Below are 144,179 nucleotides of genomic sequence, written 5' to 3' on the forward strand. Positions count from 1 at the left end.
TAATGATTCCAAACGGAACATCTCTGACTAAAAACCGAAAACAAAACAGACCTAGAGGAAATAGTTATACAACTGAAATCTGAAGAGGAGTGGAGCCGTGGTGCTCAAAGACCAGTGTATCAAATTCTAGGCGATAGTCGAAACGTGAAATGGATAAGTTTTCAATACTTTGAACCACATTTCGAACATGACAAGTGTCGCTACTAGCTGTTATAGTGCATGTAAAATATCAGTCGAACAAAGGCACCAGCGGAAATGTTTCGTCCATGTCAGGGCAATCCAGGTCACTTCTTTAGCCGACCAATTACCACGGACGGCTACCGGCTGTATTAATAGGGCCGCGAAATAAAAGAGCGAGGCAAGCGCTGGAAATATGAGGATTCACCACTGGTGTAAAGGGACAAAACCCAAACATCATCGGGCAAGGTGGTGCAGAGTGGTAGAGTGGTTTTTGGAACTGCCAAGTTGTGGGGCTAACAGAGCATTTTCGTAAAGGACAAACTACCGAAATCTGGCGACAGTCCGGTCAAGTTGTCAGAAAAAAGCATATCATTTGCAAAAGGTGGGGTAGAAGATTTTATTTTTTCACTTCTTCATATGGTCGGAAGGTTGGAAAATCAAGTTTTTACATCAAGATTTATGTAAAAAAATTTGGAAATTTCGTTTTTTTCTTCAGTTTTTTACAAAAAAAATTTGGAAATTTCGGTATTTTTTCAGTTTTTCCAAAAAAATTTGTTTCATGTGCTCCTAGCACTTTGGCATCTATTTCTTCTTTACAACAGCACAAAATTTTCTACACATTTTATTACAAAAACTTTTTTCTGCACCCAGTAACAAGAGAACTACAGTTCATAAAAAAATAACGATTTGTAAAATATTTTTCGAAATGGCAAACTACCAAGTTTTCGTGCACTTTTATTTCAGTTTCTGTTTATGTAATAGAAACCTGATACATTTTATGTTATACATTGGAACTGGACATATCACTTTGCGACATCGCCGGTATCTATAGCATGGCTGAACTTTTTTTTTATTTTTTTGCATATAATTATAAGTAACTGCGTGCTGGAACCGTATATTATTAAGAGGCATGGACACCTAAACTCAGAACTTGGCGCATTCAAGAAACTAGACGCTCCCCGTGAAGAAATAATAACAGCTGGAGAACACCGTGTTATCGCATTGTATAGTGGAGTTTGCAGCAGTTCCCAAACGCTAGACAATTAGCTAGCTATTCGCCAAGTCTGTCACAAAAAGCAAATTGAATCTTGCAAGATGCTGGGCAACATCATTCGTCACGGAGTTGCCAGCAAGTCCAAAGATGGATGAGAAACTGGGAACTCCCAGAGAAAACGGGCTGGACTCGCAGTAACCACGGTCAGAGGTCAGTTTAAATGAGCTAAGAGCCAGCACATGACTTGAGTTCTTCACGTAAGCTGACGAGTGGCGGAGCATGCTCCTGCAGAAAAGCAGATTTGAAATGTTCTGCCATTTGCAAGAACTGCAGTGGAGTCAACGGTGAAAACCTGCCAGAATTTTATATGACGAAGAAGTAGATTTTATGGAAAGTACTGAGGAGGCAGAAGTCTAAATCTATGAAGTAGAAGAGGCTGGCCTAGAGGTTACCATAGTCCAGGGGCCAACACTGGAAAACCATCAGGAGCTCCTGTATGTCAAGCCAACAGAGATGGAGAGAAAGAAGTTAACATGTGCACACCCGTGAGTAATACCAACAAGGAAAGCATATATTCACCACTTCCCTCTCTTGGAAAGTTCCTCGCAAAATCTATGAGAGTACTTGACAGAGTGAGGAACGTGGGCTTACGTACCTAGTCGCTGGAGGAAAGACATACCTTACGAGCAAATCTTAATGTAAGTAGTTAAAAGTGAGCTGCATATTCCTGCAAATTCAGTACGGGTAAAGAAGGAGTTTTCATATTCATAAGGAACAGATGTATATACAGAAACTTAGAAATAAGTAAATTCTGTATAAATCAAGATACAGAAGCATATGATTTCTAGTTACTATTGGGAAATGTAAGATTAGTAACTGTTACAGCATATACTTGTAGGTCTCCACTGAGTACTTGGAAATTTTCCGCGAAAGTTTGATGAATTATGGTGCTCACTGTCACAAGGAATTATTAATTTGTGGTGATGTTAATTTAAATTTCTTGAAGGAATTTGGAAGGAAATGATCTAGAGGACATTCGAGCCATTTAGAGTTTGTTATCAATCACAGATATCCCTACCCATGTTGCTTAAGATAGTGGTACCCTCAAGGTAATCTGTTCATTCAACAAACAGAAATTAAAGAGAGACATACTGTATCTATCTGGGGGACTGTCGGATCAAGGTAAACGTTTAGTTATAGTCCATGTCTTAGCGACATGTACAGTTCGGAAACACTCTAAGAAATCAATGAGCCTGATTAATGACAACACTGCTTAAGACATTATAGAAAGCTCATAAAATGTTGACTGGGAAGAAGTTTACAATCAGCTAAATGCTAACTCTTAATTTAGAGAGGGATATTTTTTAGTGCGTTTGCGTCCAGTTTGTAAAGTAGCTTTTCCAAAAAGATAATTAAATATAATAATGGCAAGCCTTCAAAGAAACATGGATCACTGCAGGTATCAGAGTCGCTTCACTACGAGAAAAAGACTTATACATAATAGCCAAAACAAGTAATAACACAGCAGTCTTGTCTTATTTTAAACATTGCTGCAACATCTTATTAAATGTTGTAAAAAATACAGGAGTACGCATATTTTGCCACAAATTGACAAATCAGATAATAAAATAAAATTAGTATGAAGTACTGATAAAAGAGAGATAAGAAAATAAGCCATAGAAGTTAACAGGATTTCTGTTAAAGAGAATGGGAGCATTGTAGAAGAAATTTCATGTATAGCAGATGTTTTTAATAATTAGTTTTTGAATACAGGTGATAAAATTAGTGCAATTGTCATAAGACAACTGGCACTGTTAGAAATATGCCTTTGTTAGGCGCCTATATAAGAAGTGTGACTCCAGTTTCATCAATTTCTAATCCATTCTTAACTTTGATGACCAACTGTGATATCTTGAATTTACTTCATTTTATATTATAATCAGTTTAACTGATAACAAGACAGCCATTAGATACGTAACCAGCATAGAATAAAGCATATACTGTACAAAGTGCAGAAAATAAACGTAGTCTCGTGTCCTTATGATGCGAGACATATCTGGAGAAGTATGCACTTTTAATTTAAATAGCTTCGCTTAGATTCAACGGATTTCCTTATTCACAAATGAATGGAGTCGCCCCCGTTTGTATGTAATCACCACATTTTCTTACTCAAAAATGGAGGAAGTCGTCCCCGTTTGTATGTAATCACCACATCCAACGTGTTCATGAAGACGAACATAGTTTATCGACTCTGTTTGATTTCATCCATAAAGTCTTCAAAGTAAGTTTTTGTATTGTTTACTCTACAATCAAGTGAGTAATTCCGATGGTTTACAGACTTTGAGGATAGATTAATTACGGCAATGGACGCCTTGCTTATATCAGCAGGTCTTTTGTCTCTGTCATGAATTCAACGCCGGAAGGTTTGTCTTCCACCCCCATAGCGCACGCCCGCAAGACGTCAGCAAAGGAACGTTGCGTCTCTCTCACAAAAACTACCGTAGTACCTTGATATTCAGTAACCTCACTTGGAGTTGTATTAAGCAGCCAAATGTCTCTTCACTAATTATAATAAATGATAAATAGGAGCCAATGTGACTGAAGGCCACTGAACAGTGAAGTGTTTGCTCATACATAACACAAATTTGCAGGCATTGTTTCAAGACTTTTGCACTGTTTGTCTACTTCTTTTGAAGGTAGGGGCAGTGTTTCGTGCAGTATGGCGTGTGGTAGTTCCCTTCTTAACACGAGCAGAAGAGCGTAATACTGTTATGGCTGGCCAAGTTTGTTTTTTGTGATATTTGTCACTGTCATTCTGGACAAGTCATATGAAGTTGATTATAAGCCTACACACAGACGGCGAGTCATGGGTTAGCGATATGCACATAAACAGTGGCGGTAGTATCACGTACAAAGAATGAAAGGGCAGTGCATTGGCGAAGCTGTCATATATACTCAGGTGAGTCACGTGAAAACGTTTCCAACGTGATTATGGCAGCACGACGGGAATTAACAGACTTTGAACGTCGAATAGTAGTTGGAGCATGGGACATTCCATTTGGAAATTGTTAGACAGTTCAATATTCCGATATGCGCGATGTCAAGATTGTGCCGAGAATACCAAATTTCAGGTATTACGTCTCACCAAGGAAACTCAGTAGCCGACGGCAATCACTTAACGACCGAGAACAGTGGCGTTTGCGTAGAGTTGTCAGCACCAACAGACAAACAACGCTGCTTGAAATAACCGTATAAATCAATGTCAGACGTACGACTAACGTATCCGTTAGGGCAGTGGGGGGAAAACGGGCGTTATTGGGCTATGGCGGCAGATTACCGACCCTAATTCATTTGATAACATCACGTCATAGCCTGCTGCGATGTGCGGACATTTGCCACGCCGGACATTTGCCACGCCAGACAGCTGCCACGATTTTACCTGCTCCGAAGGGTTGCGTCGCTTGTCTCCCCCTCTTCCTCTTCAACCGCCGCCCGACCCATGGAACAGCATTTAGTAACTCCACATTAGTGGCACTGTCATCAGTAACATTACTGTCGCTTTCGCGCAGTAAAGGTACTTACTGAGCCTTTACGCCGGCTTACTTAACATAGGTCCAGAGTCTCTTTGGATTTTCCGCCACATTTCTATAGAGTGTTTCATTGTGGAAAGTATTAAATGCATCTCGCATTGAAATCCGCACCAAATTTCGAGCCTCGGTAAAACTTCGCCAATCTTGGAGATTTTGCGTTCGTCTAAATTATACGTGCCTTTTTTGGTGCTGCTGCAGCAGCTTTCGGTCGTGTTTTGTGTATCATGTGGGATCAGTTACGTATCTTATTAGTTTATTTGGTATGAATCTCTAGTGCTGTTGATACTATTTCTTTAAACTTAAGCCACATATGGCCTTCACTTGCATAGTTTGGAATGATTGGAGACTGTCTCTTGGAAAGACATCAACCGAATTTTTAGCTGCTTATATAAATAGATATATTTCGCGTTTAGTTTTGGTGAATTTCTTTGTTACGGAATTGAGCCTCTCTACTACTGTGTGTCCACTAATCCCTGTATCTGTCGTGATTCTCAGGATTATTTGTGGCTAAGAGGTCAAGTGTTTTCGTAACCATTTACAATTTGAATGGGCGCGTGAACTAATTATTCAAAATAGTTTTAAAAAATGCATTTAGAACAATTCGTGGATTAGCCAGATGAGTCCTCTTTTCAGTTGGTGAGAGCTGATGGTAGTATTCGAGCGTGACGCAGGTCCCAAAGAGCCACGTACACAAGTTGTCAACAAGGCGCTGTGCAAGCTGGTGATGACTCTATAATGGCGTGGGCTATGTTTAAATGGAATGGATTGAGTACTCAGGTTATGTTCGGCTACTTGGAGGCCACTTGTAGCCATTCATAGAATTCATGTTCACAAACAACGATGGAATTTTTGTGAATGACAATGCGCCATATTACCTAGCCACAGTTGTTTGCTATTCGTTTGAAGAACATTCGGGACATTTCGAGATAATGATTTGACCACCCAGATCAACCAACATGAATCCCAAAGAACATTTATTGGATTTAACTTATTAAATTTACACCAGCAACCCTTTCGCAAATACGGACGGCTATAGAGGCAGCGCGACTCATTATTTCTGCTGGGGACCTGTTGAGTCCATGCCACGTCGAGTTGCTGCACTACTGCTGGCAAAAGGAGGTCCGACACGATATTTGGACGTATCCCATGCTTTTGTCATCTTATTTTTAAGCAGTCAGTTCAAAATCAGTTTCTACATTTTACCTCAATTTATCCTGCCTATGCTTCATCATGAGGTGCTGTAAAGTATGGTTGTTATGGCTGGTCCAGTTTTGCTCAATTCTGTAGCCCACAGCGATGTACACGGCGTTGTGGAATTGATATTACCGTATTTCTGTCAAGAAAAGTTCATATGTTTAGATATTTCCTCTTTACCGTCAGGTTTTATGCAAATACATCACGAAAGTGTACTCTGTACAGTATTTTGCCTTTGAACTAAGCTCGAGCATATGTCTGACTCGCAGTGATTTTCGCCCTTCTATCTGAATCCCAGAAACATTGACCTCAGCTGCAGAGCATTGGGGGAAAGTTAACGTCCCAGGAGTTGCACCGCGGAAGCTGAACTGTGCACCCTTAGAAGCCAATGCGAGAATTGTCGCCACTTGGCGGCAGCAGCAGCAGCTCTGGTTTAAAGGCCGCGCCGTAACTCGTTCAGGAGAGGAACACGGCGCAAGTTAGGTAACTCGCTGTGAAGTGGCCTGCGAAAATCAGCTGAGAAGCGAGCTCGGTCTTGGAACGCATGCAGAGCCGAGTTTGAAACGCTTTTGGAGAGCGGTGTTCTAAGGCTGAATCACGGCGATGTGGAACTGCTACTGGCAAAGTTTGCCGGCGGAGGTCGTTAGAAGGCGGCAGCGGCAGGCGGCGCTGGAGAGCCGCTGCGGCCGCGGCCCGCACCTCTCATTACGGGGAGCCAAACAAGCTCGTGCGCCCCCGCCTTTTTTCTATCGCACCCCGCAGACACTTCTTTACCGCCACCAGCTGAGCCGTTACCGACTGGCACAGTTTGAAACTATCCTTTCAAACCGTAAATAACCCTCCTTTGGGACACGTGAGCTTCCGCCACCCGACGTAGCAACGGGGTAAAGAGATCCTCTTTGGACTGAAATACCACCGCCCCAGCGTGCCTGTGTATAAACAGCGCTCCGGGGACAAGACGCTGCGCTGTTCTGGGAAAGAACTTCGACATTTTCGCTGCCAGATACGTTGTATTAAATACGAACATCTCTTCTATATTTCCTCGGTATCCTTGCCTCATTTGTATCATGTCTGTCTTACATTTACTACGTAAGAATAAAAAATAGACTGGAGGAAAATGGCCATTACTGTCCGACTATTCGAGAACACGAGGTACACCTTTGCATTTTGTACAGGAATTTTACGCAACATACATAGACAGTATCTCAGAAACAATGAAAGATATCGGAATTAGATTTTCGGTAAACAATGTTCAGAGGTGCGAGTAACTTCTTGTACGATTAGTGCTCGTACAGCCGCCAGCTATAAAGGTATAGATGCAGTTATAATTGTAGTTGGAATTATGACTCTTTATTCAAAAGACCTTGAAATGAAAATTATACTACTATATCGACTGTTAAACATAAATGTGGTACTATTTGGAAATGAAAAATTTTGTAACTGTGCTATCGTTGATAGGTCCTGTGCGGCTATCCTTGGCTTTTATATTATTTATAGCAGCTAACATTGTGGACATTATCGAAGATAGCTTAAATCTGCCTTTCAGTACATATTATCTCACCAAACACGCTTCGTTTTACTGAAATAAAACGTAATCAGTAGTCTATAAGCAAAGAAGTTCACTATTTGTATTAATGTCTATATCGGAAAATAGTTCTTTAAAATAGGTGCCGATTACACTTACTGTATTTCTGTCTGACTTCGCTGTCATCATGAAAAACTGTCTGCTTGCACGTTCTCAATGTATTCCTTCGTTTAGCACTATTGTTCTCTGCCTAAATCCAAAGTTGCTTTCAAGATCTATGCATTTCTTTACGTGAATCTCAGCACAATGTATCACCACTACCGTCAGTTTTCGCAGCTCAGTAACGATATTACTGCTCTTCGCCGTTATCGAAAACATGCGTTGCCGGCCGGGGTAGCCGAGCGGTTCTAGGCGCTACAGTCTGAAACCGTGCGACCGCTACGGTTGCAGGTTCGAATCCTGCCTCGGGCATGGATGTGTGTGATGTCCTTAGGTTAGTTAGGTTTAAGTAGTTCTAAGTTCTAGGGGACTGATGACCTCGGAAGTGAAGTCCCATAGTGCTCAGAGCCATTTGAATCATTTTTGAAAATATGCGTTGACGTTGCAGGACACAAGTACAATGGGAACTAAGGGAAAGGTATCGCACTGTCAACGTTACACGTCAGTTGTGCCTATACTGTCAACCAGGATCACTGTAAACCTAGCGAAGTGTCCTGATTAATAGGTGCAATGATACTGTGGTCGACTAACGTCTTGCTGGGTAAACATGTCTCTGTGTGTTTCGTGTGAGTCCTAATCACATGTGCAAGGAAACGACGTTTCCTGATGTTAGCAAAATTGGTACAGACATACCGTAAGTTCATGTTTTCTAATGAACCGTTTTTCGTTTCGGAAATATATTCTAGTTATAAATATTTTTAATTACAGACCACGGATGAAGTTTTATTTCAGTAACACAAAACATCTTTAGTTCAAACTAAGCGTTTTCTTGTAGCTGCAAAGACGTATTCAAAATGCCTTCAGTAAAATTATGAAGCAAACTACGGACAATATGGAGACAGAAATGAAGAGTTTCCGTTATGGGGATTTTTTGAGATTTACGTCTCTATACTCATCTTTTCTATGGCTTTCAAATGAAAATGGTACGTAATTCGATTAAAATTTGTAAACAAGAGTAGCTTCCGTAGAAGGCAACTTTCTCTTTGCGTAGCACGTGCCGAAAAGTTTGCTTTATTTTATCGCAGCACCAACACATAGTTTTCCTCTAACAGCATTTCACGTCCTGTCGACTTCTAAATCATAACTGGCTAACAGTGAGCTAAGTTGTCGAATCAAGGGTTATGGAATTTACCTCGTTCTTGTTCGGATGCTACGTACTGACCGTCTGAAATCATTCAAAGAAAGCAAGAAAACGAAAACCTAGGCTACCCGACTGTGACTGTAGCCACAATAATCCCGGAAACGAGCCTAGTGTTCCAAATAATACGTGGCACTGTTAACCAGTAACGCAAAAAGGTTACATTTATGGCTTGGTTTTAAACGGAAAAAAATCACTCTAACCCAGGAGACATCACGCTTATACCGTGCAACACCAGCCTTACACCTTAACAATGGCATCATTTCGGCGAGGAAGAGAGTCGACAAATTTCTTCAGGTGAGCCACATCCAACTGAAGAGTAATCAGACGCCACAGAATTAATAAACTGCTTTGGTACTTACTGCTACGTTTCATACGCTGTCCCAGACAGTGCCAGCCTTTTTTATGAGACTGTGCTCGGGTGATTAGAATGGCCGTCCGAGGTGTGACTTGGTGCTGAGTGTTAGTCAACTTACGCGGGAAGCTCTTTCAACACGGCTGTTGTCGTCGTAGAGTCATGCTTATCATGAATATGTAGAATAAATGACGACAACTAGTCACTAAGAATACTGAAATAAACATACTGGTTCATGTTCATGATAATGTGAATGAGTGTTCGGAACTCATGACACGAAAAAACCTTCAAAACATCACAGGGCCACCTAAGCCTTAACTACATCTTCCACACACTGCAGGTTAAACTCAACATTGAAACAGTCACCTTGAAGAGGGGTAAATCGAGAGTCGTCGGATCACAGTACGCGCCTATAGCCAGTTAGTGATCAGTTTCTGCCCAATGTGGCCCGGAGACGAAGTGATCCTTGCAGTTCCCTTCACAGTGTTTGCTCGAATACTATTTGAGATACGCAACTATGCGTATAGCCGGCCGAAGTGGCCGTGCGGTTCTAGGCGCTACAGTCTGGAGCCGAGCACCGCTACGGTCGCAGGTTCGAATCGTGCTTCGGGCATGGATGTGTGTGATGTCCTTAGGTTAGTTAGGTTTAAGTAATTCTGAGTTCTAGACGACTTATGACCTCAGAAGTTAAGTCGGATAGTGCTCAGAGCCATTTGAACCATTTTGAACTATGCGTATAGCACTGTATAAATGTCCCCCACTCTCCAGAATGTGCTGCAATAACTTCATTTAACTAAAGTCATCTTAATAATAATGCTCAGAAAGGCTTCGTTCAAAATAAAAACGCCAGGAATTGTGCCTCTCATATGGTGAACTGAGTCACTTATGAAACTTTCTGTTATGGAATTTAACATCATTATTAATATATACGGGCTGCTTCATCTAAAACCTGCACCGCAGGTATTGTGGAAATATAAAGTGCCATTGATGTGCAGTTTTTACAGAATCAATTGGTAGTCAGTGGCTCGTACTGTTAGCCAATAGAAGATAGTGATAATACTTTTTGTGCAAACATACACTTTTTGAAATGATACCATGCCTATTGGCGTTAACAAACTAAAATTAGAGTAAATTAGAATGTCAGTTGTGTTTGTTGCCGAATTCTAATGCGAGTCGTTTACGAGACATAGTATTTTTAAAGTTGCCGCACCGGCAACACAAGTGAATACACAAGTTATGTGGATTCTGACCAGTAACCAGACAACTGATTATCACAGGTTGTGTTCAAAATGACCAGTGTCTGCGACAACACAGTCTTCTACTATGATCTGTAATGACTGCTTCACACGTGATAGCATTTCAGCAGAGTCGTCCGAGCAGGCTGCAGTAATACGTTGTGGCACATCATTAGATGTAGTTGGTAAGTCCTTGTAGACAGCTTCTTTCAGCTTTCCCCACAGTTAAAAGTCTACAGGCGTCAAATACCGGGAATGGGCCGGTCGGGATGCAGGTCTCTGCGTCCAGTCCAACGATTTGGAAACAATTCGTGAAGCCATGCCGTAGAACTTTGCGCATTATGGGCTGGACTGCAATCATGTTGGTACCACAGGTTCCTCCCATACTGCAGAGGAACGTCCTCTAGCATCCGTGGAAGATGGTCTGTTAGGAGGCTGTGAAACTTGTGCCCCAGATCGACGATGTTTCCAAACCGGGGCAAAAATTTGAAAGTGGCGTACCCCCACCCCCTCCCGCTGGAGCATTTGAGATAAGACGTCCAAAAACTTAAAAAAAAACTCAAATTTTCAAAATTATATCCCTTTTGAAGCGAAAACTTTCTGAAGAGTTTGATGTATAAAACATACACACTGAAGAGCCAAATAAACTGGTACACCTGCCTAATAGCGCGTAGGGCTCTCCGAGCACGCAGAAGTGCCGCAACACGACGTGGCATGGACTCAACTAATGTCTGAAGTAGTGCTGGAGGCAAATGACACCATAAATCCTGCAGGGCTGTCCATAAATACTTAAGAGTACGAAGGGGTGGAGATCTCTTCTGAACAACACGTTGCAAGACATCCCAAATATGCTCAATAATGTTCATGTCTGGGGAGTTTGGTGGCCAGCGGAAGCGTTTAAATTCAGAAGAGTGTTCCTGGAGCCACTTTGAAGCAATTATAGACGTGTGGGGTGTCGCATTGTCCTACTGGAATCGCCCAAGTCCATCGGAATTCACAATGGACATGAATGGATGTTGGTGATCAGGCAGGATGCTTATGTACGTGTCACCTGCCAGAGTTGTATCTAGATGTATCAGGGGTCCCATATCACCCCAGCTGCACACGCCCCACATAATGACAGAGCATCCATCTGCTTCCACAATCCCCTGCTGACATGCAGGTCCATGGATTCATGAGGTTGTCTCCATACCCGAACATGATCATCCGCTCAATACGATTTGAAAGGAGACTCGTCTAACCAGTCAGCATATTTCCAGTCACCAACAGTCCAATGTCGGTGTTGACGGGCACAGGTGAGGCGTATCGTGCAGCCATAATGTGTACACGAGTGGGCCTTCTATTCTTAACGTACATATCGATGATGTTTCGTTGAATGGTTGACACGCTGACATTTGTTGATTTCCCAGCGTTGAAATCTGCGGCAATTTATGCAAGGGTTACACTTCTGTCGCGTTGAACGATTCTCTTCAGTCGTTGTTGGTTCCTTTATTGCAGGATCTTTTTCTAGCCGCAGCGATGTCGGAGATTTGATGTTTTACCAGATTCCTGATATTCACGGTACACTCGTGAAATGGTCGTATGGGAAATCCCCACTTCAACGCTACCTCAACATACTGTGTCCCATCGCTTGTGTGCCTAGTCTAACACCACGTTCAGACTCACTTAAACCTTGATAACCTGCCATTGTAGAAGCAGCAACCAATCTAACTGCTGCGTCTGACACTTGTTGTCTTATATAGACATTGCCGACTGCAGCGCCGTATTCTGCCTGTCTACGTATCTCTGTATTTGAATACGCATGCCTATACCAGTTTCCTTGGCGGTTCAGTATATTTCGACGAAACGTACGACATTTTATTTGCGAAAGTGCAGTGCCACAACTCGTCACACAGCGGTCCTCTGTCGCACGTTATTGTATTTCGCTCTGTGGAATTCAAACGTGTATATTTTGTAATGGAAGTTATCAAAGCTATATTCAGGAAAGTGGAAATTAAAATGTCCTGTGGTGCTTCTCCTACTCCCAGTCGGCTGGTTCGATACCCTACTCCTCTTAAAGAAAACTCACAAGAAACACTGGGTGGGATTATTTGTGATCGAGACAATAAGAACTCTTCAGAAATTTTGCTCTTTCTTGCCTATTAGTTAACAATTTTTTCTTCTGTGGGACATAAAATTAAATAAAGGAGAGATAAAGCTAGTAGCAAATAGACAAGCAAGACAGTACAAATTTCTTCATTTCTTAGATCCCTGCATTTATTTCTCTGTAATTTGCTACAGCTTTACACGGCGTGCTTTTCTTTCTGTTAAAGAAACTATTGCCTCATGGAAGTACATTAAATGTTTTGCTACACGAAAAATCAAAATGTTGTTGTCTAATACTGGAAAAGCTGTTAATGTGGATAGTACCCAACAGTGGTGTGATTTCTCGATTTGGTCCGCAGCTCGTGATGTCGCGGTCGCTTCCTCGCTTCCTGAGCACGGGGTTCCGGGTTCGATTCGCCACGGGGTCAGGGATTTTCACCTGCCTCGAGAAGAATGGGTGTTTGTGTTGTCCTCCTACTTTCATCATCATTCATGACAGTGGCGAGATTGGACTGAACAAAGGTTCGGAATTTGTACGGGTGCTGATAACTGGGCAGTGAGCGCTCCACAAACCACAAATCATCATCATTTCTCGATTTTATTACGTCTATTTTTTCAATGCCTGCTAGATAAAACGAAACTCGGCTTTCTAATATTGGAGCAGTTGTACCACACGCCAAATACGCGATACTGTTTTGGCACAAATGGTAATTTTTTTCCACCCAATTTCCATAAATAACATCACAGAATATAGTTCACGAAGTATCATTATCAAATGCCTATTAGGCTTCTTACAAGCAAAAAGTTTTTTGTTATAAATTAGTTTCACATATCAATTACATGACCAGTTTCTCAAGCATGAAGCTGAAAAGTAGTAGTAGTACTAAGTTTTTACTTAAATTTGGAATCGTCATATTCTTTCTTGTTATTTGTTTGATGTCCCAGTTTCTTCTCCCTCCTCCGTCCAACAAACAATCTTGTCATCACTAATTCTGTAACTGTTCCCGAAATTGTCAAAACCTATTCTCTGGTTCACTTCACAAACCCTGCCAGAATTACCAGTTTAGTTACCCAGCGTCTTTTCTCCGGTTAGGCATTATTATGCGTTTTCACAACGCGTTTTCCACGCAATTTTGACACTATAACTTAGGCGACGGCTAACCGGTGATTCTACAACCGACCCTTAGTAGTGTAGTGATCTGGTAAAAATTTTCCGTCAAAATTTCATTTTCTTGGATACACCGAGAAGATAATATGTAATCTTTCTGGTCTCTTATTTCTGTTAGTCGTTTATTTCCACTCTGGTAGTCCGAATCTATGGATTTCGCTAGTAATTATAACAACTCTTATCATCCACACATCCAATCAACCACACAAAAACAGCGATTGGCATTAACGCGTTCTGATTTATTCGACTCAGCTCGTACAGCTCCGCCCCTTTTTCTCTGCGGGAAAGTTTTTTTATTTTTTTTATGTCCCTGTTAGAGACATCACGTACACTATGCACGCATTCAAAAATCAGCTTATGATTCGTTCAAAAATCAACTTAGAATTTGTTTAAAAATGCTCAAAAACTAACATGGATGTATTTCAAAATCATATGAATAATCGATAGACCAACGTGCGCTGGATGCTAGGCGCTTTGTGAAACAGGGTTTTTTTCTTCAAGTTAATGAAATCGGCGCCCCTGAAACTGCCGCCCGAGCAGATATCAGGATACCCCGGTTTTTTCAACCCCCCCTCCCTCCCCCTACCCTAGATCCGGGCATGGTTCGGAGTTCCGTCTATGAAGCACGGGACGCGGGTCTTTCAGCTGATGGTTCACTATCCCACATCACACGTTTACATTCCATGGGCCTAACGTACCACCTGACGAAGCCAACGGGGCTGTCAACAGACCAATATGGCTTGTTTCGGCGGCTTACCTGGCCATTGTTGGTAAACATGGCTTCATTACTAAACAAGATAAGTCACATATCTGTAGTATCCTCTCTCAAAACTGCTTCCATAAAACTACTGATGTTAAGACATGTGTAGGGATGGAACCGATGTCGACGGAGAATGTGTAGGACACTTTCCTGACCCATGGAACTGCCTCCGGCTACTGCACGGGAGCTGACGTGCAACAACATTGATTTCCCCTACTTCCGTCGTCACTTACTTCCTTCTCCTAGGCCGGCCGGGGTGGCCGTGCGGTTCTAGGCGCTACAGTCTGGACCGCGTGACCGCTACGGTCGCAGGTTCGAATCCTGCCTCGGGCATGGATGTGTGTGATGTCCTTAGGTTAGTTAGGTTTAAGTAGTTCTAGGGGACTGATGACCTTAGAAGTTAAGTCCCATAGTGCTCCGAGCCATTTGAACCATTTTTCCTTCTCCTACGTTGTCTAGGTGCTACTCTACCACTTTCACATCAATGTTTGAAAAGGTTGATAAATAATTGCCGAAATGGTGGACGTCTATTGGGATATCTTGCCGCATAGACCATACAAGAACGAACTGCATTCTTCCTACAATCTCCATACACCATGAACATGTCGGCTTTTTCCGCACTGGTAAATCCACTCACAACCTACTGCTTGGACTTTCACACACTAACTGACTAGCAAGCTGCAATGCACTCATGAAACGGACAAGTACACTCCAAGTAAACATAACAACATCGTACCTAGAAATTACGCAGGTTGAATGGTACATACGAGTGTCGGTGTGGAAACTTTACAAAATATGATATCCCGTTAACGACTCGCAGTAGAATCCTGCACCAAACACCGCTGTAATTCTAACTTTCCCTGTTTTTAGATTGTTAATGTCATTAGTCCATGTTCTATTTCAAAAAATGTATGTCTGCACAAAATACACTTTCGAAGTATTATTATAATATATTTATTGGCCAAAAAAAAATGGTTCAAATGGCTCTGAGCACTATGGGATGCAACTTCTGAGGTCATCAGTCCGCTAGAACTTAGATCTACTTAAACCTAGCCAACCTAAGGACATCATACACATCCATGCACGAGGCAGGATTCGAATCCGCGACCGTAGCGGTCGCGCGGTTCCAGACTGTAGTGCCTAGAACCGCTCGGCCACTCCGGCTGGCTATTGGCCAACAGTTAGAGCTCCTGGCTACCAATCCACTCTGTGAAAAACGCCCATCAGTAGCACTTTCCATTTGTGCAGTATCTGCAGAGCAAGATTCGCCCTTAGTCACGTAAGACGTAACACCCCTTTTGTTTCATGAACGGTTCCAGATATATGCTTTCTAAATATGAGGTTGAAACGCTTTGCAAAAGAATCCGAGAAATATTCTCGGCCCGAATCTGGTACTGTGTTGTGAACACGGTCATGCTAGCCTACGTCGTTCTATCAAGCCTTTCGACTGTTTACTTGTTTGCTGTGCAGAACTAGCCGGAACTGTGTCGATGACGTTCATCGGGCATTCGTCATACCCACACTCTGCCATCGGATCGCCACATTGTGTACCGTGATTCGTCACTCCACACAACGTTTTTCCAGTGTTCAATCCTCCCATCGATACGCTTCTTACACCACGTAAGGCGTCGATTGTCATTTACCTGCGTGATGTGTGGCTTATGAGCACCCGCTCGACCATGAAATCAAAGTTTTCTTACCTCCCGCCTATCTTTCATAGTACTTGCAGTGGATCCTGATGCAGTTTGGAATTCCTGTGTGATGGTCTGGATAGATGTCTGCCCATTACAAAATGGTTCAATTGGCTCTGAGCACTATGGGACTTAACATCTTAGGTCATTAGTCCCCTAGAATTTAGAACTACTTAACCCTAAGGACATCACACACATCCATGCCCGAGGCAGGATTCGAACCTGTGACAATAGCGGTCACGCGGTTCCGGACTGAAGAACCTAGAATGGCTCGGTCACAACTCCCGGGTCTGCCTGTTACAAATTACGACCCTCTTCAACTGTCGGCAGTCTTTGTCAGTCAACAGACGAGGTCGGCCTGTACGCTTTTGTGCTGTAGGTGTCCATTCACTTTTCCACTTCACTATCACATCGGAAACAATGGACGTAGGGATGTTTATGAGTGTGCAAATCTCCCGTATAGACGTATGACACAAGTGACACCCAGTCACTTGTCCAGTTCGAAGTCCTTGAGTTCAGCGGAGCGCTCCATTCTACTCTCTCACGATTTCTAATGACTACTGATGTAGCTGATATGGAGTACCTGGCAGTAGGTGGCAGCACAATGGACCTAAATGGAAAGCATATTTCTTTTGGTGCGTCCGGATACTTTTGATAACATAGAGTACGTTTGGTTAAGAAAATACTATCAATTGCGGAACACCTAGTTTCGATATCTGGAACCGTTCACGAAATAAAATGGAAGTTACTTCTTAAGTCAGTCTCCCTGTATACGAGTGTACAGGATGCTAATTTTAATTTGAGGCAACTAAATATCTCGAAAGCGACGCATCATACTAAAGAAAAACGTTTCTAGGTGAAAAGTTTTAGTGAACGAGACAGCTGTCTGTGGTGCAAGTCGTCACTTGCTAACCACCTCTGCTGCGTTGGCGGGGTGAAATTTGTTTTTTTAAGTGGAAACACCCATTCTTTTTGCATATTCGGATTCTACGCCAAAATTACATACTCTTTACTCAAATCATTGTCTTCTGTTCCTGGCACATGGCGCTGTAATCGACAAATAACAAGTGTACCTGTTTCTGCATTTAAGAGCCCACACATGTGGTTCTATGTTTCATTTACGATGTAAATGTTAGCCTTTGTATTCCAGTGGTTGATACAGATGTTCAAACATTACCTGAGTGCTACAAATGCGATTTTACAGTACAATTAATACTGCTAGACATTGAACTTTCTATCATATAAGCTATTTGTATGGCAAGGTAGTTTTACTTACCTACGGGTTTTATTGTGGTGAGTTCCCAAACCGTTGGAATGCTTCACTTCGGTGGTTGCCCTCGAACCACGCCGTCGGGGTACCTGAATTCGGTGTGTGTTTCCATAAACCCGCAGCAAGCCTCGCGCTGGCCATTACGCAGATACCGGCGGAATGAAACCACAAACGTTGTAATACCGTAAAATGTCAATGAAGTGATAGTGACGGGTACATCTGCCGTGGATACTCACCGAAACCAAGCACCCTAGTGGTGAGAGGCATGGGGATCACCAAAATCATGCACCCCAGTCGTGAGAGGCAAGAGGACTCACTGAAATCAAGCATCTCGATGGAAACAGCAAACTACCTCATCCACGTCGTTGTTCCTGCATCACCTTAAACGTAGTTTGTAACAAGACATTGAAACGGCGAACCATATTGCACTGTACAATCAAATTAGCAACATTAAAGTAAATTTCGAACATCAATACCAACCTTTAGAATACAAAGGTTTACATATATATGGTGAAGGAAATGTAGAATAAAATGCGTCGGTTCTTAATTGCAAAGACAGGTACACTTTATGTATGTCGATACAGCGCCATCTGCCACAAATGGGTTCCCGTTTGAAAATACGAAGTTGACCATGCCAACGCAGGAGGAATGATTAGGAGGTGGCCAGTTGTAGCACAAATAAGTGTCCCGAATACTAATACTGTATCAACTTTTGACCTAGAACATTTTTTTCTTGCAATGTGTCATTTGCGAGAAATTTTAAGTTTCTTAGCTCAAAACAATTTTTACGGACCAACAGACAATTGCTACGGCACACCCCACCATTGATAGCCAAGGAAATGTGGAGGGCGGGACTTGTTAACTGTAGCGAAGCCTGTATACTAACGTACTGTACCAATTCGACAGTTCATGCAGTATGGTGTTTGATGAAGGTTGTTGTGGAACTGACATTCTGTGTGGTACGGCCACATGTCTACAAGACACCACTTGAGCACTTACGTTAATGGACGAGACGTTCATGGTACAGTAATGGGTGTGTCCAAAAGTGTCATCTCATTATTAAAAGACGGTACTGAAGGTGGAAATGATAACAGAAAGCATGCCGGTGATTGTAGACGGACCACCACACCGCCACCGTTGAGTAAAAGTTTGTTGGTGCAGAGAGGATGTTGGTTGGGGTAGTCAACAATGGCCCATAGTGGTGTTTTCAGACGAATACCACTTTGTTGTGGCAAATTATTCTGGACATCAGTTAATGTGGAAAGAGGGAGTGAAATACTATTTAGACCACAGAATGATCATTAACGTCATCGGTATGGCCTACGCCTTATGTATTGACGGGCAACATGGACAATGGCCGAACACCGCTGCATGTCTTTCCGCGAGGTACCGTTACAGGACAGCGCAACTGCAGGCATGTTATTCTGGATCATGTTCGTCCGTTTAGAGGTGCGGTAGGTCCCGATTTTCTTTTTATGGTCGACAATGGCCGCCCTCACTGGACCGTTGAGGTGTCGGATACACTGGGAAGTGAAAATATTGGAATTATGGAATGGCCTGCGTTCCTCCTGGACCTAACGTATATTGAGCGCACCTGCGATGCTCTTATCAGACGTGTTTCTCAGCGAACACCCCCTCACCGAACCGTGCTAGAACCGAAAACTGCCTTGAGAGGTGAGTGGAATAACGGGTGCAAATTGTGCATTGGTGTGCGAAGAGAACACGTTCCTCACTGAGAGTTCCATGATGGGAGTCTGACCAGTGGCAAACATGAACGTTAATTGTGTATGGTAGCCGAGCGGTCTTAGGCGCTACAGTGATGGACCGTGCGGCTGGTCGCGGCGGAGGTTCGAGTCCTCCCTCAGGCATGGGTGTGTGTGTTTGTCCTTGGGATAATTTAGATTAAGTAGTGCTTAAGCTTAGGGACTGATGACCTTAGCAGTTAAGCCCCATAAGATTTCACAAAAAAAAAAAAAAAAAATGTGTATGTTATCCTGCTTTCCAATGTGATTATATCTGTACCATTTCTCATTCTAAATATATCACCCCACTTCTATTATGTCCCGATTCATGTCGTCCATCATTGCCTGTGATTATTCCTGTCCAATTATGTCTCTGTTCCTTAGCGATGTCAAGCAGTATATATCTGGAGGCGTGACTGCCTTCATAACTTCAGTTCGGCTGCAGAACAGAGTCCGAGACCCTTGCGGAAATCCATGACTCGCAGCGAGCATGCAGTTGAATGGACAGTGGACGCTACTTCCGTATGGGAAGTTGACAATTTGAGTCTGACGGAAAGCGTGTCAGAATTGCATACGCGGTTAAGGCAACCACTCGCGTTGAGCGGAGATTCGGGTGCCACTTCCAGTCGGGGAACAAATTTTCAACTTTCAGTGCCACACTGCGAGTAGCGTCGGTCTTTCCTTAAGGATCATTATTACTATTCCACTCTGAGAGTTGCATAGAACACAGGTTGTCGCGTGATTCAGCCACGCGAAGAACGTTTTGTAAGGAAAACGGTACGCAACCACTTGGTGGAAATCTGTTGTAACGGCACGTAACCAGAAGTGATTTGAGTATCGGGTGCGCCGGAAAATTACATCTTTCCCGAATGATCTAGAACCTTCGTGGCGCGTGTAGACTTTCCACAACAAGAGATGCTAGGAAAAGCTTAGCCGTAGAGGTGTCCTCTATGAAGGTCTAAGGAAAAGATATCGAGGTGTGACGTCACGAAATAGGATACTAAATTAATAACTGTAACTGGAATTTATTTAATTCCAAAATAAAGCCATAAGCATGAAAACGGACTGCAAGAGAACAACTGCATTTAATTAGTCAATATAAAGTCGTTAGTGTATAAATTTTTTGTCGACAAGCATAGAAACCTCGGGGACGTATACGCGCAGGAGCAGGGAGGGCTGCTGACTCTTTTCGTGCGCCAGCCGTCAGCACTCAATGGTCGATTTACATAGTGTGCAGACGTATTAATTATCGCTCAGTAATATACTAGTGCTCGGTGCTAGTAATGACCTTGTTAACTTCTAATCGTGTTCCAACGCTTTGCTGAGTGTCCTGAACTAGCCCTCATTAGCAGAAGGATTTAGATCCTCATACATGCACGTCAGCGTACGTTTCGACCAGGCAGTGACTTCTGTATGTGAATGACTATAATTAATGCCATTGAAGTTACGTGGATCGACGATACTTGGCGTTCTTTAGTCATGGCACTGATACATCGAAATGGGTGAGTGTTACGGCGCTTGGATACTCATTCGCGTATTTTTCGATATTGTTTAGCTTTCACACACACTGATGACCTGATGTTTGCGTGAGAAAGTTCGAGTTACAGATGTATTAATTAATCTGAAACTTGCAGATTAGCAATAGTTCGTAGTGAAAAGTTTTAATCCAAGTTCCATTTCATGTGAAGTGCTTGGCAGCTGTAATTTTTATTTCTCAGGTCCAGAGTTTCAAGTGCAGTTTTCAGTTACGTTACTGAATGGGTTAGCATTTGGTTGTATTCCTGTTAAAGATTGATCTTTATGTCTACTTATGCATTATGCTCATCATCTTTTATAAGCGCGTTTGATACTTATCTCGTGAAGTCACTTCTGGGAAGGTAAATGTCTGAAATCAACGTCATACCTCCGCTCTCGCACTTAGGTGCCAAATATGGTCTATTTCTCAAATCCACGTGTTATTCTAATGCTGATGATGAGCGGACTGTATACCTTTCTATTAAAAATTATTATCTTCATAATCTTGGCAACATTATTTCACTGGCTAACTAGCCCTTTCCCTGGCCACTCATTGATTATATTCAGAAATGGAAGAGTCAATACAGCTTGTTTCAGCGAGGGCAGATAAGGAGAGCTACCCTTGAGTGTAACAATTAAGTTAAGTCTTGTGGCGTCGATACACATTGCACTCACAGAATCCACGCTTACGAGGGGCGCTCGATAATCAATGCAACACAATTCTTTTCGGAAAGCAGGTTGATTTCATTCATTACAATACACCACATTATTCCCCGCTCTTTTGGCTACAAACCCCAGTTTTTCAGCAGTATCTCCGCTCAATGCAACGGCCTTACGCCACCTTACTAGAAGGTTATGTAAGTCCGTATGGTGCCACTATACTGTTCGGCGTCGGATCCAACGACTTGCTGCATCAATAATCTCCATACAGTCCACGTATTGCTTCCGACGGAGTGCATCCTTCATTGGGTCAAACATATGGATGTCGGAAGGCGCAAATTCTGGCTATAGACAAATAACCCAGAGGGCACATACCTTTGAGTACTCCAACTGGTAGGCGAGTGTGTCAGCACTGCGAATAGAGAGGTCCAGTTGAGCAGCAGGGTGTCTGATTTTGATCCATCGATCACTTCGGACGAGAGTGTCCGCACTTTCCAACAATGCAGGAATCACAGCTGCGTGCGGACGGCCGACACATGGGAGATCGGATGGGTTTGTGCGATCTTTCTGCAGTGGCGACAGACGCCTTGCTTCACCGAGCATTGTTCACTGCGAGGTCTCCACAGGCATTCTGCAAGTAACTATGAATCTCTGTGATGCTCTGGTTTTCCGCCAAAAGAAACTCAATGATAGCTCTCTGCTTGGAACGTACCTCCGTTACAGGCGCCATTTTGAAGTCTACGTATTGCGCCGCAACCTATCGAACTTCATGAAACTATACGGGCTGAAGAGGAACTATTCCACAGTGTACCACAATATATTCAGCAGTTTTTCGACCGAAACAGGCCGAGAAAAAAATGTGTTACATTACTTATTGATCGCCCTTCGTATGCTGCATTCTACATTCAAAGATAACTAGCAAGTAGCCTAAGCATACAAGCCACTAGACCCCAACACCGAGCAAATATCAGCTATCCGTTTCATGTTTAGTTACAATTAGTAATAGGATTTTGTCTAGTGTCAGTGGTCGATAAAATTTCTCCTTCATAGCCGTTCCTAACTGTCATGATACTAATCTCCGGTCTCCGTAAGTATCTTCATACAATCACTGTGTTTATCGCCGTGTTATGTGTCTTATAAAATGCTGGACAGTTTAATTTGTTACAGCAACAAATCCGGCAACTTCATTCACTGTGCGAGCATGGGCTCGTCCAAGCACGATAACTCTTACGGTTCCGCTGACATGACTAACGTTGGAGGAGGAAGGTTGGATAACAGCTCTAAACCATCTACAGCGCTCTAGTGCGACCATAATGGTCTTTTAAAGTGGTGATTAATATTCTGTCGTGTCAGCTTAGAACGAATTTTTTATTTACTTATAAATTTTTAATCGTGCTTCTCTTGATTGCTCTGTTGGGATTTCATCAGGCTTCTTGCTGACCATGATAACACTTGAGCAAAGGACTGAAAATAGGAGCACATTTTTTGTGTTTGATCGCCGGTGCGTGTTCTTGTGTATAGTAGTAGGCTTTTCTCAAGCGATAGAGTCAACGTGTACTTCGATTCGTTGAAAATGAAATCTGCCAGAGGCAACTGCCGTGGGTTAATCAGTGTTGATGACAGCGGTCGCTGTCCATATGGAAAGTGGGTAAGTGGACAAAGGGCATATCACTCGCCCACAAAATGTCTGACACTTATAGGTGAAAATTACTTTCTTACCGTGGAGCAGAGGTACTGGCGTGGTCGAAAAAACATCGCCACTGCACTGTCAAGGCACCGATAACGGTCTAACGAAAAACTTTGATAAACACCGATTAAAACTGCATGTTGTGACCCATCATACTTGCCAACAGGGCACTATGCAGACAATCCAGTATGGGAAAGCATTACATGATGTGGACACACGATCGTGATGTGTGTGCCATCTTCTCTCATAAGTTTTGTTTCGTCGACTGAATACCTGTTACTTCAGTATAGCAATGCACCGTGGCATCGCTGGCAGACTCTTTAATTACGGTTTGAGGAACAGTTCACACTCTTACTGAGCACATCTGCGAAGCCATGTAGCGAGATATATGATCCGTTTGCACAGCTGTGAACAGTACGAGTTAAACGCTCAAGTGTCAACTCAGGGAAACAACGTCACCATGCATCGCCACTCTTCCGGATATGTATATCTGCTTACTTCCTCATATGTGTACAACTGCGTTGCCGATTTGTCTCTAGCGAAGATCAGATGGCTCATGCAGTTACACTACTGGACATTAAAATTGCTACACCAGGAATAAATGCAGATCATAGACGGGTATTCATTGGACCAATATATTAGACTAGAAGTGACATGTGATTACATTTTCACGCAATTTGGGTGCATAGATCCTGAGAAATCAGTACCTAGAACAACCAACTCTGGCCGTAATAACGGCCTTGATACGCCTGGGCATTGAGTCAAACAGAGCTTGGATGGCGTGTGCAGGTACAGCAGCCCATGCAGCTTCAACACAATACCATAGTTCATCAAGAGTAGTGACTGGCGTGTTGTGACGAGCCAGTTGCTCGGTCACCATTGACCAGGCGTTTTCAATTGGTGAGGGACCTGGAGAATGTGCTGGCCAGGGCAGCAGTCGAACATTTTCTGCATCCAAGAACGCCCGTACAGGACCTGCAACATGCGGTCGTGCATTATCCTGCTGAAATGTAGGGTTTCGCAGGGATCGAATGAAGGGTAGAGCCACGGGTCGTAACACAACTGAAATGTAACGTCTACTGTTCAAAGTGCCGTCAATACGGATGTCCCCAAACACGGATGCGACCATTATGATGCTGTAAACAGAACCTGGATTCATCCGAAAAAATGACGTTGTGTTATTCGTGCACCCAGATTCGTCGTTGAGTACACCATCGCAGGCGCTCGTGTCTGCGATGCAGCGTCAAGGGTAACCGCAGCCATGGTCTCCGAGCTGATAGTCCATGCTGCTGGAAACGTCGTCGAACTGTTCGTGCAGATGGTTGTTGTCTTGCAAACGTCCCAATCTGTTGACTCAGGGATCGAGACGTGGCTGCACGATCCGTTACAGCCATGCGGATGAGATGCCTATCATCTCAACTGCTAGTGATACGAGGCTCTTGGGATCCAGCACTGCGTTCCGTATTACCCTCCTGAACACCGACTCCACATTCTGCTACCAGTCATTGGATCTCGAACAACGCGAGCAGCAATGTCGTGATACGATAAACCGCAATCGCGATAGGCTACGATTCGACCTATATCAAAGTTGGAAACGTGATTGTACGCATTTCTCCTCCTTACACGAGGCATCACACAACAGGCAACGCCGGTCAACTGCTGTTTGTGTATGAGAAATCGGTTGGAAACTTTCCTCATGTCAGCACGTTGTGGGTGTCGCCACCGGCGCCAACCTTGTGTGAATGCTCTGAAAAGCTAATCATTAGCATATCACAGCATCTTCTTCCTGTCGGTTAAATTTTGCGTCTGTAGCACGTCATCTTCGTGGTGTAGCAATTTTAATGGCCAGTAGTGTACATTATCGCTTACTACATATGAACCCATCACCTCATGGTCTTAATATAGATGAGAGTTTATTCCCTGGTAAAAGACTCTTAATAGCACGGAAGTTATTAAGTAACGGTAGCTTTCATCGCCATTGACACCCATCCTCGACAATTCACTTCAAGTGTGTAACGAGGATACTTGCGTAATATCGTCACTTCCCCTGCACCTATTCGAGTCGCGAGTGGTGTGTGGAAATAACGACTGTTGATAAGCCTCCGAGTAGGCTTCAATCATCACACTTTTACCTTCATGGTCCTTCGCAAGAAAAACCTATGCGCTGGAGCTCAAAAAGATAAAAGTACCTTTCGCATGACTTGTCACTGTCAAGTAACAAAGCTATCGAAACTTGGACCATAGATAGAAAGAACTGCAACAGTATAGTACAGAAGATAACTGAATAAACTACGCAATGAGACGAAGAGCAATGAAACTTTTATTCAAAGAAAATAGTTTCGCTAAAGTCACCACAATACATAATGGTTCCCTGGACGTGAAAAAGGCGGGACGTGCCTCTGAATAAGGTGTGTGATCACCACAGACGGCAACGCATGCTCTGCAACGTGTTTCCATGCTGATCGCAATGTTGTTAAGGAGCCCTTGTGGTAGGGCAGGCCATTCATGCACCATCGCGGCTGGATGGTCGTTGGTGCATTTTGAGATGCTGTAATATGTCTCCCCAACGCATCCCACACATGCTCCATGGAATTAAGTCGGAGGTAGGCGGGAAGGGGTGGGACGGGCAGGGTGTCAGTTCGTCGAATATCCTCTCTTTCCGACAGCTCGTCCACATGTGCAGTTCGATGCAGGCACGCATTTTTGTCCACAAAAATGAAGGCTGGGCGGAATGCAGCCATAAAGAGACGCGCAAGGTGAAGATGTACAGTGTCACAATGACTTTTGCTGGTGAGTTTAGGAAGTCAGTAGGTCCATGGAATATTGTACCTCACCAAACCATATCATCAGGACCACCAAAAGGATCATGTTCGACAGTTTTCCTGGTGGGATTACGCACCCTCATATGGCGAGAGTTGGGAACACGTGATGCACTTAGACGGTGCCTGTGTAATAGTGTGGGGAGGCATGATGCTCCGTGGGTATACTGATCACCATATCTTTGAACACGGCACACTCACTGGTCAATGTTAATGCGACAGTGTACTCCTTCCCGAAGCGGGTCATCTGAAGGTCCATTCGGCCCTGACCTCATTTTTATGAATGAGAACGCACAAGCGCATCGAACTGCGCAGGTGGAAGAGCTCGTAGAACTAGAGCATATTCGGAAAATTGACTGTCTGTTCGTTCACCCCGACTTAAATCCTGTGGAGCACGTGTGGGACGTACTGGGGAGACGTACTGCACCACGTCGACATGTACTGACGATCACCCAGCAATTGTCAACCGCGCTGTTGGACTCCTTAACAACCTTGTGGGCAGCATGGGAGCATGTTGCTGAACATGCATTGTCGTCCGTGGAGATCACACACCGTATTTAGAACCATGCTCCACCTTTTGTCATGTCCAGGGGACCATTATTAATCATGCTGACTTCAGTGTAACTATAGTCATTGAATAAAAGTGCCCTCTCTGGTAGTCTTATTGCGTATTTCTTTCAGTTATCTTCTGTATAATGCTGTAGGAGCTATTTTTATGTGTGGTCCACACTTCAATAAGCTAAGTTACTTGGCAGTAAAATGTAATGTTACTTTCGTCCTTAACTTTTGAACTACAGTGTATACCTTGCTAATTTTACACATCAGTGCGTAGGATTTTACCATTGCTAAAACTTGTCATAATAATCACAAAAGCAGTTTGAATTTTAAGGCCGGCCGATGGTGGCCGAGTGGTTCTAGGCGCTTCAGTGTGGAACCGCGTGACCGCTACGGTCGCAGGTTCGAATCCTGCCCCGGGCATGGATGTGTGTAATGTCCTTAGGTTAGTTAGGTTTAAGTAGTTCTAAGTTCTAGGGGACTGATGACCTGAGATGTTAAGTCCCATAGTGCTCAGAGCCACTTGAACCATTTTTTTGAATTTTTGGAAGAGAACTAAGGACGCAAGACGGTTTCAGATAGGTTATCAAATAGTAGCAAAGTGAATACGAAACCACGTTTTAAGCTGCAGAACATTTCCAGGGGAGGTGTGAGCTTTAACCATACGTTGTCAGTTATGAATTGTAAATTAAAACTTAAGAAATTACAGAAAAGCATATAACAAAGGAGACTAAAGTAAGATAAACTGAAAAAACCAGAAGTTGTTGATAGTTTCAGAGGGGACTGACTGAAACAGGGGAATGTAATGCAATTGGAAGTAAATGGGCAGCTTAGAAGATGAACTAGTGAGTGTATCACAGCATAAAGTAAGCAAAAACCAAAACCCCTAGATAACACAGGAGATCCTGAATTTAATTGGTGAATGGAGGAATATAAAATTTCAGCAAGTGGTGGTAGTATGTATAGGGCTCTCAACAGCGAGGTCATCAGCGCCCGTATTCAACGAAAAGAACAAATGTGGTTATGAGCTGTTACAATCATACGACAAATTTAAATTAAAAAATGGAATCCTCAGCCATCCTGGGAACCTATCACTCACAGTGTCAAACAAAACAGCAATAGACGGAAGTCTGAAGACAGTGTGTGAGTGAAACATATTGACTATCACCTCACAACATCTGAAATAGTGAACAAGGAAAGTGCCTACATGATCAACTGGAAAACTAAAGATGAAGCAACCATCCTAGAAATACATTAAAACCTTCTACCTGAGACACTAATGAGGAAACCAGACCTCACACAGAATCTTAAAACACGAACCACATTCGAGTCGTCGTTGTCTAAGACAGTAGGCAGATCAACTCGTAAGTAGGTTGTGGCCCTCATGACTTGATATAAAGCGTATTCAGTGCAAATGTGGCTTACATAAACCGCTGTAACACAAGCATTGTATATCGGTGGGTCTTCTTGCTGCAGCAGGAATCCATGTGTCAGAGGACAGTGTCCCATCTAGAGGCGCGATTAAAGTACTTGCTCCGGTTGCCGTGGGCTGGGCGGAAGGCTAGACCAGAAACGCAGATATGAAAAACCTATCATGACTAAGGGAAAGATAGGTTCCACCAATAGGAATATTGAGTAAACCTTTGGAAAAAAAGAGAAGCAGCTAGTACGAATTTTAAGAGCTCAGATGCCAAGCCAGTACTAACCACAAGAAGAAGGTACATAGTTGGAACGAATATATCGAAGACCTATACAAAGAATTCGAACATAAGAGCATATAACGGAAAGGGAAGAGGAAGTAGATGAAGCTGAGATGAGAGATATGATACTGTGAAAAGATATTGCCAAGGCACTAAAAGCTCTAAGTCAACAAAAATCCCTGCAATAGACGACATTTCCTCAGAATTACTGTGGTCCCTGAGGGACCTAGCTAGCCATGACAACATTAATAAACGTGGCGAGCAAGATGTGCAAGACTCACTAAACTGCAGACTCATATCACTGACGTCGATCTGTCGTAGGATTTTGGTACGAATACTGTGTTAGAATTTTATGAATTATCTCGTAGGAAACGACCTATTTATTCATGGTCAGCATGGCTCAGATAACATCGTTCTTGAGGAACACAACTGGCTCTTTATTCACAGGAAGTAATGAGTGCTATCGATAAGGGAATTCTAATTGATTCTATATTTCTTGACTTTCAAAAGCCTTTTGACACAGTTCCTACCAAGCGCCATCAAAGCAAATGGCGTGCCTAAGTAGTATCGTTGCAGTTGTGCGATTGGATTCGTGCTTCTCTGCCAGTAAGGCCACAGTTCGTAGTTATTGACAGGAAGTGATATCTGGCGTTCCCCCAGGAAGTCTTAAATTCACTCTGCTGTTTCTAACGTATACAGGGTGGTCCATTGATAGTGACCGGGCCAAATATCTCACGAAATAAGCATCAACCGAAAAAGCTACAAAGAATGAAACTCGTCTAGCCTGAAGGGGGAAACCAGATTGCGCTATGGTTGGCCCGCTAGATGGCGCTGCCATAGGTCAAACGGATATCAACTGCGTTTTTTTAAATAGGAACCCCTATGTTTTTATTACATATTAGTGTAGTACGTAATGAAATATGAAAGTTTTGGTAGGTCCATTTTTTTCGCTTTGTGATTGATGGCGCTGTAGTAGTCACAAACGTATAAGTTCGTGGTATCACATAACATTCCGCCAGTGCGGACGGTATTTGCTTCGTGATACATTACCAGTGTTAAAATGAACCGTTTACCAATTGCGGAAAAGGTCGATATCGTGTTGATGTATGGCTATTGTGATCAAAATGCCCAACGGGCGTGTGCTATGTATGCTGCTCGGTATCCTGGACGACATCATCCCAGTGCCCGGACCGTTCGCCAGATAGTTACGTTATTTAAGGAAACAGGAAGTGCTCAGCCACATATGAAACGTCAGCCATATCCTGCAACAAATGATGATGCCCAAGTAGGTGTTTTAGCTGCTGTCAAATTGCGCGAGAATCGGGAATCTCAAAAACGTCTGTGTTGAGAATGCTACATCAACATCGATTGCACCCGTACCATATTTCTGTGCACCAGGAATTGCATGGCGACGACTGTGAACGTCGTGTATAGTTCTGCCACTGTGCACAAGAGAAATTACGGGACGATGACAGATTTTTGCACGGTTTTCTATTTAGCGGTGAAGCGTCATTCACCAACATCGGTAACGTAAACCGGCATAATATGCACTATTGGGCAACGGAAAATCCACGATGGCTGCAACAAGTGGAACATCAGTGACCTTGGCGGTTTAATGTATGGTGCGGCATTATTTGAGGAAGGATAATTGGCCTCCATTTTATCGATGACAATCTAAATGGTGCAATGTATGCTGATTTCCTTCGTAATGTTCTACCGATGTTACTACAAGATGTTTCACTGCATGACAGAATGGCGATGTACTTCCAACATAATGGATGTCCGGCACATAGCGTCCGTGCGGTTGAAGCGGTATTAAATAGCATATTTCATGACAGGTGGATTGGTCCTCGAAGCACCATACCATGGGCTGCACGTTCACCGTATCTGACGTCACCGGATTTCTTTGTGTGGCGAAAGTTGAAGGATATTTGCTATCGTGATCCACCGACAACGCCTGACAACATGCGTCAGCGCATTGTCAATACATGTGCGAACATCACGGAAGGCGAACTACTCGCTGTTGAGAGGAATGTCGTTACATGTATTGCGAAATGCTTTGAGGTTGACGGACATCATTTTGAGCATTTATTGCATTAATGTGGTATTTACAGGTAATCACGCTGTAACAGCATGCATTCTCAGAAATGGTAAGTTCACAAAGGTACATGTATCACATTGGAACAACCGAAATAAAATGTTCAAACGTACCTACGTTCTGTATTTTAATTTAAAAAAAACCTACGTGTTACCAAGTGTTCGTCTAAAATTGTGAGCCATATGTTTGTGACTATTACAGCGCCATCTATCACAAAGCGAAAAAGTGGTCCAATTAAAACATTCTTACGTACTACGCGAATATGTAATAAAAATGGGGGTTCCTATTAAAAAAAAAACGCAGTTCATATCCGTTTGACCTATGGCAGCGCCATCTAGCGGGCCAACCATAGCGCCATCTGGTTTCCTCCTTCAAGGGAGTCAAGTTTCGTTCTTTGTTGTCTCTTCGTTTGACGTTTATTTCGTGAGATATTTGGCCCGGGTACGATCAATGGACAACCCTGTATGAACGATTTCGGAGACAATCCAAGCTGGCCTCTAAGATTGGTTGCAGGTGATGCTGTCTTTTACCGTGTAGTAAACCAACTGCAGAATGATTTAGATCAGATATCTGTATGGTGCGAAAGATGTTAATCGACTGTAAACTAAAAAGGGCTAGGCCATTCTCATGAATAATAAAAGCAATCGGTCAAATTTTGGTTAGACGCTACCAACCTACATAGGGAGAAATGACAGTCGTAATAAGATAAAAGAAATCAGAGACTGCACGACAGGATCTGAGTGTTCGTTTCTCCCACGTACTATTCGACAGTGATATAGTCTGAAAGTAGTTCAATGAACCCTCTGGCAAGCCCTTAAGTGTGTATTGTAGAGAAATACTGTAGATGATGATGTTCAGGATAGGCAATGTACCCTGAGACTTAGAGAGAGATGTAATAATTCCAGCTACAAAGAAAAAGGCACATGCTTATAGGTTTGAAAATCATCGAAATATCTGATTAATAACCCATGGTTCAAAAATACTATCACGAATTACTAGAATAATGAAGAATTGGTATGAGCCGACTTCGGGAAAGATCATTTTGGGTTCCAGAGAAATGTAGGAACACTCGAGTCCGTACTGACTCTACGACTTTTCTTAGAAGTAGTTTTACAGCATTCGGAGACTTAGAGAAAGCTTTTGACAGTGTTGATGACAAAATGTTCTTTGAAATTTTGAAGATATAAGAAATAAAATACAGGGAGCGAAAGCTTTTCTTGCGTTACGCAGAAATCAAATTGCAGTTACATTCCTTGAAGGAAGCAGCAGTTGAGGAGGAAGGAAAACAGAGATTTAGCCTGTCCCCAAAGTTATCTAATTAGTAGATCTTGCAAGCTGTGAAGGAAACCAAGGAGAAACTTGGAAAAGTTATTAAAGTCCAGGAACAAGAAATTAAAACCTTTAAGTATGCCACTGACATTGTGTTTTTCTCAGAAAAGCCGAATCTAGGAACAGCAGTTGAACTGAAAGGGTAGAGTCTTCGGAAGAGATTCTAGGATGAATGTCAACAAAGGTAATAGAAGAGCAATCCAGTGTAGTCCAATTGATTTATACGATGCTGAAGAAATTACGAGATCGTGCTAGAAAGCAATCCTCCGACTTTTTAATGTGAAAACGCTTAAAGCTTTTTAAATAAAACGAACGTTATTAACATTATACACCTTTATTCTTCATGTCTTCGTATCTGTAGCCCTCTGTCGCTAGCGGGCTCCGAATTGTAGCGTGTAACACGGCCGGTGCGTCAAAAACGGTGTGCTGTGATTGAATTTTGAATTCGAAGAGTTCGTCCACACATAGAGCGCCCTCTCCTTTAGCATGACAATACCAGCCAACGCATGAGCACTGCAACGTCTGCAGCAATCCGACGCCTTGGTTTCACTATCATCGATCATCCTCCATACAATGAAGGTATCAGTAAGCTAGTCGCTCGCTGGGAAAATGTGTTCGTCACCCGGGTGACTATGTTAAGATATAAGTATGTAAGCAAAAAGAATAAAGATGTATAATGTTAATAACGTTCGTTTTATTTAAAATGATTTAAGAGTGTTCGCACAAAAAATTAGGAAGGATTAGTCTTGAGCACTCCCTCATAGATAAGGAAATGAGACCTGTAAATAGGAGATATTGTTACTGGGGTAGCAAAAATGTGATCTTGGCTGAAGTAAAGAGGATAAAAAATGGAGACTTGCAGTAACAAGAAAAGTATTTCTGAACAAGAGAAATTTTTTGACGTGATACACAAATTTAAACATTAGAAATTATTTTCTGAAGGTATGTGTCTGGAGTATAACCCCATACGGATATGAAACGCAGACGATAAACAGTTCAGACAAGAATAGAATAGCAGATTTTGAAATGTTAGTCGAACTGAGAATAAAAGAAGTTTTTGATACAGCTTGACTAAAGAAGGGCTTGGTTGATAGGACACATCCTAAGCCCTAAGGCATCAAGGAATGATCAGTTTGGCAATAGAAGGAAGTGTGTGATGTAAAAATTGTGGAAGGGAGCGAAGGCTTGAATGCAGTATGCAGGTTCAAATAAATGTCGCTTGCAGTAGTCATGCAGACATGAATACGTTTGCACAGGATAGACTGGAGGGGAGAGTTTCATCAAACTAGACTTCAGACTAGAAACCACTGTAATAACAACGCAGAAGGGAACTATAAACTGGTTGACTCTTGTAGGGAAGTAAATTTTAGGAACTTTAACAGAGTAAGCCACTTTGTGATGCACAACGCCTTTGTTGTTTTGTGATTCTGTCAATGAAGTTGAATGACTGTCTCTGTGACGCTTTAGCTCTTACTAAGCGAAACTGTGACGCAACGTGCTGATCTTCTTTGAATCTTCTCTATTCCATAAGACGATTTTACCTGGTGAGAGCCCTAGACTGGAGAGCGGAGCTCAGTTGTCTACCGAAAGAAGGATTCATATGCTAGCTCATTTGTAATAGGAATACACGTCCATAGGATTATTATAATGTATATAAGTCTGGGATCTGCGTTTTGTCTGCAGCTCGTGGTCGTGCGGTAGCGTTCTCGCTTCCCGCGCCCGGGTTCCCGGGTTCGATTCCCGGCGGGGTCAGGGATTTTCTCTGCCTCGTGATGACTGGATGTTGTGTGATGTCCTTAGGTTATTTAGGTTTAAGTAGTTCTAAGTTCTAGGGGACTGATGACCATAGATGCTCAGAGCCATTTGAACCATTTTGATCTGCCTTTCGCACAATTAATACTGTGTGGTCGTTTCACTTCAGTTCGTCCCGCTCGTACAAATAGTCCTGTTACTGGTTGTAGTGACTTCTCCCAATGAGTCACAGTCGGGCATCTTCCTTTCTTACTATTAGTTTTATGTGGTCGTTCCACTTTAAATAGCCTCGTACGTATACTGCCAAACATTTAATGAATGTGACCGCTTCTAATGGCTGTTCAGCAATCGCGTAACCGCACAAGAGGTCTTTCCACCTACTTATGTACAATCCGTTTCAGTTGTTTATGTTAAGAGGCATAAACGAAAACCTGCAGTGTGCTATACAGTGTTTTGAAAGAATCAGTATTCGACAAATTTTTATTCACCTTTGAACAGAGAGAGAGAGATGTCATGAGAATAACGTTAATTAGAAGTAGAAAGTAAATATATAGAATTTTAAAACAAATTATAGTGGAGAAATGATTCATTGGGGTGTTAAATGCGTATGAATAATTTGTCATTTAGAAGGTTTTCAGCGAGGTAGCAGTGATTTACGTTGGGCAACTTTCCGCGGAATGTCCTTATAAAGCAGGTGGAGGTTTTCAGTCCTAGCCTAAGCAAACAGTTCGCAGCCCATAGTGAGTAAACACAATAAGAAGGGAGTAGTTGTTCCCTGGATTTTACAAGAGATGAGAGTAGGGTACTTAAAAACAGCTCTGGACTTACGATCGTGGAAATATGGCCATGGAGAGGATACAGTTGACAGATTTCCATCTCACGTAACTGCAGAGATTGTCACCTCTGTGATCTGTATTAGCCAAGGTCAGCTGAATGTCTAACGTGGAGAACCATGTCCTGCGAGAACCGGCATGCAATTTCCCGTCCGACCACCCAGAATTTGATTATCTGTAATTTCTGTAATTCGCTTAAGGCAAATATCGGTATAGTTGCTTTGAAAACATGTCGCCTAAATCCTTTCTCAGATATCCTGAGTCAGAGCTGGAGCTCAATTCCTAATACTGGACGTTAAACCCCCGTCTTCCTCCCTTTAATTTTTTTCGTCGTAGAAGGCAGATGGGAGGTCGCTAAATGGATGTATTTCTCACTATATTTCAGAAAGGATGCTTAAGACTGGAATTTCTCATGTATTAAGATTGTTCACGAGAGGCCTTTCAGAGAAATCCTCAGTTTGTGTGTCTCCTATACGACACAAGTGCCTCAGTTAAATCCACGGAGAAAAAGGAATGGTTTTGCGTGGTTATGTTGAGGTGAACGAAATCAGATTTAGAGATAGTCGATCTGGGCGAGGTAGAATGTGTAAGTATATTAATGGATTACGTATTTCTGCACTCAATTACAAATCAGTTCGTCCGTAGTTTTCATTTGAAACTAGCGATTACCCGACCTGTGTTACAACGACACTCAGAGAAAGAAAAAAAGTTTTTCTGTCTATATTCTGTTTAGTAACTGCTTTGGAACATACGATATTTATTCCTTTCTGAGAGCAAGCCACATTCAGCCGTCTGTGTTAGTAGCAAGGATTTGACAAATTTACTTCACACTCATATAGGTCCGCCGCTCGTGGTCTCGCGGTAGCGTTCTCGCTTCCCGAGCACGGGGTCCCAGGTTCGATTCCCGGCGGGGTCAGGGATTTTCACCTGCCTCGAGATGACTGGGTGTTTGTGTTGTCCTCATCCTTTCATCATCATCCAGGAAAGTGGCGAAATTGGACTGAGCAAATATTGGGTAATTGTACGGGCGCTGATAACCACGCAGTTGAGCGCCCCACAAACCAAACATCATCATCATCATCACACTCATATAGCAATTCTCCCCGCACTTTGATAATGATTATTCCAAATGCGAGACATCTCAAGAGCTGTCAGCTTTTTAATTCTGATAGATATCATTGAGACACGTGGCAATTTTCCATCCTCTCTCGTACGTTTTCCATTTAAAACTGTAGCTTAGATGATACTGTTCATCATATATTGCACTGAAAGCCAGGTACCATTACAAATTTGTGCTGGATATGTTTCGGAAAGAATGATAGGCATGCCAGTTTTCTGTGTTAAAATGCGTAGTTTGGCAAATGTAAATTGCTAATGAAATTCGAAATAAAATGTTATTAAATGCAAGCTCTCCACTGGAAAAGGTAAGAAAACAGATGGAGCATTAACAACTGTTGCTATAATTCCATATGTGACCTCTCTTCCCCTTCTTCGTGCCTCTTCATCGTTAGGAAAAAATTGCAGTTCGCCATTTGTCACGAAAAATAGTACCAGCTTTCGATCAGGCTTTGGAAATTTGCTGCCCTCGCTGAAAGCCCCAATACGTGTTGTAAGCACATCACAGACATGTTAAGATATTAATATCTGAAGAGAAGTTGGCGAACTGATGGTATACGTTGAAGCAAAGCTGTCTGGTCTCATTCTCATCACTGCATCAGCATTTTCTTGTTTTAATATATGTGAAACTTTGTAAAAATGCTGCTGTGTTAAGAAAAAGAAATCAATTTAGGATATTTGTGTGAATTAACGACATTACCACTCAAAGCTGTAAACTGAATGAATGTCATTCCCTGTCATCTATTCGGAAAAACAGAGTAAACAGATGGCTTGCGCAACTGTTTGAAGAACTTTACAAATAAAAGGTAAATGTGATTCCATACAAAAATACAGGAAACTTAAGCAGCTGCAAAAATAAGAAATATCATTTATTTGACATGTGTAAGAAAAGTAAAAATTACTAGAACTTAACAGAAAAGAGGAATAAGATCTCTGAGGTGATCAGTCCTCCTTTAAGAACGCGTATCCGACGAAACACTTCGCAATAGAGGATTAACTCACTGCCATCTTAGCCCATAAATACCTTCATCTTGAGCAGTAGTAAGCAATTTAAAACTATGTTGTACTACCAGATTACTTAAAGTATTCTTGTTGGACGTTAGCGAAACAAGAATAAAACACTCCCGTAGACATTCCACGTTATCGTAGCGTCAAAAAGGAGATGCCTGCCATCTACGTAGAATTCTCATAGAGAGCAATAGATAAAACCATTATTTCAACAGACTGGATTGCAGAGTGCGAATCGCATTATATTAGATTTTAACTGTCGGAGAATTTGCAGTTAAGTACAAAAGTTGACACCTTTCGTTGAAAACAGTCACCCCTGGATCATAATCGAAACTGAGAGTTTGGTGAACCATGAAGAAGAAGGTGGAGAAATTTTCAACAATACTTGTACCATACATAGGAAAGACAGATTGGGGCTCTCCAGGAAAAGAATTTATAGGGACAAGCAAAACCATTAGTCGTAGTAAGGTTCAAAATGAATCCGATTGAGTACTAATAGGGACAAGAGAAACCAGGGTCAGTGGAACAGGATTAACATCGGGAGCGTCTACCGACCATCGGGTGCACACACATCGGTGGCGTTCAAAGATTGCTTAAACTTGATACCACGGGACTAGTCCGAGGATACGGTGGTAGTAAAAATGGTTCAAATGGCTCTGAGCCCTATGGGACTTAACTGCTGAGGTCATCAGTCCCCTAGAACTTAGAACTAACTAAACCTAACTAACCTAAGGACATCACACACATCCATGCCCGAGGCAGGATTCGAACCTGCGACCGTAGCGGTCGCGCGATTCCAGACTGTGGCACCTAGAACCGGTCGGCCACTCCGGGCGGCACGGTGGTAGTAGGTAATTACTTCAAACAACCTCTTATCGATTCGGTAAACTACGCGTATATTATCATTGGTAAGTTCAAATAGGCTTACGAAGTAATACTGAAAACTCTGACAACTACCCCCAGCAACCAGTCTGACAACCCTTGTGCGAAAGTAATAGTGTAGACCTCCTAGTTACAGACAGATCCGATTTTTTCGAGAGTTTCACCAATGAGAGAGGGATTAGCGACTATGATGTTATAATAGAGATAATGTCCACAAAAGTCGAAAAGGTCATCTAGGAAGCTGGGAGGATATTTGCGTTTGATCAAACTGATAAATAGTCAAATTTAGCTTATTTAGAAAAATTTTTAGTTTACATCTGGTAAACGTGGAAAAGTTGTTGTTCAGTTATACCGGTCATTGAATGTGGCAGAAACAGAGACTACAATACACTTGCTACAGGACAGATTGCAGGGATGTTGATAGAGGAAAGGTAATATAACTAGTGCATCTCTAGGAAAGGAAATGTCTGAAGCTTACAATAATTTTCAGTCAGATCCTGGCCAACGATTTGTCAGAAAATTCTTGGAAGTTCTGAAAAGTTCCAAACCCTCCATTGTTTCTCTCCTCGTTTATCTGCCTGGTGACGAACTGAAGACAGTAGCCATAAAGGAGAAATTCAGAATCCGCATTTGGAAAACATTCATGCCGAGGTTTCTTATATATCACCTTTTCACCGCCGTATATGTTCAAAAATGAGAGATAACGACATTAGCAACACCAGCATCGCAGAAAATTGAAAACTAGTGAAAGCAGACAAGGCAGCAGGCTCCGACGCGATCGCAGTTATATTTTCTCTGGATACCCCACGGCTTCAGATAATTTTCCAGTTGATATTTATCAAGAACGCCTGACCAAGATAAAATCGTACGGAGTATCTTCGCAAATATGTGATCGGGTAATACATTGGATAGAAATAAATAAATAAACTAGTATCGCCAACGCACTTCTGTTGCAGGATCCTAGAGCATATTCTAAGCTTAAACATTATGATTTGCCTAAGGGAATATTACTTTTTCTCAGAGAATCAGTAGGGATTCAGAGAAAAACACTCCTGTGGGTAACAACTTGCCCTTTCATACACGACAACCCTCCATAACAATAGAAGCATATGAACAGGTAGATTTCGTCTTCCTACATTTCCGTAAGGCGTTGGACATTGCACCATATTGTCGACGCCTGACTAAGATACAATCGTACGGAGTATCTTCGCAAATATGTGATTGGTCGGGGAAATATTTGACTAATAGAAACCAGTACTGGACGGCGAATGTTCCACAGAAAAGAAAACAGCATCCGATGTGCACACAGGAAGCGGAATAGGACCACAGATTTTTCAATATATATCAGTGATCTATCAGATAGGATCAGCAGCATTATAGTAGTGTCCATTGACAATTCAGTTGTGTACACGGACGTCGCGTCGTTCCACGATCGTGATGAATCTCTGAAAAAGTTGGACAACACTTCCACTTTGTGTAACGAATGTTAAATGTGGAGAAATGTAATATAGTGTCCCTAATAAAGATAAAGGACAGTACACGGCTATTACAAATGATTGAAGCGATTTCATAAATTCACTGTAGCTCCATTCATTGACGTATGGTCACGACACACTACAGATACGTAGAAAAACTCATAAATGTTTTGTTCGGCTGAAGCCGCACTTCAGGTTTCTGCCGCCAGAGCGCTCGAAAGCGCAGTGAGAGAAAATGGCGACAGGAGCCGAGAAAGCGTATGTCGTGCTTGAAATGCACTCACATCAGTCAGTCATAACAGTGCAACGACACTTCAGGACGAAGTTCAACAAAGATCCACCAACTGCTAACTCCATTCGGCGATGGTATGCACAGTTTAAAGCTTCTGGATGCCTCTGTAAGGGGAAATCAACGGGTCGGCCTGCAGTGAGCGAAGAAACGGTTGAACGCGTGCGGCCAAGTTTCACTCGTAGCCCGCGGAAGTCGATGAATAAAGCAAGCAGGGAGCTAAACGTACCACAGCCGACGGTTTAGAAAATCTTACGGAAAAGGCTAAAGCAAAAGCCATTCCATTTACAATTGCTACAAGCCCTGACACCCGATGACAAAGTCAAACGCTTTGAATTTTCGGCGCTATTGCCACAGCTCCTGGAAGAGGATGCGTTCAGTGCGAAACTTGTTTTCAGTGATGAAGCAACATTTTTTCTTAATGGTGAAGTGAACAGACACAATGTGCGAATCTGGGCGGTAGAGAATCCTCACGCATTCGTGCAGCAAATTCGCAATTCACCAAAAGATAACGTGTTTTGTGCAATCTCACGGTTTAAAGTTTACGGCCCCTTTTTCTTCTACGAAAAAAAAACGTTACAGGACACGTGTATCTGGACATGTGGAAAATTGGCTCATGCCACAACTGGAGACCGACAGCGCCGACTTCATCTTTCAACAGGATGGTGCTCCACCGCACTTCCATCATGATGTTCGGCATTTCTAAAACAGGAGATTGGGAAACCGATGGGTCGGTCGTGGTGGAGATCATGATCAGCAATTCATGTCATGGCGTCCACGCTCTCCCGACTTAACCCCATGCGATTTCTTTCTGTGGGGTTATGTGAAAGATTCAGTGTTTAAACCTCCTCTACCAAGAAACGTGCCAGAACTGCGAGCTCGCATCAACGATGCTTTCGAACTCATTGATGGGGACATGCTGCGCCGAGTGTGGCAGGAACTTGATTATCGGCTTGATGTCTGTCGAATCACTAAAGGGGCACATATCGAACATTTGTGAATGCCTAAAAAAACTTTTTGAGTTTTTGTATGTGTGTGCAAAGCATTGTGAAAATATCTCAAATAATAAAGTTATTGTAGAGCTGTGAAATCGCTTCAATCATTTGTAATAAACCTGTATAGTACGTGATTACAAGATTCGTGGTCAACTGAGTATATTAACTCGTATAATTATTTAGGGATTGTACTAAAAACAGAAGAGAAATATTTAACATGTAATATACGACGGCTATTCGGAAAGGAAGGTCCAATCGGGCTTGAAGTGGGAACCACAGTGAAAATCCGATGAAGCTCTGCAGTGATGTGTTGGACAGTGTCTCTAGTATGTCCGTCCATTGTGTAACGTAGCCCTTTTCAGTTGTGAGCGCACGGTGAGCACGTGAAGATGCCTAGAAAGTAGTACCTCCCGTCAAGTATGAGGACCTGGTGGGAGGTTTCGCCTGATGTCACGCACTCCACATATCACTCATTTCCTTCTTCTTTACAATTCTCCGCCGCACTCTGCAGGGGCAATGAAGATTCTCCCTCAGCGTTTTCAATGGGAAGTGTTTCATCATCCACAATATAGCCCGTAATTGACTCCCCCTGAGTTTCATCCCTACTCACATGAACTGCTGGCTATCAAGAAAACATTTTGGGACAGACAACGAGCTGTAGACCAGTCTAGTGAATTGGCGGAAAGCACAGGCGCTACCTTCTATGACGAGGTTATTGGAAAGTTTGTACAAAGCTACGAAAAAAGTAAGTCGGAGCGTCGACTATGTGGAGAAGTAACTGGAAAATGTAGCTAACAGTTTCAAATAAAACACTTGTGATATTCACAGTGGATTCAATTTCGCGAACGATCAGACCTTTCTTTCCGAATAGACCTCGTATATTTAAGTGTTAGGAAGCCTTTTCTGGAGGTATTCGTTTGGAGTGTAGCGTTGCACGGAACTGAAACGTGGACTATAAGCAGTTCAGGCATGACGAGCATAGAAGCTTGTCAAATGCGGTGCTGCAGAACAATTTTGAAGATAAGGAGGGTAGATCGAATAAATAGGGAGGAGGTACAGAAGCGAGCTGAGAATAAAAGAAATTTATAGCACAATCTACCTAAAAGAGAATCAGTTGATTGGAGAAATCTTGAAGCATCAAGCAGTCGTTAATTTGATAACAGAGGGAGGCGCGCGTGCATGTTAGTGTGTGTGTGTGTGTGTGTGTGTGTGTGTGTATGTTTGGCGGGAGGTTGAGAAAAGGCTAAAAACTGTAGAGAGGCACTAAGGGTCGAATTCAGTAACGACGTTCGAACGAACTTTGGTTGCAGTAGGTATGCAGAGACGCAGAGCATTGCGCCAGATAGAATAACTTGGAAAGCTGGGTATGACCAGCCTTCTTACCGAGTTCGACGAGAACGGTACTGAGAAGCAATATGAAACGGAGCTATAACGTAAAATCAGCATTCGGGAAGGCGAAGGTGTGTTTGCCGGCCGGAGTGGCCGAGCGGTTCTAGGCGCTACAGTCTAGAACCGCGCGACCGCTACGGTCGCAGGTTCGAATCCTGCCTCGGGCATGGATGTGTGTGATGTCCTTAGGTTGGTTAGGTTTAAGTAGTTCTAAGTTCTAGGGGACTGATGACCTCAGAAGTTAAGTCCCATAGTGCTCAGAGCTATTGGAACCATTTTTGAAGATGTGTTTGAGGGGTTCTTGTATAGTGCGGTTTATATGTAAATAAAATGAAAGACCCTAGGGTGAAATTTGTTCCATTGTTTGGGGTCCTTATCAAGTAACGACAATAGATATCGGAGAAATTCTGAGACGGGCGGCGAGGACCGAAACAGGTTAGTGCAACCCATACGAAGGAAATGCAGAAATGTCACCTACGTATATCTCGCGTAAGACTATGAAAAGAGATAACAGGGATTTGAGCATGTGCAGAGTCAGTTCGATAGTGATTTCTCCCTCGCTCTGTAAGCGAGCGGAATAGGGAAGAAAACTGCTAATATTGGTATGACATCCTCTCTGCCGTGCACTGTACAGTGGTTTGTGGAATAATTTAGTTGATGTAGATATCGTCCCATTTTCCCAAACAACGAATCACTTGGCTGAGACCTATGTTGGAGAAATATGCAGTTTAACTGTTGAGAAAACGCATCATCACGAAAATCGCCCTGTCCTCTATCTGGAAATGCTTGCCATTCAATGGTTTTTTCACCCTAGTACAAACCTGAAAGCCACTGTGTGTCATTTCGGGAAAATATGGGGGGGGGGGGGGGGGGCAAAGTTCGATATCTCAAAAAAGCAGCATGTGAGACAGTTTATTGAGTGGAATGAGATGGAAATTGTCGTGGAGCAAAAACAGTCCATTGGACAGATTCTTCTGGTGACACTTCTTCACGGACTGAAGTGACCTCGTCAACAGATTTCGGTAATACGAGGGTCGTTCAATAAATAATTCCGAAAAAAATTTTTACAGCCATTAATATACAAAATGCTTCAAATCTGATGTTCTTCTGCAAGTATGTGAAGCTACGAACAACTTCAACAGATAGCGGAATCGTAGTGAACACACAAAATGACATTTATGCAAGTCATTCGTTACAAGCAATGTTGAATGTAGGTTTGCGGAAAAAGAAAGCGTTTCCTTGCAGTGTGTAGTTATGATACAGTTGACAGGAGTACTGTTGAGCGATGGGTAAACAGGGTTAAAGTGTCAGGAAATGCAGGAAGGGAGCTTTGCAGTCGGCCACACTCGGATCATTGTGTCACAGCCTCGGCACCGAACAGCCCAGACCTGGCGCCCTAAGACTTCATCTGTTGGGACCACCCAAGGATTATGTACATGATAAGCATTTTGAAGATGATGACAGCGTAAATCATCCAGTGAAAACATTGCTAAGAGCACGCGACATGGACATACTAATCAACAAGGAATGCAGAGTGGTTATAATTACAGTTCCAGTTTCAAAACGCTATAAAAATCGAACTACTTCTCAGAGTGACGCCATATTTGAAGGGAATGTTATCGAAGAATGGGGAAACGTTACTGACATAAAAAAGTTCATTCTGCAAAGATAACTGTGTAGCGCGGGTTGATCGCATCGTTTAGATTGGTTGGTTGATTCGGGGGGAGGGGACCAAACTGCGAGGTCATCTGTCCCATCGGAATAGGGAAGAATGGGGAAGGAAGTCAGCTGTGCGTTCTAAAAGAACCATCCCGGCATTTGTCTGAAGCGATTTAGGGAAACCACGGAAAACCTAAATCAGGATGGCCGGACGCGGGTTTGAACCGTCATCTTCCTGAATGCGAGTCCAGTGTGCCAACCACTACGTCACCTTGCTCGGTAGCATTGTTTATTGTAGAGCCACATATTGATGGGTCTTGCGCGTCCTGTAACGTGTATCGTCACTAGTAAAAGGTATGAGAGTCTTCAGGGCACCAACGTCATTTCGACCCTTCAACAGCGTCGATTTGTGAGTAGGATCATTTTAATGTAAGATGCCTCTTCTCCGCACACGGCACAGTGAAGCAGCTGCTGCAGAGGCATTTGGAAACGCCAGAATTATTAGTGGTAATTTACCTACAGCCTGACCTCCGGATCACCTGTTCTTAAGCCGTGTGGCATCTGGCTGTGAAGTTATCTGAAAGATGCTGTGTTGAGTGCTTCGATTACAAACGTTGTTGAATCGAAGGCGCGCCTTGCACAACGCATTCCGAACTTGATCTATGATACACCGCGATCTATTGTGGAACATGCTGTTTCTCGATTTCTACTTGTCAGACAACGCTGGAGAGCATACTGAACGTGTCTTGCGCCAGCCTCACGGCAGCTAGAAACAGATTTCATTCATGATTTTTATGCGGTTCTTGGCTTCAAGACAATTAAACACCGATTTTTCACATCATATGTCGAACTATCTTGCCGTGGTGGACGGGTTTACCTACCTAACAGTGATGATGCTGATGATGATGATGATGTTGGTTTGTGGGGCGCTCAACATCATGATCACCAGCGACCGTATAAGTTCCCAATCTTTCCAGTTCCAATCGCGCCATTTTCCGAATGATGAGGACAACACAAATGGCCAGTCCCCGGGCGGAGAAAGTCCCCAACCGGGCCGAGAATCGAACCCAGGACCCCGTGATCCAGAGGTAGCAACACTAGCCACGAGCTGCGGAGTACCTAACAGTGCCACAACTGTTGAATGCCAAACTTGTAAGGCCACGTACATCGCACAATATGAGTGGTTTAATGTGCAACTCACAACATAGCCATCGTATTGTGTTTCATCTCTCATTTGCAGCCGAACCTATTTACGTATGACACATACAGTGCCATCTAGTGGTAAAATTTTCGTGACTTTACTTTTTTTTGTTTCCACAGTGTTTCCCCCTTCTTCGATAATATTCCTTCCAAATTTTACGTTTATGAGCACTGGTTCTTTCCTAACAGAGTTGTGAAATTGGAACCTCAGTTATAACCACTCTGTACATGCTCTTACACAACTCTGGAGACGTGAAGAAGGCTATGCAGAAAAACAGAACATTTAGAACTAATGTTAAATGATATTTTCACAAAATTCTGACTCTTAAGAATAAATATTTTCTTTGCGTTTCCTCGATCCTTTGTTTTGAAGGCATAGTGATACACCCAGCATTGTCCATTGTGATTACCAATTCATCTGGATTGGCCTCACGCGGTTGCAACATTTGTCGACCTTACCTCGGTTCAGCGGGTTTTTTGAATGGATGTCAGGAGCAGCGGCACCCAGCACTGATTCTTCACAGAAAGTTGATTTGACGCCTCGTTCTTCGTCATTCAGACGTGTTTGGCTACCTTGGAAGCCAGCTAACTACTTTCTTACACAAATGTGTATTGTTGCCAAACAGCGTGGATTGCAACAGTGTTGATACTTTTCAAACGTAAAAAAACCTATTAACGCACGATATTCCACTGCCACAACAGACTTTGAAGAAGATCAGATTGTTAAGGCCTGGCGCCAAGGAACGACCATTTTGGAAGCAGAGAAGTTGGTCCGCTGTTCGCGTGCTGCTGTTATGAGCATCGGTGGAGAATGATTGAAGGACGGTGTAACCGCGGATAGGTGACGACATGTTGGACCTCCAAGCAACATCGCAAAACGTGGAGGTCGGAGTCTTATCTGCTCCACAAAGCAAGATAGACGCCGAGGAGTGGCACATCTGACGACAGAGTACAGTGCAGTTGCAGGCACCACTGTTTCGGAGCAAACTGTTTAGAGCACACTGTTGAACATGGCGTTCGGCAGCAGACGGCCCCTACGTATTCTCATGTTGAACGAAAGACATCGTCAGTTATGAATGCAGTGGACAAGGGATTATCGAGACTGGATCGAGAATATATGGAAACGTATTGCCTGATCGGATGAATCACGTTTCCTGTTACACGAGATCGATGGTCGTACCCGTTTACGTTGTCATCGAGGCGAACAGCTGCTCAAAACTTACACAATGCCACTGATGCAGGGCAGTGAGGGCAGTAACAAGTCATGGAAGACAATCATCTAGGCTTCAATGAGACCTATGGCACTAATCGAAAGCACTATGAGCTACTTGAACATTACGCCGGGAACGCGTGCATCCCTTCATATTTTATGTCTTCCCCGATGACGATGGCATCATTTGCTCGTGTCACAGGGCCACGATACTGCTATAGTGGTTTGAGGAGCGTGATACTGATCTCAGGATATTATCGTGCCCGGCCAATTCGTCTCATATAAACCCTACGAAACACGTCTGCTACATTTTCGGGAGTCAGTTCCGAGCCTACAAACCACCGGCCCGTAATTTACGCGGTTTACGCGCAAGTGATTAGACATTTGGTGCTACATACTAGAGGCAACTACTAAGGACTTGTTGAATCCACGCAACACTGTGTTTCAAAAGAAGTTGTTCATAACTTTTTGGCTCATTTTTGCAGATGTAACTCCTGGTACTTGTTTACGTGTTACTCGTGACACTCTTGGCCGTGGATGGATGTTTCTACACTAATGTACTGGGTTAGTACTCGTCAGAAATTTTTCTCTTTAAACTACTCTCGGTCGCAACATTCTTAACGTTAACGATCTAGATGTTATCAGGATTACATGAAATCATCAGGAAGTATGTGCAACACAGCAAAAAAAAAAAAAAAAAAAAAAAAAAAAAAAAAAAAAAAATCAGTTCCTTTTCGAGAAACAAAACGCTAATTACAAACAGACTTAAAACGGCTGTTGAGTAACTGTGCCTTTTTCTCCAGATCTCAGCAACATTAACTGAAACCTAGAAATTTAAAGTTTAATTGCGTATTTGTTGTAGGTGAAATATTGAAAGGACGTCAAAACGTAGCTACCATCATAATTTCGGTTTCAGGTAATATGAAAACAACTTGAAGTTCGGAACGTTTTCATATACATGTATTTTAATTATGGAGCTAATGTCAAATCTGCCCGAAGTGTAAGCATCAGTTCCCATACTTTGAAATATAATACTGCAATCATGGTTTGTAACTAGATGTTCTTCCTCTAATATTACAGTGTATGTTAGTAGCACACATAATTGCAGGAAAGGGTTAGGCGAGTGCGTAATTTCGAGAGACTTTATTTTTTAATACTGATCAATTAATGTCAGCTCAAGAACCCTTTTGAGGATCAAGAAGAGAAAGTATATTTACCAAAGTACTTGTACGGATAACGTCCACGTTATAAATCCGTCGTTGCCCTTCGAAGTAACGTATCGAACGTGTTTTCGTTTCACGTCGGAGCCTTATCGGTTATTCGTTTATTTTCCCGCTTTTCACGGCATTTTCTTTCATCCCTGTCGACGGGCAGTTTTATCCACGGAGTACTCCATCAGGCGGAATTTTATCAGCGGGGACGTTATTTTTAATTTGCGGTAAGTAATCACGTGCCAGAGTCAACGGCCTGAAACGCAATATCCCGAGTTGCGCTGACCTCACACGCACTTCGTTTTGGGTAAAAAAAGCGTTAGGTTGGAAACTGCGCAGCGAGCTCCGGCTTAATGATTCCGATACGGTTAGCGTCACGGGTGCGACGCTAGAAATAGCCGAGTGCTGCTCCATGTCCGGATTTCGACCTGCCGCTGAAAGAGTTCTCATCGCTTCCCCGTTGCTGAACGCCACGCGACGCGTTACGCCCCTCGAAATTCTGTAATTAGTTTAAGTGCGGCACAGGGGAGCCACGCGCGGTGGCTGTAAGTACCGCTGCCAGATAAACAGGCTTGCATTCGGCGGCCCAGGTGTGCTATCGAATTAGAGGAGGCGAGATGGCTCGTACGAGGAATTGCTAATAGCGTTTAGCCGGCTACCAGTCGGGCAGAGTGCGTCCGGCGACTGTGGGATCTGCAGGCGGCCCACGTGGACATCGCAGCAGCGCAACACGGACGGTACACTTCGAAAACGTCGAGGGAAGAAGAGATATGCATAGGATGATTTCGAAATTCAAGTGACAAGTTCTCACGTTTCGTAACTGGAAATAGTTGTCTCTTAGCCCGAATTCATGAACAACAGTGAAGAGCGAAATATACATTGTGGTCATCAAAATGGTTCAAATGGCTCTGAGCACTATGGGACTTAACTTCTGAGGTCATCAGTCACCTAGAACGTAGAATTACTTAAACCTAACTAACCTAAGGACATCACACACATCCATGCCCGTGGGAGGATTGGAACCTGCGACCGTAGCGGTCGCGCGGCCCCAGACTGTAGCGCCTAGAACCGCTCGGCCACTCAGGCCGGCATTTTGCACTCATCAGAACGTTCTTCATAATGATGAAAAACAAGAGTTTCCTGTTATTATTGATAAATGCGAAAGTTCCTTATGAATAACATGTTTCCTATAAGTTTTGCGATGTACTGAAGCGGTGTTTGGTATATTTTTGTTCAGAGGATTTTTTATTTTATCTTTTTGTCGTGGAAATTGCTTTTTCTAGCACTACGTGATAAATCGGCATTCTCTTTTTTATTTTTACTACACAACCCCTTTGCTTCACTTTGCAGGTCAATAATTTTTGAATAAAAACTGAATTGAACATTGACAGTTTCAGGTTTCCTGTATATACAGATTACTCTTGACTAACAGGCAGGAGGAGAACTATGTAGGACAAAAATGTTGCATAGGCTACCCGTTTCTTTACATATCCTCATTCGGTTTCCAAACGATTCACCGCTTCTGGTTTCTAGGGGAATCTAGTAAGACACTGATCGCATACGCAAAGGTTGGGTGGTTTGCTTGGGGAGTAAAGGGACCAAAAAACTACGTGGTAATAATTCCCTCTTTCTGCATTCAAACAGCTCTTGAATTAAAAACAGTCTAAAAAGGAATCGGGGAAAGTAAAAAGCGTAAAACTAACGTCGAATTGCACTGAAAGACAAAACTACAGACGCTAACAGTAAGGGCAAAACGTACACTAAAAGGAAAAAGTAGTGGAAGGTATTAAAATAACATCACAGATAGCCTGAGCTGGCTGATCGCAAAAATAAAAAGGATGAGCCAGCCAACCTGCTGGACACTAAAATCTCAAGCTTGAAAGACAGGGCTAGGGGAACATACCAAGGCGAACAAACAGTAATGAAAGGTTGTGGAAGAGTTAAAATGAGGAGAGAGTGGAGGCCTGTGAGAGAAGGCCAGACACGCAACCTTAGATTGTGTAATAAAAAACCCTCACACAAATAATACGTAAAGCAAATCAGCCACTTAGACATTGTCTCCAAACACCATTGGCAGTGTGGCAGGAATGTTGAAAGTCCGCCGCAAAGCGGCTAAGATTGGGCGGTCCAACGAGATGTGGTCGAGAGTAATATGGGAGCCACAGTGACACCGAGGTGGGTCCTTGTGACGGAGGAGGTAACCATGTGTTAGCCAAGTATGGCCGATGTGGAGCCAGCAGAGGACAACAGAGTCCCTTCAAGTGGCTTGCATGGATGACCACCATACATTCGTTGTCTCCTTGATAACATGTAGTTTATTTGGTGTACTGAGGGTCTGCAATTCAGTATCCCAGATCGCGAAAACTTTAAGGCAGAAGACCGATTGGAGATCAGTCTCCGGCAGACCCATCTACAGAGTTGGTTTACCGGTAGCTTGTTTGGCCAGGCTGTCAGCAAGTTTATTGCCCGGGATCCCGACACGTTCTAGGGTCCAAATGAACGTCGCTGAATGTCCACTGTTGCTGAGGGCATAAACCGACTATTGGATAGTCATTACCAAAGGTAGGCAAGGGAAACACTGGTCGAGAGCTTGTAGGCTGATTAATGAGTCACTGCAGATGATGAAAGACTCACTGGCGCCGGAGCAGATATGCTCAAGAGTGCGATAGATGGCTACCAACTCTACTGTAAAGCACTGAAGCCATCCGCCAAGGAGTGCTGTTCAGTACGTCCAACTTGAGCGTTAGCGAAGCCAACAAAGCCATCTACCATTGATCCATCGGTGTAGAATATTTCTGAGCCCTGAAACGCGCCGAGAATAGAGAAAAACTGCCAGAGGAGGGCCTAAGGAGGAACTGAGAGCCCTTGTGACAGGTCCAGACGAAGCTGTGGCCAAGGCATGGACCATGGAAGTGTACTTAACTATACCCGCAGGGAACGTGTAAGAGACAAAGCATAGTGTTCAGTAAGAAGTGTCTGGACACGGACTACAAGGGATTTCCAGTTTTGGGCCGCCATTGCGGGAGATGGATCGCCATGTTAGGGAAAAGGAGATGGTAACTTGTATGGCGGGGTGAACTATGAATGTGGGTGGTATAAGTTCCAAGCAGTGGTTGCCGCTGGAGTCGCAATGGAGGAACGCCAGCTTCCACCAGGAGGTTGCTCACTGGGCTCGTTCGAAAAGCCAAACTCCACAGTGCTGGATAGGGCCCAGCAGACGCAGCGCGGAGGGCGATACTGAACCATACACCAGTACAGAACTGTACGACAGCACTGTACAGATGCAGCAGTGTAGGGCGATTGGCACCCCAATCAGTGTGGCTCAGGCATCGAATAATAGTAAGATGCCGGTAGTACTTTTCCTTAAGCTGCTGAAGATGTGGAAGCCAAGTTAAGCAGGCGTCAAAGACCAGTCCGAAAAAGCGGTGCCGGCCGTAGTGGCCGTGCGGGTCTGGGCGCTACAGTCTGGAGCCGAGCGACCGCTACGGTCACAGGTTCGAATCCTGCCTCGGGCATGGATGTGTGTGATGTTCTTAGGTTAGTTAGGTTTAAGTAGTTCTAAGTTCTAGGCGACTGATGACCTCAGAAGTTAAGTCGCATAGTGCTCAGAGCCATTTGAACCATTTTGAAAAAGCGGTAAGTCTCCACTACATGAAGTAGTTGGGCATTGAGGTAAATTTGTCGATAGGAGTAGACAGTACAATGGTGACAGAAGTGCATGACGCAAGTCTTGGTGGCCGAAACCTGAAAACTGTGAGTGAGGCCCCACGACTGCACCTTCCACATGGCTTGCTACAGCCGGCGTTCCGCCACACCAATAGAAGAGGAGCAGAAGGAAATACAAAATTCGTCAGCATATAGCAGTCGTGATAATGAGGACTCTACTGCTATTGCAAGATCATTAACAGCAATTAAAAAGAGTGGGACACTCATGACAGAGCCTTACGGAACCCCACTGTCATGTATATGGGGCACACTTTGGGAAACACCGACGCGAATTCCGAAAGTGCGGAGCGGCGAGGAGTTCCATATAAAAATCGGGAGCGGGCTACTGATACCCCACTCATGTAGAATAGCAAATGGTATTGTTGGCCTTTATCAGGTCAAAAATGGCAGGAATAAGGTGTTGTCGCCAGGAAAAGGCTGATCGAATGGCAGATTCCAGCTGAACCAAGTTGTCGATGGTGGAGCGCCCTTGGCGAAAACCTCCCTGGGACAGAGCCAGAAGACCACGAGACTCAAGGGACCAACACAACTACTGGCTCACTATACATTCGAGCAACTTTCCTGGAATGTTGGGAGGACGATAGCTACCCACATCTACCACGTTCTTACCAGGCTTTAGTGCTGGAACGATGATACTTTCTCGTCAGTGTGACGGGAATTCGCCATCGCTCCAGATACTGTTGAAGATGGCAATGAGGTGGCGCTGGTAATCCGCAAAAAGTGGTTTAATCATTTGGGAATGATACGGTCTGGGCTGGTGATGTGTCAGGACAGTCGGCAGGGGCACCGGGACATCCCCACTCACAGTAGCTTATATGGCTCAGGGTGGTATGGAGCAAAAGATAGGTGTTGTCGTTCCACCTGCTGTTGGAGGAGACAAAAGGAAGGGCTGTAATTCACAGATGCAGAGGTGTGAGCATAATGCTCGACAAGACGCTCTGCAATTACATCTAGATCGGCAGATACAGCTCCATGTGTGCAAATTCCAGGTACACCTTCAGGGGTCTGATAGTCGTAAAGCCGTCGGACCCTGGTCCAAACCTGAAAAGCAGAGGTTCATGTTCCAATGGTGGAGATGTATCGTTCCCAACTCTCCTGCTTCCATCGTTTGATATGTAGGGCATGGGGCCATTTGAAGGTAATGAGGTTCTCTGGGACTGGATGGCACTTACGATGACGGAGGGTCCGTCTATGGTCTCTAATGGTCATAGTGATTTCTGGCGGTCACCAAGGTACTGACTTTCGCCAGAGAGCGGCGACAAACTGAGGAACAAGGGATTTCCGATTCTTCAGCGGCAACAATGGTAGTAGTGAAGGTGTGGGTCACCTCATCGATGTTGCCATGCAAAGGAGATTCAACAGTGGTAGTGGAGGAGAAAGCGTCCCAGTCAGCCTTGGTAAGAGCCCATCAGGGCAAGCGTCTGGATGAGTGACGCTCAGGTAGGGACAGAAAGAGTGGAAAGTGGTCAGTACCACACAAGTCGTCGTTAGCTCTCCAATGGATAGATAGGAGAAAACGAGGACTGCAAACCGATAGATCAATGGCCGATGATGTGCCATGTGTCACACTGAGTGAGTGGGAGCAGCTGTATTTAGGAGACAAAGGTCGAGTTGAGTTAGTACTAATTGACGCCTTTACCACAGCTAGTAACCTTGACTCCACCCCACAAAGGAGTTAGTGCAGCCAATACATATGTGGCGCTTTACCATCTCGAGGGAGGTAGATCTTACAGGTGGTAATTTTGTTCATTGTCCACACCCTGGCAGCCACAGCTTCTACAGCTGTGTGAAGGGGCACAGGTTCGCTACGGACAGAGGTAATGACATAGATGCAAACTCGACCTGACGGTCTGACACAGTCAGAGCAGTTCTTGTGTTACCCCTGATAACCAAGAAGGGAATGGTTCAGCATTGCGAGAAACCAGGTTTCCTCAACGGCAGCGCAAAAGCATGTGTAATGCTTAAGAGGTGTTGTAACTCAGCGAGGTGGGAGAAGAAACCGCCGCAGTTCCACTGGAGGATGACGCTTTCTGTTGTCAGGGAAGGAATTAAGTAACCAATGAGCCAGTTTACACCTCAGCATCACCTGCCGCCACTGGTCGAGTATTTGTATCACGTTTCAATGTGGGTCACTTGTCGGCTAGATCTAGGTTCCCGGGGGGACGCTAAAATCTCCATCTTGTTCTCAGTAGCAGATCTGGTAGGGAGTGGTGGTGTTGGGGCCACCAGAGGGTCCTGTTGCTTAACAGACTTCGTCTGCTTGTTCTCTCGCTTCTCTTTAGGGGCTTGCTGGGAGGAATTTTCCGAAGTCACTTCAGGCACGGAGGAAAACCATGAAGCCCTTCGACCAGCAGCTTGTGGATCCTACAGCCACTGGCATTAGTGGAGACCTTAGAAGAGAGAGTCCCAAGGGACCCCTTCCATGTGAGAGGAGCTGGAGGAGGCTGTGGCCTGTCTGGCTGTGGGGAGGGACTAATGTCCCTGGCATGTGAGGGGGTGTTGCTCACAAAGTAGATGCTTTGAGAGCAATGGAAGAAGAGGTGCCCCTAACCACCAAGGTGGCAAATATATTTGGGCAGCCTGGAGGGCCCACTGAACAAGGCAGAGATGTCGGAACTACTGTCACAAGTGAGGGTGATGTTGACATAACGGCAGCATACAAATATGTCAAGTGAATGCGTTGCAACCATTCAGATTTATGTCTAGCCTCTTGGTACGTCAGCCAGTCAAGGGTCTTGTACTTCATAATTTCCACTCCTTTTGGAGTACTGTGCAGTCTAGCAAACAGGAGGAGTGGTGCTCTCCACAGTTGACTAATGTGGGAGGAGGCATGCATGGAGCCGTGTACCGCAAGTCTCTAGAGGAACGGAAGGTTCCAAATGATTGGAAAAGAGCACAGGTAGTTCCAGTCTTCAAGAAAGGTCGTCGAGCAGATGCGCTAAACTATAGACCTATATCTCTGACGTCGATCTGTTGTAGAATTTTAGAACATGTTTTTTGTTCGAGTATCATGTCGTTTTTGGAAACCCTGAATCTACTATGTAGGAATCAACGTGGATTCCGGAAACAGCTATCGTGTGAGACCCAACTCGCTTTATTTGTTCATGAGACCCAGAAAATATTAGATACAGGCTCCCAGGTAGATGCTATTTTTCTTGACTTCCGGAAGGCGTTCGATACAGTTACGCACTGTCGCCTGATAAACAAATTAAGAGCCTACGGAATATCAGACCAGCTGTGTGACTGGATTGAAGAGTTTTTAGCAAACAGAACACAGCATGTTGTTATCAATGGAGAGACGTCTACAGACTTTAAAGTAACCTCTGGCGTGCCACAGGGGAGTGTTATGGGACCATTGCTTTTCACAATATATATAAATGACCTAGTAGATAGTGTCGGAAGTTCCATGCGGCTTTTCGCGGATGATGCTGTAGTATACAGAGAAATTGCAGCATTAGAAAATTGTAGCGAAATGCAGGAAGATCTGCAGCGGATAGGCACTTGGTGCAGGAAGTGGCAACTGACCCTTAACATAGACAAATGTAATGTATTGCGAATACATAGAAAGAAGGATCCTTTATTGTATGATTATATGATAGCGGAACAAACACTGGTAGCAGTTACTTCTGTAAAATATCTGGGAGTATGCGTGCGGAACGATTTGAAGTGGAATGATGATATAAAATTAATTGTTGGTAAGGCGGGTACCAGGTTGAGATTCATTGGGAGAGTACTTAGAAAATGTGGTCCATCAACAAAGGAGGTGGCTTACAAAACACTCGTTCGACCTATACTTGAGTATTGCTCATCAGTGTGGAATCCGTACCAGATCGGGTCGACGGAGGAGATAGAGAAGATCCAAAGAAGAGCGGCGCGTTTCGTCACAGGGTTATTTGGTAACCGTGATAGCGTTACGGAGATGTTTAACAAACTCAAGTGGCAGACTCTGCAAGAGAGGCGCTCTGCATCGCGGTGTAGCTTGCTCGCCAGGTTTCTAGAGGGTGCCTTTCTGGATGAGGTATCGATTATATTGCTTCCCCCTACTTATACCTCCCGAGGAGATCACGAATGTAAAATTAGAGAGATTAGAGCGCGCACGGAGGATTTCAGACAGTCGTTCTTCCAGCGAACCATACGCGACTGGAACAGGAAAGAGATGTAATGACAGTGGCACGTAAAGTGCCCTCCGCCACACACCGTTGGGTGGCTTGCGGAGTATAAATGTAGATGTAGATGTAGATGTAGAGTACTGGGATGCAGTGGACGGCCACAGCCTCGACATGTGGCCCTATAACTGCAGCAGGAAGACATGTGCATAAATTTCCAGCACTTAAAGCACCACATAGGGGGCGGGACACGTGGTTTTACGTCACAGTGGTATACAGTCACCTTGACCTTTTCAGGCAATGAATCACCCTCAGTAACAAAGATAAAGCTACTGGTGGGTACCCTATTGTCTTTGGGTCCACTAAAGATGCGCCAGATGAAGTGAACACCCCATCACTCTAAATTGGCGTGGAGCTCGTCGTCAGACTGCAAGAGAAGGTCGTGATGGAAAATAGTCCCTTGGACAATGTTGAGGCTTTTATGGGGGTGATGGAAATGGGAATACCGCCCAGCTGATCATGGGGGACTTAGCTGGGGCTGCTGTCTGAATGAGGACGCCCCATTTCTCATTTTGCGCAAGACAGACATTTTCCCAGACTTGTCCTCCAGGTGTTCGACAAAAAACTGAGCCTTTGTAGAGAGAAAGGAGTGCTCATCCGTTCTCCTGCAGACTGAATACCTTGGCGAATAAGAATCTCTCTTTTCCATTGTTCTACATTTCTCTAATGGTGTGGCTAGGGAGGGGAAGGATTTATGGTCATATTTCTCAGCATTAAAATCGACTTTTTCTTCTTTAGAGAGTGCTGGGGCCATTCGATCCCCAGAAAAAGTTGACTTAGTCCGCTTCATTGCGGGTCATCTGTCCTGAGGCCACCCACTCCGATCACTGCCTATTCCCATGGGCACCAACCAGCCACAGCAAAAACCACCTGGCGTGATGGCTGTTACCAGGAGCCCCGATGCCCCAAGAAGTGGGACATCTACTCCTTGGCATACACGGGGAGTTTGCAGCTCAAAAAATGGCTCTGAGCACTATGGGACTCAACAGCTTAGGTCATAAGTCCCCTAGAACTTAGAACTACTTAAACCTAACTAACCTAAGGACATCACACACACCCATGCCCGAGGCAGGATTCGAACCTGCGACCGTAGCAGTCCCGCGGTTCCGGACTGCAGCGCCAGAACCGCTAGACCACCGCGGCCGGCTTTGCAGCTCAGGCATTAACAGTGTAATCCCTATGTTGTCATGGGGCTACCACCAAATGGGTACATGATGGCCCTACCACGATGCACTGGCTACGGTGCAGGCTGTTGGATGCCGGGAAATCCAATATTATCATGGGAGCGAAAGAGGACAGCAGACTATGGAAGTAGGTGATGTAGCCTGTAAGGCAGCCTTGCCCAAATAACTGCAGGTGCAGATCCAGGACAATAAGAGGTGCAGAAGGTCTAGTTGCACATTGGATATACGGCGCGCAACGTAAGACCTCCTTCCCCAAATGGCCTGCACTTCGGATAGTTTTGATAAATGTGTAGGTCAAACCCTAAAAGGGGACCATAACTGAATAGGCCGAAAAGTGGGAGACTTCATTTAGTCGCCTCTTACGACAGGCAAGAGTATCTTATCCTAATCTCCAAACCTGCAGGGGCACTTACGTAAAGAAAGCGATCGTTATGAGGTAACGCCTGCAAGCTCACCCAACATACAGGTAACGTGCTTAAGACCTTACTTGACCAAAGCTACTGAGAAAACTACCGCCCTCTACGCTTAAATAAGGTAGTCAGTGGTAGCCTAAGGCAATTTTACAACTCTTGCCGTGGGGGTACACAGGATGTGAAACTTTGTATACAGAGTTACCCCCTCTAACAACAACTGCTGACCATCGAATCGAAGAAGCTTGTATGGCTGATGCAGTTACGTCATTGCATGCTGCTGCTACTTTATGACAGAGTTCACCAGTCGAAGAGGCTGACGAATGGTGACGTGCAAGTCTCTCTGAAATCTATGGTCAGACGTTTTCAGAGGATGAAAAATCTGGAGAACTTGTTAGCCAGATCAGTAGTCAAATATCCCCTGTGTCGAGGTAGGTCAGGCCTGCATTGACAACGATCTGTCTTGCGTTACCTTGTCGAAAGGTAACGCCACGTAACTCTCGAAGATACGCATGGCAATTGGTGCTAATAAGTTGGAAAAGTAATGGCTGCCGTCCCAGTTACCGAGTACATGAACCATTGAGGATCGTGATGTGTAGCCGTGGCATTTCATCCCACCACGTCAAATGCTGGCCCCTTATGAAGATGACGAATGCGATCTGGCAACTTTCGTTTCCTTCTCAGACTTCACATGTAGATATGAAACAGGGGCAGAGGCGATGTGGTTCTCCACCAGTGCTCACTGGTACTGTAGAGCTAACTCCTCCCCCTTTGCTGCCACGTGAAGGAAAGACCCAAAAATGGTCGCCATGCTGACATTTCGTTTTGCTCCAGACGCTTTCGCTCTTTCCATGTGGACACTTGTCTTGCTCCAAACAAGTTATCTGACTGAAGGTGTCTGACGAGGCCGTATAAGACTTAAGCCCCGATTGAAAAATGCGTTTGCCCTCTCGATCGTTAATGTCGTGGGGCTGTTGAGAACGTTCATGGTGTTGATTATAGCTTTCCTGAGCCCATCTATTCTACACTCCTGGAAATGGAAAAAAGAACACATTGACACCGATGTGACAGACCCACCATACTTGCTCCGGACACTGCGAGAGGGCTGTACAAGCAATGATCACACGCACGGCACAGCAGACACACCAGGAACCGCGGTGTTGGCCGTCGAATGGCGCTAGCTGCACAGCATTTGTGCACCGCCGCGGTCGGTGTCAGCCAGTTTGCCGTGGCATACGGAGCACCATCGCAGTCTTTAACACTGGTAGCATGCCGCGACAGCGTGGACGTGAACCGTATGTGCAGTTGACGGACTTTGAGCGAGGGCGTATAGTGGGCATGCGGGAGGCCGGGTGGACGTACCGCCGAATTGCTCAACACGTGGGGCGTGAGGTCTCCACAGTACATCGATGTTGTCGCCAGTGGTCGGCGGAAGGTGCACGTGCCCGTCGACCTGGGACCGGACCGCAGCGACGCACGGATGCACGCCAAGACCGTAGGATCCTACGCAGTGCCGTAGGGGACCGCACCGCCACTTCCCAGCAAATTAGGGACACTGTTGCTCCTGGGGTATCGGCGAGGACCATTCGCAACCGTCTCCATGAAGCTGGGCTACGGTCCCGCACACCGTTAGGCCGTCTTCCGCTCACGCCCCAACATCGTGCAGCCCGCCTCCAGTGGTGTCGCGACAGGCGTGAATGGAGGGACGAATGGAGACGTGTCGTCTTCAGCGATGAGAGTCGCTTCTGCGTTGGTGCCAATGATGGTCGTATGCGTGTTTGGCGCCGTGCAGGTGAGCGCCACAATCAGGACTGCATACGACCGAGGCACACAGGGCCAACACCCGGCATCATGGTGTGGGGAGCGATCTCCTACACTGGCCGTACACCACTGGTGATCGTCGAGGGGACACTGAATAGTGCACGGTACATCCAAACCGTCATCGAACCCATCGTTCTACCATTCCTAGACCGGCAAGGGAACTTGCTGTTCCAACAGGACAATGCACGTCCGCATGTATCCCGTGCCACCCAACGTGCTCTAGAAGGTGTAAGTCAACTACCCTGGCCAGCAAGATCTCCGGATCTGTCCCCCATTGAGCATGTTTGGGACTGGATGAAGCGTCGTCTCACGCGGTCTGCACGTCCAGCACGAACGCTGGTCCAACTGAGGCGCCAGGTGGAAATGGCATGGCAAGCCGTTCCACATGACTACATCCAGCATCTCTACGATCGTCTCCATGGGAGAATAGCAGCCTGCATTGCTGCGAAAGGTGGATATACGCTGTACTAGTGCCGACATTGTGCATGCTCTGTTGCCTGTGTCTATGTGCCTGTGGTTCTGTCAGTGTGATCATGTGATGTATCTGACCCCAGGAATGTGTCAATAAAGTTTCCCCTTCCTGGGACAATGAATTCACGGTGTTCTTATTTCAATTTCCAGGAGTGTATATTCGCATAGCACTTGCGGGATCCCGACTAACACGAGCAACAATACTGCAGAACGCTAAACAATTATTACCTGAATGTGTAGTGTCTGTTCTTTCGGACATGTCCGAAATAATAGACACCACATATTCGTATAGCTGATTCATCTCGGTGGGCATTGAATCCACTACTATCATCGTGAATGCACATTTACGTTCGACTTCCTGCGGGAATCTCGAAGTAGTGAGCATGGAGGACATGAAAGCGTACTGTGGATGGGTAACGCTAGGTGTGAATGTGTGTCGGCTGAGAGCCATGCCGAGATAGTCTGCGTAGATGCAATAAATACTGTTCCCGAATGGTCCAGTGATTAAGGCAGCTGCCTAGTTAGCAGGAGATCCTAGTTTAGAACCCCGACAAACCGCACATATTCACTCGCCGCCGCTGATTCTACATAAAGTCCCAATGCAGTTGACATCAATAGTTCCTTCCCATTTCTTTCCTTTCTAGCCGTTCCACCTTCAATTTACATAATAAACCACAGTCTTGATTGTCTACGATGGTGCTGCTGTTGAATTCCCAAAAGTGCTAGTACTCTTTTCTCCGTCTTGCACGAGACATAAAACGGTCTTTTAACAAACAGTCAGTATTCAAACTAGATTTCTAGATGAGAAACACGCCTCGCAGTCTTTCCTTTTGTACAGAATGTAGACGGCGTTACTCCACCTGCGTTGCGCGGTTGGTTGATTTCAGATCATCTGAGTATCGAAACATGTAGTACAGTATATCACAGACTGACGCTTGTAGTATTCGATCTTCTTGGTGCAGAAATTTCAATTCCCATCAGTGTAGTTCAACAATTCTGAGATTAGTATACATGATCGACAATCTGAACTCTAAGGTTAATGGCGAGAGGTATCTATCAATATCGTTAACACATCAGTTTGATATGCTGATTCTGTACCTGCATCTATAACAAAACTAAACTCTGTTCGAACACGTCTTCACGGCTGAACGGTGCCGACCGACAGCGGTGTCATCTTCAGCTCAAAGGCGTCACTCAATGCCGGTATGGAGAGGCATAAGGTCAGCATACTGCTGTGAAAATTACCGAACTATCAGTTTAATAAGTCACAGCTGCAAAATACTGACGTGAATTATTTACAGACGAATGGAAAAACTGGTAGAAGCCGACCTCGGGAAAGATCAGTTTGGATTCCGTAGAAATGTTGGAACACGTGAGGCAACACTGACCTTACGACTTATCTTAGAAGAAAGATGAAGGAAAGGCAAACCTACGTGTCTAGCATTTGTAGACTTTGAGAAAGCTTTTGACAATGTTGACTGGAATACTCTCTTTCAAATTCTAAAGGTGGCAGGGGTAAAATACAGGGAGCGAAAGGCTATTTACAATTTGTACAGAAACCAGATGGCAGTTATAACAGTCGAGGGGCATGAAAGGGAAGCAGTGGTTGGGAAGGGAGTGAGACAGGGTTTTAGCCTCTCCCCGATGTTATTCAATCTGTACATTGAGCAAGCAGTAAAGGAAACAAAAGAAAAATTTGGAGTAGGTATTAAAATCCAGGGAGAAGAAATAAAAACTTTGAGGTTCACAGACGACATTGAAATTCTGTCAGAGACAGCAAAGGTCTTGGAAGAGCAGTTGAACGGAATGGACAGTGTCTGGAAAGGAGGATATAAGATGAACATCAACAAAAAAGCAAGACGAGGATAATGGAATGTAGTCGAATTAAGTCGGGCGATGCTGAGGGAATTAGATTAGGAAATGAGACACTTAAAGTAGTAAAGGAGTTTTGCTATTTGGGGAGCAAAATAACTGATGATGGTGGAAGTAGAGAGGATATAAAATGTAGACTGGCAGTGGCAAGGAAAGCGTTTCTCAAGAAGAGGAATTTGTTAACATCGAGTATAGATTTAAGTGTCAGAAAGTCGTTTCTGAAAGTATTTGTATGGAGTGTAGCCATGTATGGAAGTGAAACATGGACGATAACTAGTTTGGACAAGAAGAGAATAGAAGCTTTCGAAATGTGGTGCTACAGAAGAATGCTGAAGTTAAGATGGGTAGATCACGTAACTAATGAGGAGGTTTAGAATAGGGTTGGGGAGAAGAGAAGTTTGTGGCACAACTTGACTAGAAGAAGGGATCGGTTGGTAGGACATGTCCTGAGGCATCAAGGGATCACAAATTTAGCATTGGAGGGCAGTGTGGAGGGTAAAAATCGTAGAGGGAGACCAAGAGATGAATATACTAAGTAGATTCAGAAGGATGTAGGTTGCAGTAGGTACTGGGAGATGAAGGAGCTTGCACAGGATAGATTAGCAAGGAGAGATGCATCAAACCAGTCTCAGGACTGAAGACCACAACAACAATAACTGCTCTACCGGCAGTTGTCAGTTTTCGTGAACGGAACCAGCACCTATGCTATGTAAATAATTCTAAGTGGATGGCTTGATGTACCTTCCACGCTATTTAATAAGTAATATTGATAACATTGATATAAAATGAGACGCGAGTCGTGATTGTGGAATTTTTCAATAACAATTTTAAAAGCTTTTTTTTACATTAGTGAATATAACGTATAAAACTGCATTACGAAGTCTGCAAACTACCTTAATCTGTAATATATATGTGATGCATCTGTAATAAGCAGGTAAAAATAGTCCTACAATCAGTGAATGAGCGTAACGGGGACAGGCAAAAACCCAGCATCGACGTTCGAAACAATGTACTACTGGAGGTTGTTTACCATTACCTTCTTCCTGCCTTTTGTGAAGTGCTAAGTTTGCATCTGTGCCGCATTGATGAGTGTGATTTGTGCTTAGACAGTGTGCTGTTGGGTTTGTGTTTCATCAATGGAGAGAAAGGAGAGAGGGGAACCAGGTGCCGGCACATAGTCAACTTCCTGTGGTCCGCAGAGCTTAACGTCCCATCCGACGGACGGATCGCCATCAACACATGCCCTCACATCATGAGAAACTGCGGAGAAGTTTGGAATTTAGTCCTGGACATCGGTGCAAAGGCTGGCGGTCATGAACGTTAAGTTACCACCTCTCCCCTTGCTGGCTAAACACCAGCAGTGAAAATTTTCCACTACCAGGATTCGTACCGGCTTACCTCGGAGTCGGGCGGCAACGCACAGGCGTGCGATAGTGGCCTCAGCTACAGACGCTAGTAACAAGGAAGTACAGTACGTAAACTGAATGACAGTACGCTAATAAATTTATACCACCAAAATTAAAAAAAAATGTTTTAAATATACCTTAAAATTACATGTTGAAGAAGAAATTTTTGTTGAAACGTGTCAATAGGAAACGAATAGTTTATACACATGACCCTCGTCATTCATTGAGAACATGGTTTCCACAGTAGTGGTGTTGAATCACAGCACGAATTTCATAGGACAACATCCCTTTATTTTACTGGTATTTTAATTTTACCGTAATCTGTATAGATTCTCTTTCAATTTTTAAATTTATTTGTCTTATAGGCATGAAGACACCGGCGAAACCGCTAATGTTTACCACGTAATTATGAGAGTAATGGAAATGAAATATACCTTAGTGAGACTTGTATTCAAGCAAATGAGTGGCAGGTGTATAAAAAATGGTTCATTGTTGGATTACAAGAGATAAAGAAAACACCGTGACAACAACGTGACGGAAGGTTAGTAGACAACATTTGAAAACGCACAGAAACAAAGTAGGTGCATATGCTTCAAGAATGTAATATGTGGAAAAATGTAGAGGGGTCTACATCCAGCAGTGAATGTCAAATGGCAAACTAAGGTTCATTTCCATTCCATTAAAAGCTGGAGCTTGGAAAGGACATTCGCACGCTTGCCCCTATTGTTACGCCGATCAGTTTAATTGCATCAACTTGGTCTCAACGAGAGCTATCAACAGTGGTCAGAGAACTATTTGTATGATCCTCCTGACAATAAGAATTTTCTGAATCTGTTTTCCATGGCTGTTCTGCGTCTTCTTGCAAGTGTCTGCCAGTCGAGATTTCTCGGAATTTCTTGTTGAGCTCCTCCGCTAGATAAATGAACATTCACGACGTCCTTCTTTGTAGAGATACGTTGTCCCTGTTACTGGGACTTATACGGATATCATCCACTAGAGAAATAGCTCATTGTTGGCCGTATAGATATTTAAGAGGTAACACTGGGGCTGTATGGAATCCTACCTGTCAATTCACTGTTAAACATTTACTTTACTTACGACTGAGGCCACATTATCTTTCCACTTCGTATCCCTACCCACCTGTTACCACATATTCGTGTGATATGACTGACATCGAAAACTGTCTGTTATAATTTGCCAACTTGCAAGTGTTATATCTTTACGTGTCTACCACTGTCCAGCGATAACTGCTGTCATATATGTGACGACTTATCGATTTCCCATGTGTTCACTGCGTGTCAGTTATACTAGCTGATCTACGTAAGAAGTGTGTGTGTGTGTGGGGGGGGGGGGGCTAGAGCAGACTAGACCAATGAGGACAACAAAGACTTCTTTTTCGTCCTATTCCCCCGAGCCGTTCTGAAATGAAGGTGTGTATTTGCTTGTGTGTGATATAGTGGCCGAACTGAATTACACCGATAAGCATGGAGAGCTATATCTGAAAGCAGCTTACTGTTTGTATTCATGAAAAGATACTAAGCATTGTACGCAGTATTTTCCAAGACGTCTAATCTGGAATACAAAGTAATGTGATTACCGATTTACGGCTTGGTGAGCCGTACTGGGAAAGTAGCAGAATGATTAGGAGAGTGGTATTCGTGATAACGATTAATGCGGGGCAGCTTCCGTTCTACTTGCAAGCGGTATTTCTTCGTAAATGAGTTTACAATTCCGGTATTTAATCCTACAATTACATCTACATCTACGTTTATACAGCATAAGCCACCGTATGGTGCATGGCAGATGGGACCCTGTACCACTACTAGTCACTTCCTTTCATTTTCCACTCACAAACAGAGCGAGGGAAAAACGACTATCTATATGTCTCCTCACGAACCCCCTGATCTCTATAATCATATCTTCAAGGTCCTTATGCGAAATGTACGTTGGTCACAGCAGAATCATTATAAAGTCAGCCTCAAATGTCGGTTCTGTAAGTTTTCTCAATAGTGCACCTCGAAAAGAACATCACCTTCCCTCCAGTGATTCCCATCTGAATTCTCGAAGCACCTCCGTAACACTTGCGTATTGTTCGAAGCTGCCGGTAACGAATCTCGTAGCCCGACTCTGAACTGTTTCATGTCTTCCTTTAATTCGACCAGGTGCGGATCCTAAACACTAGAAAGGTACTGAACATAGGTCGCAGCAGTGTTCTATACGCGGTCTCCCTTACAGATACACTACACTTTCCTAAAATTGTTCCAATAAACCGAAGTCGACCAATCATCTTGCCTACTATAATCCTTACATGCTCATTCCATTTCATACTGCACTGCAATGTTAACCTTAGATATTTAATCGACTTGAAGGTCTCAAGTAGCCCACTACTAACGTTGTGCTCGAACATTATGGGATTGTTTTTCCTACTCATCTACATTTAGAGCTATCTGCCGTTCTTTACACCAGCTAGAATTTTTTTCTAAGGCATCTTGTATCCTCCCACCGTCATTCATTGACGTCACCTTTCCATAGACCACAGCATCGTCACCAAGCAGCCGCAGACTGCCGCTTACCCCGTCCGCCAGATCATGTGTGTATATAAAAAATAACGGCGGCCCCATTGCCCTGCCCTGGTCACACCAAATAATACTCTTGCTTCTGACGAACACTCGCCATCGAGGACAACATACTGGGTTATGTTACTTAAGAAATCTTCGAGTTACATATGTGGGATAGTGTTCTGTATGCTTGTAACTTTGTTAGCGGTCAACAACGTGGCACTGTGTCGAATGTATAGGGTTTTTGCACTTTGTATGTTTCATGAATACCCAGAAAAATAGGTCCTTGTATGAGAGTGGCACGCGCATCACTTGATTCTTGTAAAGTTAGCCTTGTTGACCTGTGCAAAAACGTTTGTATTGATTAGGAGCTAATAACTGCAAGAAAACGACACCATAAGAGATTTATGAAAGTGGTGGTGGACGTAATAGAGTTCCTCGAGACGAAATGTCTTCTTTGGTATGCCCACCTGCAGATGGTGAATATACACTATGTAATCAAAAGTATCCGGTCACCCCCAAAAACATTCATTTGTTTTTCGTATTACGTGCATTGTGCTACCACCTACTACCAGTGACCTCAGTAGTCATTAGACATCGAGAGTGAGCAAAATGGGGCGCTCCGCGGAACATACGGACTACGAAAGTGGTCAGCCGATTGGGTGTCACTTGTGTCATACGTCTGTATGCGAGATTTCCACACTCCTACACATCCGTAGGTCCACTGTTTCCGATATGATAGCGAAGTGGATACGTGAAGGGACATGTACAGCACAAAAGCTTACAGGCCGACCTCGTCTGTTGACTGAGAGACCACTGGCAGTTGAAGAGAGTCGTAATGTGTAATAGGCAGACATCTATCCAGACCATCACACAGGACTTCCAAACGGCATCAGGGTCCGCTACAAGTACTATGGAAGTTAGGCAGGAGGTGAGAAAACTTGGATTTCATGGTCGAGCGGCTGTTCATAAGCCACACATAACGCCGGTAAATACCAAACGACATCTCGCTTGGTGTAAGGAGCGTAAACATTGGACGATTGAACAGTGTAAAAACGTTGTGTGGAGTGACGAATAACGGTACACAATGTGGCGATCCGATGACAGGTTGTAGGTATGGCCAGCACCCGACTGAACATATGCCTGCGAGAGTGGAAGCTGTCGTCAAGGCTAAGGGTGGGCCAACACAATACTGAATTCCAGCATCATCGAAAGAGAGCGCCACGAACTTGTAAGTCATTTTCAGCCAGGTGTCAGGATACTTTTGATCACATAGTGTAAGTAGCTGACCGAAAAGAAGGCGGGAATTAATACCTCCAGAGAGAAGAAAGCGCAAACGACAAGCCAGCAGCTTGTACGAATGGGTACGTCAGTCTATTACCGTAAGCCTGTAAGGAACGACTTAGCAAGCTAGAAGATGGAAGAAACTAAGAAATAATGAGCAGCGACAGCCGTAGAAAACTCATACGATCGTGCAGACACTGCCAGTCTTAGAATGCCACATGAACACTATTTATCAGGAAGTTTGTTGTCCATTAACAACATGGCTGTAACGTACGATAAACAACAGTTAGAGTAACTGCTGACAATATCTATTTTATTTTCTCATAAATAAACTAAATGATTAAAAATATATTTCTCAAGCGAACGCCAATAACCTGATAATTCTAGTAGACTACACTACAGAACTAAAATGAGGAACCAGTACAAAGTAACTCTGTTTTACCTGTGAAGCTGCTGAATGCTCGCTGTCGGGATTCAAAGGCTAAAAATCGATGCAAGCATCTAACCTTTATAAAAGCTAAGCTGGCATTAAAACAGCCAACACTTCTGGAAGTGGGTTGGAAGCTTCAGGCAAAACGCGTCCCCTGGTAGAACTTAAGGGGTGCGCAATATTGAGTGCAGCTTACTGTGAAAGAGCGGGAGGAAACTTGCAGCCAAGTTGTTCCGCTTGTGAGAGAAAATCTTCCCTCAAAGTTAAAATAAAATTGTTTTAGGTGCATTCTTATAACAATCACCGCATAGGGAACAAATTTCAGTTATTGTCGTGCAAAGTTCGTTCAGTGCATTTCTGCTTCGTTGCATTAATGTTTACATAACGTAGCTTAATACGCAGAGGTGGAGGAGATTTTTAATACTGACAGTTTTCGGAATGTGGACACCGCGTGGTTGAGTCATGATGCTGATTAAATTAATTATTGGATTAATAAATTCACCTTTACTCACAGTTATTCTTCGTTTAAAATATACATGTATATTTCTAAGTCTGTCGCCATGTTCCGAAAAATGTAATGATATGTCGGTGTCTTCACTATACAGCATTAACTCTAGTAATGTCTTTCTGTTTCGTGACTAATCACTTCTAACGTTGCATTCACTATATGTAATTCCACTAGCCTGCAATAGACGATGGACCCACTTGTATCTAAAGACTTTCTGCATAATTAGTAAAATACAGGAGTGAAAGAGAGCAGAATTTTAACCTAAAACATCATTAAACTAAAATTTTCATTAGTGCGCACACGACTTTCATAAAATCTTAATATTCTGTCCCATTTTACTTTGAGTCAAGTTTCAGCAATGGCAAGAAATACTTTTCTACTTACTGTATCAATCGGGACCTCAAAGCCAGACATGTGCCTAAAGTAAAGGTACTCTTAATCAACCATAATCCAAGTGAGAAACCAAAATGCGCTGAACATTGTTTCCAAGTAGTTATGGGTTCATTTGCTTTCCCTTGCCACTAGTCATTCTTTCTAAGACATGCTTAATTTTTCCATATACATCTGAAGTTTTGAAAAGTAAACTGTTCAAGAAGCACGATTTGGAGATTTGTGTGAACAAACTGATAGAATAGCTAAATGTCTTCAGTTATTGTTGAACAAAGGTGAAAGTTTGAAACTATGAAACAGTAATATTTACACTAATGATGAAATAAAATTAAATATAATTGAGGAAAAAGACATATATAGCTTAATTAACACAATTCTGTAAAATAATTATAATTGGCCTAGCGTAAGTAAGTTAAAAACATCGAGCTTTGCAACGTATGTTCGAAAGTAATGTGCTTCCAAAATTGTCAAAAACTATTTCTAATTTATTTTGTGACAATTACATGCAGTCATAAGAGCAAAGTTCTAGATGGCATAATACATCATTAAAGAATCGTCTATACAGTAAGTTATAACCATCCTATTATATCTTGGAATAAGACTTGTTCCTTTGTTAAATTCATAAGTGATAATAATGCATGAAATGTATAATGCTTAAGTTTCAAATACTTGAAAATGGCCTAAGGCCGACATGGTACAACTGTACATCAAATAAAAAGAATGGCAGCTGAGGGCACCACAAAGTCATTAAAAAATCATCATAGCTGCAGACCCTCTCGCAATAAAGATTACAGTCTGTATCTGATGAAAGAAAAAAAATTTCCTACAGTATTCGTCCAACAAGAGCGCTTGCATACATTGTCTTAGAATCTTATGCTGAAAAACCGGAAAAACTGAATCTTCAAGGTGTGTTTATCAGAGATATTTTGCCCAAAACATCTAAATGAGAGCGTGACTGTTAAATTCTAGATGAAAATTGGATCTGGCTCACTTCGTGTATCTTACAAGAAGAAAGCTAACGTATATTACTTCCACAGCTCCAGCAGTTTACCACCTCCTCTGGAAATAGTGTGGTATTTCAAGAACTATACAATAATGTATAACTATTACACTTTTCCACTGGCCAAACGACAGGTGTGTGGTCGCCTTTTTTTTTATAGATTATGAACTGTAGATAAATTAGCAATTCTCTTAATACTTACTGACCGTATCACAGTGGATGTCATAGGGAATGGCATGATATTTGTCCTATCTGGTAAAAACTGCATTATAACTGCTGCCTTTAATCCAGTGCTGAAACTGTCGCATCACGGTTACGAAATTGCCTTACTCGGCTTACTTACCTACATTTCCAGCCAAATGTTTCATCGGCAAAAAAAAAAAAATAACTTCACATTTTATAATCAACTAAGTGATTTGGAAATTCGGGTCAGAGCTACTGTCAAACGTGGAACCTTTGAATTCGGTTATGTTATATCCGCCTTGTTGAGGGAGATAAAATCGTACATCAAGAATGACTGAGAAGATGTCATGGAGAAAGAGAAAAAACAATCAATGTAAATTGTAACATCTGTTACAACAAAAATCTCAGGCAATGCGAGATGAGATATAATATACATGTTGATTTTCATGTGGATGATAATAAAGGCACAGTGTTAGCTTTTGAGAGCGAAGTGATTGAAAAAGAAAGCTTAAGGTCTGAGAAAATCCAGTAAATACTCACAACGTTAATGTTCTATGTGCTGACTGGAATATTTAGGATGATTCATTCCATAGTTCTTCTCCTGATCACATGTTTCATCAGTTATGGCCAACATTTCCAGTTTGATAAAAGGTTGTGGAATCACCAAAGCCACACATTTGCATGCCATAGGTTTCACAATTTATCATATCAATTATGGATCAAGACTGAAATCTTGTGTGTTCGACAGTGAAGAAATTATTGTTGTATTCCACTTATGGAAACGTAATAGGCATCGCATTAATGCAACATTTAATGTCTGAAATCAAAAAGTCGATAGGAAGAAAAAGAAGACGAGGTCACTGAGTTCCATAATGAATGTGAGAGAAAAAAAATTATCGGTGGCAACTCTATTACTCGATTAGAAAATCATAAATATAAATAACTCGGCCAACCAATTTTCTCTCACAACGTTTCTATATCCGTTATGATACAAAATGAAAACACCAGTCACCAGTATATTACAGTATATTGAAGGAAGACTTGTTGATGACTCACGGCAGCAGAAAATAAGTGACATTGACTTAAGCAGAAATTGCACACTTCACTTGCACTCGGAAATCCAGTGTCGTTTGACTAACTAAAATATTAAGCAGATGCGCATCCCGGGAACTGCAGCGCCAGTGAAAGAATATGACTCGTTTACACAAAAAGACACAGCTACATTGCAGCATGCTGGTAGGAGAACGAGAAATGAATTAAAGGAATTTCTCACTGGTGGTTTCGATATTCGCTCAGCACGGTGCATTCATGTTCAGAAAAACAGAACATCCTGAACGACCAGAGGTAGGACGTTCATACTGAAAGGACACGTACGTTAATATGTTCTGCAGAAATGATTAGCATTTCAGTCACTTCGGTTGAGCTTCTGTCCTGTTGTCTAGTAGGCACAGGGTCCGCCATGGGCCCTAATAACTTGTTCCATCGATGATTCGAGGGATATTAGGAAAGTAAGGAACGATAGGTCGCGAAATGGAAACCACAGTGAAAATCAAAACTGTTTTATTTGCAACAGTTAGCAGCTACAACTTCCAGCTACTTATCTCAATAGTCGCCAATTTGACTTAGACGTTTCTTGTAGCGTTGTACCAACTTTCCAATACCTTCGTTACAGAAGGCAGCCGCCAGTGCTTTCCGCCAATTCTCTACGCTGGCCTACAGCTCGTTGTCTGTGCCAGAATATTGTCTTCATAGCCAGCGATTCATGTGAGCACAGATGAAACTCAGAGGGGGACAAATAAGGGCTGTCTTGTGGGTAATCGAACATTTCCGATAGAAAAAAATGCAGGAGCATCTTCATTGACGCTGCAGAATGCGGCTGAGAATTGTCTTGAAGAAGAAAAAGCACGACAGTTATGTAATGTTGGCTGCATAGCTTCAGGCGAAATTTCTCATCAGGCCCTCATACACTCCTGGAAATTGAAATAAGAACACCGTGAATTCATTGTCCCAGGAAGGAGAAACTTTATTGACACATTCCTGGGGTCAGATACATCACATGATCACACTGACAGAACCACAGGCACATAGACACAGGCAACAGAGCATGCACAATGTCGGCACTAGTACAGTGTATATCCACCTTTCGCAGCAATGCAGGCTGCTATTCTCCCATGGAGACGATCGTAGAGATGCTGGATGTAGTCCTGTGGAACGGCTTGCCATGCCATTTCCACCTGGCGCCTCAGTTGGACCAGCGTTCGTGCTGGACGTGCAGACCGCGTGAGACGACGCTTCATCCAGTCCCAAACATGCTCAATGGGGGACAGATCCGGAGATCTTGCTGGCCAGGGTAGTTGACTTACACCTTCTAGAGCACGTTGGGTGGCACGGGATACATGCGGACGTGCATTGTCCTGTTGGAACAGCAAGTTCCCTTGCCGGTCTAGGAATGGTAGAACGATGGGTTCGATGACGGTTTGGATGTACCGTGCACTATTCAGTGTCACCTCGACGATCACCAGTGGTGTACGGCCAGTGTAGGAGATCGCTCCCCACAACATGATGCCGGGTGTTGGCCCTGTGTGCCTCGGTCGTATGCAGTCCTGATTGTGGCGCTCACCTGCACGGCGCCAAACACGCATACGACCATCATTGGCACCAAGGCAGAAGCGACTCTCATCGCTGAAGACGACACGTCTCCATTCGTCCCTCCATTCACGCCGGTCGCGACACCACTGGAGGCGGGCTGCACGATGTTGGGGCGTGAGCGGAAGACGGCCTAACGGTGTGCGGGACCGTAGCCCAGCTTCATGGAGACGGTTGCGAATGGTCCTCGCCGATACCCCAGGAGCAACAGTGTCCCTAATTTGCTGGGAAGTGGCGGTGCGGTCCCCTACGGCACTGCGTAGGATCCTACGGTCTTGGCGTGCATCCGTGCGTCGCTGCGGTCCGGTCCCAGGTCGACGGGCACGTGCACCTTCCGCCGACCACTGGCGACAACATCGATGTACTGTGGAGACCTCACACCCCACGTGTTGAGCAATTCGGCGGTACGTCCACCCGGCCTCCCGCATGCCCACTATACGCCCTCGCTCAAAGTCCGTCAACTGCACATACGGTTCACGTCCACGCTGTCGCGGCATGCTACCAGTGTTAAAGACTGCGATGGAGCTCCGTATGCCACGGCAAACTGGCTGACACTGACGGCGGCGGTGCACAAATGCTGCGCAGCTAGCGCCATTCGACGGCCAACACCGCGGTTCCTGGTGTGTCCGCTGTGCCGTGCGTGTGATCATTGCTTGTACAGCCCTCTCGCAGTGTCCGGAGCAAGTATGGTGGGTCTGACACACCGGTGTCAATGTGTTCTTTTTTCCATTTCCAGGAGTGTACTTGGCACGAGATACTATTGTTCTAGGTATCTTTATGCGCTCCCTGTGTGCTCAGGGCTAAAAATAACGACGTAACGCGATTGATGGGCCGCCTGAGCTCAGTGCCATTTGAACCATTTGATCGACGGGCATCCTAGAGACACTGCCCAGCACACCTGTGCAAAACTTCATTGGATTTTCACTGTGGTTTCCATTTCGCGACCGATCGTTCCTTACTTTCCGAATAACCCTCGTAGCATCGGCGCGTGTAAGGCGCGTGTTGTGACTTGCGGTCTAGTCATCTCTGCTACATTCACCTGGTTCCAAAGCTCGTCTGTGGTCGTTGGCGTTGGGTCACTGTGCTGCACTCGTCCTTTCACCATTTTTCGCACATTATCGATTGGCGACAGGTTTGGTGATCAGGCGGGCCAGAGCAAAAGGCTAACGTTTTGTGGCACCAAGAACATACATGTTCGTGCAGCAGCACGTGGTCGTGCATTGTCTTGCTTAAAAATGGCGTCTGGAGTGTTGTGCAAGAAGAGTTTGGCTACAGATCACAGGATGTCATTCCAGTAGGTCACATTGATCACAGTGACCTGGACGCGAACTCACTGTGATTTGTGCTTGTGCCCACACCGTAAGGCCTTTCATTGGTACAGTATCTCTTGTGCAAATGCAGTGGCTGTAATGCCATTTCCTTTGTCTGCGACCCAAACTGCGGCCAACATTTTCAAACAAACAGATCTCGGAAACGTACGAAAACACTATCTGATGCCAATCCTGTCCACAGTGACGTCGTTGCATACACCATTGGCTAAAATGGCTCTGAGCACTATGGGACTCAACTGCTGTGGTCATAAGTCCCCTAGAACTTAGAACTACTTAAACCTAACTAACCTAAGGACAGCACACAACACCCAGCCATCACGAGGCAGAGAAAATCCCTGACCCCACCGGGAATCGAACCCGGGAACCCGGGCGTGGGAAGCGAGAACGCTACCGCACGACCACGAGATGCGGGCCATACACCATTGCCGTCTAGCATGTTTGTGCACTTTCGTCAAACTTCGGCGAAGAAGTGAACGACGCGTACGAAACCCATGCCGTAATAAACGGCGACGAACTGTCACCCCTGAAAGTGAACGATGTGTTACAGTGTTCAACTGTTGCGCTAGAGCCGAGGAGGACGCAAACCTGGTCTGCAATGCCATTCGGATTAGGTGTCGGTCTTCTCGTGAGGTGGTCAGGGTGGTGCGACCTGACCCATCTCGTCATGTTCTACGGCATTCCGTGAACCATTCTGCACACACCCGTTTCACCGACGAAACACTTCATCCCACACGAGAAGAAAGTTCCTGGATGGATGCATCGCATTTTCTCATGCCAATAATGCGCCCACTTTGAAACTCACTGATTTGATGCTATGGTTCACGCAAATGTCTGCGAAGCATCCTGCTCGTCGTCTCAAGTCACACGCATCCAATACCTTCGGTATAAAGCGACAACGTGAGCAGCAGGCACATTTTACTGGTAGATGGTGTTGCGAAGTGATATCGGTGTTGACCTTGAACCCGCCGGCATACATAGTTCAAATGATAATCATTTCTGCAGAACAGAATTGTACATGCTCTGTGAAAGTGAAAGTCCTTTCTCTAGTCGCTCAAGGTGTTTTTTTCTGAGCATGAATGTACTTGCGTTCACGAAGAAATACCGGAAGATTATTTTGAACACTCTCACAGAGAAGGCTCTGAAAGTTTTATCACAGATAACGCAGACACCACGTTGGAAATTGCGACTGAGCAAACTTACTGGGAAATTACAATGAAATGAATACCCCTAGCTGTATACAGGCGTTGATATAAGTCAACGGGGACAGTTGAAAAATGTGTGCCGCGACTGGGACTCGAACCCGGGATCTCTTCCTTACATGGCAGCCGCTGTAGCCATCTGAGCCACCGAGAACACAATGGATAGTGCAGCTGCAGGGACTTACCTCTGCCGCACCTCCCGTGACACCCACATTCCCAACTTATTCTTCCTCACTATATTCATACTGCCCCTGCCCATTATACTCATTACTAGCGGCTTTTTGCCGATTTCCGTAAGAGTTCGGGCACTGTTCGTACATCCGCTCAGAAGAAGATGGTCAAATGGCCGGTGAGACTTAACTATATATGAAGAGTATACGCCCAGAAGAAGATAGTCAAATTGCCGGTGTGTTATATATATATATATATATATATATATATATATATATATATATATATATATATATAATGAATTGAACACCCCTAGCTGCATACAGGTGTTGGTATAAGTTAATGGGGACAGTTGAAAGATGTGTGCCCCGACTGGGACTCGAACCCAGGATCTCCTGCTTACATGGCAGCCACTCTATCCATCTGAGCCACCGAGGACACAGAGGATAGTGCGACTGCAGAGACTTATTTCTGGGGCACTTCCCGTGAGACCCACTTTCCCAGCTTATTGTCCCACACTATATTCATAGTGGCCCTGCCCATTATACTCATTATCGCGGCTTTTTGCAAATTCCCGTAAGAGTTCGGGCACTGTGCATCCGCACAGAACAAGATGGTCAAAATGCCAGTGAGCCTTAACTATATATGAAGAAGAATATACGCACAGAAGAAGATGGTGAAATGGCCATTGAGCCATTATATATATATGGTTCAATGGCCATTTCAGCATCTTCTTCTGTGCGTATATTCTTCTTCATATACAGGGCTATTACAAATGATTGAAGCGATTTCATAAATTCACTGTAGCTCCATTCATTTACATATGGTCACGACACACTACAGATACGTACAAAAACTCATAAAAGTTTTGTTCGGCTGAAGCCGCACTTCAGGTTTCTGCCGCCAGAGCGCTCGAGAGCGCAGTGAGACAAAATGGCGACAGGAGCCGAGAAAGCGTGTGTCGTGCTTGAAATGCACTCACATCAGTCAGTCATAACAGTGCAACGACACTTCAGGACGAAGTTCAACAAAGATCCACCAACTGCTAACTCCATTCGGCGATGGTATGCGCAGTTTAAAGCTTCTAGATGCCTCTGTAAGGGGAAATCAACGGGTGGGCCTGCAGTGTGCGAAGAAACGGTTGAACGCGTGCGGACAAGTTTCACGAGTAGCCCGCGGTAGTCGACGAATAAAGCAAGAAGAGATAAGTCTCTGCAGTCGCGCTATCCTCTGTGTACTCGGTGGCTCAGATGGATAAAGTGGCTGCCATGTAAGCGGGAGATCCCGGGTTCGAGTCCCGGTCGGGGCACACATCTTTCAACTGTCCCCATTAACGTATACCAACACCTGTATGCAGCTAGTGGTATTCTATTCATTGTAATTTCATTCTAACGCGTTGCACGGTTACCGATGGTATCTGTTCTTTCGGACAATACCATCTTCATTTATATACACTCCTGGAAATGGAAAAAAGAACACATTGACACCGGTGTGTCAGACCCACCATACTTGCTCCGGACACTGCGAGAGGGCTGTACAAGCAATGATCACACGCACGGCACAGCGGACACACCAGGAACCGCGGTGTTGGCCGTCGAATGGCGCTAGCTGCGCAGCATTTGTGCACCGCCGCCGTCAGTGTCAGCCAGTTTGCCGTGGCATACGGAGCTCCATCGCAGTCTTAAACACTGGTAGCATGCCGCGACAGCGTGGACGTGAACCGTATGTGCAGTTGACGGACTTTGAGCGAGGGCGTATAGTGGGCATGCGGGAGGCCGGGTGGACGTACCGCCGAATTGCTCAACACGTGGGGCGTGAGGTCTCCACAGTACATCGATGTTGTCGCCAGTGGTCGGCGGAAGGTGCACGTGCCCGTCGACATGGGACCGGACCGCAGCGACGCACGGATGCACGCCAAGACCGTAGGATCCTACGCAGTGCCGTAGGGGACCGCACCACCACTTCCCAGCAAATTAGGGACACTGTTGCTCCTGGGGTATCGGCGAGGACCATTCGCAACCGTCTCCATGAAGCTGGGCTACGGTCCCGCACACCGTTAGGCCGTCTTCCGCTCACGCCCCAACATCGTGCAGCCCGCCTCCAGTGGTGTCGCGACAGGCGTGAATGGAGGGACGAATGGAGACGTGTCGTCTTCAGCGATGAGAGTCGCTTCTGCCTTGGTGCCAATGATGGTCGTATGCGTGTTTGGCGCCGTGCAGGTGAGCGCCACAATCAGGACTGCATACGACCGAAGCACACAGGGCCAACACCCGGCATGTGGGGAGCGATCTCCTACACTGGCCGTACACCACTGGTGATCGTCGAGGGGACACTGTATAGTGCACGGTACATCCAAACCGTCATCGAACCCATCGTTCTACCATTCCTAGACCGGCAAGGGAACTTGCTGTTCCAACAGGACAATGCACGTCCGCATGTATCCCGTGCCACCCAACGTGCTCTAGAAGGTGTAAGTCAACTACCCTGGCCAGCAAGATCTCCGGATCTGTCCCCCATTGAGCATGTTTGGGACTGGATGAAGCGTCGTCTCACGCGGTCTGCACGTCCAGCACGAACGCTGGTCCAACTGAGGCGCCAGGTGGAAATGGCATGGCAAGCCGTTCCACAGGACTACATCCAGCATCTCTACGATCGTCTCCATGGGAGAATAGCAGCCTGCATTGCTGCGAAAGGTGGATATACACTGTACTAGTGCCGACATTGTGCATGCTCTGTTGCCTGTGTCTATGTGCCTGTGGTTCTGTCAGTGTGATCATGTGATGTATCTGACCCCAGGATTGTGTCAATAAAGTTTCCCCTTCCTGGGACAATGAATTCACGGTGTTCTTATTTCAATTTCCAGGAGTGTATATATGCTGGGGAATGTCAGAAATATGAGTGTCTGAGAAAGAGCAAGTGTTATTACGAAATATCCTAAGAAATGATCTAAGCCAACTCTAGCATTCTGTCATTGGAATTGAAATGAATGTGTAGCATCAGTATTTGGTAAATGGATATTGCAAGTTAATTACAATACAGCGATCGAAATAGCTAGATGTTCTTTTAGATTTTCAGACATACAGGAATTTTATTTCAAGCGATCAGACCATATCCTATGAAATAGAGAGTACAGAGTTGAATGTATATCTGAATTCATCTAAATATCCGAGAGAGAGCTGTTCAATCAATTTTTGCACAAAAAATACTGCACAGGTATATGAAATGTACAGCAACATTCTGTCGCTGTACTAAAGAGAGATCCATTCATGAGCCGTACAGAGTTCCAGAGGTGCCCTATACGTTTCATCGACTGTTCACGACAAAATGAAGTAACGCAGAATTCGTCTATAGTCGATATAGAAATTAAAAAGCGAATAAAAATATCATTATAATATACTACGATATCATAGTGCCTGGTTAATCACCATTCTGTTATAAAATGACGCCCTCAGCCAACTGGGAAAAAAGGCAAATGAAGCACATGTAAGATTTTTGTCCATATGAAAAGCTCAGTTCATATGAAAAGAGTCTCGCAATTTCTCCAACAGAAGTGATTTCAAGATCACCGTGATAGGAAGTGCGGACATCTTGGATCTTTAGAGTAGATTAGATACCTCGAAAGCCACAACTGGTCAGTAATCTCTCGGACATATTACTCGAGGTTTGGGGAAAAATTCTCGAATGTTTATGGAGGAAGTTTTATTTTACGTGAGATTTTACATACTTATATTTTCTTTTCCCTAGAAACATGCACATCTCCCTCTTTGATTGCCGAGGTGAATGCTATTAGTGCACTTCTCTATTGTGGATGCACCTAGAGGCTGTATACAACATGCGAGATGGTTTGTGGTTGCGTGCACATTGCTGGAAGCAGACATCTTATTCAAGATAAGGGGAATATTCTCTCATGTTTAGGATTATTATTTCTTCTTATTGCTGTCGAGAAATTGCTCATTGGTAATTTTTGCAAGAAATATCTACAACATCTTCTTTGATTGTTGAGGTTCCTCCTAACAGACAACTGATTGTTTCCGAAGGAATTTGCATTTCAGATGATGGATAATGGTCCAAGAAACGTACTTGCCTCTGGTTCTTTCATTCTAGGGTGAAGAATTCTCTATTCGGAGATGGATCTAACTTCTGCAAAATGATTAATGGGAAATTATCTCCATCGTAGTATTGAGTCAACTGTTGGAACATTGGAGATAGCACTAAATGGTACACGCACGGTTATTCCAAGTGTCTTCGTGAATGGTTTGGAGAAAGTGAAGTGGATTTGAGACTTGCTACCAGAATGTGCTAAGCATGTCATTCAGAACAAGTCCTCAGTTCCTACACCCTAATCGAAAATGTGTGTTGACAAATATGAATCGGTTAAGTTGTTGGGACCGTAGTCCCACTTACAAGATTTTCCATGTAACCTCAGTGAATCATGTAGGTGAACAATGAGCAGAATGGACCTTATTGTTGAACACTGAAAGAAATGATTTGTTTATTAATGCAAATCTATGAAATGGCATTGTTGTTGTTGTTGTTGTTAAACTATGAAAGAAATGAAATGCGTTAGAATAAACTTTATATTTAAGTATTTTGCTTTTTTCTTGTTTTCCTCTTCCTTTCCCCCTTCTCAAGTGACACACATATAAGGAAACACTTGACTGTTTGTAGTCCATTCCAACGAGATTGTGTTCTTGTTACTGACTTAATTGTAATCAGCATGAAAGCTGAAATAGTTGCAGAATTGTATTGTTCAGCAAGCAAACTTTTTCCGAGGAAAGAGGTTGTCACGAAAGGATTTCATGAACTTCACTCAGCTGATCTGACTGCATACTCCAGATGCAATTCAGGTTAGAAATATTTATTAACATTAATTGATGTGTACTCCTAAGATATGTGTGTTGCTGCTCTAGTGACTAAAATTGGTAGAGGGGTTGCAGAGGCATTTAGAAAAATATACAACAGAAGTACTAAAATACCAAATCATTTGCATAGAGAAATAGGTAAGGAATTTGACAACAGCAATTTTAAGACGGAAAGAAAGAGCATAGGATTAATTACTACTTATCGTGTTCTACGTATGGCAGTTCAGTGGAACTCTTAAAGGAAATATGTTTAACCATTTCATTGCTCAGGGTTCCTTATAATGGGTACATGTGGTGCAATATCCAGTCGATCTAATCATGCAAGTCATAGAGAAGTTAATATCAAATCTAGTAGTGTGAAAGAAACGCACTTTTGTCTACTTTGTGAAACAAGATCACGATCCACAGATAGCTAAATTCAAATCAGAAATTGTGTTAGAATTAGTGAACATAATATAATTTTCGAAAAAGGCTACACCCCGAACCGGTCTACCAAGATATTCAAAATTTAAGCAGTTCAAGAGAATACCCCAAGAACGTATCTGCTTAAAGGTTACATCTCAGAACCTGTCCCATGAGATTTCTACAGCACAGCACAATTGAGTTGTTTCCGACCTTTCGTTGTTTTTAAAATTTTCCTTCATCATCATCTTGCATTTTTTTTTTTTCAATTTCCCACCAGCACCATCTTTCATTTTTAAATTTCTTGCCAGTGTCATCACAGATGTTTCAGCGACTGCAACACCAACTAGTGGCAGAAAACTGAACTATGTGGCAAAGCGATGGTAGCCACACTACAAAGAAATTAAGTCTTTTGTGTGTTTCTGTCTAAATGACGAACTGTATTTGAAGAGGGATAGTGTTTATGACATCGTGTAACTCTTTTACATGAGTGTGTCGTTCTTTTACTATGCAAACTACATTGTTTACTTGTCGATATCAGTATTTTATTTGGCAATGCATTGGTTTTAGAATTTTGTCAAAAATTTGGTTTTCTATATTGTCCATCAGTATATCTCCAGGAGGCTACTTAATGATGACCCGATTGCTAGTTTTTGTTGAGAGTAAAAGTAACTGTTGAAGTTACAATAGTTTTGTTATGTGTGAGCTTGAGAATGGCTGCCACAGTTGTGTTCCCCTGTAGCTGTGAGAGTCCTTCTGTGGTGTTTATAGTTGTTTTGTTGCCATGTCTGTGTACATTTTCAGACTGCTGAATAATAAAAAATATCACACTGAAGATATCACAAAAAGTGCTGAGACATGTGAGCATAAAGAGAAACCTAACAAATGGCGTTTGGCGTAAGACGGAATTCCTCTCCAAATTTTTTCAACAGGCAGAGAAAGAAGAGCATAAACATGCAAATGATGAGGGTCATAGTTTACTATGCAGTGAAACTGTGACTACTTGCAATCATATTTTTTATGCTTAATGCCCATTCATATTTCATTAAGGTAACACGTCCATTGAGAGGAGGCTCATCACTGTCTTTAATAAACGCTCTGCATTTCCTTTGTCTTCGCGATATAGAGGCTTTCGGCAGCTTTGTTGTCGCAGGTATTAACGTTCATTTCAAAGCCACTGAATGTGTGTGTGCTTTCTGTGACTGATTTTCAATTAACTTTAAACAAATTAGAAAAAGCTCCTCAAGCCCATAAGCTTCCTTCCAAATTTGCTGTGGAAATTCCATACACGCAGGAAGAATAGTTTTACTGCGAGTCGTATTTAGCGAGGTAACGGTCCCCACTGAACACAAAACAATAGGTGAGGTATTTTTCATTAAGAACGTTTAATAGCTGCGACAGATACGCAGCAAATACCGATATACCAGGCGTAGTACTTATCGTCGGTGTAAGACCACTGAGGTGTAATATTTTTTTAGAGATGCGGAGATTATTAAATAAGTAGAAAGAAACGAGACTAGAGCACATGAATTTAATTACCTGCTTGTAATATGCTTGGGGAGTTTCAGTGTGTTGCTGTCTCCATTTCTTCTATACCGCACTTGATATTTTCTCAGTAGGTGTGTTGTGGTCCGATTCACAGCTTCATAGGAATGAAAAAGAGCTCTCATGAAGTCAAATATTGGCCTGGTACAAGATTATCTTGTAAAATAGCGGTGTTCGCACTATGGCGTAACGGTTAACATCGATCATTGGCGTGTTGGGGCTCGCAAATTGAACCTAACGAGGAGCAGCTGTTTATTCTTTAAGGTCATCATTTCTGGAAGTTTCTGAAAGATCTTACGTTTGTGATGTTTTGTACTCTGGGATATTCGATAGCTGTGTAAATACTAGCTTTCTGGAATATTCAATGTTTATATACTGAGCTGCACTCTCCGTTCAGAAGGTAAGTTCTGTTCTAACTGCACGTAATTGTCAGTAATACATGTGTTATCAATTCTTAGTGTTGTACTTTATTAACGACCTTGCCTTCGGATTTGGACTCGATTGTGTTATCGACGTGACAATATTAATGGATCCTTACGTCGGTGAAAGAAAATTTTTGAATGAGACAAGTAAATATTTATGTGCTACTGTTTTGTTGCGGTGTATTCAAGGACATTCACAAGAACTGGCGTTTATTATTACTGATAGTCTGGAATATACGAATTTAGATACAATATACAAATTAGTGAATATACAGTTACAAACGGAAATATGTTTTACTGATCGCAGTACGCAAAGTTAGCTGACTCATGTGAAAGTGCTAAACATGGAACGACCAGGAGTGGGAATATCTTAATTACAAGTGCAGTTAACAGTGCTTGCGGACAACAGAATACACGTCAGATGCTTCAATGCTCTCTGTGTCGAGCATTTTGCACAGGGTTCGATTTAAGAGTAGACTTCTCGGTGCTGCACATCTAGCTCTCGAGGGTGAATTACATTTCCTTATGTTGCCTCCGAGTAATGTCGATCTGGTATCAACTTTTCCTGGTACTAGCGTTACGGGGTCACCCCACTCCAGGTCGCTCCAAACGAATACTTCTAGACATTTTAGTGTTGGGTTTTCAGAGACTGATCGTCAGTCGTATAATCGAACAATAACGGACATTGACTCCTATTTGTGTGTCGTGTGTTATATTTATTTATGATAAGAAGCATTGCCTCAGGCGTTCATCCTCTACGGGTCTTCCTGAATTTCGCAGATTTTTTCCAGCGAAACAGCTTCCCTGTATACAACAAAACAGTCTCATGGAGCTTCCAGAGTTAGCTACCAAATCATTTATATATCATTTATATATGTCATGAACAGTAACGATTCTATAACACTTCCTTCGGTAACGCTTTTACGTTAGACGATTCACCCCTGTTAATTTGGAACTGTTGAGTTCTATGCCCCAGGAAGTCCTCAGTTCAATCGTACAGCTTGTGTGAATTCCGTAAGGTCGCATTTTGTTCATTAGGTGACTGTATGGAACTTCAAAAATCGTTTCCCACAGGGACCGCCATTTCATTATTCATATAGGCTTTCTTGAACGTAAATGAGCTTTCAAGGTTTATTATCGGGTGATTTAGATTTGTACAGTTTTTTAGTTAGAACGCTGATTATTCTATGCGTAATTCACATTCGGTTTTCCTGTTCCGCAAACGAAAAGCTCATATTTGCATTTCGGCACAGCTATTGGTCTTTGGAGTACACAATACTCTAACTGGGAGCTACAACACTTCCCTGAGCAAGACCAGTTTTCTGTACTCTTCACCGAGAAGAACTCATAATACAGAGGTATTAATCCGTGAAAGTTATACAGCACTGGTATCATTTTTTGTAATATTTCAATTCAGTTATAACGTTGAAGGGTAGCTCAGATATCCAATTCTCTTACTCTCTATATGCATTCATCTACATCTTCGTCTACATGGCTACTCTGCAAATCACACTTAAGTAACTAGGAGAGGGAGGGTTCATCGAACGGCTTTAACAAGAATTCTGTTATACCACTCGTGAATAGGGCGCGGAAAAAAGCTAATACCTCCTGCGAGCTCTGTTTTCCCTTATTTTATTATGATGATCGTTTCTTCCTCTACAGACCGGCGTCAACAAAATATTTTCGCATTCGGAGGAGAAACTTGGTGATTGAAATTTCGTGAGAACATCTCACCACAACGATAAACGCTTCTGTTTTAATGAGTCTACCCCAAATCCTGTATCATCTCCGGGATACTCTCTTCCCTATTTCTCGATAATACGAAACGTGCTGCCCTTCATTGAATTTTCTCGATGTCCTCCGTTAATCCTATCTGGTAAGGATCCCACACCGCGCAGCAGTATTGTAAGAGGACGGACAAGCATAGTGTAGGCAGTCTCTTTAGTACATCTGTTACGTTTCCTAGGTGTTCTGCCAATAAAACGCAGTCTTTGGTTAGCCTTTCGCGCAACATTTTATATATGTTCCTTCCAATTCAAGCCTTTCGTAATTGTAATTCTTAGGCATTTAGTTGAATTTACGACCTTTAGAATTGAGTGATTTATCGTGTAACCGAAGTTTAACGGATTCTTTCAAGCACTCATGTGGATGACCTCAAACTTTTCGTTATTGAGGATCAATTGCCAAATTTTTTGCCATACAGATATCTTTTCTAAATCTTTTGCAATTTTTTGTCTTCTGATGACTTCACTAGATGCTAAACTACAGAATCATCTGAAAACAACTTAAGACGGCTGCTCAGATTGTCTCTTAAATCGTTTATATAGATAACGAGAAGCAAAGGGCCTATAACACTACCGTGGGGAACGCCTGAAATCACATCTGTTTTACTCTATGACTTTTCGTCAGTTACTACGAACTGTGACCTCTCTGGCAGGAAATCACGAACCCAGTCACATAATTGAGACGATATTCCATGAGCACGCAATTTCACTACAAGCCGCTTTTGTGGTACAGCATCAAAAGCCCTTCTGGAAATCTAGAAATACGTAATCAGTTCAAAATCCCTTCTCAATATCACTCAACACTTCACGTGAGTAAAGAGCTTGCTGTGTTTCACTAGAACAATGTTTTCTAAATCCGTGTTGACTGTGTGTCAGTAGATCGTTCTCCTCGAGGTAATTCTTTATATTCGAACACGACATATCTTTCAAAATCCTGCTGCATATCGACGTCAATGATATGGGCCTGTAATTTAGTGGATTACTCCTTCTGGCTATCTTCAGTATTGGTGTGACCTGTACAATTTTCGAGTCCTTTGGTACGGATCTTTCGTCGAGAAAGTGGTTGTGTATGATTGTTACGTATGGGGCTATTGCATCAGCATACTCTCAAAGGAACCGAACTGGTATACAGTCTGGACCAGAAGTCTTGCATTTATTAAGTTTCTTCACAAGTCCCAGGAAATCTACGTACTTTTAAGTTATTCATATTGGTAGCTGCTATTGATTCGAATTCTGAAATACGTGCTTCGCCTTCTATGGTGAAGGAATTTTGGAGGGTTGTGTTTAGTACCCCTGCCTTAGCAGCTCTGTCGTCGATAGTATTTCCATTGCTAAAGCGCAGAGGAGGCATTGATTGTTTCTTGCCGCTAGCATACTTTTCATAGGACAAAAATCTCTTTGGATTTTCTGTCAGATTTCGAGATAAAGTTTCGTTGTTGGAACTATTATAGATATCTTGCATGAAGTGAGGCTGTTTAAAATGAAAGTTCATATGGTATATTTTTTCATATATGAGAAACGTAATAATTCATTCTCATTGAAGTAATAGTTACCATTTATAATATGTTTCATTCGTATGTATTACAATGTTCATTTGTATTTACACATAAGTTTTTCGTAGCGCCTCACAGAAGTCACCTGACCAAGTCCTTGATTGAAAACGGCAGACTTCACTATCAAGTGTCCCACTTTTCTTTAATGTGACTAGGTACACATAGTTTCTGAAACCACCCATGCCTGTAATAGCAAATCGTCAATTTGAACACAAAACCACTATTATAGACAAGTTCATTCTACAATCGATGCTCAGGATAGTGGTTAGTCATATTCCCAAAGAAAGCATATTGTTCAACAAATAATTTAGATAGAGTTTCAGTTCACAGGTAGAACAGTCAATGTATTACAGCATTGGTAAACCTTCTTTTTATTTTAGCAATGGCGATGCATGTGTGATTCACTAAAGTAGATGTAATTCGAAGTTTCTCTTAATTTGGTACACATAAATACAACTAATCTAAATGTCAAGAAGAGAAAATATTATCGTATGTTGATATGTATATACGTAGATGCTAAATCTGGATTCTTTGTTGTTATGAGGGAGACACACTACTTTATGGTGCTGAGACATTTACTGTGATCTTTATGCACAGACGAGGAAAATAGTCACTCGCGCTACATGCTTTCTGTTACGTTTACATACTCATCACCTCCTGATACTCGCTCTATAGTACAGTATACAATTCCTTTCTCTGTGTGGATCATACAGTGTATAACAGGTAAATAAAGGTGTGATTCGTAAACAGTTATGTCTGTCAGTGTTGGTTAAGTCATTGGCTGATCAACTAGCATGGGTGATAACAGTCTAACGACTTAAGTATGAGAATTTACAAGAATAAATAGTTGTTAAAAGGTCATTCTGCCAAGCAGTGACCAACGTTTTTATCTAGTGAAATGTCGAAGTACCTCTTCATTTTCATCTTGACAAAGGATATAAGTAATTTCATTCCTTGTGGATGTAATTGTTTGTTGATGCATATAGTATGTTATAAGTCGTGTTATAATCACAGTTCTCCACCAGTAAGTACTCTCATTAAAATACAATACCAGATAGTATACACGAATTTTTACTTACTTGGCATAACATCTCTTTCCATACACTGTCTAGTAATCATGTGTACAGCAGTGTTTTGCCTAAATCGTAAGTATGAATAAACTACATATATCCGTCATAGTAAGTTCATGGACATATGTATTTTTGTCAAGTGGTGACGTAAAATATTCCTGTAATATCGACGACGGTGACCCAGAATTAACCCTAAATAACAAGGAAATATCACTCCAGATAATTAGTTACACGTGTAAGACAAAGTATGTCATGAGCACATTCTTACACAAGAGAGCATCCGTCACTAATGACATGCAAATCTGGACAGTACGAGCAAGGTAAAAGATGTGAAGAATAACTTGATGAGGAATAACGTGTGAACATGTTTCCGCATTGGCTTTGAGGTGTTTGAGCAATAAATTACAGATCACGTTCTCTAAAAATTATAAGTCTTTGTGGCCGTAACATTCACGTTTTATTAATACTTGTTAGTACAAAGATAACTGAATTGCATGACTGTTTATTACATCTTCTAGAAGTAAGTAATAATAATTAAAATCTCAGTCGGAACAAGCAGCATTGCTCTGTACAAGAGCTGTCGACCTCTCCTCAAACAGTTGTATATGTGTGCAGTATATTTTGTGTATGCTCCATAATTAAGAACATTTAACGTGAAGTAATCATGTTCATCTAGTGTAAATTAGCAAGACAAAATAACATAATGACATCTGGTCCTCATTGAATTGTGTTATTTTGGAATATATGATTTAACAGAAATACAGATCTCAGCTGCCATCAGGCACAGAATTAAATTCAATGACGAGAAGTGGAAATCTGTGCTGCACTAGGACTCGATCCCGGACTTCCTGCTTTACGCGAGTGGTCACCTTAACAACGTTGACTATGTGGACACATTTCTATACCAACCCAAATTCTCAACCTGTCACACACTACACATGTAGCACCCAGCAACCATTATCCTAATTGCTGGTAGTTTTCTCTGAGTCCCAAAAAAGTTTAGACACAGTGTGCATCCACACTGAAGTTGAAACGCCAAAAATCTTCCTTACTCGAACTACTGCAATACAGCGAGCGCCACTACTGCCAGCTAAATAAAAGATTCAAACTACGGAAGGCACTAACTACTGATAGGGATAGTTAGCAAATGAAAGATTTTAATAGAGAACAAACAATGTATTTACCTTAATATCATCAAAAGTCATAATATATGTAATTTCAAAACTCCGCCATCTCTCTCCTCACATCCACCACTGCTGGCGGCTCACCTCTAACTGCGCAACGCTACGCGCTGTTCACATCCAGCTGCCGCTGCCCAACACTACAATGGCAGACAACAATGCAAACTAGCCATAGACTGCACACAGCACAGCCAGTGATTTTCATACATAAGAAAACATAAACAGCCTACTTACAAAGTTAACATTACCATAGAGGCGCATATATGTTTTACATGTGTGGCGTCCATTTTGTCGTCAATGTCTGACAAAATTGTCAACACCCTCACCTACCGAACCACATACCACACACACACACACACACACACACACACACACACACACAATAATGACAACTTCAGTGCAGATGCTCACTATGTATGAACTCCTGTCGGATTCACGTAAAGCTTCGAGCAGTGAGAATGACAGATAATGGTATATGTGCAGTGTGCCAGAAATTGAGACTTTGGTTTGGAAGGGAAGTATGTCTGTATATCCGTAGCTGTTAAGATGACCACTAGTCTAAAGTAGGAAATTAATGTTTGAGTCCCGGTCAGGCACGTATATTCACTTGCCGCCATTATTTCTCTTAAATCATGTCAACGGATTTTTTCTTTATTTTATAGTGACTTGTATAAAGTTCAGATGTATTCTGCAAGTCATATGCTGATGCAATTCAAAATCGTTCCTTTCTCCTTTTCATTCTTTACTACGACAGACAGCGCAAATAACATGAATGCCTCTGTTCTCGACAGGTAAAATGAAATTTTTGATGCTGTCTTTCCGATTCTCACTTGAAGGAATGGGTGGAGTGAAAAAAAATGTTACAATGTTAATTCTTATTTAGTTCCCTAACACTATTAACAAGCAATAATCATGGCATTTTCACGGTTGCTATCAATTTAGCTCATTTAGTGTGATTTAATATTTCAGCATGAATCAGTTAGATGAGTATTCACTCGGAATCTTCATTCCCATTGTCATTCACCTGTCATCGGCCATTCAAGTAACGAAGATCCCATATTTCTGGTAGTCATCAGACAGAGCCCCATAGTTTAACATGGGAACTGTCCATTGCGACATGGTGAATTCTGCCATGATATTTTTTATGCAGTAAGGATTCACCAAAAGTAACGCAAAGTCAAAATTCTAGCAGCTAAAATACACTGTATGCACTTTTTAAAAGTTTTTGGAAAGTGCCAATTTCATACGTCGTCAGGCGGCTGGAGAAATATACATGCTTGTTATAGCTATAGCAGACAGTGCATGTGCAAAACGGTGGGCACATATCTTTGGATGATAGAACATCAGTAACCCGATAACACAGCAAAATGCGATCATAATTTTTAAAGTGAATTCCAGATCCTGTTGATAGTTTCTCCAGTACAGTTATTGACAGACAGTATTCACTCATATTTGCGTCTCATTAAGTATCCATAATAATAAACAGTGGTTTCTAATGCCATCTGTCTTTGCGCAGGTTCCTGAGTTTCGCAGTAATGTGTAATTCAGTTAATGTTTTCAACCTTGCAAAGACAAAATGTAAAGAACGTGATATGCAACAGAAATCACCCACTTCCCCTGAAGTCCTACGTATGTGCTATCTACTAGTTAATGTCTTGGAGAATCATTCTACTGCTGTCAGCATTTCGTTATAAATAAGGGAATCGTTAGAAGAAACAGGAGGTAACTCAGACGATTCTGTTGACTATGGTTCAAACAATTATTTCGGCACTCGTTAAAGTCCTGAACAAAACCAGAATACCTTCCGTACCCACACAAAACATACACAACAATCGCTTTTAGCGGAAAAGAAAAGATGGTAAAAGATGCCCGAAGCATACAATATCACCGTCATACCTTAGCACACACCTTAGCAAAACATCTTGACGAAAACGGGTGAAAATTCTGGTACTACGTAGAATCGCTAGACGAATCTAAGGGTCCTCTCCAGTTAATCGTTGACCACTCGGGTATGGCAGTAGAAGATAGCAAATGCCGAAGTTTTAAATTTACTGTGTAAGAAATCGTTCACACAGGAGAATCGTACAAACACACCGTCGTTTGTCCATCGCACAGACTCCCTTAACGAGGACATAATAATAGGCATCCCTAGCATAGGGGCTGACAGAACTGAAAACAATTAAGTCGTTAGGTCCGGATGAAATCCCATGGCGGTTTTACAAAAATTGCTTTACGGCAATGGCTACCTAATTAACTTGTATTTATCGCTAATCTCTCACCCCTTGCCAGATCTCAAGCGGTTTGAAGAAAGCGCATGTGACTCCAGTATAGAAGAAAGGTCAAAGAACAGACCCACAAAATTACAGACAAATATCTTTATCATCGGTGTGCTACAGAGATCTTGAATCTACACTCCTGGAAATGGAAAAAAGAACACATTGACACCGGTGTGTCAGACCCACCATACTTGCTCCGGACACTGCGAGAGGGCTGTACAAGCAATGATCACACGCACGGCACAGCGGACACACCAGGAACCGCGGTGTTGCCGTCGAATGGCGCTAGCTGCGCAGCATTTGTGCACCGCCGCCGTCAGTGTCAGCCAGTTTGCCGTGGCATACGGAGCTCCATCGCAGTCTTTAACACTGGTAGCATGCCGCGACAGCGTGGACGTGAACCGTATGTGCAGTTGACGGACTTTGAGCGAGGGCGTATAGTGGGCATGCGGGAGGCCGGGTGGACGTACCGCCGAATTGCTCAACACGTGGGGCGTGAGGTCTCCACAGTACATCGATGTTGTCGCCAGTGGTCGGCGGAAGGTGCACGTGCCCGTCGACCTGGGACCGGACCGCAGCGACGCACGGATGCACGCCAAGACCGTAGGATCCTACGCAGTGCCGTAGGGGACCGCACCGCCACTTCCCAGCAAATTAGGGACACTGTTGCTCCTGGGGTATCGGCGAGGACCATTCGCAACCGTCTCCATGAAGCTGGGCTACGGTCCCGCACACCGTTAGGCCGTCTTCCGCTCACGCCCCAACATCGTGCAGCCCGCCTCCAGTGGTGTCGCGACCGGCGTGAATGGAGGGACGAATGGAGACGTGTCGTCTTCAGCGATGAGAGTCGCTTCTGCCTTGGTGCCAATGATGGTCGTATGCGTGTTTGGCGCCGTGCAGGTGAGCGCCACAATCAGGACTGCATACGACCGAGGCACACAGGGCCAACACCCGGCATCATGTTGTGGGGAGCGATCTCCTACACTGGCCGTACACCACTGGTGATCGTCGAGGTGACACTGAATAGTGCACGGTACATCCAAACCGTCATCGAACCCATCGTTCTACCATTCCTAGACCGGCAAGGGAACTTGCTGTTCCAACAGGACAATGCACGTCCGCATGTATCCCGTGCCACCCAACGTGCTCTAGAAGGTGTAAGTCAACTACCCTGGCCAGCAAGATCTCCGGATCTGTCCCCCATTGAGCATGTTTGGGACTGGATGAAGCGTCGTCTCACGCGGTCTGCACGTCCAGCACGAACGCTGGTCCAACTGAGGCGCCAGGTGGAAATGGCATGGCAAGCCGTTCCACAGGACTACATCCAGCATCTCTACGATCGTCTCCATGGGAGAATAGCAGCCTGCATTGCTGCGAAAGGTGGATATACACTGTACTAGTGCCGACATTGTGCATGCTCTGTTGCCTGTGTCTATGTGCCTGTGGTTCTGTCAGTGTGATCATGTGATGTATCTGACCCCAGGAATGTGTCAATAAAGTTTCCCCTTCCTGGGACAATGAATTCACGGTGTTCTTATTTCAATTTCCAGGAGTGTATTCTCAGTTCGAATGAAATGAATTTCCTTGACACGGAAATACTCCTGTCCACGAATCATCACGGTTTTAGGAAGCATCGTTAGTGTAAAATTCAGCTTGCCCTTTTCTCACAAGCGCTTTTAATGAAGGGCGACAGGCAGATTCCATATTTTTAGATGTCCGATAAGCATTTGACTCGGTGCCCCACTGCAAACTGTTATAGAAGTTACGAGCATGCGAAATAGGTTCAAAGATACGTGAGTGGCTAGAAGACTTCTTAATATACAGAACCCAGCACGCTGTCCTCGACGGTGAGCGTTTATCAGAGATACGGGCAACGTCAGGAGTGCCCCAGAGAAGTGTGATAAAACCGCTGTTGTTCTCTATATAGATAAATGATTTGGTGGTTAGGGTTGGCAGAAATCTGAGACTGTTTGCTGATGATACTATGGTGTACGAGAAAATTCCATCGTTGAGTGACTGTAGGAGGATACAAGATGCCTAGTTGGTGCGATGAACAGCAGCTAGCTCCAAATGTAGAAAAATGTAAGTTAATGCAGACGGGTAAGGAAAACAAACCCGTAATATGCAAATACAACAATGGTAGTATGTTACTTGAGGGAGTCACGTCGATTAAATGTCTAGGCATAGCATAGCAAAGTGATACGAATAGAACGTGCATGTAAGCGTTGTATTAGAGAAGGCAAGTGGTCGACTTCGATTTATTGGTAGAATTTTAAAAAGTGTGGCTCATCTTTGAAGGAAACCGCATCTAAGGCACTAGTACTAGCCATTCTTGAGCACAGTTCCAGTGTGATCAGCATCAGGTCGGATTAAAGGAAAACATTGAAGCAATTGAGACGCAGGCTGTTAGATTTGTTACCGGCAGGTTCGAACAACACGCAAGCATTATGGGGATGCTTCGGGGACTCAAATGGGAATCACTGGGGGAAGATAAGGTTCTTCTGGAGGAACGCTATTGAGGAAATTTAAGGAACCGGAAACTGAAGCTGACTGCAGAACGACTCTACTGCCGCCAACGTACATTTAGCGCAAGGGCCACAAAGATGAGAGAAATTAGAGCTCGTACGAAGGCATATATAGGGTGCTTCCTTAAGAGCGTGCAAAAATTTAACAGGATATAGAGGGTGCTCCATTGAACAATTTGATGCAACAAACCTGAGGTCGGGGAAGCCAGCTTAAGGGGGTAATAGGAATAAAGTCAAATTAGAGTGATATATTTTATTTACATTAGTTATAGTTAAGTGCAAATACCATCACTGACACAATGAACGTACTATTTGAATTAAATCTTACAAAATATGCTGAAACTGACAGCCATCAGCCTCAGTGCAAGCATGACATTAGCGAACAAGACTCTGACGCACCCTGAAAACAACTAGTTCCATTTCCGTTCCACGGGAGTCTCACACACAAGTGACTTCAGATATGCCCAAAGGAAATAATCCAGAGGATTCAGGGCAGGTTACCTAGCAGGCCATTGAATAGGACCTCCCCTTCCAGTCCAGCGACAAGGAAATACAGCACTGAGATGGATGCGGACTTCCACACTGAAGTGAGGTGGTGCGCTGTCATGTTGTATCCACACCCTCTCACGAACAGTCAAGTTTACGTTCTCCAACAACTCAGGTAGAATTTTCACGAACCTCAACTACATGGCCGGCCGGTGTGGCTGAGCGTTTCTAGGCGCTTCAGTCTGGAACCGCGTGACCGCTACGGTCGCATGTTCGAATCCTACCTCGGGCATGGATGTGTGTGATGTCCTTAGGTTAGTTAGGTTCAAGTAGTTCTACGTTCTAGGGGACTGATGACCTCAGATGTTAAGTCCCATAGTGCTCAGAGCCATTTGAACCATCAACTACATGTGGCCTTTCAATCGACCAGGTAGACTTCCTAGTAATCAGGGTCGTCCTTCTGTTTCCTTACAGGAAATAAAGAATGTAGAAGTAAACAAACCACACAGTACTTGTTAACTTGTACGCATGTGAGTTGTAAATAAGCTGGAAAACAGTAATGCTAGACGAAGCTGTAGACAAGTTTACTTCCGAAATTCCTCAAGCTGTCTTCTCCGACCCCAGGTTCGGTACCTAAAGTTGTTCAGTGGAGCATTCTCTATGTCCTGTTACATTTTTGCACGCTCTTACGGAAAAAACCCACAGACAGAAGGGTTTTCCTAGCACTGTTTACGAAGGTAACAAGAAGGGAAATGTCAGTTAGAATTACTAGGTGCCCACCGCCACTAGGTGCCCATTGGCGTGAGGAAGATGCATGTAGATTTAGATTTACCTCCCAGTTCTGGGAATCATGATGTGACCAGCTATTACATATGAAAACGGAACTGATTTGATAATTGTTGAAGGGAAGCACATTGGTCTCCAATATGTGGCAAGAGTGTTTAACTGTGTTGTTATACCCTACAAGAGATGGCACCAAACGCGTATTCCAGCAGGATGGTGCATACTTTCATTCCAGCCTCCAGCCAGCAGGTTTCATGAACTGGCTCAGCATGTGTTTCAGACACGGCCAGAAATTCTTCTAGATTTCATACAGATACTGCTTGATTCCATGCCACAATGAACACACCATTTCACTCGCGCAAGCATAAGCTCAATAAGGTGTTGGAAGGTTTCTTAGGGAATTGCAGCCAATTCTTCAGGAAGTGCTTCACTGCGGAGAGGTACTGATGTCGATCGGTGAGGCCTGGCACGAAGTCGGCATTCCAAAACATCCCAAACGTGTTCTGTAGGATTCAGGTAAGGACTCTGTGCAGGCCAGTCCATTAGGGGGATGTTATTGTTGTGTAACCACTCCGCCACAGGCCATGTATTATGAACAGGTGCTCGATCGTGTAGATAGATGCAATCGCCATCCCCGAATTTCTCTTCAACAGTGGGAAGCCAGAAGGTGCTTGAAACATCAGTCTAGGCCTGTGGTGTGATAGTGCCACGCAAAACAACAAGGGATGTAAGCCCCCTCCATGAAAAACTCGAACACACCATAACACCACCGCCTCCGAATTTTACTGTTGGCACTACACACGCTGGCAAATGACGTTCACGCAGCATTCGCCATATCCACACCCTGCCCTCGGATTGCCACATTGTGTACCGTGATTCGTCACTCCACACAACGTTTTTCCTCTGTTCAATCGTTCAGTCTTTACGCTCATTACACCAAGTAAGGCGTCGTTTGGCCTTTACCGGCGTCATAGTAACTGTCATAGTACGTGCAGTGGATCCTGATGCAGTTTGGAATTCCTGTGTGATGGTCTGAATAGATGTCCGCTATTATACATTACGACCCTCTTCAAGTGTCGGCTGTCGCTGTCAGACAAGGTTGGCCTGTACACTTTTGTGCTGTACGTGTCCCTTCACGTTTCCACTTCACTATGACATCGGAAACACTGCACCTAGGGATGTTTAGGAGTGTTGATATCTCGCGTACAGATGTAAGACACATGTGACACCCAGTCACCTGACCACGATCGAAGTCCGTGAGTTCCGCGGAGCGCCCTGTTCTGCTCTCTCACGACGTCTAATGACTCCGGAGGTCGCTGATATGGAGTACGTAGCAGTAGGTGGAAGCTGTCATCAAGGCTAAGGGTGGGCCAACACCATATTGAATTCCAGCATTACCGATGGAGGGCACCACGAACATGTAAGTAATTTTCAGCCTGATGTCTGGGTATTTTTTATCACATAGTGTATTTCCAGCGCCACAGCTGTCTGCAGGAAGTATTTCCGATATTTCGCTCATTGTCAAATGTCATCAGTTTTTGGCTGAAATCGTAATATTTAACTGTAATTACAGTGATAAATATCTAGGTAGTTTCCGAGAATGATTATGTTTGGCATGCGGGGTGTGTGACAGAGGTAGTCTGTGGTCAGAACGAATGAGCATTTCTGGCTTAAGGTTCTCATGAGCGGCGGTTGCAAAGAAAGGTTCTGGCTGGCTGGCTACTTAGTTCTAGCCCACAGCTGTAGGAGCAAGTCCTGCTGATGGCGCTCTCTGGATAGCTAAATAGAGAACTAATGCTCAGTAAGCATTGTGCTGTCTCCGTGATTGCGCGTGTTGCATGCCTTCTCTGCGTAAAACTGAATAATTCAGTATTGATCACTGCCAAGTGTTGGCACTGGATGTATTTATAACGTTCGTACTACTCCAATAATCCACTGATGCCATCTATAGTTCACGTGTTGCACGCTGGCATACACATGCATCCACGAATGAAGCAGTTTTCCATAGCCTCTGAGATTTGGCACTGGTGGCGTGCAAGGGGAATTGTGCCCTGCGTGTGCACATGTTGGAGATGAGTGGGATGTATGTATGAGTGTTATCAGCAATCTCAGGTATCTAGCCATGGAAAGTAGTATGATAATGGTTTGGTGCTTCTCAGTACATTGTAGTGCAGTATTCCTTGTAGTAGCGTTTGTCATTCTTATAGTCCAATCACGCAGTAGACTCTTCCTCCTCCCGCCGCGCGGGATTAGCCCAGCGGTCTAGGGTGCTGCAGTCATGGACTGTGCGGCTCGTCCCGGCGGAGGTTCGAGTCCTCCCTCGGGCATGGATGTGTGTGTTTGTCCTTAGGATAATTTAGGTTAAGTAGCGTGCAAGCTTAGGGACTGATGACCTTAGCAGTTAAGTCCCATAAGATTTCACACACATTTGAACATTTGAATTTCTTCCTCCTTCTCGTCCTCCTCCTCCTGATCATTCTTCGTATTGGTGCAGCTGAGAGAACCAACTTAGGGGTCGTATAGTGCTTTAAAAACCGAATTTCATCAATTCCCCACTAATCAGTTTATTGTTCCTGATAGTGGTACAGGGAGCACACACGCCAGTGCAACCCCTCCGCAGATTGTTTAACGACAGAGCTTGCTACTGAGCTAAAATTAGAAATTTTCAGCTACCTCTAGTGTAATGTACCTCCTACCAAATGACCGAACTGTGCTAGTATTCACCGACAGGACGCGAGGACAAAAGAAAGAAATGCAGTAGGGTTTGGAAACCGCGTGGTTACAGGTTCGAATTCCGCCAAATATTCCAGTCCTCATATACCCCAATAGGAAGCAAGGAAAAGCTGTACCACACAAAGGGTATCGATTTTATTAATTAGTCAATCAATCCGATACAGTGAGGGGATATTTCCAAGACATCCATAGCTGGGGGTTTATCAGGTAAACACTTCACTGTTTGCTGTTTAGTCTGAGTGCAACGGACAGAGCATGCAGGACCTGCAGTGGCATGCGACATGATGTGACCATTAAAGAGATAAAGAGAGCATGTGTTTCGACAGGAATTTCTTACGTATCAATACCAAAGGGTTGCCACCACCTGATGCATTTCTTCAGGGAATAGGGCCCCATCCAGTCTGTCAGTAAGGGGGTCTGAGTGGGCGTCGTGCAGGAATACATGAAGCGGTCGGCCTGGCGCGCAGTGTGCTGCGGACAGTCCGAAAGATTTTTAGCAGCGTGTTATGCTGTCAGTTATCCTTACACGATTGGGATAAAAAAAAAGGCATCACAATTGTTTAAATATTTCACACTGCATTGTCACCCTTAAAATGATTAATAAACAGTATTTCATACACTGCAGTCAATTTCGCGACAATTTCTTTAAATAAATAAATAAACGATACTCCATACATTGCCTTGTATTCCATAAGTTGTTTAAATAACCAATATTCCACACATTGCCTTGTCTACCAGAAATTATTTAACCCTTTTGTTGGCCATGGAGTACTTCCCACTAAATGTACTTTTGAACACCATTTAAGACAATATTATTATCTTCCGCTCCTGGCATCTAGCGGCAGTCCGCTGCCCAGCAGTAGCTTCTGTTTGTTGTGAAATATAGCCTTCAAGGCTGTGGAAATTATACAGCCTACCAAATAACGATGTATTAATGATTCTCAGCAAGTATGGTTACTAACAATATAGTTTCTGAAGGGCCTTTGGGATGCATACTTGCCACAAAATTAATCTGTCTTTTATGGTCCTTGGGACGCATACCTAGCAGCAACTTACTGTATCCCAAAGCTTTTGGGGCTACGTCATAATACCGCTGTATATGGCTCACATCTTGTGGTGTTACACAGCACCAGGTGTCTGAAAACTGCTACAGCAGTCAGTTTTTTGTTTGTAGTGGGATCACTACTGTTGTCGGAACACATAGCTTCGCTTCCGCAATATACGTTATTGTGACCTGTATCAGCTCATATCTTTATTGTGCGATGAAGTTGCTGGGATTGTTTCCACATTGTGTTAAGTAAACTTTAATATCGGCAACAAACATATTTTGGAAATTAGTTAATCATTTATGGATTGTCTCACTATCGTTCATTATTTTGTTTAGCAAAATGTCGAAGAAGCATGTCTATACGAAACATGCACCCACAAGATGCATTGGAGTTGCTCTTTTCACTGTCTACCGATGCTGAGGGCTCTGAGACAGAAAGTGATAAAGCTGCAGAAGATGAATTAGACATTGTGCAAAATCGTGGTTCCACAACCTGGTATCGGTAATTGTGTAAATTGTTCGTGCGCTATGGACGTTGGGATTTCTAGTGCTAGTACCATAAGCACAGAAGAAGAGCCACCACTAGAGGGGGGATGGTCAGATACCACTGCTGTTTTGACTTGCTTCACGTTGATACACAACAGGAACAGGTTTTCAAGCATCTCTTCGCAAAACACAGCACCGAGGAAGTCTGCTCCCTTTCTTTATCTGCGACTGGGATGCTAGAGCATGTGGTTCAGCAGACACATCTGTAAGCTGAGCAATTCAGATAAAAACGGCTGTCTAGTCACACTGCAAGTGAGGCGACAAACAACTGGACAAGTTTATCTGTAAACGAGTTACAGGCCTGGATTGAAAGGAATATCTTGAAACGTATCGTTGTATTGGCGATAGTGGTGCACTGCTGGAGTTCTGAACCTGCTTTAGGTCAGCCTTATATATCGCAGCCTATGACATGTTAACGTTTCAAAATGTTATGTGAAACTATTCACGTAAATGGCAAAACGCAGAATCCTACAAGAGGGCATCCAAACTGTGATAAACTTCATAAGGTCAGATCTCTGATAGCCTTTCTGGAAAACATAATTCGTAAGTTATACTCTGCCAGTAAGTTACTGGCTGTGGATGAAAGCATGATACGTTTCAAGGGATGGACATAGCTCAAGCAGCACATGTTTTTGAAACCATTCACATAAGGGTACAAGGTCTGGTGTTTAGCAGACTCAAAGACAGGCTATGTGACAAAATTTGATATTTACACAGGAAAATCAGACGATGGGTGGTAGCATTTGCCAATTTCTTCACCACTGTGAATCTAATGCAAAAGCTATAGAACAATGGCATCTATTCTACAGGCACTGTGAGAACAAACCAGAGAGGGCTGCGTAGAATGATGAAAGAGGACAATTTCAGTTCCAGTGGTAACATGGTATTGTAGCTATAAAATAGGTGGACAACAAACTTGTCACTATTCTGAGAATTTTGAAAATTCTAGATACATCACATTTGTCTCAAGGAAGAATAAGGATGGTACTGCCAGCGATATTACATGTCCAAAAACTGTAGCAACATACAACTTACATAATGAGAGGCGTAGATCTCTTAGATCAAATGGTTCAAAATGGTTCAAATGGCTCTGAGCACTATGGGACTCAACTGCTGTGGTCATAAGTCCCCTAGAACTTAGAACTACTTAAACCTAACTAACCTAAGGACATCACACACATCAATGCCCAAGGCAGGATTCGAACCTGCGACCGTAGCGGTCGTGCGGTTCCAGACTGTAGCGCCTTTAACCGCTCGGCCACTCCGGCCGGCTTCCCTTAGATCGACTTAAAGAATATTATGCAGGCGTTTGACGTTCTCGTAAGTATTGCCATCGGATTCTCTACTTCCTACTAGAATGGCGATTGTAAACGCATTTATATTGTAGAAAACTATTACATGGCAAGAAGGATACCAAGATCAATTGAACTTTCGATGACGACTCACAAAACAGTTGACAGATGGACTCACATAACGCCCAAAGGAAAGCCATCCAGTAATCCTGCCAACTGAGAAGAACACTGTACCATATCACATTCGACTGGCAAAATTAGATCACATGCCTTTTTTGGGAAAAACATAAAGGTGGTGACTAAAGTGTTCTACAAAAGCTTGAGACAAGAGAGCAAAATACATATGCTGCTCCTGCAAAATGTCCCTGTGTATCGAACCATGTTTCAGCTAGTTTCATGGAAAATAAAAAAGACTATGACAGCCATTGTTTGGGAAAGAAATATTACTTTTAAACCAGCTTTAAATTGTCCGTTTTGAACATAAACCACTTCTAAAATTGAAATGTAATTATTTCTTTAAATAAAGTAAAAGAAGACATAAAATAAAAACAGGAAACACTGTTAATTATTTTTTTATGTGTAATGGCAACACATAACAGCGCACAGAAGCAAGTGGGAAAAGAATTTATCACCATAGTTTCAATAGCTCGTAAATTGCCATGGTGATATATGTACCACCATAATTTTTGTACATAAATCAAAAAAATTAAATTATAAAAAATAATTATAGTCAGTAGATCACACTTTTAATTTTAGTGCAAAAAATTATCTTTGCTGAGTTGCTACAAAAAATGCACCCATCAAAGTGTAAACGACATTCCATAAAATGCAATCTATTTCCTGTCAAATTCTTTGACTAAATAAATAAACTATGTACCATACATCGTCTTATATGTGATAAATTGTTTAAATAAACAATATTCCACATGTTGCCTTGTCTACCAAAAATTGTTTGAACAATATTCAATACACTGCAAACGGTTCCCGCCGGATAGGCACTCAACTGAGTCTTTTTCCCACTAATTTCCAGGTGAGGGCCCCGCACAGTGTCCACAACTGACGCAGAGGAGTGATTGCTACGGTCGGCGGAAGAAACCCCTGAGACCAGTATGCGACGATTAGGAGCAGCAGAAGGCGTGCCTCACTCTCTCATCTGAGTTGTATTTCATGAACAATTGCTGTACGCATATCATCTACAGCACGTTCAGGCACTAAGGCCACAGGATCATCATGGCAGATGGTGGTTCTGTCAATGGCTTTTGTAGAAGTGTGTCGCAGATCCACTGTCCATACCCAAGATTTTATTTACCGATGGGGCAGGGTTCACAAGCGATGGTGTTGTGAATTTCCATAACTAGACTGTCAGGAGATGGTGTCAATACCGATTCTCAGTCAACGTACGGGCAGGCGTACTTGGCGATAGAGTAATAGGGCCACACGTGCTACCACAGAGGTTAACTGGGCCGCATTATCTGGACTTCCTCATCAATATATATTGCCTATCTTGCTGGAGGCTGTGCCATTGCAAGAACGAATACAAATGTGGTTCATGCATGATGACACGCCAGTACATTTTCGTCACAAAGTGCGTGAAGTCTGACGCAGACATTTCAGGACCACTGGATTGGTCGGGAAGGTGGGTGGGCACACCTTTGCCTGCTCGTTTCCCAGACCTTAATCTCCTAGACTTTAGGTTATGAGGACACTTGAAGGAATTGGTCTACGCCATGCGTCAATGACGTGCGGTCACTACAGAGTCGCGTCTTCAATGCGTGCCAGCAGGTACGGCAACAACCGTGTATACTTCAAAGTGTGCGTCATTCCCCACGCCAGAGGGCAGAGTGGTACATTGTCATGAAAGAACGCCACGTTGAACACCTCCTATAAACAAGCGTTTGTCGAAGAAAAGTATAGATTTCCGGACCCATGTTTATTCGACTTACCTCAGAAAGTATGCATTTCTGGTCCCATGTTTAGTGGACTTATTTTTCTTGTTTCAGTGAGTACTACCACCTTACAAATTAATCGACAATCTTTTGGAACACCGTGTCTAATTTTCAACTACAGAGATAAAGTTTTCGGCCAACTTCGTCCTTAACAACTGTTCCACTGCACATTTAAGGAATATACTGAGAGAAGACACTGATGGATTCGTTCTCTGCCCCTGTGCAGTCCGAGCTTGTGCCCCGTCTCTAATGACTCTCCAACTGATGTTCCTTCATTATGTTCTGGTTAGCATACAACATAGTAATAATAACTCACGGTGAAGTTTTGCTAATCTATCACGTTTTGTGAGAGAGAGAGTTTTCGAAGTAATGCAACACATTAACAATGGTTTCAGAGAAACATATCCCAGACATGCCCCGGGCTCCCATTTTCTGGTTGCTTTACCGAGACAGGTGGCACAGTGGTAGATCAATGAAATCGCATTCGGGAGGACGGCAGTTCAAATATCCGTCTGACCGTCCAGTTCTAGGTTTTGTGTGATTTCCTTAAATCGCTTAAGGTGAATGCTGGACTGGTTCCTTTGAAAAGGTACGGCCAGTTTACTTCATCATCATCCCCAAATCCGAGCTTAAACTATTTCTCTGATGATCTCATCGTTGACGGGACTTTAACCTCCTATTTTCTGTCCATCCTTCTGGTTCACTTAATATCAGTGATTGAATTCACATATTTCTAAATCCCTGTAATATTCTGCTCAAGTACCGAAAAAGAAATTTTTCGTATTTTCTGGGGCAATACGCTCACAAATATCATCGCGAAGAAATACACAACAGAAATGTTTTGGAAGAAGAGACCACTAATTTCGTAAGAAGAATTAATTTCGGAGAAAGCTACATCGCTAGAGTTGATACTGGCGGAACCTTCTCGCGTAGGTAACACATTTCACGTAACTTTCGACAGCGGGCTTGTACTTGGTTTTTTGTTAGGAAGGCAAGCATTAGAATCTCATTACGAGGACCGGAGCGCTATCACTGCTTCAAGCTCCATTGGAAGCTAATGCTTCTGACCTGGTTTCGGAGGAGCACCGTCCAATAGATGCATTCTGTTTACATGCCAGTTTCCATAACATAGTTCCTGCTCAGAACGATAAAAATACTACCTTCAATACAATTTCATACCTTGCGAACATTTCTGTGCGGTAATAAGATAGTGTAAGACAATAAACACAGATAAAGTCTACCTGAACTTACTAACTGTCTTCATTAGACGTACGACAAAATAAGGTCAGTTTTGTCCTTTGTTTCGCAAAAGGGAAAAATATTAAGTTGTACACTAGACAAAACTGACAAGTATATTCAGCATTACTATTTGAGAATGGAATTAGAGAATATTTTGGCACTGTTAAAGGAAAATTTTGCAACGTAACGCGACTGAAGCTGGACAGACTAAAATATTTTACTGGAAATTTCCTTCTTCATGTTCCAAAAGCTTTACTTTTTTTTTTAGAAGGAAATTTATTCTCGTCGTCTCATCTTCTGGATAACTACAAAAACATTCACTTCACATTCTGTAATTTTCCTAGTCTCACTGCGGCACTCTCAGCAGAGTGACACTAAATCACTTGGTCATAAATCTCTTGAACGAATCCCCATAAAAGAAGCTTTTTGCTACCCAGATCGCGGGCAGAGAAATTAATTCGTTGAAAATTAATTAACTGCAGGTGCGATCTTTGCCTTTTGACAGCGGTATTTCGTCCCTTAGCCACAACCACAGTGTAATTAGGATCTCCGAAGTTTAAAGGCGTACACCAGGTGGTCAGGTGAAAGATGGCGAAATAACATATTTTTATAATACCCAACAAGATTCAGTTGAAATGCCTCCTCGCTAAACTGTCTAGGTGTAATTTCCTGTCACTTTTGTACCACTGTCGTACAACTAAAGTGCAAACTTAAGTAGAATTGAGTAATTTAATAATATTGTAATTTCGTCTGAAAAGGAGTATAGTTGCATTTGGGAAACAGCTGGTAATCTGAATCTACAGAGACGAAATTAGGCCACACATGTGCTAACAAGATGCACAACACATTTGAAACTAGGCACTGCAGGATATATGACCTACTTCGGACAAAATATTTGGAATTACAGCTTCATACGGATCACACATACGGATGATTCTGGCATACTTCTTTTTAGATACGTAATTTTATTGCCACGCCCGCGTCATGTGACCGCAACGTAATCAGTTGGAAATTAAGGTCACCTATGAAGTTATGGCTCAACAGTGTAGAACCTCTACTCTTTCGATGCAATGCTCTTGCCTTCATGCACGGTTAAGCTGCTAAGCTACAATATTAACATTTTTATTGCCCAAGGAACAAGGCTACATTCTGCAAACATAGTCAGCCTGCCACAAACACACATTCCAGCATATTAATCACTTCTCTTATGTTTAATACATTATTTCTTTGGTTAAAAGCTGAAATGTAGTTATATTGTATCACAATAGTGGAGCAGGACAACTTCGCTTATGTTTTTGTAGTAGCCCAAAAAAAGACTATGCTATGCGATTACATGGATAGCAGAAACCACGTTGAAGTCACACTGACAGACGGCTTGTACGTAAATCATGTATCACTGCGCTACGAAAAATGTCCGAAAGTTTTGTTCAGGTTTTCCGACTTAAATCTTCGTTGAAGAATACGTCTAGAAATATACAGCCTACACGAAATGTTGTTGCGGATGAAAGAGGTCACAAAATAATTATATTAGTTTCACTCTAGATGGAACAGCAATCGTTAAAAATGGTGACAAATCTCAGTTTGATGCTACAGGTACCACAACGTTTTATTGCATTTTAAGATTCAATGCTAAAAACAATGTAAACTTTTTTCACAAATTTGTGTTATCTTCTCTGCTTGAAGCCACTATAAACGGTAAAAACAGCAGCCCTAATTTTAATTAGGTATGACGATTCTACACGCAAATACATCCATTAAACACAATGGGGAAAGCCACCTTATTCAATGTGGTGAGTGTTGGTACCAAACTCATCTGGATGTGCACCACGTTTATTGCCCAAGAATAATATTCCGGAGAGACATGAAGAGGTATAAGAACATGAAACAGGTTGTAGGAAAAGCAGTTCCGGTCTGAGATTATTTAAAACATCTGAATGATAACTAGGTCATCCATGGAAGAAGTGGCTTACAGACTGCTTGTGAGAGCGATTCTAGGGCATTGTTCCTCAGTCTCAGACCCTTAGTAGGTTTTATTAATAGAACACACAAAGAACATCCAACGAAAAGCGGCACATTTGCTCACTTAATCGTTTAGTAAGCCCGAAAGCGGAACGGAGATGCTCATCAGATTCTAGCAACAGACCCTAAAAGAGAAGCGTTGTGAATCACGGAAGACTTTATTGCTAAAATTTCTAAAGCGTGCACTCCAGCATCAGTCTGGCAACTTATTCGCCCCTTCTACGTGAAACGACAGTGACGAAAACAACAAGGAAATTGATGCTTATTACCGAACGTCCTTCTCCGTCCGCAAAATTCGAGAATGAAACAACGAAGGATGGAATTGACAGTGGTGCCACCAGTAATCCCCTCACACTATGAAGTGGCGTATGGGATGTAGATGTGGAGCTGGATGAGGAGGTTGCGCGAGCTGACTTCGCACATCAGACAGCCTTAATGGAAGTCGGTGTTTTTTTTTTTTTTGGTTTTAACTGTAAGAGGCTTCCTGTGTAGAGTTAAGTGCTTCAGAAATATTCGAAATAACTGATGTTTTACTGTTACATTACGCTGCAAAATCGCAGATGTTGCGTAGCGATGGTGCGCAATGGGTAATGATATCGGCGGTGATTTAAAAGTGGGTGCAGCTCCATAAGATATAGGTATTATATGTTTATTCATATGTAGAATTATCGTAGGAAATAAAAACAGCAGCTCCTATGAAAACGTGAAGATTAAACTATTTTCACAGACTAGAGCTCCTTCTTGTATGATGATGAGAACAATTTACAAAGAACAGCGGCTTAGTTATTAGCATTAAATAATAACACGGTATAAAATATGGCGTTTTTCGTTTTTAGAAAGTTTCATTTATTGCTGGGATGAAACATATACGGTCACCTCCCGACACATTTCGTTCACATCAATTATCACCCGGAAGACTATCTTCGTCTCGACATTTTCTTCTGCAAACATTTTAATGGGATACCCTGAATACGGTTTTTAATTTGAACAGATGTGACCAAAACATTTTTCCGAGGATCAGCGAACGCAGGTACAGCTTATTTACCGTACATTGGTGTTTATCGATTGTTTTATGAAATAGGCATACAAACGAAAGAAAGTTAACTGCGTTTTGTTCCATTTTTGTGATAGCAGTTTCCAATGTTGTGGAACCACTTTCTATTATAGGTTGAATAGTAGTAAAAGTAATATATTTCGTAAGAACCATAACTATGTCACAGGTATGGTTGAAGAGCAATAAATTTGAGTTACGAGCACTTTATATTAAATTTAATGCTACTGTCCAAAAGTAAAGTACAAATTACAATAAATGTCATATAAAAGACCCATAAGACAATGTCTCATGACTTCTTCAGTCATGAGACGAAGAGGCCTACGTTCGCAATATCTACAAAAATAAGTGGAGGTCGAGTAAAAACAATGTTGTGACGGTCGTGGTGACGGTGCGATGCTGATGCTGTTGTCGATGATGGTGATATCGATGACCAGATGGAATGCACGCGAACACTCAAAGCATCACGCACAGCACAAAGCTTTTACGGTGCACCAAAGGGGGTCTCTTGCTACTAATAGCGATAGGGGACGAGATTGCTTAGGTGCTTTTCTGCTAGGTGTGCGGTACACAGGCTTCATTTGTAATGAGGCGGAGTCTCTTAATGGAGTCTTCGGCTGTGGGCCTCACAGTGTTAGTCATCACAATGGATGCCAACAAGTACACTAGGAGAGAAGTAATAAGGAAAGATGCTTCTGAGGCGGAGAAGAAAGGCTAACTTGTAAGAGTACTTGCAGGTGTCGGCCCAGCTGTCTCGCCGATCACTGCTGCAGATGCGCCGCCTAACGGAACACTCCTGCTCGCTTCCTAATGCATGCCACTCACTGGATTACTTCATAACCGTTTAGTTCAATGACCGTTTGCGTCTCCACAAGCAGCTTGTTACAGAAACTCTAACGTAGATCAGCTCATTGATCGTACTCATTTCACCTGTGAGGGGGTTTTCCACCGAAGAAAATTACTTTGTACACTTGAAACCAAAACCAAGGAAATATAAAAGGAACGCTCGGATAACGATAGAAATTCAAGGGCCATACAGAAAATCGTGAGCAACCCATTGTTAAAATTCCAGTGCCAACAATGAAACAAAACGACTGCAGGATCACAATCTGTAGGCTTTACACACATGTTGCCATATTGTAACGTCATTAGCGTGTATCAGGTGATCATAGACAGTACTTCAAAAATGGCTTACACAGATGTTTCCGTGCCACAGTCATTGAATTCATTATTAAATAAATATGTGCTTCTGAAATTCACCTCTGACGTTAGCTTGGCTGTGGTGACGTCTGCATAGGCGCCAGCAATGTTAAGGCGTGGGTGACACGTTTCGAAGATGGGAGCACGAGTATCCAAGATGAACCTCGTGGTGGTCGCCCTCGAACTGTCACCACGGAACGCAACAAGGAAAGAACTGATGGGCTCATTAGAGAAGACAGATGTGTGACAGTGCATGAAATCGCTGCTAAACTTGCAGTAGGATTCCATGCACTGCAAAAAGTGATTTGAAGCTTAAATTAACATGAAATGTGTGCTCCTTGGGTCCCACGTTTACTGATCAGACACAAACCTTCTAGAAGAACCATCACCCAAAACCTCCTTCAGACGTTTAAAAATGAAACTTATGTACTTTTTATGAGTACTGTGATAAGTGGAGAAAGCTGGTTCCATCACTATGAGTCTTGAACAAAACGCCGGAGTACGAAATGGCACTGCTTGGATTCGCCATTCAAACATGAAACGAAAGCACTGCCATCTGCTCGGAAAATTATTAGCACTGTCTTCTGCGATGCACTAGGTTGCATTGTGACTGATTTCCTTGAACTTGGATAAACCATAAATGTTGAATGCTATGCCCACACACTTCTGAACCTCGGTCATGCATTGCGCGTTGAACTCCCTTGGAAGAAGATCATCCCGCAACAATATAACCCGCGTTCTCACACTTCTCATGTCATTGTAGAGAAGACCAGGATATTTGGTTGGGAAACTCTTCCGTAACCTCCCTGCAGTCCCGACATGGCAACCCCTGTTACCAACATTTTGGTTCCGTTAAGGAGCAGATGCGAGGTCAACGCTGTGAGGCGTTGGAGGATGTTAGGCATGCACTGCGACAAAGTCTTCGGGAGGCTAGTAGGGAGCCCTATGGCAAGAATGTTTTCTAATTTGAAGAACTATGGGAAAAATATGTGTAAAAAATGGACACTATGTTTAAAAGTATGTAGATTAGGATGATGTATTTAGTTTAACGAAAAATTAAAAAGTTTTAAAAATCATTGCTTATTACCTTCAGTATGGCCCTTGTATCTTCTTGTATTGTTGAAGTTATTCTAGATGACACACTTTTATAGGGAAGCCATTACGAGATGCGTAGTGTTAGAAGTTGTTTATTATCCATTGCATCCTGAGCCACAATTTTTACAGTTACTAAAAACTAATGAACAGCCACAAGTTCAAGCACTGTGTAGAATTAGCCGACGGACGAGTGTTGATATAACCACTTTATTGGGCCTCGAGGATACGGGTACGTACTTGTAAATGTCCGTGTTGCACCGCAGTTTCAAAATCTTGGAACGTCAAAGAAAGCCGAACTTCGCAGTTTCGTACACCATTCCCCATAAACGGCCTCTAATTGCGTGTCTATTGTCACAGTTGAGCAACTGTACTCGAGATTTCCTTCGTAGAAATTAACGGAAAGTCATCCAGTAAAACAGAACAGATTTCTCGCTATCCTCCCAAGAAGTGTTATAGGCCCTCGTCTGTTCCTAATCTACATAAACGATCTAGGAGGTAATCTGAGCAGCCGTGTTAGATTGTTTACCGCCGATGCCGTATTTTACTGTCTAGTAAAGTCATTAGAAGACTTTCTGATAACTTGGACAAAATATCTGCATGGTGCGAAAAGTGGCAATTGACGCTAAAGAGTAAAAAGTGTGAGGTCATTTACACGAGAGCTGTATGGTATCTGTTAAATTAGGGTTTCAAAATAAATTACACAAATCAATTTAGTTACACGTCTTGGGATTACAGTTACGAACAACTTAAACTGTAACAGTCGCACAGAAAATGTTGTGGGGAAGGCGACGAAGCACTGCGTTTTATTGGTAGAAGAGTTAGAAGATGCAACAGGTCTACTAAAGAGACTGCCTACACCACCCTTGTCCGACCTCTTCCGGAGTAATGGTGGGCAATAGGGGATCCTTACCATATAGGACTACGGAAAACATTGAAAAAGTTCCAAAAACAAGACATCTCGTTTTGTATTATCGCGAAATATTGGAATGAGTGACACAGGTACGCTACACGACTTAGGGTGGCAATCGATAAGAGAAAGGCATTTTTCGTTTTGACAAGGTTTTTCACGAAATATCAGTCACCAACTTTCTCCACTGAAAGCGAAAATATTGTGTTGATGCCCACCTAGATAGGTAGAAATGATCATCACAATAAAATAAGTGAAATCAGAGTTCTCTCTGAAAGATTAAGTGATTTTCCTGTGTGCTGGTCAAGACTGGAATGGTAGAGAATCATTCTAAAGGTGGTTCGATACACCCTCTGCCAAGCAGTTGTACGAGAATTGCAGAGTAGTCATGTAGCTGTAGATCAGTCTGAAGTCGTTTCAGAGATGTCCATTACGTCCAGTTCTTTTGTTATCCAGCTGCGAACCCTTCTGATGGCTCTGCGTTACTGTTATCAGCAGTTGATAATGGCCAAAGTGGCGAAATTGCAGACACGTATTGAATAGTAAAACATAAGAGTCAAAGAGGCAAAAATGATTTCTTCCAAAAAAGGATTCAATAGTGTGCTCTTCAATCGAGAGGTGACTTTTTCGTTGAAGCCTCTAGTGAATTTAAAAAATCTGTGCTTGGTATATTTTGTCGTGGAGCGGTTACGTCAATGCTGTGAAGAAACTGTCGTGTGGATGTGCGTAGTTTGGGTCTCTTTGGGTCTGCTGCCGTACCCTTCGAATTGGCATAGGTGCGAAGCCAGACAGGTAAGAAAATGTCTTACTTGAATTTGTTTGTAGACAGCCCGTACTCAGTCTGCAGCCACCATTTAGGACCGAATAAATTTTCCTGAGACGTTGTGACTTACACCACACATGCAGAGTTCATTAGTTAATAGAAAAGCATGTCGCTAAAGTTGTAATGTTGACAACCGATGATTTAGCTTTCGAGTTGTGTTCACTGCTTTCCACAGTATGATATCTCCGTGTCTGATCTTCAACCTCGAATTGGAACAATGTTTCTACAAATTTATATCTCGGTCAGAAATAACTCCCGAATAAGAGCGATTTCTAGTTGCTAATATGAAATGCAAAAACAATCATTTTAGTTTTTGAGTGAGCTTTCTCTTTTTTATCGACCCAAACCTACAAATTTACCTGTGAGGTTTTGTACCATCCACTCATTTTATGTTCCTTTAGCGTTCATCGCTATGTTATCAGTGTAGAAATAGCTGTTTATATCAGATTGTTAGAGTTGATGTTAAACATAGCAGAGTCTGTTTATGTCTCTTCCAGTAATTTTACGGACACCGTAAGAGTAGTGTGACGCAGATGCTCGAAGAAGAACAAAAAGTAATAAACAGATAGAAAATCCCAAACTGTAAATTTACTTATTACTTGCCTAAAGTTACGAATTCGTGTCGAATTTTTTGTAAATTTTCACAGGCAATGAAAAGTAATGAACAAAATAGAAGGAAGCTTAATACACGACCTATGTGTAGTTGACCACCTATAAGGATATAAAAGCAGTCCGAAACTGTTCTTTCTTTTACTTACCATTGGTAGAGGGTCAAGTAGGCAACGAAATATCCTTCAAGTGACCTTTGTTGTCATATTACAACTGATGCAGTTGTGCATATCGGCCAGTCGCCTAAACTTGGTGTCATCATGCTGTCTGCCAATCACTGTTGGACCCTGGAACACTGACGTCAGGGCCAAAGACGTGCAAACTGAGGCCAACAACCTTTCACAGGTTTTAATTTTTATAATTCTATTGAATGACCATAGGTTGCTCTCTGAACTTCATGTTGTTGGGGGGATATAGGGACCACACTGCACTCGTAAAATATCTACGCCATGACAGCTCGGTGCTCTTCACTGAGAGGATTTGGGTGTGGGTATTTCCTACGACAAATTAGTTTTTTTATCATTACTCCAATTACCTGACACTGTAGTGAGAAGAACACGTCATAGCATAGTCTGCCGAGATAATATATAATTGTGTAACGAATGACGTATGACATGTGTAAATACAATACATAGACTGAAATGTGAATTTGTGCCTGTCTGACGTTAGTATAGGAAATTGATTTTAAACCCACAAAGACAATGAGTTGCAATCCACGTCAGTATGTATTAGCCCACGTCTAATTATTTATGTGTGACAGGAAATACATCAGAACTAAAAAAGAAAAAAAAAACTGCTAAGCTAAGCAGGCAAACACGCAAGAGGTTTAACAGTCTATATATATTTAATTAGGCCTATTCTTGATGTAAGTCACAAAACATCCTTAAATCAAATGATACAAGCTTACTGGAGGATATGTACGATCGAAAATTCGAGCAACAATAACTTAGCTTCATTTCTTCGTCGAACGACTTATGTTTATGTATTTAGCCTGTGTCATATCTTTCAATTCACTGGAAGTCTTCAGGACGATTTCTATGTTAAGCAGATTGAATCAGTCCTTCATAGGTAGAAAGCTGCTGTTTTCACAGCAACATACTACAAATTATTTGAATTATGTGTCAAAGCATCTAAACTGCATGAAGAAAATGCCAGTAAGAGCTACTTACGAAATAGGTGGCTTATCGTATGGCACCAAAATATAGATGTTCCCGCCTACTGTGAGCTCTCAGCACTCCATAATGCAAAACAACCATCCTGTGGATATTGTGATAAAAGCAATATATAGTTATCTAATAATAATTTTTTTCCTCTTGCAACGAAGAGTGTGACGGTAACCGAAATTCGTCTGGTACTAAGTAATACCCTAGTATGTCTAGAAAATGACTGTTTTATATATATATATGTAGTGTTTGCTCCTATCAAAAATTTGCGCCAGAGAGTTTCCCGGCCAGACTAGGTTTCTGCCAGCCACTGGGGGATTTGAACTCTCCTCCAACAAGAGTATGTGCAAAGTGTGTAATTCGTCCTCTACATCATAATCACATATGGATGGCCGACTTTGGTTTTGCCCTGCCTAGCAACGTCATACAGATTGCCGCACTATGTACTCATTTTGCCCGTTGCTCTGCCTATGAGGCATGCGACCGTGGCCTTGGTAAATGCTGGTGACAGCCGATTCGTGCAAACCACTACTGTTAGCAACTCTCTCATCTGGCAGTTTCAGTACCGTGCGCCGATTGGAAGTGAGAAACCATTCAATGTAAAACTACATAATTTGCTTTAACATATTCTGTGCAAAACACCCGAATTAATAACGCACTGTGGGGAGGATATCAAAGTAATTCGTTAAATAATGCACTGCCGTATTTATATATGTGCCAGCAGTTGGCCACCTTCTGTGCCGCAGCACACACACACACACACACACACACACACACACACACACAGACCTCGCGCGGACGTGGCTGGAGCAGTCGCTCTGTGATACCTGGCACAGGCGCAGAGAAGAGATGGGAGAGTCACAGCACGTCTCTTGGTGGCTGCAGCAAACAGGCTGTACTCAGAAAAACTATTCGACAGTTCACATAAAACTACATATATTCACAAATTATCTCTACATTAGTAAAGACACAATTTCTCAGAAGTGAGCCGCCAAAAATAGAGCTCATCTCGTGTGTAGTGCTATCGAAAGGCACTGCTTTCTTTCCTCTTACTGACACTGATGCAAGCCAACAACGCAAGAATTTCTGAACAACAAAATTAATTTCTATTCGATAGGATTTTTCCTTGATTAAATTCTGTAATGCTAACACTATCAAAGAGAGTGGAGAATTATAATCAGCAATTAATCTACAGGCGTGTTTTAGCTGTCTGCACTACGAAAAATTGTCGAGATAGACGTCACTTAGCAATATTACACACACAGAACAACGAGATGTGTAGAGGATTAGGGTGAGTTATACGTATATATCCGCTGCAGGAACATGGAAGTAATTTCTTTATGGGGGCGATTTGTCTATTACAAACATCACCAAATAGCAAATTAGTCTTGTCCATAATCGCATAATCGAGATTCATTAACAGAAAATATTAAAACACTAAGGCTAGCCATAGAAATGTTCCAAATTCTTAATTGACAAAACAGTTTCTAATTGCTGTGCGTGGTTTTTGGAGGTTGCAGAAAGTCACTTCCACGTTAATCATTTATCTGGAGTTAGAATCTACACTGTGTTACGGATTTCGCTGGCAAAAGACCATCAGCTACTTTCCCCCCACCCCCTCCCAGCTTTTTATCCTAGCTACTATAGTTATGGTTCTTGCTGTGCGTGTCTCTTGATTCACTTGGAAGGAAAAGTTGCCGATAAAAAGTCATCCAGCCAACTGTTATTCACCTTATACATCTTGACTACCTTGGTAAAAAGGTACACAGTTAATTTACGTATACAAGTAATGAACTTTGACATCCGTATACATTAACTAGCAAACACAGCAGTACTTCGCATTTACTAAATATATGAAGGAACTGATCATACGTCCTAAAGTCCACCTCTCCTCCTCTCTCTCTATCTCCCCTCTCTTTTCCCACGGCCTCACCCTCTCCCTCACACTGTCCATCACCTTTTCCCCTCTTTCTTTATCTATCTCCTCCGACCTCGTATCTCTCTCCACCGGCCCATCTTCCCCTCTCTCTGTCCACCTCTTCCTTTCCCACCCCTATGTCCATTTCCACCCCCACCACCCTCTGTCTACCTTCTCTTTGTAAGGTGTCAGGCAAATCCAACACCTTCCATGAAAACCCTGACGTGATAAGCAAATCCAGTAGTATGTCACATAGCTCCGAATAAATCGTGACATTAAATTAACCAAAGTAATACGAGTAACGAGTGAGCAAAGGGAATACCACAGACTAACACAAGAATGCCTAAATATATCTCATACCATCCCACCGTGAGACAGACGCAGTTCCGAGTGGAGAAACGAAAACAGAAGCTAAGAGCAGAACCGTGTTAAGCTGGAAGGCCCTACGATAAGGCATGGACACCCACGTCGCCAGCTAACCTCTAGGACCACCCCCCAGCCCATGTTAAAAGCTAGAGCCCTCCAGAAGAACAGTATAGATCTTACGATAACACTACAAGGACCACCCCAGCTGCAAGTTTTAGCGTGAGACTTTTTCGCGTCTCTGTTACGTTGCAAACTTTAAAAACTTTGCCCCACCACGAAAAGTATAACGTTTCTCATTGGATAGACAGAATTTTTGTAGGCGGAGCTTAAGGTTAACATTGAGACCCTGATTGGTCAGATGAAAACACAGCCAGATAGATTTTTTAAAACAACTTCGGCAAATTGTAGTAAGGAGGAGTTAGGAGAGAGTTGCTTCCGAGACGGCGAGGTGAGCGGAGCTGTGCTGTCCGCCGTCCCCTGACGAACACCGACAAGGTAATGAATGCACGCAATGCCGCTTAACAGCACATAAAGCTTCACTCAGAACTGCAGAAGTCTCATCTGTTACACCCCCTTTTTTGCGTAATACTAGTGTCGATCGTCAATTAAAGCTCATGGTGTTCACATTTGCCACTTGAAGTAAAAATCTGAAACGCGATGATTTTTCTGTTATATAGTTATTGAAAACCCACATCAGCCACTGTAATTTACGACAAGTTAGATAAGTAATTAAAGATAATTTAGGGTCACTGTAGACCATTTTGATAGTTTTCTCTTGTGAAACTTAATGTAAACCTTGATTATAGATGTGATATGGCATAGGTCATCCTTTGATCCATTGTAGAACTCGGAAACCCATTCAGGGAATATTCGTTCACATTTTCGTTGAACGCAGTTGGTTTTTGCCATCCTGTATTAAAACATTTCCTTTCATCAATAGTGCAATTTATAAACAATGTTTTGTGAGTAGAATAAAATTTCCCATGGCAAACTTAACTGCTTTTTTCGATGTTATTTTACCAGCTAACTAAAAATAGGAAAGCCTTGGACCCCTTCCACTAAATTTAGTTAGTATTAAGATTCTTTTACAGGGAGTGCAGTGGAGCTGACGCTGAAATCATTAAGTATTTGGTTATATCATCGCCAGTCTCACTGAACTCTTCTGAACTCTACATGTCATGTGTGGTCTGGCGTCTCCTTATCAGCAACAGGTCCCCGGTTCAAACTAGTCAATTCGCTAAAAAAAAAAAAAAAAAACATGTTCAGAGCGTCGTTGCGCGAAAGTGGTAGGGAGGTAAGATATAGAACAAACAGGCACCACGCAGAATGGTAGAGAATGGCGACCCTTCCAGGATGGTAGAATACCATGATTGAAGGTCGACCACATGCCTAACTAGGTCAGAAAAATATCCTGTTAAAAATTTTTCGAAATAAAAAAAATATTTTGAAAGGCATAAACAGCTGAAAACAGTAGCTGCAGCGATAGATAGTGAGACATTCTAGCAGAGACAATAGCATAATTAAGTTATGAATTTTAAAAATTGTTAGAATTAAGTTTTCTCCTCAATGCAAGCCCACAGGTGGCGGCTACATCGATGACAAGTTGGTTCTGACCCAACAAGTAAGTGAATGGATTGTCAGTCTTGGGTATAATAAGTGTCAAGTCGTGTGAACAAAAAGTTTATGAAACGCGTGAGATCGTATGAGCGCATGTTGACTCGAAGTAGGGCGCGTGAATTGCTTTTAAAACAGAAAATAAGGGATTCTGAAAGATTAGCAATGGCAGATCGAGACCTTGACCGAATTGAGGTAGAGACCCAGCATAAAAATGGACAGAGAATAGAGGACAGTACAACAGATGATGCAGTATCGCGGGAAAAAGGACATATAACGCACCATAACGAGGATAATGTACGTCAAGGCATAGAAAACGTAAGTAATCATACGACAGAGGAGCAGGAAAGTAGAGAGACAGTCGATGAGGATTCTAACTTGCGTCTTGAATACGTAGAACCCATAGTAAAAGTAATCAGAGCTCCCTCACCCCAGCGTACAAGGAATGCGAGCAGAAACGTGTCACAGCACAGTTCAATGCAATCGGTTGCGAACCAACACTTGGGCGAAAACACAGAGCGTAGGACATCGGAAGAAAACGCAATAGGACCCACCAATCTGGCAGAATTATTACAACAAATTACGGAAACCATGACAAGGCAAAATAAAGACATAGCGAACCAAATTCAAATTCAGAATGCAGAAACCACGAGACAAATGCGTGAGATTAAAGAACGAAACAAAAAAATTCAGTTACACCTAAGTCATATTGAAGACGAGGCAAAAGAATCTCGAGAAGCGATAGGAAACTTAATAACAGGTCACAATCAATTGAGAACAGACATTTACAAGGTACAAGCGGACATACAGACATTGCGTAATGACATTCAGCACGAGATCAAAACATTACGTAACAACACTCAGGGAGAAGTCAAGAAACTAGAGAAACAGATAAACGAAATTACTAGACAAGCAGCAGGTACAGTGCGTGAAGTTGTTGAAAACAGTGTGTTACACAAACTTATCACAAAAGCAGCGCTGAAAAGATATGATAACCGCATAGTCGAAATAGAAGCGCAAATGTAGCGACAATTTCAGAAATTGCGAACAGAGTTGTTGCAAACTATTGAAGAGCGTAGTGAACAGGATCGAACAAGCACTGAGTCTGCAACCACATCCGTATCTGTAACAGCACCGGAAAAACAAGCAATTAACGAAGATATTACGCATTTGCGATTCCAGTCACAGGCGGAAAGTAACATACGTGAAATCAGACAGCCTGCACAGCAAAAAACACGTTTCGAAATTCTTGATGAACAAACGTCATCACGAACACATGCGGAACCACAAATGTATGTTTCAAGACAGTTTGGATCGTGCAATGAAGCAGCAAGGTTAGCCAGACAAGATACCGAACCAATACCTGACAATGGAAAGCCAGGTCGCGAAGAGCACAGTGCAATGCATTCAGCTACACGTTCACAACCGATGGAAGAAAATAATTGCGTACCACTCCAACGATACTACACAAGGGTAGGCGAAAGTTACAGTGGACAGTATCCAATGGATCTACCACAACCGGAAAGAACGACGGGAGAAATGATCAGAAACAAAAGTGGCGAAGAATCGCGAATTTTATATGGAACTATGACGAAGTACGACAACGATCATTTCCTCACAGTCAGAAAATTTCAACACTTTCGAGAAGGAAACTCATTACATCCACGAACATTTATTGATCAATTCCGAGTAGGGTTACCAGAACACTGGACGCTAGCACACAAATTAGACTTTATATGTGCGCACATGTCAGGAACAGTCGCAGAAACCATGCAGAATGTTGCAGCGGCATGCCGATCGTACGAAGATTTCAGAGAGAAGTTTCTCTCACGATATTGGTCCAGCGAAGCACAGAACAGAGTGAAGTACGAATTATTACAGAATACCTATTTTGAAAATTCAGGAGAGAAGAGTCCCGTGAAATTTTTCGAATTAATGGTAAAGAAAAATCAATGCTTAGATGTACCATACAGTGACGGAGAGTTGAATAAATTATGCGCGATGAAGCTACAATTGAAATACCAGCAATCATTAGTAGGTCGCGGAGGCAGTGACGTCGAAGCATTTAAAGGTATTCTAAGGGAACTAGAGTTCATATTTTCGGAAGATGACGCAAGAAAAAGACGAAGCGCACGTGAAAACGAAAGCAAAAAGCAATGGAATCCACAAGACACAGTACGAAGAAACAATAATTACGAACCATGTGATAACTTCGCACCAAGAAACGACAATAGATTTCAACAAAGAACCGGTTATGGATTTAGAAGAGAATATGGCAATAACTATAATTCACCCAGAAAAGGCAACAACTATTACAGAGGGAATAACGACAACCGGAACGGGTACTGGAGAACCAATAGACCGACAAATTATCAACAAAGAAGCCACTATCAACAAGCTGAACAAGAAAAGAGAATACAGATAGAAGAGGTGGAGGTAAGACCACCAAACCCCGATAAACGTTCGAATTGACAGCTAAGCGCCCATGCCAAAGAGAATGACGCACCGACCCAGGACAATTGCAGCACCTTGAACACAGAAGTAAATACCTTATCACGGGAAGAGAAGAAGGAAGAAACAAATCCGCAGGGACCAGATGAAAACGAAGACAAGAAAATAACAATATCGTGTTGGGACGAAATTAATTGGGAGAATACTGACGAGGAAGATGAATTACCAGAGGCATGCACATCGAATGTAGGAGGAAAGGACGAAGTAATGAGTATTGCAGAGCTATTTGAGATGGAAACCAGGGAAAGCGAATTCAATGAGGATAATGCGCAGTCGACAGAAGTTGAAAATAAGTTACGAGTGGGCACACTACCCAACGTATATAATGAAGGAAGTTATGAAGCGATAATTAGAGCATTTGGATGCGATTATGTGGAAGTAGCGACGAAGAAGGATAAGATAGACGAGGATGAAAAACAAGTAGAGGATGTTGAAGAAAGCGTAAATGAAGGAAGAAATAGAGAAGAGGAAATAAAAGAGAGAGAAGTAGCAGTCGAAGCTTATCCTACAGAAAGTTCGAATTCACAAGGGAAATTCCTAAAAAGACTCATGTATGATTCAGTGGAGGATTCGTTGATGCAAGAAGAAGAAGGAGAACCGAACCAACCCTTTCGAATTCAACCAATTGTGAAGGCCATGGTAAAGCATATCCCAGTCAAAATTGTAATTGATAGCGGAAGTGAACTGACTGCGATCTCAGAAAATTTATTCATGCAGTGTAATGCCAATGAGGAACTGCCAGTTCTGAAAACATGTAAGATTAAAGTAAGAGGTCCTATTAGAAACAATGCTGCGGAAGTTACGAGACAAATAAGGTTAACTCTTTCGTGTCAAGGTCAAAAGATTGAAGCCAACTTCGTGATTATACCTAAATTAACTGTAGATTTGATTATAGGTGCAGATTTTTTAAATCAGAGACGAGCGATAATAGATATGGGGAAAGGTAGCGTAACATTCGGGAATGTCACACTTCTCTTTGAGCAAAAGCTAAAATTGGAAGAAATACCAGTTATAAACAAACAATTAAGAATGACGCGAGATAAAGAGGATGAAGAATTAGAATGGTATGCACAAAAGGGGGAATCGCCTCAACTCATGTTAGAAGTCCATAAAGAAATCGACGAAAAATTGCAAGAAGTTCAACGTATTTCGGAACACAGTAAAAGAGAATTAGAGGATATTTTACGAGATAAATCAGGGGTATTTTTACCCAAGACTGGCAGTATTAAACACTTTCAGTACAAGTTTGAAGTAAAACAGCACAAACCATTTAGAGTGCCACCCTATACAATCCCATTAAGCTACAGGAATAAAGTATTCCAGGAGATATCTAAAATGTTAGCTGACGATATTATTGAACCAGCTACCTCCACATATAACAGCCCACTCCATATTGTGCAAAAACGAAATGGAAGCATCAGGTTAGTGCTTGATTCCAGACAGATCAACACAATCATAATCACTGAGACAGATCGCCCAGAAAAATTAGAGGAATTGATACAAAACTTCCAAGGTGCTAAGATATCTTCATCAATTGATTTACGGAGTAGTTTCTGGCAAATAGAATTGGCCCCAGAATGTAGAAAATTTACAGCATTTGCCGTATTCGGTAGATGTTACCAGTTTAAATGATTGCCATTTGGTTTAAACATATCATCAGCAGCGTTTATTAGGGGATTTAATACTATACTCAGTCCTGAAAGTTTAGAAAAAATTACTTGTTATGTTGATGATGTGATTATAGCAGAACCGTCTTGGGAATATCACAACGACACATTAAATCAGTTTTTACAGATCATGAAAGAGCATGGGGTCACAGTAAATATAACAAAATCCAAATTTGGAAGGCGAGAGGTCAAATTTCTAGGATACATAATTTACGAGAAAGGGGTAATGCCCGACCCAGAAAAACTAACGGCAATCAAAGAATTCTGTACTCCATGTAATAAGAAAACTCTCAGAGGGTTTCTAGGTCTCACCGGATTCTATAAAAATTTATTTGGATCGACTCTCTCGCAACACTACGCCTATGTGCATTGACTGGAAAAAACACGCCATGGGTATGGGATCAACAAGCTAATGAAGAATTTTTAAAAGTGAAAAACGCCCTAACAACAGCACCGATTTTAGCACATTCTGATCTAACACAAAATTTTTGTACGGCCACTGTTAGCGCGAAAACAGGTTTAGGAGTTGTTTTATTCCAAGAATAGGAACAGGCAGGGTTAAGATCATATAGAATAATTGCATTTGCCAGTCGGGTACTCACAAAAAGCGAGAAAAAACTATTCAGTCACAGAGCTGGAAGCATTGGATTTGTATGGGGCTTCCAACGTTTTCGATACTTCCTATTCGGAAGAAAAACAAAAGTATACACTAACCACAAAGCATTAGAATTTCTGTTATCCGCCAAACTAACTCATGGGAGGTTAGCCAGATGGATGTTAATACTACAAGAATTTGACTTCACTATTACACTCATAACAGGACCAGCGAATGTATTAGCAGATGCTTTATCACGATGTCCACAGGGTGCATCCAATAACATAGGTTTGGAAGCAGCAGAGGACCAGTTTATAATGCACTATATGAAACAAGTACCTTTCGAAAACTACATTACGACAGCATTGAAAAACATAGGCAAAGAACAGGACAAGGATCTCGAAATACTAGGAATCAAACACAAGTGGAGAAGTAAGGATTTTCCTGACATTCGACAGCACTATCTCGTAAAAAACAATGTTTTATTTTTTAGACAAAATGCTGCAACGAATGAATGGTCAATTTATATCCCAGATGAACTAATTAATAAGTACATATGGTATACACATTTAAGTAATGGCCACTTTGGACCAAAGAAATGCTTTTTAAGAATAAAACAAACAAGCCATTTTCCTGATATGGAAAGACGAATTAGAACAGTATTAGTCAAATGCAAAAAATGTATGAGGGCTAAACACGTCACTTTCCAAACCAAACCACCTATCTTTCCAATAATCCCTAAAAGATTAAAACAAATAGCTGCAACAGATTTGATGGGGTCCCCTCCCATGCACAAAAAATGGATATATTTTCATATTTGTCTTTTTGGAACTTACTTCTAAATATGTTACCTTGACACTATTAAAACGGGCAACAGGTCTTACTACACTCCTGGAAATTGAAATAAGAACACCGTGAATTCATTGTCCCAGGAAGGGGAAACTTTATTGACACATTCCTGGGGTCAGATACATCACATGATCACACTGACAGAACCACAGGCACATAGACACAGGCAACAGAGCATGCACAATGTCGGCACTAGTACAGTGTATATCCACCTTTCGCAGCAATGCAGGCTGCTATTCTCCCATGGAGACGATCATAGAGATGCTGGATGTAGTCCTGTGGAACGGCTTGCCATGCCATTTCCACCTGGCGCCTCAGTTGGACCAGCGTTCGTGCTGGACGTGCAGACCGCGTGAGACGACGCTGCATCCAGTCCCAAACATGCTCAATGGGGGACAGATCCGGAGATCTTGCTGGCCAGGGTAGTTGACTTACACCTTCTAGAGCACGTTGGGTGGCACGGGATACATGCGGACGTGCATTGTCCTGTTGGAACAGCAAGTTCCCTTGCCGGTCTAGGAATGGTTCGATGACGGTTTGGATGTACCGTGCACTATTCAGTGTCCCCTCGACGATCACCAGTGGTGTACGGCCAGTGTAGGAGATCGCTCCCCACACCATGATGCCGGGTGTTGGCCCTGTGTGCCTCGGTCGTATGCAGTCCTGATTGTGGCGCTCACCTGCACGGCGCCAAACACGCATACGACCATCATTGGCACCAAGGCAGAAGCGACACTCATCGCTGAAGACGACACGTCTCCATCCGTCCCTCCATTCACTCCTGTCGCGACACCACTGGAGGCGGGCTGCACGATGTTGGGGCGTGAGCGGAAGACGGCCTAACGGTGTGCGGAACCGTAGCCCAGCTTCATGGAGACGGTTGCGAATGGTCCTCGCCGATACCCCAGGAGCAACAGTGTCCCTAATTTGCTGGGAAGTGGCGGTGCGGTCCCCTACGGCACTGCGTAGGATCCTACAGTCTTGGCGTGCATCCGTGCGTCGCTGCGGTCCGGTCCCAGGTCGACGGGCACGTGCACCTTCCGCCGACCACTGGCGACAACATCGATGTACTGTGGAGACCTCACGCCCCACGTGTTGAGCAATTCGGCGGTACGTCCACCCGGCCTCCCGCATGCCCACTATACGCCCTCGCTCAAAGTCCGTCAACTGCACATACGGTTCACGTCTACGCTGTCGCGGCATGCTACCAGTGTTAAAGACTGCGATGGAGCTCCGTATGCCACGGCAAACTGGCTGACACTGACGGCGGCGGTGCACAAATGCTGCGCAGCTAGCGCCATTCGACGGCCAACACCGCGGTTCCTGGTGTGTCCGCTGTGCCGTGCGTGTGATCATTGCTTGTACAGCCCTCTCGCAGTGTTCGGAGCAAGTATGGTAGGTCTGACACACCGGTGTCAATGTGTTCTTTTTTCCATTTCCAGGAGTGTATAAGTAAAGCATTTAGACAAGATTTTCTCAGACAAGTAGGTTCAGTGGAACGAATAATTTCGGATAATGGCCCACAATACAAATCAGTGCATTGGCAGAACACGTTAAAGCAACACAAAATAAAACCCATCTACATATCGAAGTACAAACCTAGCGTACATCCAGCAGAACGATCTATGAAGGACATAGGTACGTTATGCCGATTATATGCAGACAAAAGAAACAACACTTAAGATATATACCTTAAAGATTTTCAAGAAGTAATAAATGAAATGCCACATAGCACTACGCTACTACCTCCAGTTACTGTACTTGAAAATATTGAACCCCCAAACATAACCAGAGAAAATGTTAAGATTTCCTATTGTACCATGTAGACAGCACAAACAAGTCATAGCAACAGCACTCTCCAACATGAGAAAGGCAGCCATTAAAAGAAAATAAAGAGGAGATAGAACAGCAATTAAAAGAACATCCTCAGTAGGCCAGAAAGTATTTGTAAAAACACGCCATCTCTCCAGCAAACAGAAACACGAAATACATAAGTTTTACGCTGCATACAAAGGACCTGTGATAACTAGCCGAATTGCTCATGATAATGCTGTGGAACTAATGAACCCAAAAACAGGCAAAACCTTAGGACTTCACCTTGTGAGCCATATCAAAAAGTTTGAAGATTAATTTTATTATTGGTAAATAATCAGCACTATATTTCAAGATTATGTTGCAGATAAGATAGTCAGGAGAAAGAAGAATGAAGAGAAAGGAAGGTGGGAAAAAGAAAGTAGTTTCAATAAAAACAAAAACAAAAATTACACCAATAGTACCATACATTAAGGTGAAGGGATAAAGCATAGCTAGTCTAACAGCATGAAATACTAAAATGCTATACACCACGACACTACACAAAAATAAAAAACGAATTTGAGGATTCTTGTAGATGTTAAGACTCAAAATATCTTAGAATTGTAACATGGAAAGGGCGCCGAAATTTGTAAAGCTTTTTAGAAGGCATAAAACAATGTAGGTACTAGACATATGTTAGATGATTATAAGTAAAACTTTTTGCAAGAACCATTGTAAAAACTCCAGCAAGTACGAGATGCAACGACCCACAAGTTGCAACGCGAGAAGTATCAAGAAAGGAAAGGACGTAATTACAAGACACGATTCCTACAAGGCAGAAGCGTCGAAAGAAGGGAAAGGACAGCGAGACCAACAGAAGGCCCTTGTAGCCGAAGTGGGCAGTAAATAAATCTGCTGCCAAGCTGAACCACAGGGTGGCGGAACCCTGCTGGGACATAACAGGGAACCATACAGTGGCGGAACCCTGCAGAGACATGACAGGACACAGAATGCCAGAAGGGTCTCTGAATGCTCCCACTCAGCGGAGTGAGCAAAAAACGGCCCGACGAGAAGACCGCTTGGGCAAGCCACCATTGGCAAAAAAATATGTGTAAAAGTCACACTACTGCTATTAAACAGCACGCTGATGCACGAAACTGAACAAAACTTCCACAAAGTAAAAATGACATGCCGAAACAATTTATCAAACTCTTACTGAGAGGAGAACTTCAAAGCGACTAGTTATCAATAAATATTTCCATATCCTGCACAGAGAAGAACCAAGAAGCAAGTAAGAAGCAGAGAAAAAGCAGGAAGAACAGAAGTTGAAGATTCGGAAGATTGAGACCAAGAAAGAAGATGGGTGAAGAATAGACGATAATACCTTCCCAAATCCCTATCCTATTCTAAACTAGTCGTCTGCGAAGTATTACAATGAAAAACGACCACTTTCAGCGACACATAACGATGACTTTCACACATACAAAGCCAGTAAACCACGAGATTCTGCACTCACAGCTCCATTCCATTATGGGACCTCCACAACAGCAACCCACACTTGCAAAGCCAACAAGGAACGACGAACGAAGCTGTACGTCAAATACTTGCCCACATCCATCTCGCTCAAGTCCATCATCTTCGTGCAAAAAACATTTGCCAACCTCATGCTTAAACATTCATAGGGTAGTGTGAATGTGTGAAATCAAATTATGTGATGTAGGAATTGTGCAAAAGAAACATGTGAAAAACTAAATAAGTTAAGCACACCAGACAGCTAATAAACTACAAAATAGCAGTCATTGACTATGGACTTAAGTAAAAAATAGACTATCGATAAAAATAAGTCATTAGTTCTGAAATGGACAGTATATAAAGAACAAAAGTAAGGCATAATAAACACTAAAAATGTATGCCACTTATTTTCGCCTCATAGAAATAAAAGAATAAGTATATTTTACTGATTTTCTCCTTATAAAAACAAAGAATAAAAATTATCTTGTTGGATGTTTTCCCTTTTCTTTTTAACATTTGTACCATTTGTTTCGATAATATCTCAATACTTGTGTATGTATAGTTCTTTGTCAAAGCAATTCTTGGAAATAATTCTTACTTGTTAATGTAACAATGTTGAAATGAGTGTCTAGAAACAAAAACATTTTACCTGTACATGATATTTAGAAAATGTGTTAGGAATAGATTTTAATTAATTACTACATTTATAAAAACAATATTTCTAAGAAAATCGATGTGAAAGACTCCTCACTTTCGATAACAAACTTCTTAAAAAACAAACTTCACAATTAAATAAAGAAAAAAAATAAAAAAATAATAATTATAATAGAACAAAAATATTCTTCCCTTGTCAATATAAACATATTTTTGATAATAATGTGGAAGAATATAAAAATATAAATTAGTAATGCAATCTAGCATTGAACAGAATAACATGGCTGAATAGTAGGCAACAAAATTTAGATAACGGAATAATTTTTGACTGACTTAGACAACGATTCAATCATTGCCTAACTTCAGTGCAAAAATTAAGTTCGAAGGGTGGTGATATGTAAGGTGTCAGGCAAATCCAACACCTTCCATCAAAACTCTGACATGATAAGCAAATGCAGTCGTATGTTACATAGCTCTGAATAAATCATGACATTAAATTAACCAAAGTAATACGAGTAACGAGTGAGCAAATGGAATACCACAGACTAACACAAGAATGCCTAAACGCATGTCATACCTTCCCACCGTGAGACTGAAACAGTTCCGAGGAGAGAAACAAGAACAGAAGCCAAGAGCAGAACCGTGTTAAGCTGCAAGGCCCTGCGATAAGGGATGGACACCCACGTCGCAAGCTAACCGCTAGGACCACCCCCCAGCCCATGTTAAAAGCTAGAGCACTCCAGAAGAACGGTATAGATCTTACGATAACACTAAAAGAACCACCCCAGCTGCAAGTTTTAGCGTGAGACTTTTTCGCGTATCTGTTACATCAGGACCACCCTCCAGCCCATGTTGAAAGATAGAGCCCTCCAGAAGAACAGTATAGATCTTACGATAACACTAAAAGAACCACACCAGCTGCAAGTTTTAGCGTGAGACTTTTTCGCGTCTCTGTTACGTTGCAAACTTTAAAAACATTGCTCCACCACGAAAAGTATAACGTTTCTCATTGGATAGACAGAATTTTTGTAGGCGGAGTTTAAGGTTAACATAGAGACTCTGATTGGTCAGATGAAAACACAGCCAGATAGTTTTTTTAAAACAACTACGGTAAATTGTAGTAAGGAGAAGTTAGGAGAGAGTTGCTTCCGAGACGGCGAGGTGAGCGGAGCTTTGCTGTCCGCCGTCCCCTGACGGTCACCGACTAGGTAATGAACGCACGCGATGCCGCATAACAGCGCATAAAGCTTCACTCAGAACTGCAGAAGTCTCATCTGTTGCACCCCTTATTCGCGTAATACTAGTGTCGATCGTCAATTAAAGCTCATGGTGAAAAGCTCATGGTGTTCACATTTGCCACTTGAAGTAAAAATCTGAAACGTGATGATTTTTCTGTTATATAGTTACTGAGAAGCCACATCAGCCACTGTAATTTACGACAAGTTAGATAAGTAATTAAAGATAATTTAGGGTCACTGTAGACCATTTTGATAGTTTTCTCTTGTGAAACTTAATTTAAACCTAGATTATAGATGTGATATGGCATGGTCATCGTTTGATCCATTGTAGAACTCGGAAACCCATTCAGGGAATATTCGTTCACATTTTTGTTGAACGCAGTTGGTTTTTACCATCCTGTATTAAAACATTTCCTTTTCTCAATAGTGCAATTTATAAACAATATTTTGTGAGTAGAATAAAATTTCCCATGGTAAACTTAACTGCTTTTTTCGACGTTATTTCACCAGCTAACTAAAAATAGGAAAGCCTTGAACCCCTTCCACTAAATTTAGTTAGTATTAAGATTCTTTTACAGGGAGTGCAGTGGAGCTGACGCTGAAATCATTAAGTATTTGGTTATATCATCGCTAGTTTCACTGAACTCTTCTGAACTCTACATGTCATGTGTGGTCTGGCGTCTCCTTATCAGCAACAGGTTCCAGGTTCAAACTAGTCAATTCCCTAAAAAAAATACGCTCAGAGCGTCGTTGCGCGAAAGTGGTAGGGAGACACGATATAGAACAAACAGACACCACGCAGAATGTTAGATCTTCACGCTTGCTCTGACCGTGAGACTTGCTTATCGTTATTGCCAACGAAACGGTGAGTGTCAATTGAAGATGCTTAAAATTAATGGTTAAATCAGCTGGGATTATGGCATATGTGGTGTCAAAGAGCTCCAGTACTGCTAGATCTGTGAGACAGTAAACTCAATGACGACATTTCGCATATATTTGAATCTGCAATCGATAAATTACAAAGTTTAGGATTCTGTAGTAGTATTCTAATCATAAGCCAATGTTACATAAACACTACTTCCCCCGATTTCTGTTAAATCTGACTGTGAGGAAGAAAATAAAACAGCAAGTAGCTATGCATTTCGTTTTTGTTTAAAAGTACGTGCCACACGGAGAAAAACATAATATATCAGAGAAACAATTTATCTGTTGGTTCAAATGCCCAGCTATAGTTGTTAAAACAGACTGTGAAAAAGAAAACAGGAAACCTTTACATTTTTGTTTAATGAAATATGTAGTACATGTCCATCTGAACGTTTATTGTGGTATTACCAAAATATTTAATGTAAACTGGTTAAGAGTTTGTGAATATTTTTGCTAACAAGTTTCTTCTTTGTACATACAGAATCTTCTTCTTCTGCTTATGCCTTTATCCTGCAGTTTTCACAGGGTCGGCGTGGTTAAAACCAGATTTGGCAAGGTTAATTTGAAGGGGTGGCCAGACACCCTATCTGTCGCCACACCGTACCCCCCAAGACGGAATCAGTGTGCCCCAACTCTCTGCATCTAGTGTAAATCATGAAATAGTGTGAATGTGTTTTGGCCGGCCGGAGTGGCCGTGCGGTTCTAGGCGCTACAATCTGGGACCGAGCGACCGCTTCGGGCATGGATGTGTGTGATGTCCTTAGGTTAGTTAGGTTTAATTAGTTTTAAGTTCCAGGCGACTGATGACCTCAGAAGTTAAGTCGCATAGTGCTCAGAGCCATTTGAGCCATTTGAATGTGTTTCGAATATCTGCGAGTCAGGTGACTGAGGCGGGACGTGGGGACCAGCCCTGTATTCAAGCGTACAAAATGCAGCTGTGTTCTCAGTTGTATCATACTACGATTCGAATCTTAACCACCACAAATCTCATGTCGGGTATAATCCTGTGGTTTGGCTGCTCAATAAGCTGGAAAAACTTTCATGGGAATTTAATAAGCTTTACAGCACCCACATTGCCATGACCAAGTTGAAGGAGATTGAATATTTGTACAAGAGTGCAGTTGACAGTCATGTCAGTGGGTTGCCATTAGTGTGGAAAGCGGAAACTCCTCATAAGGATGACTGTCATCTTATGGAGAAGTTCTGCGGTGGAGCTAAAAATACATGCAACTTGAAATACCAGTTACCAAGGCACATACCCGTTTTCTTAAATAATGAAAGTGGGTATTGCACTGACTTTGTTGTTGAGCACTGACAAAGTCGCGATATAAATTTCATTCTCCAAATGAATGACGTCAAGAATTACGATCTGCCTCCTTGATTCACTGCGTTTTATGTAGGCACCACTCCAGAAACTCTTCGAAACTCTATGTATGGAGGCTATGCATATCACTCAAGCTGCATTTCCTGATAAGGAAAAGTTTCGGCTGGTGACTAGGAAGGGGTTTTCCCATACGAGTATTTGGATGATATGGCAAAACTCAACGAAATCAGGCTACCTGACATAACTGTATTCTCCAGCATTCTTATAGGCGATCCCACAATGGATGCAGAACGTCAGGAAGCCATGAATGTCTGGCGGGAATTGAATTTCATCACTTTACGAGAGTACGCACAGCTATACATGGACATAGATGTGGACTGATGTGCGGATGTTTTCGTGATATTCCTGAATCTATGCATGACCACATATTCTCTGGGTTGCACCTTTTATTTACATGGCACCTGGGTTGTCTTGGGACACAGTGCTCAAAACAATTGTGTGTTGCATTGAATTAGTGACCGATCCTGACATGCTCCTTTTTTTTTTTTTTGAAAGAGTTATCTGTGGGGAACTTTGCCAGTGTGTCCATAGGCATGCCAAGGCAAATAACCCATGAGTGGGTGACAGGTTCAATGAGTCCCTTGATTTGATTTACGTCATATACTTGGATGTGAATAACTTATAAGCGCACAACATGTGACAATCACTGCCAGTTGCGGATTTTCGATGGGTGCCCAAAGACGAATGCAAAGGATTAGGTGGAAGAATCAAGGGCGTGGCGGCTGATTCTTATTTGGGGTATGTGTCGGCAGCGGAACTCATGTACTGTATTAGTTTGCATGATGAACATGACGATTTGCCACCATCTCCAGAGCAACTAGCTCTGCGAGGAGGCTCCACTCCTAATCAAACGAAAACGCTGGGGAATAAGCAGAGATATATTATTCATTAATGTAATCTCCAGCAGTGTCTCAGCTTGGGGATGGAGCTAGTTAGAATCACCCATGCTATCTCCTTCAAGTAGCCGCCTGGTTGAAGGATTAGATTGATTTGAGTAGGAGACAGGGAGCTTCTGCGATGTGTAATTTTGAAAAAGATGTTTACAAATTAATACATAGTTACATTTTCTGCAAAACAGTGTGCCTGTACAGAGGTGTTTGCGGTGCTCCACCCCAGCCGCCGAATATGGTGCAGGAAACTAGCATTCGATCAAGAGGGCATGAGGTGAACGCTGCATTGCAGTCTAAAATCGGCCTGTTGCTTCATGACGATTAAAGGGTCATTTGTGACGATGGGATTGAAACTCACTTAGACTTACATTATTTACTTGTTGCGAGAGTAGGGGGGAAGGGGGGGGGCTCTAATTGCGTGAGAGGGAAAGAATGAGGCTGAATCCTTATGAGGAGTTTCCGCTTTCCACTATAATAGCAATCCACAGACATGACAATCAACTGCGCTCTTGTACAAATTTTCATTCTCCTTCAACTTGGTCTTGCAATGTGGGTGCTGCAATGCTTATTAACTTCCCATGAAAGTTTTTCGAGCTTAGTGAGCAGCTAAGCCACGGGATTATACCCGACATAAGATTTGGGGTGGTTAAGACTCGAATCGTAGAATGACACAACTGAGAACGAAGCTGCATTTTGTACATGTTTTTCTGTAAATGACCGTGGTTGTCTAGCGGATTCGTAATTATAGTGGCGAACACTCGTGTGCAGTAAGACCTCAGTGTTGATTTCACTAATCCGTCTAAGCACTGCGGAGGTAAGCTCTTACCCCACAATCTTTAATTTTGAGTAATTGGAACCGATATAGTAAGTTGACAAGCAAACACACAATACAAGTCATAACCACTTCGAAATAGCGACATACACTGCATATGGACAATATGGATCCTACAATGTATTACTTTCGTTACCGCAGCAAAAGACAGAATAAATCTGTTTTATACTTGAGGCACTTTTATGTAAAATAACACTGAAATGTTGAGTGGAAAGACCCTGATAGGCGTTGAAGATGCATAGCTACTTTGGTGATGTTATTTGTAATTTTTGTAACTAATAAACATCTTTCTTTAACATTATCTTTAGACAAAATTGATCAATGACTGAAAATGAGTTTTTTTACTGATGTTATCTGATAACTTTCGACGTGAAGAATTTTCTTAACTGATGTTACTTCACTGCAACTTAACAAAAACGCTTTGATACACTTTTGTTGAAACATAAATTTTGGTTGTCACACACCATGAATCAGTAAAATCGTGTGCTCTGAACAACACAGTAATAATCTTTTTTTGTAGTAATGAAAATTTGTACAATACCGCTTTTTATCTTGTTCCGCTACTGCTTTTATTATGTAATAAAACAGCCGGTACTTTGTTCACCATCTGAAACTTTCCTTAATGGGGCAATAATAATTTTAAGTATTTTATATAGCCCTACATATATACATAAAAAAAGTTATCCATCACCTCGGTTCCAAGAGTTCCGGAACCTGTACAGAGAATAGGAATAGAGATCAACATAAACGTCATTTCCGCCCTTTTATTGCTCATGAAAACCACACATTGCATATTGTACCACCATACAGCATGACCTTCAGAGGTAGTGGTCTAGATTGCAGTACACATCAGTACCTCTAATACCAAGTAGCACGTCCTCCTGCATTGATGCGTGCCTGTATTCGTCATGGCATACTATCCACAAGTTCATCAAGGCACTGTTAGTTCAGATTGTCCCACTCTTCAATAGCGATTCGGCATAGATCCCTGAGAGTGGTTGGTGGGTCACGTGGTCCATAAACCGCCATTTCAATCTATCCCAGGCATTTTCGATAGGGTTCATGTCTGTAGGACATGCTGGCCACTCTAGTCGAACAATGTTATTATCCTGAAGGAAGTCATTGAAAAGATGTGCACCATGGGGTGCGAAATGTCGTCCATGAAGACGAATGCCTCGTGAATCTGCCGATATTGTTGCACTATCGGTCGGAGGATGGCATTCACGTATCGTATAGCCATTACGACGCCTTCCATGACCACCAGCGGCGTACGTCGGCCCCACATAATGCCACCCCAAAACATCAGGGGAAACTCTACCTTGCTACACTCGCTGGGCAGTGTGTCTAAGGCATTCATCCTGACCGGATTGCCTCCGAACGCATCTCTGACGGTTGTCTGGTAGAAGTCATATGCGACACTCTTAGGTGAAGAGAACGCGATGCCAATCCTCAGAGGTCCATTAGGCGTGTTGCTGGCCCCATCCCTACCAGGCTGCTTGGTGGCGTGGTTGCAAAGATTGACGTCGCCATGGACGTCGGGAGTGAAACTGCGCATTATGCAGCCTATTGCGCACTGTTTGAGTCGTAACACGATGTCCTGTGGCTGCACGAAAAGCATTATTCAACATGGTGGCGTTGCTGTCAGTGTTCCTCCGAGACAAAACCCGTAGGTAGCGGTCATCCACTGCAATGGTAGCCCTTGGGCGGCCTGAAAGAGGCAAGTCATTGACAGTTCCTGGAAATTGTAAATTTGTGGTTAGGTCTTATGGGACCCAACTGCTGAAGTCATCGGTCCCTAAGCTTACACACTATTTAATCTAACTTAAACTAACTTACACTAAGGACGACATACACCCCATGTCCCAGGGAGGACTCGAACTTCCGACGGGGGGAGCCGTGCGGACCGTGACAAGACGCCCTAGACGACGTGGCTAGACTGTTACTGTGTCTCTGTATGTGGTCCGTGTCCGAACAACATCGCTTTGGTTCACTCCGAGACGCCTGGACACTTCCCTTGTTAAGAGCCCTTCCTGGCACAAAGTAACATGCGGACGTGATCGAACCGCGGTATTGACCGACTAGTCATGGCTGAACAACAGACAACATTAGCAGTGTACCTCCTTCCTGGTGGAATGACTGGAACTGATCGGATGTCGGACCCGCTCCGCCTTGTTAACCTTGATCTCATTCTCCTCGTTAGCTCCTTGAATGTATTATTTATCATCAGTTGCGCTCCGTACCAGAATACGTTCCTGTTTACCATTCATAATAGCTCGTTTCATGTATTCAAAGTACCCCATAAGCAGTTTTATAAATATACATGCAGTAAATCTTCTGTACTCTTCAGCTGCTCTACCTACTGGCTTGTATTTTAACCATCCAGTATTTTCTGAATCGTTCAGATCTGAGGGAGATGTCGAAACAAACGTTTTAAGAGTTGACGTTGTGTCTACATAGCATGTGCGGTGAATCTCGACCCCATTAAGTTCATACTGTATCTCATGAAGCAGGAACGCGAAAGCATTACGTGTAACCTTCGATGCCACTGTGGCGGTATCACCTTTCCCGTAGATGATCCATCCAAATATAAGAAACCCTTGCATGGGAGGGTAAAGCATCTTCTTGTTCAATGTTGTTGAAGCATGAGGTTCATGGGAGAACCATTCATCGAGTATAATAAACTAGTAGTATTCCGTCAAGTTAGCTGTGTAAAATGATGTCATTGCGAGGTTTCGGACATAGTGATTTAAGGAACTCGTAGATCACGGTTATTATCACCTTGGTGTTTTATGTGAAGTGCTATGCTGTGGTGTTGCGTGCTGCGGTTTTATCCTTTACACCCATCCTGTCTTCACTGACGATATATTCAGGCTGCGAGTCTCGACTAGTTGAAGGTCACCACCACTTCCATCTCGTGAAAGGTCCCGGCTGGCTGAAGGTCCCCGTCGCCACTTCTGGGTCTCTGACGTTCGATGTCATCGCCGGTCTTGCTTTAGATGTTGCCATACAATGATTTCCTCACCACGAAAGTCGACAAGATGATTATCGTGGTCCACAGTATGCAGCTCCAGGATAGTCCAATGTCTGGTCTGTTACTGAGAGGTATATCGCTTTAGTTGGGGTCTCACTAATCTTATACCCATTTCCAACTGATGGGAAGAACCCGTCAATTGTATGAATCTATTTACTGTTGAAATAAGCATTTATTGCAAAGTTACACTCGACACAATTAGTACTGACAGGAAGTATACCTACTGGCTGTTCAGATCTGTAAAATTTATTTGGATCCATCTTCAAAACCTGCCCCTTTGTGAAACCCAGCAGTCATCGTCCTGAACATTTCTGGTTAAAGTAAATCGTTGCCTTCATTGCCTTTATTTCAGATATAAGTGTATTCATGTTCGCACGTAGCGCAATCCATTTTCCTTTGAAGCTTAGTTTAAATAGGCTATATCGTATACAACAGGTTCTATTCCATCAATTCGTTTTCGACCATTAATTTCCATATGGATTTGATGGTTAACCTTTGTGATATTCGGAATGCTGTTGTACGTTTCCAGTCCAATAAGTGCAATACTCCATTCTCCATTCCATAAATCAATCGGTGGGAAGTAATTGGCACATAATACAGACGATCGTTCTTTTAAAGTCGAAGTATAAGACACTGCATCTGAACCTCATGTGATGAGTGGATGCTTAATGTACCTCCCTACAGATATGCTTCTTCGTAAACGTTAGGAGCAACAATATGCATAGATGTTTGAACAGGTAAGTCGTGATAGTGATAAAAATTGTAGAACACATGTCTTCTGTTGTGAAGTATTGTTATAACTTGGTTCCAGGTCTCCAAATGAATCTAAATAGTAGATGTTATTTGCGTTTTTCTTAACACACACTATCCAATGGGTTCCAGATCCTCCAGCAACATCTAAATTGTCATTCCACATTCTCTAGATTTCCACATAGTCTTCACTAATGTGACCCGCATAAACACATCGCGGAATCTTGAAAGGCTGATTTTTTTCCCAAAAAACTTAAGTAGATCTGTATTTTTAAGCCGTCTATCCCGAAGGATGGCTTATAGGCCTTTTTTTATTTATGAAGAAACCTGGTATTTTCTTACAGGGCTTCAGGTATAGTACTTTTCCGATCCCTGCAGCTTCCATCATGCGTTAATGTCTTCTTGCGTCCTCTAGCTGCACCTGTGAGTTTTGTACGTTCTTGACTGTTCTGACAACAACCGCAGCACTACCAGTCAGTAAACCCGTCGCTGAGGGACCCGTGAGGACAGGAATGAGGAAAGGGATAATTCCATCTGATATATTGGGTATTGGCAGAACCCAGGGCGCTTTAACAGGTCTTTTGTGATTCATGGTGCTTTAGCTGCATACATCGCTGACAGGATACTGTATTTAAAAAACCCTTCTTCTTCTTCTTCATCGTTGTCTTCTTCTCCAGCGAATGATGTGCAGAGTTCATAACTTGCTTCAAATTCACACCGAACATCAAGTTAATTTTTCTGCTCGTGGTTTTATCAACTAAAAATGCTGCGGTGCTCTGCCCTCCTTTGGCATTTCTGTTGCCTTGCCTTTATCAGCTGAAGTTCTATCTGGAGTGTGACGTCCTGGGAGATCTCTATGTTCCGCGTATGCAGTGTGTTGTGTTGGCAGAAGAGCCAACACCGTGTTACTAGAGGAGGCCGAAATGCACGCGTTTTAGCTCACGCAGGCTGGCGTGAGGAGGGAAGGACTATACTGACGTGAGGTCTGGAACATGACAAGGAATTAGAATTCAGAAAGCGGACGTAATTAGTTTGATACTTAACTTTAATTCATTAATGATGAACGTCGCTCTTGACGGTACATGATTCACAATATCTGTTAAGAATACATTCTTGAAGAATATGGCGCCTTGCTAGGTCGTAGCAAATGACGTAGCTGAAGGCTGTGCTAAACTGTAGTCTCTGCAAATGAGAGCGTATGTAGACAGTGAACCATCGCTAGCAAAGTCGGATGTACAACTGGGACGAGTGCTAGGGTGTCTCTCGAGACTTGCCGTGTGCGGCGCTCGGTCTGCAATCACTGATAGTGGCGACACGCGGGTCCGACGTATACTAGCGGACCGCGGCCGATTTAAAGGGTACCATCTAGCAAGTGTGGTGTCTGGCGGTGACACCACACAGTGTCATGCGCCAAACAAACCTCGCCAAGCGGGTTACTCCTCCTATCACCACGAGCCAAACGTTTTTGACGATTTGTACCAGGATCTTAGTAATTATACCCTGGAATGTGCAATTTTACTGGAATTTTTTGAATAATACCACCGCTTCCTATAATGTGCCTCCTGTCGGGCTTGATAAGCTGCTTAGCTGGCTGTGTCCTGTGCACTCCATTATATAGCAAATCACCAGCGTCAATCCATCTGTTTCGTTTTGCATTACAAACAAGCCATTTAACTAGTGCTTTAATCCCTCGACGTCTTATGACACGGGCTATGAGAAACATATGCGGTTCTGAGCTCTTTTGCGTTTACTCTGTGTAAGAGCATCCTGAAATTTCAATGTCACTGCTGCCCTTTAAGATGTAATTTGTTCTCTGCACTTTGGAACCAGTGAATATCTCACTCGAGTAGTTTGGGAGGTACAACTTTTCAAATGATGTCTTGTGTTTTGAGATACAAAACAAACCACCCACATTAAATTTTCTTTTATGTGGATCTAGCATTTTTACACGATAGTACACTGTAGCCATCGTGACATTATCACGAACGTCGATTGGTCTCCTTTTATTGGGTTATGTTTTGTTTCATTATGCAGTGCAGTTATTTCAGGTAGGCTATCTGTCCGTCTGTATGAGTCACAAAGATGAAAATGTATCCCCATCTGACGTTTTATTGTCCTTTTCAGACGTTCCGCAACACTCGCCTTTAGGTGGATGGTGTATTCCATACCGCTTCATCACAGTCTCGAAATACCTGTTATAAAAATCCCCAACATGTTCGGTTTGGAGACTGTCCGGACATCGATTCGACCCTGTCTGCAACAAATGTGCAAACGTCTCTGTGACATTTCTGGCCGTTTTAGTTTTAACAGATAATGACCTGGCGAATAAGGAGTATCCATCAATAACCATTAAAACATATTTCAATCCATTATTCTCATGTGAATATTCCTTCATATCAACAGGATCACCCTGCCATAAATCATCAAAACCTTCAGTGATAATATATCTACGAGGTTATGTATTATGTGCTGGTTTGTTCAGTTCTTGAACTAGCGTCGCTGTTCTTATTCGATTATACCTCTCCCTCGGGCGCTAATGACCTTAGCAGTTTTGCGCCCTAAAACCATAACAAAAAAAAATATACCTCTCCCTCTAAGTCCAGAAATTACTGAAACAACGTCATTCGAATAACAGTATTACCAGCAGCAGCTGAGGCCATGAGCAGCCGTAGTCGATCTATTAGCCCATTGGGTTGATCGTAGTACATAGACTAGAGGGGTCGATTGCTGACCCTTTTATGCTGAATATCAATACCATCACAAGTGTTATACCGACAATCTAATAACAATGGTTTTATAATGTCTCTGAATTTCACACTGCGTTGGTCTCCCGCATTCCTGTGTACACTGGTCACTTGTATTATTGTCCGCCCCTGGTAGCTGAATGGTCAGAGCGACGGAATGTCATACTTACCGGCCCGGATTCGATTCCCGCCGGGTCAGAGATTTTGTCCGCTCAGGGACTGGGTGTTGTGTTGTGCTTAACATTATCATTTCGTTTCTATGGACACGCAAGTCGCCAAAGTTGCGTCAAATCGAAAGACTTGCACCAGCGAGTGGTCTACAGTACGGGAGGCCCTAGCCACACGGTATTTTTAGTTGTATTGTTTCACCTTACATCTACAAATCTATAGAAGAATACCTCAAAATTTTTTAGGGTTTTAGGGAGATGAGGTCCAGTAGACCTAGTGTTCTTTGGAATTCCCTATCCCCTATCTCTACTGATTTTTCATTTCAACCAGGATGCGCGCCCAACTTGTATAGTTTTTCACCATTGACATCATCAGCTTTGTCTATCCTAGTGTCGCTGTGACGGTTAATGTAATCAGCGCAAGCATCATCGTTGTCGTTGTGTAATTTTGCTGAGGGTCGCAGAAAGATTCAGCATATGGTTTAAGGATTTCTCTCAGTGAATGCCCTCGATCCAATTGGCCAAGCTTTAGTGGTCGTAACTTCTCTCAAACAGCCCTCCACGCAGCGATGACCTGATGCTTAGTCGACATCTTGTTATACAGGGTGAGTCACTAACTATTGCCAACAAGAATAACTATGAAAGTATGATAGGAGCTGAAAAGTTAGTGGGACAGAGGTTGCATGGGACAACGGGGCCCTTAATATGACGTTGGTTTTTTGTTGCTAGGTAAGGTCGCTTCAGAGATATAAAGATCAACTTTGGTTGTTTTTTTTTTTTTAATGGGATGCCATAGTTTGGTTCTTATTTTCTGATAGCGGCTATCGAGACGAATCCAATTATGTGTAACAGTAAGGTCTTTGATGGTCAAAAGAGGACACAAAGGTGCATGAACGTTCTTTTACAGAAGGTGTTCGAAAAGATGACTATTGGTATCAATGCAGTGCTGATTTCTTCTTATCATGGATTGAGTGGTAATCCTCATCACATCGGCACTTATCGAAGCACATGCTCTGACAATTACCTCTCGGGTATCTTCAGGTGCAGTTGGAACGTCTTTATAAACAATGTTTTCTACGAATCCCCACAAGAAACAATCCAGAGGCGTCAAGTCTGGCGAACGAACCGGCCACGACACATCTCCTCTGCGTCTTATCCAACGATTTGGGAAATGTCCCCGCAACTCATTTCTAGCTATCAGCTAAAAATTTGCCAGACACCCATCGTGTTGATACCAAATTCTGTTCCTTGTTCCAAAAGGTATTTCTTCCAATAACAGACCTAATGTTTCTTGCAGGAATGTGGTGTACTTCCTACCATTAAGATTTCCTTTGATGAGATAGGGGCCTGTAATTCTGTCCTCCAGCCTCCCACACCATAAATTCGCCAACCAGTGCAACTTCCCGCAGCCAACATGGATTTTCAGTTGCCCAGTAATGCATGTTATGAAAACTAACATTTCCATTGTTCGTGAATGTAGCCTCGTCAGCAAATAAAATCAAATTGATAAATGTGTCATCCTCTGAATCTGAAGTCGAGCCCATCGGCAGAATTCGATGCGATGCATACAATTCGTACCTGTTAACTCTCGGTGGAGACTGATATGGTGAGTATAATACACCCCTGGAAATTGAAATAAGAACACCGTGAATTCATTGTCCCAGGAAGGGGAAACTTTATTGACACATTCCTGGGGTCAGATACATCACATGATCACACTGACAGAACCACAGGCACATAGACACAGGCAACAGAGCATGCACAATGTCGGCACTAGTACAGTGTATATCCACCTTTCGCAGCAATGCAGGCTGCTATTCTCCCATGGAGACTATCGTAGAGAAGCTGGATGTAGTCCTGTGGAACGGCTTGCCATGCCATTTCCACCTGGCGCCTCAGTTGGACCAGCGTTCGTGCTGGACGTGCAGACCGCGTGAGACGACGCTTCATCCAGTCCCAAACATGCTCAATGGGGGACAGATCCGGAGATCTTGCTGGCCAGGGTAGTTGACTTACACCTTCTAGAGCACGTTGGGTGGCACGGGATACTTGCGGACGTGCATTGTCCTGTTGGAACAGCAAGTTCCCTTGCCGATCTAGGAATGGTAGAACGATGGGTTCGATGACGGTTTGGATGTACCGTGCACTATTCAGTGTCCCCTCGACGATCACCAGTGGTGTACGGCCAGTGTAGGAGATCGCTCCCCACACCATGATGCCGGGTGTTGGCCCTGTGTGCCTCGGTCGTATGCAGTCCTGATTGTGGCGCTCACCTGCACGGCACCAAACACGCATACGACCATCATTGGCACCAAGGCAGAAGCGACTCTCATCGCCGAAGACGACACGTCTCCATTCGTCCCTCCATTCACGCCTGTCGCGACACCACTGGAGGCGGGCTGCACGATGTTGGGGCGTGAGCGGAAGACGGCCTAACGGTGTGCGGGACCGTAGCCCAGCTTCATGGAGACGGTTGCCAATGGTCCTCGCCGATACCCCAGGAGCAACAGTGTCCCTAATTTGCTGGGAAGTGGCGGTGCGGTCCCCTACGGCACTGCGTAGGATTCTACGGTCTTGGCGTGCATCCGTGCGTCGCTGCGGTCCGGTCCCAGGTCGACGGGCACGTGCACCTTCCGCCGACCACTGGCGACAACATCGATGTACTGTGGAGACCTCACGCCCCACGTGTTGAGCAATTCGGCGGTACGTCCACCCGGCCTCCCGCATGCCCACTATACGCCCTCGCTCAAAGTCCGTCAACTGCACATACGGTTCACGTCCACGCTGTCGCGGCATGCTACCAGTGTTAAAGATTGCGATGGAGCTCCGTATGCCAAGGCAAACTGGCGGACACTGACGGCGGCGGTGCACAAATGCTGCGCAGCTAGCGCCATTCGACGGCCAACACCGCGGTTCCTGGTGTGTCCGCTGTGCCGTGCGTGTGATCATTACTTGTACAGCCCTCTCGCAGTGTCCGGAGCAAGTATGGTGGGTCTGACACACCGGTGTCAATGTGTTCTTTTTTCCATTTCCAGGAGTGTATTTATGGTGATGGAGACGCGAACAACACTACTCTTGCTCATGCCAAATTCCCTTGCGACATGACGTGAACTAACACAAGAATCTCGAAACACAGTGGCAAGAGTACCAATTTCCGTTTTCTCATTAGCAGATTTCCTTTGCCGGATATGTTTCCAATGCTTTAAAGATCATACATATTTAAATGTACAGGGTAAGTACTCTGAGGATATCTTTCAGTGTATAACTCTCTAGCTCTCACTGAATTTCGCTGGAATACATCGTTCACATTCGATTCCGCTTGATTCGTCAATACCTGTCTTACCATTCGAGTTAGTGTTGTATTGCGAAACCGTCGAATGTTGTTTATATATCAATGGTAATTTAGGTTGAGAGGTTGCAGGGCACTTTCACATCTGATTCAGTGTTATGCCGCTTCATGTTCTTAAAGGAATATGACCTTTACTGCGATTTGACTTCATACATTATGATGAAATGGTGGCCAGTAGTTAATGGTCTTGTTTGCGTGCTCTAGGGAAGGAATGACGGTAAGCTTTACCTGCGTTCAGTGGAATAGGGTCCCATTTAAACGACTGCAGTAAAAGCTGCGGCGATAGTGGACCCAGCAAAGCGCATTTATTCTGCAGAATGTGTGGAGACATTTCCGGACGACCGAGTTCCGCCGTCTCATTGTGGAGACACATATACACTCCTGGAAATGGAAAAAAGAACACATTGACACCGGTGTGTCAGACCCACCATACTTGCTCCGGACCCTGCGAGAGGGCTGTACAAGCAATGATCACACGCACGGCACAGCGGACACACCAGGAACCGCGGTGTTGGCCGTCGAATGGCGCTAGCCAATGATGGTCGTATGCGTGTTTGGCGCCGTGCAGGTGAGCGCCACAATCAGGACTGCATACGACCGAGGCACACAGGGCCAACACCCGGCATCATGGTGTGGGGAGCGATCTCCTACACTGGCCGTACACCACTGGTGATCGTCGAGGGGACACTGAATAGTGCACGGTACATCCAAACCGTCATCGAACCCATCGTTCTACCATTCCTAGACCGGCAAGGGAACTTGCTGTTCCAACAGGACAATGCACGTCCGCATGTATCCCGTGCCACCCAACGTGCTCTAGAAGGTGTAAGTCAACTACCCTGGCCAGCAAGATCTCCGGATCTGTCCCCCATTGAGCATGTTTGGGACTGGATGAAGCGTCGTCTCACGCGGTCTGCACGTCCAGCACGAACGCTGGTCCAACTGAGGCGCCAGGTGGAAATGGCATGGCAAGCCGTTCCACAGGACTACATCCATCATCTCTACGATCGTCTCCATGGGAGAATAGCAGCCTGCATTGCTGCGAAAGGTGGATATACACTGTACTAGTGCCGACATTGTGCATGCTCTGTTGCCTGTGTCTATGTGCCTGTGGTTCTGTCAGTGTGATAATGTGATGTATCTGACCCCAGGAATGTGTCAATAAAGTTTCCCCTTCCTGGGACAATGAATTCACGGTGTTCTTATTTCAATTTCCAGGAGTGTAGTTGGCGCCGGACGGGAGGCATGCGCTTCTAGGTATACAGACTAGCGCCGAGAAGTCGCTGCTGCACTGGCCAGCGCATTGTAGACCGGCAACAAAGCAGAGGATGGGCCCTTGTTAGGGAGGAAGCCTAGAAAAGAACGGTGAACGTTCTGCGAATTTCCGTGGGACAGGGCGACTGGCACACAGGCGTCCAGACTCTGTTTCAAAACACATTTGTGAAAGCACAAGGTTTTTAGCGAGTTTATGGCCGTTCTTTTTAAACTTTGAAATGGATGCAACAGGGCAGATAACAACCTGTTTATGGAGGGCTGTACTTCCATCCTGAGCATTTTGTTAGCAAAAGACATGGCAGACGCATGGGAAAGAGGCTGCATATCTGAATCTTTGTTTCCTTTTTCTCCCAATTAACTTTAAAGTCCCTGATTGGTCAACTCGGTGTTTGCAGAGCAAAGGCTGCTCTCCCAGCTAAGAATGCCGGGCTCCAGCTCGTGATTGTCTTGTGCGAATGTGGGGGTAGTCTAAAATATAGATGTGCTTTTGGCGAAAAGCTGAGGAGGAAGCGAGCAGAAAGGAAGAGGACCCTAGTACTGGTGCTTCGCTAGTAAAGAACTGCAGGTCGCTACCTAAAAGGTGAGACTTGTGTCCTTTGCTAGTGTGCCACTTAGAGACTGTGCCAGTCACTTTCTGACCCATCAGAGGTACTGCTTATATCAACACGCTCACAACGAGTGAAGCGTGGGTGTATTTATTTGTCTCGAGTCGTCCGTCTAAACATTTGACATATTCCGTCAGGCACAGTCGTGGCACAGAGTCAGATTGGTTTGGCAGACCAGCAAATGGGTCCACCTGCACATTGGAATCCACTGGGGTTTCAGAGGCTCGTAGGAAAGTACCTGCATTCGGAATTAACCGAACGTGCGACCGCGTACTTACATTTTTCAGGAATGCGTCATTAATAACCGACTGGCGCCGTCGACGTCTTCAGTCGCCGAACACATCGTGGTGTGCCGCCTTGAACAGCAGGAGGGTAAAGTATTCGCTGCTGTGGCGTAGATCTCTAATATATGGCCGCGCCGGATTAGCCGAGCGGTCTCGGTGCTGTAGTCATTGACTGTGCGGCTGGTCCCGGCGGAGGTTCGAGTCCTCCCTCGGGCATGGGTGTGTGTGTTTGTCCTTAGGATAATTTAGGTTAAGTAGCGTGTAAGCTTAGGGACTGATGACCTTAGCAGTTAAGTCCCATAAGATTTCACATGCATTTGAACATTTCTAATATATGTTTCTCAGCACCCTGTTCTTTCGAACCATATTTTTCATAAGGTCAAAACCATAGCATCCCATGAAAAAAAAAGTTGACCATCATATGTCTGACGCGACCGCACCTAGCAACGAAAAACCAACGTCAAATTATGGCCCCCGTTGCCCCACAAACTTTTCAGCTATTGTGCCATAACCCGGATTCACGTGTATGAAGTCAGATAAAGCGGTTAGTGTTCTATTTAGTGTCGTGTGTCGATCCCCAGGTGATCTCTTTGTACACCATAGACCCCATGTTAATGAAAGCGTTTGTTAAACAAAAGATGTTTGTGTAATGTTTCTTTCGTCATTTTTGTTGTCTTGTAATGTTAGTAATGAATAAATCTAGTGTCATTTAGATCACAGTTTCTGCCTGAGTTCTGACTAACAGTTCCTTCCCATTTCATTATTACAGTCTAGATTAGAAACATAAGCAGAAGCATTTCATCTGGCATCCCCTGCCAGGATCTCTTAATATATTTACGATTGTCTTTTATTTGGCGACCCTGGCAGGATCTCTCATTGTATTAAGTATAGTCTTTGAAGGTGGATACGCAGTATTCGGCGAATATTTACTATTTACACAATATATGAGAGAGAATTGTAAGAGCATGTGCTTCGATAAGTGCCGAAGTGGTAAGGAGTACCAAATAATCCATAATACGAAGATTTCAGCACTGCATTGATACCAATGGTCAGCACTTCGAACACCCTCTGTAAAAGGACGTTCATGCCACCTTTTTGACCTTCGTTGACCTTCAAAGATCTTACTGTTACACACCATTGGATTCGTTTCGATAGCCGTTATCAGAAAATAAGGTCAAAACCATAGCATCCCATGAAACAAAAAAGTTGACCATCATATCTCTGACGCGACCGCACCTAGCAACGAAAAACCAACGTCAAATTATGGCCCCCATTGCCCCACAAACTTTTCAGCTATTGTCGTACTCTCGGAGTTATTATAGGTGGTAAACGTTAATGACTCACCCTGTATACTAAGCGGGCTGTTTCACAGGCTGCACTTTACATACATTTTGCTCAACTTTCAAAGTTAAGTAATGTACTTTGTTTTACGTTCCATCAACCTTTACAGTTAAGTCATCTACATTCTTTCTCAGAATAATCTGGGTGTATGTTTCTGGTTCCTTAATCATGGCATCTGTTTCGTTGATCAGTCTCAGAAGGGTCTCCTTTATTTTACGTTTGAGAGACTGAAATTTTCCATCTATAAGCAGACGCATTCTCTGTCGAGGCATACCCACCATCTCGAGTGGAGTGTCCAGCATGGGTGCAGAATTGTCCATGGTGTAACGTACACTAACTTTTCCACCTCTTTCATAGCTATATGTATAGAAGCTCCAGGATGCTACACCTGTACCTACATCTATTCAGTTTTTTTTTATTTATCAGTAAAGAGAAACCAGTACTGTGTTTGATTCCAGCGATCTGTGCACATCTTCACAAATTCGTTAAATATTATGTCGATTCCTACATAGGCTTGAGAAATGTGTTTCAGATTCAAACTGTCTTCTTTCACAGGTATAACGAGATTTGCATTACAGCTCACAAACTATTTGGGGATTCTGGAATATATAAGACTCAAATAAAATACGTCAACACCAATATGACGACCAAAACCGAAATATCGTAGAATTTGATCCTAGTTTCCAACAGCAATATTGTCAAATACGAACACTGTTTTTGGCTATACTTTTTCTGGTGTTTGCATTTGACTCGTTTGACTGAATGTCGTGTATGTTATACTGCTGACACTCTGCATTGTCTTGTGTAGCTGGTACTTTGGTTGAAACAATGTTTATGGAAATACGCAAACATGCTCAAAGTGGACTTGAACCAGGTGTCGTAATAGTGACAGAAGAACATTTGTCTTAACACAGTTGAATGGACCTACAATTGTCGCTCATATATTATCCGGTATGGGTATCCCATTCTTCTTCTTCTTCCGGTTTTCTTCCACACAGGACCAGTCTCTTATAACCAAGTCATGATGCTTCAACCACTCTGCCATGATACCGACTCCATCAGGTTTTGGTGTGCAATGGCTTTTCTAGAAAAACACTTGTAATAATATATGTTGTCAAATGGTTCAAATGGCTCTGAGCACTATGGGACTCAACTTCAGAGGTCATTAGTCCCCTAGAACTTAGAACTAGTTAAACCTTGAGAGGTGGCATGAGCCCCCTCTCATGTTTCTATCTTACGATTTTCCTCTCTAATTGCATGCAGTGAAAAGTCGCTATTCCTTCACACGCGGACTTCCCACGCAGCGTCTCTCGTCACCCGGGTGGTCCGGTGACAGGCGGGCTCTGCTGATCTGGAAACTCAACAGAGTACTGCAGATGCTCCAGCACACCCTATTGCCGTTGCAACAACGTAGCAACAACACCCGACGTTTAGCCCTATGTGATGTCAGTACTGTGGAATTTGTGAAGTGCTTCGAATATTTCTAACAATGTGATTTAGTGCCTCATTCTCAGCACAGTCGTGAACTTTGTGCAATGTGCATGCACAACTTGATGCCCCATGAACCTTGTTTTTTTCTTAAATTTCTTTCTCTAGTGTTGTTTTTGTAATGTATGTTATACCTTGTATGTGTTTGTGTTTTACACTGTAATTCTTATTACAAATTACTGTATTGTTCTCCACACCATGTTTTTTTTGTATTTTGTATTTATTGTTGTGTGTATGCAAACAGTGTGCCTGAAGTCCCCATAAACCGAAGCAGATACCACCACTGTCATTGTGAATGGACCATCAGTTCAGGGAACATATTGTAAAGGTTATTCTTGCTGCAGGGAGACAGAATGAATCAGAGGTTGTAATTAGATTCTGAAAGCTCACAAAGAGATTGTTAACTTAAATAGTATCATGTGTGAGTGAGTTCAGGTTAGTTTAATGATTAAAATTGTTGTAACATCTTGGGCATTTAATTGCGGAGCACTCCAACTCTGATTGTAAAGAATAAATTGCTCCATATTTGGCTCACATGGCCGGGCCATATTTA

This window comes from Schistocerca cancellata, chromosome 4 (assembly GCF_023864275.1).
Source record: "Schistocerca cancellata isolate TAMUIC-IGC-003103 chromosome 4, iqSchCanc2.1, whole genome shotgun sequence".
NCBI classification, from domain to species: domain Eukaryota; kingdom Metazoa; phylum Arthropoda; class Insecta; order Orthoptera; family Acrididae; genus Schistocerca; species Schistocerca cancellata.